The 124,915-nt window shown below is 39.3% G+C and overlaps 3 protein-coding genes across 5 annotated transcripts; 1 reads left to right on the top strand and 2 right to left on the bottom strand.

Moving 5' to 3' along the window:
* Positions 1–7,019: 7,019 nt before the first annotated feature.
* Positions 7,020–37,286, bottom strand: slc15a4 (solute carrier family 15 member 4). The gene is made up of 9 exons (XM_055050615.1): positions 37,135–37,286; positions 36,104–36,721; positions 30,599–30,891; positions 29,690–29,831; positions 29,400–29,483; positions 26,994–27,168; positions 23,603–23,761; positions 18,393–18,551; positions 7,020–8,494 (listed from the first exon to the last, which is right to left on the bottom strand). Exons 2-9 carry the CDS (start codon positions 36,668–36,670, stop codon positions 8,343–8,345), a joined length of 1,731 nt encoding a protein of 576 aa, XP_054906590.1. The 5' UTR covers positions 36,671–36,721; positions 37,135–37,286; the 3' UTR covers positions 7,020–8,342.
* Positions 37,287–37,460: 174 nt separating this feature from the next.
* Positions 37,461–59,142, top strand: glt1d1 (glycosyltransferase 1 domain containing 1). 3 transcript variants are annotated; one of them, XM_055050612.1, is made up of 12 exons: positions 37,461–37,901; positions 39,119–39,270; positions 39,400–39,505; positions 41,737–41,788; positions 44,002–44,038; positions 44,193–44,249; positions 48,596–48,694; positions 49,836–49,885; positions 52,393–52,436; positions 54,941–55,061; positions 56,010–56,108; positions 58,503–59,142. In XM_055050612.1, exons 1-12 carry the CDS (start codon positions 37,834–37,836, stop codon positions 58,665–58,667), a joined length of 1,050 nt encoding a protein of 349 aa, XP_054906587.1. In that variant the 5' UTR covers positions 37,461–37,833; the 3' UTR covers positions 58,668–59,142. The 3 variants fall into 3 exon arrangements, with proteins under 3 accessions (XP_054906587.1, XP_054906588.1, XP_054906589.1); XM_055050613.1 differs by lacking the exon at positions 44,193–44,249; XM_055050614.1 differs by lacking the exon at positions 48,596–48,694.
* A 769-nt stretch (positions 59,143–59,911) lies between these two features.
* On the bottom strand, positions 59,912–97,968 carry LOC129372971 (transmembrane protein 132D). The gene is made up of 9 exons (XM_055050611.1): positions 97,511–97,968; positions 89,779–90,655; positions 77,935–78,072; positions 69,774–69,966; positions 67,342–67,485; positions 63,862–64,067; positions 63,355–63,619; positions 63,000–63,191; positions 59,912–62,903 (listed from the first exon to the last, which is right to left on the bottom strand). The coding sequence occupies exons 1-9, from the start codon at positions 97,626–97,628 to the stop codon at positions 61,581–61,583; spliced, it is 3,456 nt and encodes a 1,151-aa protein (XP_054906586.1). The 5' UTR covers positions 97,629–97,968; the 3' UTR covers positions 59,912–61,580.
* Positions 97,969–124,915: the final 26,947 nt, after the last annotated feature.

Below are 124,915 nucleotides of genomic sequence, written 5' to 3'. Positions count from 1 at the left end.
CCGTCAGCTGATTTATTCCTTAGCCTTAATCTGTGAGGAAATTGTAATCTGTCAAATAATCTGGTAGGAATATTCATAACAGGAGAGAAAACAGTACGAAGAAAATATTCAATATTTTATGTAGATGTGAAGACGTTTGTTCTGCAGCCTGCAGGATCTCATTGATTGAACAGCTGTGGTTTGTGGCAAATTTGACAAAACTTGTTTCAATGGAAATAGTGACTTTAAACTGCTTCATGCCCCCCCTTGCTATTTAACATCCTATCATGATGTTATTGCCACTGTGTCACATATGCACAAGGTTGCTACTTAACTGTCTGTGGAATTTCTCTGTAAATACAGGAAGTTTCTGCACCTCTACTGCGGGTTTCAGCCACAGAGGAAATGAGGAAACGGCATCAGTATTTCATTCAGTTAATAGGCAGCAATCAGGGTTGCAATTGATCTTTAATAATTTAAAGCAAATGCCTCGCTCCTCTACGCCAGAAGGAATCAAACATGCGAGACATTTTTCAGCAACCTCTGATCTGATCGTGCTGAAGCTCTGGGTCATTTCGCATGAGGCACTAGCAGTGTTTTACATCCAGATTTTCAATTAATCAACTATAAATTTCTCTCCGTCTCATTGCCAGTGTTACTTTTTCACAATTCTCTCCATTTCACCTGCAGCCTGAACTATTCTCCAGAATCCTGCCTACATGCGCAATTTGGACGTGTGCGCGTTTCTCCTCGCTGGGCAGTGGTGTGACATACTGATGTACAAAGTTTCATCTGATATGAGAGTTCACAAATAAAGCATTAAAATATCTTGCCGTGGTTTCAGCCTCCCTTCCAACACCCAGGTGACCAAGCCATGCAGGTGAGTGTGGACAGCAACAGGAGTAAGCTGCTAATGCAGCAACCAGGCATCTGAGAAAATACTGACACACTCATCCCAGAGGTAGGCTACTGATCATGATCGAAACAGTTTGTTAACTGTTGTTTTTGTCACACATAATGAGTGTGATGCATTTATTAACTGACCCTTTGGGTTCCACTCCATCCGTTGTCTTTAACATCACAGTTCTGTATTAGTCCAGGGCCCAAGAAATGAAAAGAACTGCCAGTTCAAAAGACAAAAAATTGTTTAGAAAAATTTTCTAGACGTGAAGCACAAGTTCCTGTTTCTCCTTAGACCTGAATGTCTTTTTTTTTTTTTTTTTTTTTGCAGTCCATGTGCAGCATGTGCAGCCTGCTGGGAGTTTGTGGATATGGGAAGGATTTCAGCAGTCAGCACCAGGGGCATGATTTATGGGCCGTACGGCAGAGATGAGTTTGGGGGGTGTAGGGGTGCAGGTTGTTGCAATTTAAGCACCTCTGCAGGTCTTTCTGTGATCATATGACCATTTGTCAGGGACCTCCGACCCTTCAGTCAGGAACTGAGCGGTCCGAACCCGCCGCTCCCGTCCCGCCCGGGGCCCCGGTTTCAGACGCGCTCACACCCGCCCTGTGCGCACGGAAACTCGGGCGTCTCGTTTTTGTCGGTCTCGACTTCCTTCAGGACGAAAAGCAAAGACGAGCTCTCCCCGGGCTTTCATCTTAAATGGATTTTTAATTGAATTGATGATGTGAGACCAACAAACTCGCGCTAATGGTTGCCTCTGCTCCCCCGTGGTCCCGAAGTGCCGAGCCCGGATTTGCGATTCCCGAATAATTATTCGCCGCACGATTTATGTCGCCTCCTTGAATTCGTATTAAATGTGAACCCGCGCCTGTTTCGGAGCAACTGAGACCCTCGCCAGCTCGGTTTTATTTATTTTTTTGTTTTTTTGGAGCAAACGAGCAGAAGCTGACAAGGACGGCACGACACTCTGGGTCGACCGGTTTTACAGATTGTTCCACCAGGACCTGAGCACAACATTGTTCATAGAAACGACCCCCCTGTGCGAAGCCTGTGTGTCCTGGTGCACAGTCTCCCTCTGGGTCAGGACGCCAGACACACTTCATAAATATGTTCAGAGTACATTCTGCTCCAACTGCAGACATGCAGGGAGAGGAGAACATTGTGTAAAACTAAAGTGATTTTTCTGATTCAAATAAAACGTTAGATCACTTAAAAACATCACTTTTTTTCCCTGTTCATTTTAGAGGCAAAAAATGAAGTTGCTCAAAACCAATAAAAAAAATTAATACTGAAATGTTATATAATGTGTTGTAAAGTATGTTTAGGTGCATTGGTGTGTTCAGAGTACAATATATAGTCCAAAAAACAAATTAAAGGCACAAAATGTTTTCGACTTCACATTTATTTTTTATTTTTTTAAATAGAATAAATTGCAGTATGACTGAATGTGGCAGTGATTTGGCAAAAAATATATTTTCGAAAAGACTGAAAAGGGCTTCTTTATCTTGACAGAACTATCAAACGACCTGTGCTCAAAACCCACAAAGGTCAAGACGAGTTAAACAGCTCGAAACTCCAAAACCGTCCCGCCGAGCCCCCTGAACAACACGGACCGAACCCTGAATGTGACGTTAGTCGAGGCGTTCTGTTCAGAACAATTTGGGCTGATTGCACACAGTGGTTAAAAAAAAAAAAAACTAAATTATGAAAATCAGCAGCTGTCTGAGAGGGTTTTTTCTGTCATCCGGAGAACAATGGAAAGTCTAAGGGTTACCGAGCTACACCTGGGAGCAAAAGCATTCCTCACTGTAGCTGCAAAAGCTTTATCTTGATACCTGCACCGTTTTACTACAGTCATGCCACATTTTGAACAAATAAAAGCCTCCAAATCACCGCGAGGCCTTGTGTGTGGTATTCCCGAATTGTCACCATAACTCCGGACTGATGTACGCCGCTGAAGCGCTTTACGGCTGCTTATTTCACAGATGATCTGTCTGAGCGGACAATCTCAACCGGCTGCTGTGCTCGGTCCTGCAGAAAACAGCCAGTCAAGTGACAAGAACAAATTCTCCAGAGCAGGAGGCTCCACATATGTTATCGTCTCTGCAGCCGCAACCCTGTGCAAAGAGCGAAGCGTTGGAAACACGTCGGCTCTGAATGAATGCTGCATGTCTCCCGAATGCTCCAAATCTCTGTCGAAGACAGCCCTGAGATCCTGAAACAAAACCAAAAAAAGGCCCGTGGAAACGCAGGCGATTAGCCGATTTGCTTAATTGGCCATTTTCTTCAACGTGGCGTGTTCATTAGCTTTATCTGAATTCACATGTGATGACACTTTGTAATCCTCCATTCACTAGAGTAACATCTTGGAGGGCATCTGTGAGCTGCTCATTACACAGGTAAGACACTGTGATGCAATTACAATGAAGCAGCTTAACTTCCTGTAGATTTGGCTTCTGTGTGGTGCAGCTGGGCAAAGATACCAATTAATAGAGATAATACAGAAACGTACACAATCCCGGTTTTATAAAACCATAAATCAGTTGAGGGAATTGATGTAAAAGAAAAAGGTGTAGTGCAGTAAAACCACTCTTAGCAGTAAAAAATTACTCAAATGGATGTAACAGGTACTACCCACTTTTGAACATGGATAACATCAGTAGCCTGTGCTTGTTAAGCTTAAGGTGCTGTATTGGCAAGCCCGGATTTTAGCATGGGCTTACCAGGGCCGCAACCAAAGGCCCATGGGCTTCGGGGGCCCAAGGGCTTTGGGAGCCCCGAACAATGCTTTGTATTTTTGTGAGTGAATAAGGTCAGGATGTCTTCATTTTATCACTGGCTAACAGGATTTCGCCAGCGTTGCTGAAAAACTGTGGTTTGTTCATGGCAAGCGTCCATCATGAATGCTTGGTTATTATTTGTCTGAATTTGACTTGTCTTGCGCTTTGGGGCGGAGCTTCAGGGAGTGGTTTCTCACGATGGAGGACAACAGACAGTATGACACTGGAGGACCACATATGGACAGCCTGCCTCAGATCTTTGACGATCCCTTTCTGAGAGGGAGGAATGCTTGTTGCCACCGACCTCAGGTTTAATTCATGAACAGATCAACTTGGTGGTAAAAAGCGCAGTTTGGCTTGTTTCACAAGAGGCAGAAGGTTGTTATTCTAGAAAGCAGCACTTTCCTCCTCTCCCAGATGTAACATTCATTATTTAATCCGAGTCGACTTGATCTCATCCATGCAGGGAAGCACACTTTTTTTTTTTTTTTTTAGCCAAACTGCAGAACAGCAGCGACGCTCTTTTGGGAGTGCAGCGGTTTCTTTCACGAAACCACAACATGCTTCCCATTGTCCCCGTGTGCCGGTGTCATGAAGATTAAAGATTAAGACCTTTTGCTGGCCATTTGTTCTCATATTTCTTTGTTACTTCAATGACTTTCCTGCTTATCTTTCAGTTCTCTGTTGATTCATCAGTCTTGTAGACTGCAGGTGGCTGCAGGGGGGAGGCCCTGCGTCCTCGGCTTCCCCGCATTCAGATAGCCTACAAAGCCTGAAACAAAGTTTTTTAGTTTTTTCTTAGGTTGCATGTTTTAAATATGTAATGAGTCATTGTCATAAGGGAACAATGGATGTTTTCGGAGGTCCCATCCCGACACCCACAGGGCCTTGGATGGAGCACAAAGGTGATGCCGTTCCCCAAGAAAGGAAATCGAGGTACCAAAAAGAACGTAAAAGGAAAAGTAAGAAAGAAAAGGGAGACTTTTTTTTATTATTATGTTCTATAAAAAAGTTTCTCATCAGAAATACTACTAGTTGGTTATGTTTCTAAACTCCCAAGGTTTCTGACGGCAATGTCAGAACAGTAATCGAGAGCTTTGGAAGAACCAGGGATCACTCAAAGAGTGACTGTAAAAGACCTTAAAAAATTAAGTTTTTTCCCATGAAATACCTACCAATACTCTGTCGTCACATTCAATGATTCCACTATTGACAAGGAAGGTGATAGTGTCAAACACAGACAAAGAAGCCTTTATGTAGTTTCAGAGAAAGAAAGTAAAACTAGCAAAAATCATCTGATTTGTATATTTTTTAATAAGTGTCTGTGAAAAGAACTTAATATCAGACAGTTTTAAAGGACTTGCAGAACTTTCAACTCAACTACATTCTGGAATTTGTTCTTTTTCTTTGCATTGTGTGGCTTGCTTGGGTTGCTACTGACATCTGGTGTGAATCTTATGTCAGTGGCTCCCGTTACAAATATTTAAACTCAGGAAAACGCCAACGTGTTCAGTATCAGCTTTTCGCCACTCTACATTTATCCTTTCCGTTCTGCGGCAACATTGCAATAAGGCAATATTGGCAAGTCATCATGAGCTATGTTGACCTGGGATAAACCAAAACAGTCTAGCTAATCTTAACGAAAAACTTCAGATTTTTTTTTAAATATAGAAAAGGTGTTGTAACAAGGTTCAACTTAAGAAAAAAAAATCTACATAATCTTTTTCACAAAGCATTTGTTCCAACACATTTCCAACAATCGTTTGCCTTGTCCGTAGGGCAGAAAGAGGAAAACGTGTTTAGGAGTTTTCTACTGCTCATTTACATGCTCAACACATCTGATGCTCAGAGTTTGTTTAAAAAAAAAAAAAAAAAAAAGAAAGAAACTCCTTTGCTCATATCCTGACAGTGCTAATCACTGGACTTTGATAGCTGCAACACTTGATAAAAGTGTAGCTCTATCATCTGACTGAGCACATTGTTTTTGGCATTAAATGGTTGTAGCTGAGATGATGCACCTTTCAAGAGGTTTCTGCTGCTTGTTTGCATGCTCAACATGCAAATACTGCTAAACAGTTAAAATTACATATGCATCCAATATGGAATGATTTCCTCAAACAAACACCAAATACGGTGAGTTTTTCCCTCACAAGTTTACATGTTTTACACAAAAGTACTTGGACAAGGTGTCTTCTCCCAGGGAATTTCTGTTTTCTTTTTTCTTCTCCTTCTTTCTTCTTGCATGCTGGCTCATAAACTGCATATCCAATTCCCAGTGCTGTGCAATTCTGCCCGAGTAAGGATTCAGTGTGTCAGAAATCCTTCTCAACGCAGGATGGCGAGCCACCGCACGGGAATTATGACCTGGAGATGTGTTGAGTTTTCAAACGTCAAGCTGTCTGCCAGGCCGTGGCCGTGTGGCTCTCGGACCAAGTTAAACAGGAGACGGCTGTCTCCGAGCCCGGTGGCTGGGAGGCTTCAGCGTTAACAAAAAAAAAAAAAAAAAGATCCACAATGACGTTGATTTCGGCCCGTGTCTGATGAAACTAAGAAGAAATATGCTGACGTTGGCCAACAGGGAATACAAAAACCCAGCTTCGCACCTCTGTGTTAACAACCTTTTTCCTCACCGCCTGCTATATAGGCTGTGCTTTTTTGTAATATAAATAATTAAGGCACTCTACAGTACTGTGAGCTCGCCTTAAGACATACAAGCCACTGCCCTAATCATGAAAGCAGACTTTGAAGGCACATGCCATGATTAAAGAACAGCATCACCATCCTGTCTGCATTCAAAACGCCGGGCCTGAACGAGCTCTCACTCCATTATTGATTCCTGATGCTGGTAATGTTTGGTGCGAGCAACACTGTTTAATGTAGGAGTAAACATCTTTAATATATCAATTGAAAAGTAAAGTGGAGTATAAATTCTTCAGTGATACCCAGAGGCTATAAAGCTTGCATTAAGGCAGCGCAGAAACATTATATATATATATATATATATATATATATATATATATATATATATATATATATATATATATATATATATATATATATATATATATATATATATATAAATAAGTAGAGTGGTAAAAGAAAAATCCGTTTAGCAGCTCTGTCAGACTTTTATGTTCTAAAACCAATGTGAATTTAAGGAATAACGTAGATGCATTATTTATAGATGGGTGGATGACAACATGGAGGAAGGCATAAGGGGCAGATTAATCAATAGATGGATGCAACATTTAGACAATGGAATTGGAAATAATCTATAGGAATACATATTTTTCCATAGTTTTCCCAGACCTGAAAAATGCATTTTTAGTTGGTAAAGGACGGACAAAAACTACGCATCCATGGAATAGACTTTATTGAGCACAAATAGAAACAGAAAACACTTTTCCAATCTTAAAGCATTTTCAAAGGGTAATGTTAAAGTAAGTATAGTCAGTCTTAAAAAAACAAAACAAAAGGCACTATGGCAAAATGCAGTTAAAACAAGACAGAGATGATTGTTTCATATGGCAAATGAACACAAATGTAAATCCATCCAACAGCCATTTCATACGATCAGGTAGAGGGAGTGAACCTCTTGCTTTATATGTGCTTTTTATATTTACTGCATCTTTACTTACAGTGACAGTAAGCAGCTGTGAGCTCCCACAGGCAGTGGTGTATTTCCTGGAGTATTTCTTCAGTACTTCACATGATTTCTAAAGCCCTGAGTGTCCTCATAATAAAACTCGTAACAATAGCTCGTTCTCTACTTAATCTGACATTTCAAAACACACACACACACACACACGCACACGTCCTTATACAACAGTATCAAACTTAAAAGCATCACAGACTTACAAATACGGCAAAAACAGAAAACTCCTCGAAAACAAACACAATGGGATCTGCGATTTACTAAGTAATGAGATGATTTTTAAAGTCTGTGCTCTTGTGCGCTAGTTACTCTAATAGTTAATGCCTAATTAGAGGATAATTTTTGTAACATGATGAGCTATAATTAGACGTTAACTGTGTTAATGGAAGATTTACAGTGGACTTAATAGTATGGCTTTCTTGTCATCTTATGTGTGCGGTGTATCCACAGGCGGCGACAATTTTCTGCTCTTCATATTAGACTGCGTAGCAGGATTCGTGAAAGGAAAAATAATAATAAAAGATAGATCAAAAATATTGAGCAAAGAATCGTGATGGAATCAAAAGCTTAATTAGTAAAAGTATCAAGTCATTGTAGAGACCGAGATATAAGATATAAATGTATTTTTATAGGGATGAAGTAAAAATCAACACATGAAAATGAGTCGGCTTTCTCAATATATTAGAAAACATGAAAACATCACATTTTATGGCACCAAAACTCAAGTTAAGTAAAATGATCAAAAAAAAAAAAAGGCAACAGAAATCAGTCATAAGACTCCTGTTCTGTCAGCGGCACCTGAAAGAACCATTCAGTCAAAGTAAAACAACCACTGAACAAGAAATGTGACCGAAACACCAAATCTTCAGAGCTACAATAAGCATAAATAAGTTTGTAGTCGTGATATAATAATAATAATAATAACAACAACGACCCAGAGTGCTCTGGGATCATACGCAAATTCCGATTGGACAGGATTTTTTGGCATTGTGACAGGCGACGGCTGGCGTTATGGGTGCCGAGGTCAAGAGGAGGAGTATCTCTGGCGCTGACTTCCTGCTCTGCTCTTCTGCTTGTCATACTTGACAGAAACAATGAGGAAGACGAGCAAGGTGAGACCCTGGATGCCCGCCAGGAGAAAGAAGTAGTAGTGCAGGGAACAGTCGTTGATGTTGCCTGCAGGGAGACGACACAAGGGAAATTAGCTTGGAGGGAGAATCGAATTGGCATTCTGGAGACGCATCATGACAAATAGAAAAATCAGGCACACACAAACAAACAGACAAAAAACAAATTTGTACAACCAAAGTGTCAGGTGCAGTCGCACATTTAAAGTAATTCCAAAACAAAAAGGTGAAATGCCAACCGCTGACGCACGTGGCAAGCTGATATGCGTTAAGAGGCAACAAAAAGAGCAGGCTTGATGTGAGGGCGTCAGGGAAAACACGACTGTCAGGAATCGAGATCCAATGGGAGCTGAAGGACTAGCGAGGGGAGGAGATGAGAGGAGCTCATCTCGTCACTTCAACCTTCTGAAAACGAAGACGATTGAGCCCGCACTTCAGCGCTGATACAGGAAGGCTCTATTGATGATGTGAGACGGAAGAATCAAAAAAAATAAATAACACGAGCAACATGGATCCTTGACTGTGATCTGAGCCACACAGCCTTTCATCCGTTTTAAAGGGCTGTTTGTTTCCTCATGGGACAGGGATGAGAAGAACAAAAAAAATAAAAAATAAAACCGACAGTTCACCGAAAAACAACACTCGTACATAGGGAGGACAGCGACAAAAGACACTGCAGAAAAAGAAAAATCATTGATCTCACGGACAAGATATGTGCACATAACATGTAATAATAATATTAATGGCTCAGATTCCCCATTAACCTCTTCCTGTTGCCTTTGTAGCTTTCAGCCTGCAGCGGCTAAGTGTCCTAATGTTTCCTGAACCCGTCGCCCTGATTCAACCTGCAATGCTCAGGAGAAATATTCCAAACAAATACTGTCTTTGACTCTGGGGGTTTTAGGCTGACAGCGACACAATTGTCTTCACTGGAGACAATTGGATTGGTCCGAGAGCGGCTTTTCTCCCCTTGACCGTGCGAGGCAGACCGATTGACGTTGCGGCTGACGGGATGAGATGATGCTCTGTATTAAGGGCATCATCTTTATTGCAAATAGAGTCTCATGCAGAGGAAAGGAGATTAGAATTTTTCTTTTTTTTACTGCGCAGCCTAAAATCACGTCTTTGTTTCCAAATGGTCAACAGAAACAAGATAGCCGTCACTCAAAACAGACATGATCAGGAATGGAGCCTCTTCTTCTACTAACGTCACAAAGAGGGTTATCACAGTAAGTATAAAGCTGGAGACAGAAAAGTAGGTTTGACTTTGATGAGACATGAAGGCAATTCTCAACACTCATCCTGTGCGCTTGAGCCACCTGGAAGCCGATAGGTTACCAGCCTTACAGCTCAGGACTTGTAATGCTAACAGTCAAAGATTTTTCATCAGCAACAGGACAGATTGCACTGGAATTTGTTTTTTCTTGCTGTTTGTGTTTTTCTTACTAGTCCTGAAACCTTGGGAGATTTCAGTGTGTCATAATTAGTCACGTCTGGTAGCACAATTAGCATTTTACAACCATCTGTACGTTGTTCAAACAAAGAAAAATGATGCAGGATGTTAACAAGCCCAAGGACGATGACAGTGCTGCGAGGGCCTGGATTAATGGCAAACAGAAAGAACAGACACGGAGACGATTTAACATATATGATGCAAAATGAGGGCAATTAAATATAAGCACAGGAGGCAGATATTTAAAATGATATCTCTTTAGTTACGATGCAGTCTAATGTGAGGCTGCTGAATTCATCTGTCCTACTGTCTTCAGATGTCAAAATGAGTTTAACAAACTGAAGAACAAAGATTTCCTACAATATAAACAACTGTAACAACCAAACTATATACTATATTTAACCTGTTCATCTGTCTGCGCCAGGAGAGACGCATGTACATTCATGTGACAGAGCTGTCAGAGCTTCACGGGTTATGTACTTAATATCAGCAATAATCTATGTTTCATTTGACTGTGTTGGTTACAAATGTTTCATTTACTTTAATGTTACACTTGTTACTTAATATCTTGAAGATGCATAAAACAGAGATATTACTTTGAAAGAAATCCGATTTGACCTCAATTATCCAAGAACTATTTATGACATTTACAATTATTTTGGAATTGATTATTTATTATTTGGATTGAATTTAATAAATACACGTGGAAGTCTACGTTTCTAGGCTCGGGTGCATTGACATCAGCACTGTCTTTCCCACGTTAATCTAGTCTGTTGGTCTGGAAACACAATAGGAGGAGTGAATGAACTCTGATATGAACCAAAAAAAGCAAACTCTGGTCAACCTATAAAGGTCCCCCATTTGATTGAAGAGAACACCGGAGAGGTTCATATGTATACATGATTTTCGATTAGTTTGGATCATTTGATGTAGTGCAGTATGAAAGCGAACCACACCAGCTGAAAATACAGCAACTGTTTCAATTTTGGTTCCCAATTGAACCGGGTCTACCGGACTACCAGGTGTGAAAACACCCCTTGAAGATGCACTGACGTCACAGCACTGATTACATGTGTACATTTCAAACCAAACACTCCTAAACTATTGCAATAGACTCAGGCTTGCAAAGGCAGAATGTTCTTATAAATGACTCAACAGGGCACATTTGACTGATCAAAGAAGGTTTTAGTCAATTTAACCAAGCGTCTGACTGCTTTGCATGATCTGTTACGATTGGTGAAGCAGATCACACACCATAATGTCACCACGCTTATCAAGCTTACAGATGTTCCTCCCTCCCCTCTCCCTGTTGTCTGCATGTTCTTGGAGATAATTAGAAATGGAGTGATTGTCTGTCAATGCCTTGTGCACCAGGGCATCTCTATAGTGTGAAGGCTTTGATCAAGGAACTGAGAGCTGGCTGATGACTCTGAAATCCTGCCAGAGCATAAATGAAATCATTGGCAAGTCAGACCAAAAAAAAAAAAAAAAAGAAGAAAAAGCTGACATACACTCTGACCCCTGCTGCAGCTTTCACCTACTCTGCTGTCATCCTAATCCATCAAAGGTTTAAATCCACAGAAACAGATCAAAAACCAAAGCAGAGCTTGAATAATTCATGCAGGGTAAGACAATGCACATTTACTGAGAATGGTTGTTTTTCCTCTAGTCAATTTTTCTTTGACAAATAGGAAAACAAATGCCGCTGCAGTTAGTTTACTGAAGCGCTGCGCTTTAAGAAAAAGTAAGCAATAACGACAAAATCAAGTATGCAGACTGATGAACAAAGAGGAGTTGTTTATAATCTTTTTATAGCAAAGATGAACTCCTTTTGCTCTGCAGATAAATAAGGACGGTATGAATGGGTAGAAGACTACAAATAACATATTAAGTACCTTGAAAAAAAATTATGCTTCACTTTTTGATTACCATTTAGGAACATCTAATTAATTATCAATGACGTTCTGCAATTCTTAGAAAATGAATCTGACATAATACAAAAACAAAAGGCTTATTTTGTTACTACACACAAAAGGCAGAATGTTAAGGGTGGCTAAAACAAAATCTCCAAAAGCTCAGTGTTGGAGAATTTCAGTATCTTCTGCTCACAATGTCTCCAAAACAACCAGTTATTGCAATCTGCGAGCCAATCCCACCATCACAAACGTGAACATGTAGCGTTTTCCTGGACATTGTTGGGACAATTCGCTTTGGTCAGACGATATTAAGCTTTTCTACAACAAACACTCTAGCCGGGTTTGCTCATAGACAAAAGGCAAGAGATGTTATCTGTGGTGGAGGATCTGTGATGCTGCGGGCCTGTGTCTCTTCCAAAGGCCTTTGAAACCCTGTTAGAGTGCCTGGGATTATAAGCCTTTGAAACACGTACACAAACACAAACATACATTTTTTTTTTTTTTTTTTACAAAAGTTGTGTAAGAACTTTTGTGAAATATTAGCAAAATATTAGCACTGAATTCTCACTGGATGTTGCACATGTGTCATAGCCAATAGGTCTAATTGGAACAGAGAAAATCCTCCTTTTGGACTCTGATACCAAGCTAAAAATGCATCAACTTGGTATGAGTCAGCAAGATAAAATCCCAAGATATACAAGAATATTTTACCAAATGGAAAAAAAAAATGGTGCATGATTTTTCTAGATAATCATGCAAAGATTAATATTCAAAGATCCCTCTGTCTGTATGTTTCAATTTTGAAAGTTGTAAATATTATTCTGTTGTTCACAGTACTAAACACAAGGCAGTCCATAAGCGCAGTCCATAGTTTGAAAACAACTATTTAACATTGGACATTAACTCTGATTTTTTTAAAATGAAATTAAAAGTTGATTCTATTTAGCTGAGTTTGACATGAACTCACAGCCGAAATGCACCAAATGTTTTATTAGAACTTCTGAAACTTCTGTAAAATTTCAGTTTTCTAAGTTTCTTGCCGCAGTTTTCTTCCAGACTTAATCCGGTGTGTTTCTTCCTTACACTGTCCAACCCCCAGGGCCCACTTGACTGCCAAATGCACTCGAACATTATTGAAGACTAATTAAACCAGCAAAATACCAATCGAGGATGTACTGCAGAAAACTATAATGAAGGCCATAAATATTTGACAGCCATGTTAATACCAAGTCCCTGGCAGGAGGGAAAAAGAGAGACAAAGAAATACGATTTCCGCAGGTGCTCAGAGGTTCTGCTGACATTTGTGGAGTTAGAAAATCACAAGCTTGTGATTAAACCAAATGCATCGACAAAGAGTTTCAGCTACCAAATATCTGACTGTTCTAAACTTTTGGGTCAATTTACCTGAGAGTGACTTTGTGCAGACAATGTTAGCCAGATGAAGCTGGTCAATACCAATTTAATGTCTGACAATAGATCAATGGATCAGACCTTCAATACAACAACTCAATATCGTGATGCTTTTCTCTGTCCTAGAATGAGATCACGGGGGGATCAATGCATGTTTGTTTCAGCTATAAATATGGTTATTTTCCTCAGTCACCCACAAGCTCTGGATCATTATTATTGATGGTAAAGTTTCAAAACTAGCCACATGCTAAAAATATTTACGTGCGCTCTGCAACCTCCAGGACATCTTACAAGCAGACAAGAAAAACTCTGTCTTCATACAGTCCCTTTAGGAGGAGTAAGTCTTGATATTAAAATTGTCAGATCTGACATTAAAACCTCCATTAAAACCCTGACATTTTGTTGAGTGTGACCCAAAAGGACGTGCGAATGTCAGCCCACAGTGAATATCTGAACACGTCCCAGACATCTGATACAACATCAGTCAGGACTTGGAAACTGGCCAAGGAAAAGGGCACTTCCTGTCTTGTGACTGGAGACGTTCACAAAAACCCTCCACTTTGAGTGAATGATACTTCCAACAAAAGGGAAGCAAATTAGAATGCAAACCCATTTCCCACAGACACAAAGCCTCCTGTTGTATGAAGGATCATTTTGTATTGAGAGTAAAGGTTAATCTCTGACTGACTTATGAAAATAAAATGGTGGCACACTGTTTTGACAAGAATAGGCGCAGTGGAGAAACAGAACGGGATGGATGACTATTCAGCAAGAAGATACAGGTCGAGGGTTGAATATGGGTTTAAAGGTTAAAAGCAGATGTTGCAGCACAAAAATATACTTTATGCACCGCTATGAAGACTGTTCTATTCCCCCACCTTCTTCACAGGAATTTTCAACTCTTATAAAGGTTTATAGCAGCATTTTTACAGAGTTTATGAATGCCTTTCAAAATTTTACTTTGGAGGCTTTTTTCTCCCCGTCAATTCACATGCAGTCATTTTTAGTACAGTATCTGATCATTTGTAAAGCCTATAATGTTTGATAAAGCCATTCCATTCCAGTTGCAGCATAAAAGGGCCCCTAAACTCAAAAAATGAACCAATGCCGTGTCTAGACATAACAGCAACCCATTATCAATAAAACCTTAGATATTTTGTTACCAGCAGGCAGTCGCAGACACATAATTTTTCCATTTACTTGAACGCATGAAAAATATAAATAGCATTACGGCACCAACAAGGTCACATTTTAAAGAGCTACCAGCTAAAAAAGTGTTTGATGTTGAGTTGAATGATGATGCATCTCTTAGGTCTTGCATCAGGATGTTTGGCCATTTCCTAAAGACATGAATTCAGCTACCATGAAGACATACCTCAACATTTACTGTGTACTGTTTGGATACACCACAAACTATGCTTTCATGGGCACAGAAAAAAAACAATTTTTTTTTCAAAAACAGAAGAAAAAATAAATACAGCCAAAGTTCAGATTACATTTTGAAAAGCTTAAAGAACTACAGACTAGAGTCTTCTTTCTCCCTTCTACCTGAGGCAATCTTCACGCATGCAGGTACATTGATGTGAATAAAATCTTAACAGGTTGAAAAGGATCACTAGTATCACTATAACTCTTGGAGTTTTGATTTGTTTTATTATATCTGACATAGAAAAAAACATATATGCAAAAACAACAAAAATCTCTCTCCAAGTCAGAAAAATCCATTAATAAAATCCTAAATGTTTAGCTTCTTACTAACCAATCCTTTATTGCCTACAAATAATTCGATAACAGATTTCTCTCCCCAACACATTCAGGATTAAGATGCACACCTTCACCCACATCTCTCCTCTGCCACTTTGGTCTCCTTTTGTTCATTTCCCTTGCAGCACATACTGCTGTGTAATATGGAAAATAAGCCGTCCTTAGAAGCCACTGCATAGAATTTGTTAGCGAAATACAATAAAATACAGGGCTGCACGTATACGGGCCCGCAGAGATGGGGGATACAGAGTACAAGCTGAACCTACAATTTATGAGCACAGAGACAAACAAACACGAGGGCATAGCAGGCACCTGCGAAAGAAAACAGCAGAGCAGCTGTTTATGTTTGTCGGGGAGACACTCTCTGCTGAGCCACGGTGAAACAAGTGTACACAGAACATATGAGCTTTTCAACTGACAATAAGCGTTAGCACACGGCTAAATAAATGCAGGTAAGCCTCGTTTCCAATGAGGAGCCATTAAAAGTCAAACCTACCCTGAAACTGGAAGGATTTGGTAAGCTAAGCAATAAAATCTACTTTTCAAATTTCAGTGTATCTTACTGGGACTATTTGTGATAAAGTGAGAAAGTAATTAACATTGTGAAATAGAGAGTGATTTTCAGAGTCTTTTATCAAGTTAAAGTCTTAGAAATGTATCTGCAGGGTTTTGATCGGCAGGAAGCTGAGTCTTGAAACTTTTAGATTGCACTTGTTCTTACTGTTTCGGTTTCTAAATTTATGCTGTTACTGAAGAAAGATTTTGTTTCTGTGGTGCATTGTTGGTAATAATTTCAATGAGACAATTCTGAGCCGGAGATTTGAGGGAGTTTTGTTTTGTGTGTTTGTTTCTTTTTAGATTTCTCAGTTTTACTGTTTTATTTCTTCTGTTTAACATGAAAACCACAACCGAGTTTGTTAAAAACAGATCGATAAACCAGTGGTTTATCGCATAAATCCCAATGAAATGCATTGTTTTGAGGTTGTCTTTATGTAACAAGATGAGAAAAAATGAACAGCAGATTTTTACAATATGTTGTAGCTCTATTTTAATGCGACCAGACACATAAGAAATAACATTTTATTGATGAAAATTCATCCTACTATTCTTAACACTTTAGAATAGTCACTTTGGTTAAATAAAAGGAAAATAAAACCCTAGATGTGCTTTTATATATAAAAAAAAGTGATAATGTAATCAAGTCATGCTTTTTTTATGCGAAACTTTAAAGCTGAGTTTGTCTGACATTAAGCATCTCTAGCGAGAAGGGGGACGATGGAGCGAGAGCACAACAGGAGACCCGAGCATCCACCAGTGTGATGCCAAACAAGCCCTGCCATCTTCATGTATTGCTCCAGGGACAGCTTTACTTAAGAAGGGCTGGGCTATGTAATCAGACCCCCAGCCTGTGATTAATGTTGCTGTCTGTCTTCAGGAACCGTGCAACTTAGTACAACTTAGCACAGCTCCCCCGAGATGCTGTTTACGGCACACGGTTTCGCCCAGAGCCATGGAAATAAGTTGAATCCCTTCCACCTACAGAGCTGAGTGATGTGGAAGACTCTAATATGGTGAAAAAAAAATAAACTATATGATTTCTGACTGTACTTACCGCCTAAGCTTTGTGCCATGTGTTTCTTATCAGTGGCCGGAAGGATGTTTTATTCCATTTCTGTGGCTCACCTTCTAAACGACTTGTTTTGGAAAGCAAGGAGAGCCAAACAGGCAATCTGGCTCCAGTTAAACTTCCCCTGAAGTGACATGAGGCTGAGCAGAGAATGGATTTATGAAGTAGACCCAGCATCCTCAGCAGCAGCTCCCAAACCTGTCGGCACGCTTTATTAATGAGCTATTAGGTGTTTGTAGATAAACATTTTACAGCGCCGGCTTAGTCAACACATACTCAGGGAAAAAAAGAAAAGTGTGTCTGGACTGGGAGTCTCCACCTCCAAGGGAGCCCATCCATCTGCTGCCACCAAAGCGCTATTCGTTTTACCAGTTTGACAGATTTACACCTTTTGTAGTTAGTCTGACATGCTTATTGATACAATAAAACACCTAAAATAGAAAATTGAAAAATGGTGATGCTCTCCTTCTGCACTTCAGCTATAAATTAGCTGCAGAATGTCAACTGGATGAGTATGGATTAAAGAATATCCATATCTCGGCTTATTTTCAGGGTGGCATTGATGCCCAAAGACCATCGGCAGTGGTCATTGGGTAGGACACAGCATAGACAGGTCACAGGGCAACACACAGATACCCAGGACAAACTACCAGGCATACACACACACATTCTCATAACAGAAGGAAGCATAGAGAGGCCAGTTTATCTCACAGTTCTGTTTTTGGGGTTAGAGACCCCGGAGTACTAAGTTAAAGCTAACACAAGCACAGGGAGAACAATTCATACAGAGAAAGCCCAGACCAGGATTTGAACCATGTTCCCACAAGGCAACACTGCTAACCAGTACTCCAACATACAGCCTGAGAATTGAGACATGTCTAATAAAAACAAACAGTCTGTATTCCTCTTTTTTTTTGCCTTTTATTTTGACACACCCAGCAGGATTTGGTGATTCATCTCAGTTGTCTCACCTAAATATTTTATGAAAGAAATACACGCAACTAAAAATCCACTGGATTTGGTGCTGTATCAAAAATATCCACAGTGGAAGCCATAAAAACAGATGTGCATACCTACTGTTAAAACATGACGTTTCAGACAACCAGCTCATTTCACTTTACAAATTAGTCCTAGAACTGTTTTTATGACACCTAAAATCATTAAAGACCCAAGTCCTTTTCATAATATTTACATACATTCTACAAATGATGATTTTCCTTTCTTTAGGAACAGGGATCCTGAAGACTACTGACAACATAAAAGCTAAATTTGGCTTTCAATTTACTTTCAGTAATTAAGATGTCTTATTCACAAAATAATAACATCACTTTAAGTTCATTGTGTCTGTAGTTTTATTCCACTTGTAGTTTGATTTTAAGCTGATGTTCAAAAAGTTCATTTTTTGGATTTTGTTGGAGTTATGACAGCTTTTATTTTAGGTGTTTGAATAAATCACATTTTTAGGATAATTCAACTTTTTAAATCGTTCTTTTCATTACTTCTAAACTTAGTTTTAATCCTCATAAATATTCCAGAATTAGTATTTTCACACATCTTCAGCCTCCTCAGTGCTTCCAAACAACACTGTCTGCCTTTACTCACACATATTTTTGTTTCTTCACCACGTTAAGCCTTCTTTCAGTTACTTTTTTTTCTGTCACCCCTGTATGTTCTTCCATTAGCTACTTGATATAAATCACCTTATGTTACCCTCGTTGTGTAGGAAATGTGCTCTAAAAATAAAGTGGCTGATCTGTTGCTTGGTTCGGGGCCTTACCAAAGTCTTTGTGGGAAGACATCCAGCCAATCTCCTTGAGAGAAACGATGGCCAGCAAACCGGAGCCCACGAAAGAGCCGATTCCAGAGAAGAAAAAGAAGAGCCCCATAATTGCACTCTGCATGGACTTGGGTGCTGCAGAATAGGCAAATTCCAGACCTGCAACCAAATGGGATAGATAGGCAAATATATAAAATAGATATTTTTGATAAAGACTGGTGATGAAGGCTATGCACACAACTAACACTTACATTATATTGTTATGCTTCACAAATACTCCTTGAGGTGAAAATTGCCTTTCAAAGATAATGAATCAGGATAAAATATTTGTCTTTATTCATTCTTGTAACCACTTCTGTTGACAGCAACTAGTCCACCTTTTTGTAAACAGTCTCTTGAGAAGAAAAGGCTTCCTTGACAGCTCATTTTCCATGACAGAAAAGCCCAGGTTGGTTAGTAACTCTTATTACTTAGTGGCTATTTTGAACACAAAAAGAACTGGAAAAACATCTAGAGAAAGTACAAAAAGGACTGATGAGCTTGGGGACAAATATAAATTTGGAGTCTCTTCTCCCTGAAGGCATTTCTAGCCACAAGCTGACACTGATAATTTCAGTGCAACTCAAACATTTGATCTTTCAGATGAGGCCCTTAAGCTCCATCTGTCTTAAGAGATTAAAGAGTTGCAGGTAAATACAAGATGTTTGCCCATTCTCGCTACCTTAGGCATCACACCAGCTTGATTATAGATACACGAAGCATGTGTGCAAATGAGAAAGAAAATAAGAATGTAAATTTACGAATGAATAAATACAGAAACCGAAGGATGCTGGAGCAGAACACAAGAATCATGTTTAAATTAAACAGAGGAAAGCATGGATGTCTCCTGCACATGTAATCCCTTTCTTTACATCCTAAGCTAACATTTGAATAGCGACGCACAAAGCTACTGCAAAGCTTTGTAGGGGTTTTCAATTTCCAGCTCAGCACTGCAGAGAGGATTCTAACATCAGGCTAAATCTTGTGAATGTGTATTTGTGATGACAATCTAATACTAAAGCGATGTCTGTTGCTTTCAACCCACAAAATAAACAGCTTGACCTTCATTCATTGAAAGGATTTTCCCTAAAAAAAAAAAAAGAGAAGGAATATGTAGAAGTCCAGTCACTATATTCTCCCCCACCCTCTTTTCTGGAAGTGGATATTAAGGTTGTTTATTGTAAAAAAAACAAAAAAAACAATGCACCTTTGAGTTACTGACTCGGATGAGGCAAACTTCATGCATAAAGATTCGCTTCTGTCGGACCAGGCGCGGGACTTGTGAGATTTCACACAAATTTATTCAAACAGGAAACGACATAAGGGAAATATTCCTCTTCACCAGATAAATGTCACAATTCTGCCAATTTCCCTTGAAGTAAGCCCTGTGGGATGGGATGGTCTATGAGTGCATTTATTTTAAAGACCCACATAGCTTTGTTCAGTCGGATTTGACTTTCATAGAACCGTGTTTGATACGAGTGGATTCCAGTCTTTCTACAAGAGGCCTGAAACAGCGGGTATATATTACCCAACATGTTTATGCTAATCTCAGTATTCATGGAGTTTAAATTTAGACATCATATATTTTTATGACTGTATATGAAAACATAAAGATGACTAAAGCACCTTTTAAATAGATTTTTAAAAATGTTAAATATTAATGAAGCAGAATTCCCTATGGAATATGCAAATTAATATAGAAGATCTTAACAAACTTAATTCACAAACATAACTGCAACCTAAGACTATAAGCAGTGACTCCAAAAAGAATCTCAATACAATGCAATCCTGGTCTCTTATGGGAAATAAATGGCCCAAAACCAGCAGCAAAATTCTACACAATTTCACAGTGAAGTGCATTTCTGACAAACAAAATTTCTGGTCTTTGAATAATGGCAAAAAAAAAAGTTGTTTCTGTTGTATTCCAGTCTGCAATTCAGATGAGAGAGCACTTCTTTACTTCACCACATCATAGCTTCAGAGAAGCAATATGCTGCTTAATTCCTTCTCTGAATGAGAAGGTATTAACAATAAACTTTGGGCCAGGGTTCACAAGAGATAGGAGAAAACTCAATATCCATCTTCCAAATAATATCCAGAAAGAGTTTTAAAAGGCGTTTCAAACCAGAAGTCTACAATTTTGACCTGTTTGGACTCTTGGGTTATTAGTAGATTTAGTGGGACGGCAAACACTTTCGCAGCTTCAGGAGAGGCTGCAGGAAATCGGGTTTGGGTAAGTGCATGTATTGTGAAGCCTGAGCCAGAAACACACTTTTTTGCATGTTTCTTAACCTCCCAGTGAAAAGTGGGTCTGGATGCCATAATTCCCCCAAAAAATTTTGCTTACAATTGCAGTGTTTACTTCTAAGTAGTCCATCATCTGTGAGTAGATGAAAGATTAAATATATTGCCGTTGGATGAGCTTTGCTGTTAGGTCTCCTGGCTTTGTGACAAAATAAGGAACAAAGGGGAACCTCTATTCAAGCATTGTAATGTGACTGTCATTTTCGATAAATAAAAAAAAAGGAAAGCAAAGGAAATAACTTCCAACTATATTAATCCCACAAGAATTGAAAACCTGAGAAATAAGAGAAATGTCATTATTTTCCAAAATATATTTGCCCCTTTTCACCCTGATGCCGGCAAATGTGATGCAACGCAGTGATAAAATGCAACAATAGGTTGCATCAATCTTTCTTTTAACATCCATCTTTAAGCTTTGGGAACCGAGGAGATGAGTTTTCAAAGCAAAATGTTTCCCTCTTTTCTGCTGGATGCTGGAATTCAGCTGTATATTAGGTGCCTACATTGGTTTTATATTTCCAATAAATAAAAAACTCAATCTTCTTAGTTTGTTCCAGATTTGAAGTGCGGATAGGCTAATTTAGTACACAGACTTATTTTTATATATGTAGAATGTAACAGCAAATCAAAATCTAAGAAATGAGTAAAGACTTCAACAAAATAGTTGTTTGGAGGTAAACATGAATATGTAGGTTTAATAATGTAATAAAAAAGGTGGTGGAATAAATTAGGATACACAGCTCCATTTATTCCTTATATAAACCAAGAAAAATCACAGATATGTGAACCAGGCGTGCATGACTAGAACGTAGCTTACACAGCATTTTAAAGGTTTGTCGTGTTTAAACCTTAGGTATCCAGTTTAGTGTGTTCCTGACTGCTGACGTGAGAGTAAACACCATCCTGAGATCGAAAGAGTTTTCTGATTCCTTTTCAAAGTGCTTCGTTTTAATCTTGTTTGCAACGCATCCTTGAGAGTTTTGATAGATGCTTTAAATAAAACTTTGTTATTATTAAAAACACTTTCCAGACATTCAAAACACATTCCAACGTGACCAAGTATGTCATCCAAACAAGAGCAAGTTCACCTCAAGAGCAGACAGCAGTAAAAGAAAAGAAATCCTCAAAACCCCTAACATCTCATTATGGCGCCTGCTGCAGACTCTTGCTAGTGTTTATGCGGAAATGGATGCCTTTTTCTGGGAGGCGTACAAGGAGGAAACCTTTGCTTGCTAAGAAAATAACGAAGGCTTAAATTGGGATCCTGTCATCTTACTATCAGAAAATCCTCTCTGATTTCTAGTGTGACTCAGAAGGTGCTCAGGAAAAATGGGAGACCAGATATAAACAATGATGAATGATGAGTCATTCAAAGGCAATCAATTATCTTTTTTTTTCAGAAATAGATCAAATAATTTTAGACATCAGCATTTACACATTTCTTATCGAAAGAGCAAAATATTAAATGTTTTTTTTTTTTTTTCCACATGGCTGTATGTCAGGATGTGTCTTTTGAGTTGTAAAAGGCTTGACATCCAGTACTACAGATATTACCAAAGTCAAGAAAAAAAAAAAGAATGTGCGTTTAACTCGTGGTATTATCTGTGAATACAGCTTCTATGAATATATGTTCAATTATGTGTGCGTTGTTTGCGAGCATGCCCTGCGACAGACCGGCGACCTGTCCAGGGTGACCTTCGCCTCTCGCTGGTAATGTTAGCTAGAGATAGACACCAGCACCTCCCAAATGCACTAGGGAGAAGGGTGTAAGAAAATGGATGTTTGCAAGCAGAAAATACACAGAGACAGCCAGTTCAGTATGTCTCCGACATGCATGTGCTGTTTGCTTTATGTGTCAAGACTGAAGCTAATTGAAAACTGATGGGAAAGGATGGTTTAATTCATTAAACCGTGTACATTTTTATGTGTTTGCGTACAGTATCTGTGTGGACAATATACCCATTATGTGAAGTAAGTCACTTGCCTGGAGTGAACCTTCCCTCAGTTCAACTGTGAAATAGTTTCCTAATCCATACTTTATTTGGAAAATGCTTCATTGCTGCACAGTGTTATGCAGCAGGGCGAGAAATTCAGGATAATCACTCATCAATTGATGTCTTAGGATGTTTGCTCTCGATAACAACCCACAGCTACATTTAGCTGGTGGAGCCTGGCAATGAATCAAAGTGCTCAACACACTTTTACTGAAATCTGTTTCAGTAAAAGGCATAAACACATCAGTGCGAGGTAAAATCATGCAAACGCAAAAAAGTAAGTCGTTTCATTCAGTCATCCATCCTGTTTTTAACATTTATTTGCCTCGCCAGAGTTAAATTAGAGTTTATAACAACCACAGTGCCTTGGAAACTGTGGTACAGTATTCTGTTTCAGATTTTTGTGGCACTAAAACACAAACTTAGATGTAATTATTGTGGTTTTAGGTTATTGACAAAAACAGAAAATTCTTTAAATTGTGAAACAGAAGAAAAAAAATACACAGGTTTTGACTTTTCCCACAAATAAAACTCTGAAAGTGTCGATCGCAATTTCATTTATTTACCTGAGTAAGGAGAACATTAAAAATAAAGTTAAAAATGTGGAGTTACTAAAAGATGAAAACTTTGTGCTCTACCTAAAGAAGATTCTAACTTGGTAACTTAATGGAGACTGAAAACACATGCAAGTCACTGATTTTATTTGGAAAAGAACTTTGGAAACCATGTATTCTTTTCTGTATATATTACTATTGCATCTACTACAGAAAATCCCAAGATTTCCTGAAGTCCCTGAAGGAATTTGGGTATCAAAAAGAGGATTTTTAAAAGGCAAAGTAAATTCAAACGCAAGATATCAAACAACCATACCTGCAATGCTTGCAAAGATTTCGCTGATTCCTATCAGCACATATTGAGGCACTTGCCACCAAATGGGTAAATTTGCAGCATGGAAGACAACCTTGCCAAGCACCTGGTCTATGGTACCATTCGATTTAACGATTTCAAGACGTTTGGTCTCCAGAATACCTGAGTGGGTGAACACAAGAAAGAAGAAGACAACAGAAAAGAGTTATTTATATACAAATGTGGATGAATGTAGCACAGTTGTGTAAGTCAGAAATATGTAGCCAAATACAAAATACCGTAATTTAATAGCAGTTTGTTGGGGATTAAGTTTGTTTTGTTGACTTCCTTCCTACTACTTCATTAAAATCCCATCTGCGAGGGTAATAAATAATGTGACACTGCAGACAGTTCAATAATCACAAGTAAGCAGTTGTCACCATTTGGTGTCTGCTCCCTAAAGCGTCATTCGATTAATATTATCGTGTGACCAGCGGCTATTTTCAGATAACTCTCAGAGACAGCCTCCTATCATAGCTACACTTAATGCCATATTTGACGAGAGTTGTGGACTTGTAATCCGGATATCCAATAATACCAGCCGTCCATCTCAGGCAGCATGGCCGCTGGGCTGCCCAGAGCAAGTCTCACAAACACACATCCTATTTTTATGTTTACCTTAACTAAAAATCACATATCAGACGTCTCAGAGTGATCCTTTGCGATACAGCTTCAAAGTTGCTAAATAACATGGTTTTAGCTACCTGAAAGCTACTGATGCACAATTAGTCCATACACAAAAAATGCACTAAAATCTGTCATCAAAGCTGGCCTCAGTATGTGGCAGAAGTCTTGGTCAGAAAAAGTCACTTTGTGCTTGACAGCGTGTCAACCATCTCTACACTGCATATGTGGTCCAGCAATTCTCAAGCCCAGACATCTGTCAGCACATGTACGGTGAAACCTCGTGAAATGATGTTGACAAATTTGCACAGATTTCATACACAAGGTGACAGAAGTGATTCTAGCACTGAGTAGAGCAGGTGTGCTGGAGAGGTGGGCAGAAATTTAATGGGTTCAGCTGACTATTCAGTGAGCAAAAGATGTCACACTGGGATTTTCACTACTTTCTGTCCGCTGGCCTCTAAACAACATGATTTCAGCTAATAGAAAGAGGAAAGATAAGTACTCAGGACAGACGTTAAGCCAACTGAGGTGTAACAGTGTTGTAAGGCAGCTCACAGGGGACATTGTGTCTAACTTAATAAACCTGAAGCAAGGATATGTCCAATGAGCAATTATTCAGATGAACTGCAGATAAAAGATTACGCAGTTTCAATTGTATTTTAAAATGCACTGCAATGCATAGATTTGATCCTGTTGTCTGCTTTGACTCGTAAAATCCAGGTTAGAACTGTTTTGCACAGAAGTCGTGTGTTTATCTTCTTTCTGTGACCAATGCTCAGACTACACCACCGTTCTAAACCCTTTCTGTCCACCACCTGAATTCTGAATTGCTTTCTCCAAGATTTGTATTTTATTTTGCCGGAGCTCGAATGCAAAAGGACGTTTTTTTTTTTTTTTTTCAAAAAGCCAAATGGGAAAATATAAATAACTGAAAAGCTTTCAAACGTTGAAATGAACATGTTGCAGCAGCATTCCTTTCAGAAAAGGGCCAGTCCTCTGAAAAGTAAATGTTTTCCCATTCCATTTTTCTGAAGAGCTTTTATTATATCATCCTGATGGAAAAAGATCATTTTTATAGACAAGAGTAGAACATCTGAAATGAATTTTTTCATCTCTTCTCAAGAACTTTAAGCCACAAAAAGGGTCTTGTTTTTCACAACACTGATGTTACTTCCCAACATTTAATTAAATCTATTAACCTTAAATTTCGAAGAGAAAATTGTACAAATATTAAGTTCCAAAAGTTAAAAAAGAGGAACCTAAGCAGTTAAAATTTGCTTTTTACAGTGCAAACAGTCAGTTTCTACAAAAAGATGCATTTTGAAAAGTAATAATATAATTTTTCTGACAATTTTCAGCTTCAAGCTGAAAGCTGACTAGTGACACTGAAAAATCTATTTTTTTTCCAGTCGCTGAACACACCATATCTCTTTTAGACACCACCAACAACAAACTTCCCTGCGGGAAGCTAATTTCAGTAACAATCCTGTATTTAAATAAAGTCCAGAGAAAAAACAGAAGTGTCAGAAGTTATTCGTAAGGTATTTTCTACAACGCAATTAAACATGTTTGTGATTTCTCCAGGCTGTGACAGAGTGAGAGAGGGCAAGACTTTCAGAAGATAACAAAAAGTCTAAAAGTACTAGTGCAAAGTTTCACTGTCTTATACTTTTGAGGTTTCAACATCTACCGGTCATGGAATAAGCTGTAAATCTCAGTTATTGCGAAGGTTTGCATTCTCTTGAATATACGCATGGACACTACAGGTTTTGTGATGCTGGTTGAACTAATGGTGGCAGTGTGTGATTTCGTCTCAAAAAATATTTTGAAATTGTTTTAAAACAAAACTAAAAACCTCTTCAGGATAATTAATGTATAATTCATTATTGACCAGAAAGACAAGAAAAATATCTGTTCCTATTTCTTATATTGCAGAAGCCAGAAAAAAGGAACTATCTAAAATTTGGAATTGAAAAGTTAAAGCCTGACAAAAAATGGAGATTCAAAATTGCCCAAAAATATCTGATTAGTCATCTCTACACTTGCAATCTAGGAATGCTGATTATTAGAACTGATACACAACACATCACCACCATATGACAACCAGGCGATAATTTCCTTATCATACTATTTAGATCTTATTATTTATATTACAATCTTTGAGTTTTTGGTTCGCCTGATGTTAACTTACTTTAAATTTAATTGGAAGCACACTTTTCTAAATAACTTCTGTAAAAGTGTAATTAAGGACATGTTCAATAGTGTGCCTACAGAAAGCAAATATCTAAAAGTCACGAATGACAAAACTTGTTAAAATGACATGTACAGGCTGTTGGTTGGAGAGCATTTGATTAAAATTGACTCCACAGAGTGCAGTTGCCTTTCTCTACATTCGATCTTTGTCCTTCTCAAAATATTGAAGCCTTCATTTTTGTTGTTAAGTGGGAGATAATAATATGATTTAGGAACAGAAAATATCTCTAGATCCACTGAAAAAAAGCACACTAAATATAATTGCTAACTAAAGCATCATTAGCTTAATCAGATTTCCTCTCATAATTTCTATCTTATATTTTTAGTCAAAAACCTCCCAAAATAATATCATGAAAACAACACAAGACCGTGAAAGTCTAGATTAAATGAAAATGTTGTAAACTCTGCTCTTGCTTTATTCTTTGGCCTATTTAGGCGATAACATAATTGAGAACATATGTGTGGGGACACTCACCCGCTGCCACGGCTGACCACATGACAAAGAACATCCCCACAGCAATCCTCTTCAGAGGGGAGGGCAGCAGGCCACGGCGCTTCAGGATGGGGTCCACTACTTTGTCTTTAAGAGGGATGAGCATGAGGATGAGTACTGCGTCAAACATGGTGAGCCAGGCAGCCGGGAAGGTGAACTTAATCAGGGAGAATCCGGAGGAGAAGAGATGAGATAAAAATGTATAAGAAGCAACAGAGCATAAAAACAAAGGAGACTCTATGTGCATTCCAACAGTGTTTGTGTACACATATATGCATCCACAATAAGCATGCAGGTTTCAGTCTTGATACTGCTTTGGCACCCCCAGGTGGCCAAAACCAAATACTATTTAAAGGAAAAAATAAAAAAACAAACCAAAAAAAAAACAACTATTAATTGAATTTACAGGAATAAAAACCCCACAGTCAAATGGATCTAAGACGTGAGCACATTTTAGGATTATTATTCCCAGAGGCTGCAGCTGCAATACTGATAACACTGTCGTTTTAGCTGCAAATCCATTAAAACCCACTTCGAGCTGTATTGTTCATTCACAGTATGTTCCCTAAACCTGAGAACCAAAAAGTTTTAAATTGAATTTCTGAATTACTAGATGGAACAAAAATATTCACAGTAACTCTTAACACGCAAATGTTTGCTACTTCAAGCACAATGTTGCTTTGTCCAAAATAAAATTACTTGTTCGACCGCATAACATACAAATAAATCTATGTTGGCAATTTAAATTTCAGGTGGTATGGAAGCTTGATATGTGCCTCTTATTTAACAGATTTATATATTTTTTCTCTCAAACTGAGTTCCCCAGTTCTTGGATTAATTTATCAATTTACCAATCTCTTAATAGCACATGGCCACATATCAGCATTTACAACAGACCACAAACCCGAAATGTTTATTGAATGATGACAGCGTTCCAATAGTTCAAAATGTCTTCTTTCTTGCCAAGACATTTACACATGAAAAAAAAAAAAGAAACTGGGCAAATGACAGTTATAAATGAAAGTGTATGCACAGGAATTATGAGTATCTTTGCTGGTATCACCAGGCTCAGTAGCCTTTCACTACAGCTTTTCACAAGTTTAAGACTCACAAGTACACTTTTTCATTCTTTCTCTGTATAAAGTACATATTTTAGAAATTTATATCTGAGATCTAAATCTACAACAATCACCATCAAGAAGTAGTTTTTGTTGTCGTGTTTAGGTTTTTTTGGCTTTAGTAATTTGGGTTGTGAGAGAGGGGGAAGACATGCAGCAAAAGTCAACGTGCCGAGACTCTAACACACAACAGCCGTGTTGAGAACTGAGGCCTTTATTTTATCAAGTGCTTAATAAAAGCACTTCCAGAGATTCAAAAGAAACTACGCTGAAGCTCATAATCCTCATCTCTGGAGAAAGACATAGTTTGGACCTAAATTTATATTTCAATGATCCATCTCTTTAATGAAGGGAAATTGATCAATTAACTAATGTTACATTGGTGAAGACACCAGAATCTCAGCCAATTTTAAGATGAATCACTGGTATGTGTTCCTGTTCCTTTGAGGAAATAGCACCTTTTAAGTCTAGCCACTTCACTGTCAGGTGAGCAGAGGGAGAGAAGTCCCAGAGGCATCATATCTTACTTCCCTTTTAATGTTGACAACTGGCGAGGTTGAAAGGAGAGACAACTTACTTCCTCTTTCAATACCAACAATATTTTAGACATGAGAAGTGCAACCTGAGCTCCAAGACAAAGATTAAAAAAAACAGATAAAAGTGTAAGAGTTTTACAACAAATAAAAACTAGTTAGTTTTGTGAGAATATGAATGTACTGCTTTAAGAAGGACTATGAGCTATTTTTGGTTGTTTATTTTTAGGTGTTTTACTTCACATTGTTGAAGCGTACAGCCTGAACAATCAACTGTGATCACAGTCATTGCTGTGAAGCCTTTGTTTTTTGAAGAGTCATGTTTCACGTGGAGCTGCTGAGGGACCCATCAAAGTCCAGCAGAATGCAACATACAAGCCGTGTGAGCGAGTTACATCAGCTACAAATCAGCGGGAACCGTCAGACGGAGGCACTGCAGCAGAGAAGCACAAACACAGCCAGGTTGCTAATCTGCGAGGTATTAGTCTGTGAAGTTCTGACTTAATCCCCAAGGCATTACAAGCCTTTCCTGCTGCCTCCAGCTGTTGCTTGCCATTGCATGTCAGAGACCAATTTACTTATTTTTTTTTCTTCCCTCGAGAGCGAGATATCTGGTTTGAAAATATTAATCCAGAAACAGGTGGCGTTTTGTGTGTTTATTATTATTACTGCATTATGTTCTATCTACTAAACAATAAACATAATCTTGGACTAAGCCTGTTTTTATTGTTTGTTACCTGATGAGAGGTGTCCACCGAGATGTTTGAGGGTGTACCAGGAATCCTCAAATGGAAGCTCTGCAGGATATATGTTGTCTGCATCTGCAGCACAATAAGGAGATTAATGCCAGCATAAAGCAACCCTCCACTTTATGATCACCAAGCTCTCTGGTGCAAAGCTGGTTCTCTGCAATCTTGAAAGAGAAAATAATCTTCCCTTATTTTAACATGTCTGTTTACTGGAAGCCAGCACGGTCAAGATAAAGTCATTTAAATTGTTCCACCTGTGAAGCATGGATTATTCTTACCTGGAAATACACTGTCCAGTATGGAATAAGGGCAAAGAAAACTGGAAGGACTTTCACTAATGCTTTCACTTCTTCTACTTTTTCTTCTGGAAATTTCCCTCCATAAGTCACTTTTGCGGTGTCGAGCAGGGTGGGTTTATTGCTGAAACAGAATTAGAAATTAAATCATTTAAATACTAAATGACTGAAGTGTGAGTAGTAGCATAAATTAAAAAAAAAAAACATGTTATACATAGAATATGATGAAATTACTCTCAACTCTTAAAATGGTAGATTTAATCATCTTTTTCTGAGTAAACCTTACCCTTTAATAAAAGCTCTGCTAGATATTCAAAAGAAACCACGCTAAAGCCCATAATCCTCATCTCTGGAGAAAATTCCCTAATAAGGAATTTTTATAAGGCTGTGGGATTGTCCAACTTAAAATATTCAATGTCAAGTTTTTAAGACGTTTGTGGTACTTTGCTTCAAAGTCAAGTTTCAGCTCTTTAGGATAACTTTTCACCACAGGGAAGAAAGATGAATACATTGACCGGTGGTGGGGGGGAAAGGCGCACACACAAAAGAACTATAGGAGGGGATCAAAGAGAGATTTAAGATAAAGGTCTGCTTTAACATAAAAAAGCTGCCTTTCAGCAGCTCATGAAAAACTCTCCACAGAAAAACACTGAATTCACAACTGGAAATGTGGAAATCCAAGAGAAATAAATATTTGACACTGTTATGTTTTGCTAATGATTCCAATAATTTACAAATGATTCAAATGAGTTTTTGAGATCCTCTTTGGCCAACAGCCTAATACTTTGATGGAGTTTATGGTTTCAAAGGTCCAACAAATTTGTTTCCCATCAAATTTAGTTTTTCTTATCACTAAAAAATAAAAAAAAACACCAGTATGAGCACTCTTACCGAAGCAGGTTTGGTTCCTTCGGTTTCTGTGAACAGCAGGCAAAGGAAAGGATCTTGACCATATCTGAGAAGGCACTACCGTCGGCGGGCTTTGTGATGAAAACTGTCCGTCCCAGAACAAAGACCAGGAAGGAGATCCCGAGGCACACCGCCGGGATGATGTAACCAACCTCAAAACTATAATTCTGCTGGATGTATCCCACACCTCCCAGAGATAGGATAGCTCCTAAGTTGATGCACCAGTAGAACCAGTTGAAGAATCTGCGAGTGGCCTCTGGTCCTTTGTCTTTGACCTATGGTCACAGACAAAAAGAATAAAAGCAACTAGTTGATTGCAAATGCATTAGTTTTAGAATGTTTAACAGAGAACACATGTATAGACTTTTTAATGCGTCATAAAACTCCCTTCTATTGGATTCTCCCTGTTTTATGTAGCACTGGAAATTATGTCCCTGTGTGGTCTGACTGAGAACACTTTATTAACTGTCCTTTATGGGAGATGACAAATGAATTAATCTGAGGCTTCAGCTACACGAAGCTGTTATCATTCATCCAGCAACCAACATATCAACCAATTCCTCGATCCGATATCAGATAATCTGCTTCGTTTCTCCATCTGTCTCAAATTGCCCAAACTGAATACTGTCACTGTTATTTTGTCAGTGCTGTGCACAGCTCTACCTTGGATCTGTAAATCTTTAGACAAACACCGCCTAACTTCAGAAGCTTTCACACTATAGCTTCTTACACAAACACAGGCAGCTTTAAGGTGTTATGTGAAAGCGATGACAAGGCAAAGGGGGGTTGAGGTCAGGCCACTTTTGTTGCGGTAGACTCATTAAGCAAGGTAGTCACAGCCCAGCATCATCTGACTGGTTTAAGGGTAAGTCTAGTAGTGACGTATAGTTGGTGCAACCAGCCAGCCGCAGGACTTAAAAGTGGAAGCGAGACTAAGACAATCTTTCAGACAAGGAAAGAAGTCAAGATATATAATCTAAATTTGAAGCATTGGTTCAACCAACACCAGAATCACTACACTATGTTGCTACAACATTCTTACTTTGAAAAGAAAGTAAGACAAATGTTTTATGCATAGTGCTCCTCGTATCATCCTACCCTAGAGGCTTCCCTCCTGGAGACTCACAATTTTGCAGAATAGCGCTGCCTTCTCTTACAGTGCATGAATGGTCAGTCAAGCATTGACAAAAAAGTTCCAAAGACAACATCAGATAATCGGGAAGTTATAAGTGGTTTTATTCTAAAGCAAAGGTCAGAACACTCTGCCTCCACTTTTTTACCTACTCACCAAAATATATGTCACCTCTGGTTTATGCCCTCAAGAACGACCTCTAATGCAGAAAAAAGATATGCCTTGTCAAGACAGGGCAGTTGTGCACTTTCTATGTTTGTTAGGTTGTTGGTTTATACCCATTGTTTTTGTTGTCACAGTCAGCGTTTCGCAAAGCAGAGCAAACAAATGCCCTATAGGGTAGTATTGGTTGGTTGTTTATATTCTAATTTATTGTAAAGTTGGAGATCGCTAAACACTTCTCAGATGAAACGTAGTCAGACTGGTCAATTAGGATCGGACTTCCATTATGGATTCCTATTATGAAGCTAAGCAGATGTGAACTGCAATGATGGTTGCCCACCTTAGGAGAAAGTATAAAATTTAAAGGAATATTCTTCACTTCACAATTCTCCTAAGGTGTGAAACACGTGAACAAGTTACTCGAAGCTGAGAATCAGATGGCTGATTTTATACACTATTAAAACTGTCACATAAACGTTTGCACTACAGGGCAGTTTCTCCTGTCTGAGTCTGTAAGGACAGGACCCGTGAGATTAACTATTCTGAGTCTCAACAGTGGTTGGTCATCTGAAAAACAATCAATACACCTTGGGTGCTTTGCACACAACACTGATTTTCAATGAAAGGTTTTAAAGGACTACTGTAACACTGTCTGAAGATGAATCACAAACTTGGAACAAACCAGCACCGTATGTTGTGGTCGTTTCTTAAGAAGCTGGCGCTCTGTGAAGTCATAGTTGTAGCCAAATCTCATTAAAACAAGCAGCACATTTTCAACTGCTATGATGTGTTTTACTATTTAAAACTGGCCAAAAAGTTTCACCCAGAAGAAATAATACAACAAGGCTTGTACAGGGCCAGGACGGGTTCTGTTATGAAGGAACATGTGGCTGCACATCCCACTCATCTGAGCACCCAGACTCAGATTAGGGGGTTGGTTCAGTAGGGAAGAAGTGAGTTCCCCTAGTTCCAGTGCCCAGATCTTCTTGCCAGCATGTTAAAGTTCAACAATATGTCCCTGATACAAGATGAGTTAGCTCACATATGTCTCAACATTTGTGATTATTATATAGATTATTTTTTCTGGTTAAGATTGCTGTAAGTCCTATGCATACTGCACTTCACTAAAAAAAGGTGGGCAACCCTTATGAAAATGTTTGCATCATTCTTGCACTTAGTTTCTCTTGAACAGACACATTTGACCACAAATGCACTTATCTACTAAGGGTCATCTCAACGGCATCATAACATTTGACCTTTCAAGCTTTTACTCCTCCATTATGCAAAACAGGAGCAAAGGACGCAGCATCATCTACGCCCAGTTTATGTGCTTTCCATCTATATACTGGTGTGATCCTTTGTGTGGATTGCAAATCTCCTAAAGACATCATAGAAACCCAATTAACATGAAAGTGACATGTAAATGGCACCAAGGTAAAGTATCCAAAAAAATTATCCACATTTGACTCAAGAAAGTGATATTTTTAAATTTAAGATTTCAATGATCATCTATAGCTCAATTGGGAAGCCAAGAAAATAAATATGAAGAGTATATATAGAGTTGTTTTTTCACAAAGACTGAAGGTTGTGAAGCAACCAACACACATTGCCAATACCGAGCTTTCTAAAAGTACCCACAAAAACATCCTAAATCAATTTGGAAAACAGCTATGAAAACTATATGGGAGAAAGTATAATTGTTGTCATAGCAGCACCAATTCATTCACATTGAAGCGCAGGTTTTATCAATGTAATATGAATATCTAATAGAGAGAGATTCAGTACAAAAAAACCCTTGAATCTGGTTTTCTACAATTATTATGCAACATAGGTTAACAAAGAACTAAATTCAAACATTTCAAATGAGAAACACAGTTTACTGTTTATTTCTGAATAAATGCTGCTGCCAATTTTACTCAGGCAAGAAAAATGCTAACTTAAAATATAGCACTGGTTATAACGGTCTAGCAAGCAAATATTTATTTTTTATGGAAGTTATTTTGCTTATCAATCCTGTATGATAGTCTTTGAAAAGACAGCCCTGCAATGCAGTTATGCTCAACTCAGTTTTCTTCCTCTTTCATCTTTTCTTTGTTAACTACACAAAAGCTGTCAGAAGAGACGTCTCTCCTCTTGTCCTAAATATAACTGTAAGAGCCTAGTGCTGTTTCTGAAACATTTAAGAGGAAATAATCAGTTATTAATTCAGAAACAAATCAGCTTTTAACCGACAAATCTTAGGATTCAAATCAACTCAAAGTAGCATTGACAAGTTAATGGGCCTTTTATGAAGATTTGTCTGACTGGCACTAATATTAACCGAATCATTTCATTCACTTCACTGTCAAATGCCAATGTGCTCTGTGTGTTTAAACATGGTGAAAAGAAATTGTGACATAAATGTGAAAAATGTTGCAACAGGATGAAGAATTGTTTAAAATTAACACCACCAACTTCCTTTGGAAGTATTTATACACACTTTGGGATATTGTGTCAGGATACAATAATCCAGTTAAATAACTCTGCTTTCTTAGAGCAAGTTCTTTGAATAATGATGTGTAGATTGTTACAGCCGCAGAGCCTTGCAAAAGTACACATAGTGGAACTTGTTCGCATTTTCAGCTTGGTTAGTTCTTGACAATATCGATGTCAAGAACTAACCAGAGATCAGGGATCAACTAGTATTGGCGTGACCTCTTAAGTGTCAAATGCTTAGTTAGTTGATGAATCCATGAAGACAAAAGACATTTAAGAGGTTTTACATTAGAGATACATTTTTAAGCAATTTCCAAAAGTTTAACAGCCATAATCTGAAAATTGTAAAAAGCATTGCACAGCTACAAACCTACCTAGCTGACATTTATATTATACTATGCAAACTATGGTATGCTCAAATTAATAAACTAATGGATGAAAAAATATATTTAAAACATTCAACCATATTTTTTCATATATTACTATCATATTTAGATTTTATCTAAAAACCAACAACAAAAAAAATTTCTCAAGTTAGAGTAACTGAGCTTCTATATCTACCTCTCATTTAAATCAACATATTCCAAGAAGGGATTTTGGATTAGTAAAATTGAGGTATCGTTTAGCATTAATCAAATTTAAACTTTTAAGTTTGATAAGTATTCAAAAGTACTTCTCTTTCAGGACATAAAAAAATGTTGCAGATGCTTGTGAATCTAGAGGAGATTTTTTTAAGAGACCCATATAATGCTCAACCAACTATCAGTCTAGCATCACTCCTGAAAGCTGAACTTTAGTCTCAAAGAGCCACTAATTTTAGTATTTTATGCTAAGATAAAATACTAGCCTTTTAGAGAAAGTGTAAGACAGCACATAGAAAGTATTCAGAGCAATTTTTTTTTCACATTCTTTTGGCACGGATGTATTTTCCAGAAACACAGTGCCATTTTGTAGCAAAAAATTCAGTTCACTTAATATAGAACAGGACAGAAGGATTATCCAAGTCTCTTACAAGTAGAAGTGTTTGTAAAAACTGATTGTAAAATTTAAAAAAATTAAAATCTTTAACATTGATAACAAAGGTGCATCTGAGTTCACACATTCATTTATTCTATCACCTGGAATTGATCTGATATTCCAAGGGATGTAGCTAAAATATTGAGCCTTAATTTGTGAGCAGTATTTCAGAAGTGCTTTCATTTCCAGTTGTAACAAAGAATTTCCATTTTTAAAGGCATGTACTTCCCTTTTCACATGGCCTTACTTAGAAACAGCCATGATAATCAGAGCATGCATGTCTCAGTGAAATGTCACGGCACACCAAATACCCAATCACATGTTCGATCACACACCACATACCCAATCTTACACGTGTGAGGAATCTAAAAAATCTAAAACATAGACCATAAAACACCCCGTCATGGTGAAAAGAAAGCCTATTGGTGTACGTGTTTTGTATAGTTAACGTTTTCACTTAACGTTTAACACAATTTTGCATTTATCTATACATAGCCTTAAGAAACTGAAAAAAGTGCAAATACATGCAGCTGGTAAATGTGTTTATGGATTTCTATGATGTTTTAGTTTTGATTAATTTAAAGAAAACAAAATAAAAGAAAACAAACCTTTCAGTATTTGTTAATTAGGAATCGAAGCCAATGAGAGAAAAATGTCTAATTTGTGCAATTCTAATAAGAAAACTATAGTTTATACTTTACCTGATCGGCGCCAAAGGGAGTGATGTTGGACTTCACAGTACCAACACCAAGTGCAACTAAAACCAGTCCAACGTAGATTACTGAGCCACAATATGGTCTCCGCCATGGGCAAGTTACATTTGTTGGAGTGGTGCTGTTCATACATTCAGCAGGTTGCACCGGAAATGCTGTCTCTTCTCCACAAAGGTGTATTCTTGTTGAGTCTTTTGAAATAAAAGGGAAAAAAATCATGCCAATAAAATATAGGATTAAACTTGAAGCAATAGTCAAGAACTTCCCAAGGTATGCGTCTGCCAGCCAGCCTCCAAACGGTGATATCAGGTAAGTTATTCCCATGAATGTCAGAAGTGCCTGCGTGGCCTCAGTGCCTTCCCAGTAAAAAGGGCTGTTGTTGAGAAAAAGTACCAAGTTGGATGTGATGCCATAGAACGCAACCCTTTCCAAGGACTCAGCAAGTAGGACAGCAGCGCACGCAAGTCTCCGTCCCTGGAAGACTGATGGTGGTGAAGGTCTGATTCCTGAGTCCAAAAGCGGGCTGCTCTCATTGGCATCCCTGTTATCATCCATTTTCAGCTAAAATGATGGAAACAAAACTCTTCCTGAATAGTGAGTAAAGACCTAAAAAAGAATAACAAAAAGAATACAAATGAGATTGGAAGTCAAACTTTCTATGTTCTATGTCAATAATCGCATCAACATACAAACAATCAGAAGTGAAAATTACCACGAGAACTAACTCTAGAATGTTTTAGACATTGTCATAAAATTTTCAGCAAATGTTTGAAGAACGTTCCTGTGTTGTCCGAATTTCACGTAGTTCACTTCTAGGAGTCCTATATTCACCCAAGTTTGTTAAATTAGAAAACTATTTCCCTACCGTCGCAATATGGTCACGACTTAAGCATATAATTTTTATTTGCTCACAAACGCTCCAATATCACATTACCTGAATTATCCTACTAATGTTACCGTTCAGAAGAAAAACAAACATTAAGCTAGCTGTGACACAAAAAGCGTGTGGTTCATATTACCTTTATTTATTAAAGTTCTTTCCAGCAGTCTTCAGCAACCTCAGTCACTTTAGTCTAAGTTAGAAAATCGAGTGTTTAGTTTTCTGTCGTATTAAGTCAATACTTTCGCTAAAAAGAACTAGAAGTTCACAACAACAGTGTCATAGCACTGTCGCGTGATACCCTACTCAGTAAAAGCTGTCACAGTTGCGTTCCTGAACCGATCTATAGTTAAAACCGGAAGTGATGGTCTCGTGAATAGAGCAGTCAAGGAGTACATCCCTGTGATATAGAAGTCTACTATTTTAGCGCATGCGGTGTACCGCCGGTAAAAGGAAGTTCCATTGAGGTGATTTTATTTTATCGTTTCGTTATAGTAGTGTAGTGATATACGTGTTATCAGGATGTTCTCTTGACCGAGTCTTTAATATTGGTCACGACACAAAAACAGTGCCGACGGCATTTAGTGTTCTGCTGTTATTATTACAGCCGTTTGTTTCCAGGGGACGGATATTAGAGACGGACTTGTAAACATTCGGAGCGTGGTCCGTCACTCCGGTTGAAAAAACACGAGCGGCATGCTGGGCGCTGTTAGTTTTATTCTACGTGGACGTTTCGGTAACGAGTCCAGGAAATGTGATCTGAGCTGGGTGTAGCAAGGGAGCTGAAACTCAGAGACCTGCCTCGCCTGCACTGTCATTCACCGGTTACAGAGGGGATATGAAAGTACTCTTTCTGGCCTGCCTCAGCCCCAAAACAGGGAACCATACGACAGCAGAGAGAATAAGGTAAATCTACCTGCTGATTCAGGTAACTTGGTAATTAGCTGTCGAGGCTCGGTCCGACAGTACACTGGTTAACTATTAATAACCAGGGCTCTATGTGGGGAGCTGTTCTTCACTGCTAATTGGTTGGAATTAGCCATACTGTTGTTGATGCCGTACTTTATTCAACGTGGCTTTTGGCCGCAGCACCTTTGTTCAGTCATGTGGTATCCCTCGTCATCACCGGCGGAGGAAGTAACACATCCTTTATGTAAGTGAAATTGTTCTGTTTTGAGAATCAGCCCAGACTTAAAAATGCCATCTGACTAAAATCACCTCAACAAGGTATTTTAGGTTCTGTGTAAAGTCCAAATGGGTGACCTGGTTTGATTAGATTCTGTCAACTGCTTTTGTAAGTGTTGCAGATCAGCAGTTCTGGCTTTTAAATGCAAGTGTTTAAATGTTTTTAACTGATTAACCACTAGAATAAATAGTTACAATTAATACACGTAAGTAAGTACATTTAATAATATAATGTAATTATGTGATAAATAAAAAACTACTTTTTTAAAAACTGATATTCATTTTTAAATTCCTGTCATTTCAAAATTAGTATTTAATTGTTTAAATATTAGTATTTAATTGTTTGTGCCCACTGACTTTGATTTGTAAGGCTGAAAGAAGAAAAAAATAAAAATATTTAAACAGTTGTAGATGCTTTTTAATGTTTTAATAAATTTCACATTTAATTATTTAGTCTCTTTTTAAAATGATCAATAATTTAAATCAACATGACTACTTAATGTATGGCTTTTCACTTTTATCTGAATGCTTACAAGCATTGATCATTTTTTTCTGTGGTTTTCTACAAAAATGATCAAATAATTATTGCATTCAAAAATGCTGTTGTCCTGCACCGGAATAAAAACTTAATTTCACAACAAGCTTTAAATCAAAAAGACACGTTTAAGAAGTTCTAGTCAGGCTTTATAGAGTTTGATTCGTTTTAACTAGGACAAACATTGCCACTTCCTTATCTCATCATGTTCTTCTATGATAATTCTGGAAAACAGATTGGTTGGCATCAATTACTGTGCATGGTACTTCTGGAAAAGTGGTATTGAACTGTAGCTGTAACACAGCACTTAAAAAGGCTAAAATCATAGACAAACACCTTTTTTCTTCATTATTTTAAAGCACAAAACTACAACTGAATGTTCTCTCATGTGTTTTATGTTTAGGTCTCACATTGAATCAGCAGGACACAGCTGCGAGCTTAGAGATGTGGCAGATTTTCACTCTCCCGCTGACGTGGCACATCTAGTATCCCAAAATCCTCCATTTGAGGGTGCGCTGGCAATTCATCTTTTCAAAGCTGGCAGACTCCTCCTGGGTAAATGACTGAGGCATCATCTGTGTCGTTATGATCAGATCTTACTCTCTGTTGCTAATAGTTGTCAGATCAACAAACATGTAATTATGTCCTTTTTATACGAAGTTTCTTATTTTCTGTTTGCACTAGACCTTCGTTTACCCTTCGGGGTCATTTTTGGCGGTACGGACATAAATGAAGATGTGAAAGATGAGCAGAAGCGTGTGGTTATGAAGCAGGTGCTGCTGAAAGCCAGGTGACCCTACCACTAACCACAATTTCAAAATGCTTGATTCCAAAGACTTTCAGTTTTTGTTGTTGAGTCAGAAGACCCAGTTAATAATGAGCTCTAACACTCTGTTTTTGAGGTGTCAGTCGTAGCTTCGGTATAAATAATATAACTTACTTTTTTGTTTTTTTCAAACCCGTTGTTGTAGAGACTTGATGCAGCTGTCGGCATCTTGAAGTTCAAGGAAGAAGTAAATGTTGCCACCCTAATATTTTTATTCATATCACTCTAATTAAACTTAATCATTATCTAATAATGTTTAATTATGTGATTTTTCTGAGACGTACATTACTAGAGATGGAATGGTTCGCAAACTCCACGGTTCAGATCATCTTTCTTTTCCTTTTTTGTTGAATAATCAACAATAACAATACATAATCCACATCATCCATTTATTTAAATATAGATTATTCTTAGGTCATGTAAAAATTGGCAGTTCAGTGACTGTCAAGTGACTAGAGACAAATCTTGCAACTTTTTTATGTGTTATTGAAGTGGCCAAATTGGAATTGGCTTTTTAAAAATCTGTGATCTGCCAGAAAGCTGCAATCTGTGCACCTGAAGGGTTTCATTTCTTTGTTTGCCTGCTGAGATTTTCACTTTCACCTTTGGAAATATATTTTTAGTTAGAAAGGTGCTACACATAAAACATAAAAATAAAATATCAACAGTATGTCCCAAATTGTGACAAATGAGCAGAGTATCAAATTTTTTTATGAAATACTAACACATAAAGCTAAATCTGCACACAGCATTACTTCAATTGTTGCTGAAAAATGTAATCACTATGTTGAGAAAAGTTTGAGGGTGAGCATTTTTAATTTAACTCCAGCTGTGCAGGTTGCGAGTTGTTTCCTTCTTTAGTTTAACAGAGAGTACTTCTCAGTATCATGTGAAATGACCTGACATCAGTCTCTCTCTCTCTTTCTCTTTTCATGCTGATGAAAAGGGCGTGGCAGGGAGCTTATCTGGGACATTTTAAGCACACAAACCCCTATTGGGAGCAAATGGGGAGATCGAGCTGTTGCATCTTCAAACATCCATGCACCTCCCACTGTTGATGCCTCCTCACACACAGACCTTGATCTTAAAATTCGGTCACCACACAGAGCCCATTGGGCTGCTTAATAATACACTGCCACACATGCAAATTAATATCCTCCCTGTGATTTTTGCCCTACATTTTCCTCATTTTTCACATCGTTTTATTTGCCTGAAGCCAAAGGAAGTTTTCCTTTTGCTCTTGTTTGCGCCAACAACATCAGGGTGCAATGGAGCCTGAATACCTGTTGCCAAGTTGGTGGTTATCCTTTGGTGGTTACTTTATTGATCTTTTGTGGCAAAGAAGTCACAAGATTGCTGAGATATTTGCACCAAATACGGTGTAGTAGATATTAACAAAATAATTTAATCTACATTTATAAAATGTTAAACAGGAGTCTGGGAACAATGTTTCAAGACAGAGTTTAAAATAGTTGTGAATTCATTTGCTAAGCACACCGTGTGTTTATTTTTAAAACTACTGCAGAGAACTTCAGCAGTTCCACTATCGAGTTTACAGATGAGATGGGTGCAGCAGTTAACAAATATTTTATCTGGCAGTGCTAACTCAAACACTTGCAGACAAGAATGTTGAACAAAACCTGTCTGCATACAGACACAGGGACTATTTTAAAGTCTCATCTAAACTTGTATGTAAGTAACCAGTATGATAACCTGAGTCAAACAGACCGGCCACATGCAACTTGGAAGCTATACTTTTAAAAAAGAGTGCTACCTTGATGGGTGTTTCCATTAGTTATTAGGTAATGACTGGCTGTGAAAGATTTTGGCTTTCTTGTCAGTAAGACAATTAACTTTTCTATCTGTTGTAAGCTGCAACTTGTCATAAAAAATGTCTTTCCGTGGTTATGCTATATTTGATAACAATAATCAATGCATGAAACACACAGTATAGAACAAACCTGCCATGTTTAATTCATTTCTACAGTGAATGGAGACTGGCATGAGAAAATTATGCCAATCTCCGATTGCAAAAATCAGATTTTTTGTCAATTCTACTTTCACTAATCCTGCTTTTTCCACAAATGTCAAAATTATCATTGCCTGTAAAATGACTAAAATTCACTCATATTGATCAAAATCCTTGTTCTGATTGAGTCATTTTTTTGCATTTTCCCCCTCTTGTTTCTAATCAGGTTTGCTGTTGCTTTCACTGAAAAACTAAAAGAAGAGGCAGAATTTGTTTTGGTATGATCAAACCCCCTTTTCTCCCATTTCTCTATTAAATTCCTGTTATTCCTTGAGTATTTTCTCATTAATAATGCTTTGAACCTATTACTTGTTCCATTCTAAGTTTGCTGCAAAATTTAAGTTAAATTACCATAAAATAGCCATAAAAGCTATTTTATGGCGGTAACAAATGCAGTTATTCACTATTTGCTCTACATTCATTTATGATAAACAACAAGGTATTCTAGCACAAAATCACTACCAACTTTGACAAACACAAGACATAATTTGATGACTTTTTCTTCCTCATGGTATATCTGCAGCCCAATATTTTGCAGCAGATTAAACAATCACATTGAGATCATGTCTGCTGAGAGTCAAGCGTATAACAGCCTGTTGGGAGTCTAGTCTAACCCTAACCCATTATTGGCATTCTTCCTCAGTTGCTGAAAATACACTGTTTTTATGAGAGGCAGGTTTTACAACAAAGAATGAATAAAGTTTCTTGTTCAGTGTCATTTTATATTTAACTGCATTAAAAAACAAAAATACTTATTCTGAAAATCACTAGTATTTCAGGAATCCTATAGTGGTGTAGCATTGGGATTGCCTTTTGAAACCATGTTCAGAAAATCTTGTGTTTTTTAAGAGTGAATAAAAAGTGCTGATTGGAAGCTAACTAATCAGAGTTAGTCAAATTAAGGCTAATTGGTATCTTTTCCATTCTGTGTTCAAATGTGTCACAAATTAAAAGTTCTTTCTATTCTTTGACGACACATTAGCCTTTTTGTTAGCATTTCAAGCTTGTGACTTTGAATTGTATTTTCATGACTGTTTCACTGTTACAAAGAACTGAATGTTGCTGACAATTTCACTCACTTTTATGAATTGCTCTTCCTTCACAATATGCATTTTGTATTGCAGACCTATCTATGCAGAGGTTGTAGAGGGATTATGGGGGAAAACGGGTGGGACAATCTGCAAAGGTTTGCGGTCTGTTACATGGATACATGTAGACTTGCAATACATATACCATTCACACATGCCCTTGTCACTCGTGGGGTCGGGAGGGACCTGAACACATAAGAATAATTCAGAATGGCTAGTTAATCTAATGTGAATGTTGTTTGCCCCAGAAAGTTGCTGCACAAAAAGACAGAGTCCCAAATTAAAACCCATTTACCAAGTTAAATTGTGCTACCAAGTGCACCACCTTGCTGCCTTCAAAGTAGCTCTTTTGAGTCCTTTAATTTGACTGTTTCTTTTTATTGAGAGACAAAGACTTACAAGCTAATTCAGTATGGTAAAATAATTTCTTAAATTACTTTAATAAACCTGGCAGTTGGGTTTGAGTTCCTCCCCTTGAGAGCAACAGTGATATTTTTCTTTATTTTTGATTTCTTAATCATTTGATTACATCCAGTCTACATCTATATTTATGTAGTGGTCATTAAGGTTTGTTTCGCCATCAAGCTGTTAAATGTTGGTATGTGTCTCATAGTGCATAAAATGCAGTTTATCCCTATTTACTGATTAACCTTTATGAATCTGTTGATTTTATGTACACTCAATGTTGATTGTTTCCTCGTTTAGTTTCTATTCCTTTCAAAATTACTTTGTTTTATTCGTAAAACAAAAAGCTTTCATATTTGCATTATAAAGCGAAAAGACATCCGGAGTCTGACAACATCAGTAAATGTAACAGAAGGGCTTTCATTATACAAACACAATATTGGGCCCTGTCTCACAATCGTCTGGTATTAAAAAAAACATTACAGTGTTTTATTTTCAGACGAGATTGCAGCCACAGGCAGCAGATTGAAGCCACTGGCATCCTTTATCTCCACCATTTAAGTGGTGAGAGCAGGAAGACAAGGCTGGCACGAGAGGCATTGCTCTGCTTTTTTATTCTGACACAAAACATGCGTTGTTGATGGATCTGGTGTGATAACATCCAGGCAATTAAATTTTCATCTCCTTGATTTATTTTGCAATATAACTATTATCTGATCAACTGGATTCCTGACTCTCCTTTTAAAGTTTGTGTTTTGTTTGAATGTGCTCTGAGCATGGAGAACATTAAGCGTCCAAAACCAGAGCAGCACCGACAGCAACAATCACATCTTTGTTTGAATAAACGTTGCCAATCACTGCTGATTTATCTGCTTGTGAACTCTTTGTTTTTCACTTTTTTTAAAAAACTACTTTTATCTTTTCTTCTCTTGCTCAAGGTGTCACCCGACAGTAAAATCTATGTCCAGCCTCAGGGTAAGTTGTCGTGCAGCGAGAATGGTACTTACTTTGTGAAATGGTGGAATATTTCTACATAATTTAATATTTGGATCACAAATAATTTGTTAGGTTTGATGGGTTGAATATGCCTCTTCTCATCCTAACAGCATTGCTGTTGTTTAATTTAAAGGCATCCAGACAGAAGAGGCTGAACAATTTTGTTGGACTGAATTCTTGAGGAGCTCAGGTACATGAGTTTAGTGTTATTCCCGTTGCTTAATGTAAATCATGTTCCATCTCACTAAATAAATAGAAAACTCATTTTGGTTGTGTAATTTTTGTTTTATAACATGCTTTTTTTATTTTTAGGATTGCAGTTAAAATCCTGCAATCCTTCTACATCCTGCAATCCTTATATTAATGTAATATCTTATATTTCAATAATACATTAAAATGTTTGAAATATCCAAATTTAATTTTGAATAAATTTATTCAGTTGGGATTGCATTTTTGTTTTTCTTTTTTCCCTGGTGTTGCATATTTTCCCATCTTACAGAAAATATATCCGAAGTGTTTTGTTGAGTGCTTCAGGATTTTAAATGGAAAAGACATGATAATATAACATTCAGGTAAAAGAGATGTGACACAATTGTCATTAGTCCAGAAAAAAACACAATGACATTTGATGTTTAGTTTTTTTTAAGTAGCCCTTTATCTAAAGCTGGACCAGCAAAGTTTAAAACCACAGATACTCACACAAACAATCCAAGTAATCACGAAGCCCAAATAATTGTATTTATTCAATAAAAGCTTTTAATATAAGCAGATTACAGACTTGAATAAATGTGGTTTATTATTGCTGCTCTACATTATTCATGCTAGTATTACTACAGTAGTTTTTGACCAATGAGATCAAGTTTGAGACATTTTTATCCACACATTATGAATGCTAGTTATTCTTTATTACCAAAGTTGTCAGTAATTGTCATTAAATCATCGGGTTTTGGTGTTAATTCTATGTGTAACATTGAGAATGCCTTAGAGTCGCTACTAAGCACTAAGACGAGCGTCAAGCTGCTGCTTTGAATAACACTGTACCTGCAAACATTCGCTCTACAAACATCTGAGAATTTAAATTGGACAGTGCAAGATGATGCCTATCCCAAGTGCATTAGTGTTCCCTTAGAGCCCCAGTGAGTACAGAGAGGAACAGCTGATTAATAGCTCTCTAACCTCAGGTTATTTATCACCAGGTTTCCCAGCAGCTGCAAGTAATACAAATTTTTCCCTACTCACTTCTCCATTTGTTGTTCTTGAAACAGATGACACTATTAGTGTGTGTATATATCATTGTGCTGAAACTTTGGAATCTGAGTCAGATATTTATATATTTTTGTTACAACCGTCTGAGCATTGCTCTTGTTTTTGACCAGCAAAAGGCCACATGATGCTGTTTTGTTGGTGTTTACTCTTGATGATAGGATTTATTTATTTTTTATCAGTGAGAACTAATGCATCACGCTGCAGTGCCCTGACAACACAAGGTCTCCTTGCTTTTATTTTTGCAGAATGCAACCCCCACAGCAGAAAGCTTTATGCTGAGAAACATAACACTACATTCTACAACCTATGCTTTATTCTTGTAAATATGGCTTTCCAAAGAATCGTACTTGAAAGTGAAAGTGAAAAGAAAACCCTATTTCTTTTGAAATTTGAGTAATTATTTGTGCCGTATCTTGATGTTTTTTTTCCTTGCAGCGGTTGACCTGCTTTGCCATCTCCGGTAATCAGTGTCAAGAACTTTTCTCATATTTTTAGTTCTTTTCAGGTAGAAAAGCCACTTCGGGAACAATCCCACATGCTTTCCATGCTGTCGGCTTTCATCCCTCCTTTGTCGTTCTGCGCACTCGTGGCACAGCAGGGGGCACCATCCCATGTGTGCATTTTCTCCATCCGCTGCACATTTTTTCTTTTTTTTTTTTTTTCTACTTGGATTGTTCCATCTGGCATGGCATAAATTGATCATTTCTAAATTGCCAAATGTAGAGTGCGTTCTGTTTTGAAGAGCCCTGAGAAGCTAAATGGAGATTTGGAATGGGAACATGTTTTTTTATGTGGGCCTCGTTGCTGCAGTGGAACACTTTAGAGAGGCTTCAGCTTGTAAAGATGAAGGAGACAGCAATGCTTCTACCTGAATAAAACCGTGCTAAACTGCATGTGCCCATGAGTTGTTCCACGAATTCAGTTTTCTTTCCAGAGACTTCTACATCGAAACCCAGGAGCTTTGAGCCCATTTAAGCGACTGTGTGTACCAGACTGTCTGTGTTTGCTTTAGCTGGTCTGTTTGCCTTGTGAGGTGGAATTAAAAGTGTAGATCAGGTGCTCCACACAGGTGAGCAGTGATACCAAGAGCTTCTGAAGAAATTGCACTTTCCTCACAAATAACGTGTTAATAATTACTCAGGCCCTTTTAATGAATAAAATAGCAGCCATGTTCTTGGTGTAATAAGTGAAACAACATGTGCAAAGAGGAGCCATAATGTTTTATTTATAATGAGAAAGTTAAGTTCCTTAAATTTGAGACTATCTTTATAAATTTTCTGTTTGTTGTTGATTAGTGTACATTCAAAGATTCAGCTGTTTTAGTTCTAAGAGTGCACACTATATCACAATTCATAGTAAATGCAATATCCATTTGTTATTACAGAATATGATATATTTTTATATATTGCAAATGACTGTTTATGGTGCAATAGCACCAGAAGAAATTAGCTGTGATATAAGCTTTATAGTTAAAAAAAAAAAGAAAACCTGTTCCTCTGCCGTCATGCATATTTTCTTTGGCCACGGCTGTTTAGAGGCTTTTCACATCATTACATGCAGACAGGCAGATAGTGTGTAGCAAAAGTATTCACACCCTTTGAATCTTTTTTCATGCTACAACCACAATGTCTTTTCTTTGAATATTCATGCGAGAGACCCATGAGAAGTGCATAATAGTAATGTAGAAGGAAAACACCTGGTTTGCAGATTTTTTACCAGTTATAAAATCTATAAATTGTGATGTGCTTTAGAAGTGCCCTGGTTATTTAACATAAAGTTTTACTCTTGTGTGATTTGTTCTTACTATAAGTGCAGCTGTTCTATGAAGACCTCATTAAGCGTTATTAAGACCAAGGAATTCAACTAAATAGATGCTATAAATTTCAGATTTTGATTTCTTTAAACAACAAAAAAAAAAAACTGAATTATTTTCCTTGCATTTCATCATCTTTGTATTCTGCTTTCTGTTGATGTACCAAAAACAATCCCATTATAACACTGAGGTTTGTCATGAGTAAAGAGGTGTTGAGGTTTTTGCAAGGCATGTTTTAGAGACATAACTGGATTGTTCATTATGTCAGGGTCAAAATCTAGCAGTGAGAAATTGTTTAGAGCAATTTCGGACTTCTTGTCCAAAGTTGCCATGTTTGGATATATTTTTTGCATGTTTAGAAATGTTGCTCCTTTCAGCAGATCAGTTCTTTTCCCTCCCTCTGAAGTCATTTCACTGCTCTTGGGTTCAAGGTACAGACGTGGGTGTCTTACTGAAGAGCGCTCTCCCAATATGAGAAAATTTAATGCATCCCACAAATATTAGTGCTTTTCGGACAATCGGATTCTAGGATCGGGGTCAGGCCCTAGACCTGACGCTGTCATTTTAAGTTGCTCTTAATAGCATTAAAAGAACTGCTTCAGCCTCCTGATCTGGACTTATCTGGCAGCAGGGGATTTCACTTGAGTATCGCCGTGCTAGCTCTCAGCTCATGAGGATTTATGTGTGAGGCTTTGTTTTAAAAGTTTTCCAGTTTGGGATTTTTTTTTTCTCTCCCTACACAAATTGCTAGCACTGCAATTCCTACTTTGGCTTGGTGTTTAATATATAAAATAAGGGACCAGTATCTAATTTTTTATAAGAAATATTTATCAAACACCCTCCACTGGCACCTCTTTTGGGTTCCACATTTCTTGATCTGTTTTTTGGTGAGTTGCATAGCACTCCAAGGCTTGTGTGTTTTGCAACATAGGCGGCGTTATTCGGATTATAATAATATTTTGGTGCCGTTAAAGGGTCAGGTCCATTACAGTAGTGGTTGGCATTGGCCACAGTTGTTCGCCTGCCAGTTTCTGACTAATCTCAAGATTGAACACGAGAGCTGGATGATGCGGGGAGCGGGCCAACTCCATGGCAATTCGGTTTCAGCTAGCGCAAAGTTTCCAAAACATTCCATGTTGTTAGCCTGACTTGAATGAGGGGGCTACCTCATTATTTTTCAATCGTTTCAGTGAGCAAATCCTCATCGCAGCAGTCAAACAGTGAGGCCGTGACGCTGCAGTTTGCACTGATTAGGCTGCAACCTTTCAATAATTTCAACAGACTCCGTTCCCTGTTGCATTGTGAAGCCACATTAGTCACTGCTGTCTTCTCGTCCTCGTGACCTTGGCTGATGTATTGCTTTCATTATCTGCTGATGTACTCGGGATGTTCATTATGCAGTGTTTTTCATATTATGTCGCTGTCTCTTTCTGTTTGTGTGTCTGGCTTTTCTCCAGGTGTGAGGACGGAGTGCTTAGATGAACTGCGTGTCTTCCTGTTGGTCTGTGGTCTCAGAAGAGTCAAGGACCCTCTCTATTTGGCAGACGTTTTTTCAGGTTGTTGCTTTTGCAATTTTAGTACCGTATGCACTGCAAATGTGCACAGAGCAAAGCAAAGGGTTTGTTTTAGCTTCTAACACAGTCTAAGACATGAATATGCTTTGATATGAACAGTTTCATTCAAACGCTGACGGTTTGGTTAGGATTGTTGTGCTGCAAGAACATGAAGTTTCTTCCAAATTTTATGGCTTTTTGCACCCTTTAACAAATGTTCTTACGATATCATCCTGTGGTTAGCTTTATCCACTTTTTCATCAACTCTAATCAGCAAACAAAGCATCCCCATGTCATCACCATTATGCCATAATGTTTTCTTTTTCAGACAGATGTCCATTGACATTTGCATGTAGTTTAGCTGCAGACTTTTCATCGCCACTTTTCCGCCGCTTTAATACCAATAATAAAACATACACACGTGAAAATTATACTTTTTTTCCACATTTTTTCCCTAACTTCATTAGTACTACTTTGTGTTGGTTGAGCACATAAAATGCAGTGATTACATGACAACAAATGAGAAGTTCAAGGGGTTTAAATACTAATGCAAAGCTATAAAATTTATCAAAATGCCAAGTGTTAGCCTTGACAGCTTTCCTTTCCAGCTCATTCACTCAAAAGGTATCCTGTGGTGAAAATGATGTTAAATCTTTACAAGTGACTTTGAAATAATTGAACCTTTTTGTAAAAGTAAATTATAATTATTGTTATTGCTATTATTGTTAATACTTGTATACAGACAGGCTTTTATATGTTTTTTTTTTTTTTCTCCCTGTAGAGGCGGCCTTTCCACTTTAACGTGAATTCAGTGAAAACTGTTACAGATTCTCAGAACCTCTAATGCTTTAATCCATCATTCTGTTTTTTTTCCCACAACATGCAGCTATGGTAATAAGACAGCACTAGAGGGCGTCAAATTGTACATTAATGTTGAGATGAGCTGCGTGAGGATTTTATGTGCATTTGAATTAAAATCTAGTGCACTCATGCCTGAAAGCTAAAGCAATGTGGTGCTGTGAGACAGTACAACTGTAAGAAGTCTATTAAAATATATGCAGTAATTCATAATCATTGCTGTTCACCCCCCTCACACTCCAAACTGCCTCTGTTTACATTTCTCCCTTTGCTTTGCATGTTTCAGAGTGGCATTCAGAGAACCTTCACAACATCCTGATCATAATCGGGCCAAAGGTAAGTCATGATCTCAACACTTTATGTTTAGATTGTTGCAATGTTATTTTAAAGTATGAATATTTCTTTCCTTTGTTTTGTCTGTCATAAAAAGCACTGTGCTTCTGAATGTCCAGAGAAACCTGCTGTTTGAAGTCAGGGAGCCTCTAATTGGATGTAGCAGAGATACAGACTTTAGCTGTTTAGCTGGAATTAAAGAGCAGCTCTGGAGGGAAATGTCTCCACTGTCAGCAACAGTAATGGTGTTTTTTTTTTTTTCCTCCTCCCCCCCCGCCCCTCATGTCATGTGTGCCTCGAGCTGTTTCGCTATTTGCTAAATTGATCCACAGCTGACCCCAGATTAGCACTTGCCTTTGACTAATGAACTGTGCAGAGCTCTCCCATTTTCACACAAATAAACAGAGATTTATCTAGAAATGTGAAGGTTTAGATTACATGCAGAGTTTGTGGCCCGGTCACACGGCATCATACCTCTGAACTGTTTATCTCCCGTGGAGGGATTGACTGCACCTTTGCTGGGAGTGGGGAGGGAAAAATAAGCTGAAAACTCTCATCATCATCTGATTTATAAAAATAAATCAATCAAGACTTTGATGCATTTATTGTGCATGAAAGGATTCACATTTGGTGATTACAAACCACTGGAAAAGGTTTTTTCTTTTTTTTTTTTTGCTTTTGGAAGGGTGTCGAGAGGAGGGATTTAATTTCACAGACAAACATAAAGTGTCACATAATTTTGAAGTGGGAAAAAAATGACATGGGTTTAAACTATTTTCACAATTAAATGAATCAAGAGTTCATTTGTATGCATCTTCTTCACTCTAAAGTCCAGAGTTTTCAGAAGTCCCACAAGGAGTAAATGCATTGTAAGCTGAAGTCTATAAGATGTTCTTTGAAAGTCTTAGATTTCTGCTAGAACATTAGTGAATGCTGTTATAAAGAGCAAGTAGCAGACAGGTCAGGGAGGAAGGGAAACGAAAACTACTCTGAAAACTTCTGTCTTGCATTGCTTGAAAAAGTCCGTAGACTGGAATAGGCAAAATGATTGGAAACCATTCATAATTGTCCTTTTTGCTGCTCTTCATCGTGATGTACCACAAGGTATTGGTCTCACATGAAATTACAATAAAATTAATTCAAGTTTAAGATTTAAAAGTGAGAAAGAAGTAGACTTCAAGGGTTTTGATACTTGAATACACTGTAAAATGTCTCGGTCCTCTGTTCACTTTGCTGTTTCGTTTCCAATCTCTCTCATTGATTCCTGTGTTTGCTGTCTTCATCTTCTCTTCCCCTTGACTTGGTTTGATCTCACATCAGTGAGTCGTACTTAAGCATCTGTTCATTCTCTCAAACAGTGGTGCCAGGCAAAAGGTATGTTGTGCCTATAGTTTCTCTCAGAAAACAGCTCTGTAAGACATAGCCAGAGGCATATGCTCTAACTTACTGCCGCTTCGTGCTTTCCGCTTCGCTATGTTGATGCTTGATGAAACGCTTCAGTGGAAGGAGAGAGACGTGTGATTCATCTCATTCATCTCGCCCTGAAGCACATTCATGTTTGTTTTTCTGTGAAATAAGTAGATCTTAGCAGCTTCAGTGTTTCCACGTCTTTAGTTAAAGATGTTTTAATATTTGCACTTTTTATTTCATTAATAAAAACAGAAAATCTGCAGAGGATGTACACGCAGAAAACTCAGTGAACAGGAGGCAGAATAAGCCATGCCTTGCTCTGTCTATAATGACGCACTATAAATTCCCCCTCATAATAAGCACTCTGGCTGTGCAACATCTGTCAACAAGAGAAAAATTCAGGTCAGCTGTGTTTGTCAGCAACATCTTACTCCTTTCTTACTAGGCTTTAGAAATGCAATTGAAAATGCAGCTTGTATAAAGGGAGAAATTGCATGATTGGATAAAAATACTTTTTTTTTATCAACTTTACCTGCCACTTTGTGAACTTTAGAGAAACTGAAATGAAAAGAAGCAATTTTTTTTGATGCCACAAGAAAAATTGTTTTGTCCCACATGCAGCAGAATAATAAAAAATTAACAATATTCCTAAAACAAACCCAGATTGCACCAGAGCATTAAAATGCTGGCCATTCTAAGGGTTTGATTTGATTGTACACTATCTTAAAAATAAATTAGATGTAGTCATTTCAGGATCGCAAGATGAGAGAGAGCGTAAAAACTGCCCGTTTGCTTGGTGGCATCTCTGACCCAAATTGTTACGCTTCGACTTCTCTGAGGGCAGGCTAATGCAAGCAAATCCCACATTGCAATTAATCAGATTGGCCTCCCACCCCATCCTGACCCCAATCTCTGAAAATACAGGATTTCCCAAGAGAGTGATTTTCTCATGAAATAAATTCTTGTGACATTGTTTATCTTATCTGTCTGATTAAGTTTTCTGTTGGAAACCTTGCTGAAAATAAAGCTGCTATGGATCTGAAACGCCAGTGTTTGCTTGCCCTCTTAATCCTAAACCTACAGATGTATTTATTTTCCAGGTTGACCCTGCACTCACCGCTGAAGTGGAAGCAGTTGTTCAACGGTAAGGACTATGACACAAACACAAATACTCGCCCCTACAACGCCACTTTTTTCCTTCTGTTTTTCAAGCTGCAAACATTGAGTGACGTCAAAATGTGAATATGAGGCATTCCATCTTATTTTTCAGGTACTTACTAGTGATAAATGATATATGGGTCAATTTTTAGATGTCTGTATCGGCCCCATAAGTAAAACTGGCATCTCGCCGTTTGTGTTTCAGGAGGGGAAGGGGTTGGTCATGTGACAGTTAAGCAGCACAGGATTGCTGGGTATTTAAGCAGAGAAGCAATGTCTGTGGTGTGATTTTATTTTATTTTCCACAGTTTTGAAAGGCTAGGGCAATGCATATATCAGTAAATATTGATTACCGGTGCAACAGCGATGATATTGGATAGCGCTACTGGCCAGCAGGGTAGGGCGATATGGACTTTGAATTTTATCACAATATTTTGTGTTACTATTTTTCTTTCAATAAAAATGTTTTTAAATGTTCATTACTTCTTTTAAGTAACAGTACGAGTGTGAATGTAAACCATTTCTATTTCTGAAAAACGTTCACATTTAAAATAGGCTTCCTCAGGACGCCGCTTACTTAAAGAAGTGTGATTTATTAAACTGCACACAGTAATTATATTTAATCATATTTCCGAATGCACTGATATTCAATGAGGCTCTCATGAACCAACCTGGAGAAAAGAGAAAAAACATTTTTGATAATCCTGTCAGACTCTTTGTTCTTTTTAATTATAATTTATCGACACAATGATAAATCAAATGATATAAAAGTTTTCATGAGGAACAACACAATCAATATCCACCCCAAAAGGCCCAAAATGTTCATATCGGTGCATCAATAGTATTCACAGCTGCATCTCAGAGTTCAGAGGCTTTATTTGCAATGGAAACTGGAATATTTAGGTTAACAAAAGTTACTCTAAGACATTCAGCTGTAGACGAAATTGGGTTTGGCTGTGCATTCATGGTTAGCAGTATAACCGACATGAAAGCCAGAGAACTGTCTAAAAATGAGCTCCCATGAAGCTGAGGTTCAGTGAAAATAGGTTTACGTCATTGTTCAAACATTGGTTATAGCAAGAACAACCATTTGATTTCTCTCCGTAGGCACAGAAACTACTAAGGTTGTAAGTTCTTGCCTTGAAAAGGCTAGAACAAGAAAAACATCAGCAAGTTGAAACTTTAAGATATCAATATTTCTGACAAAGTGCCTTCTTTGAGTACTCTCAAAGAAGAAAACCACTCAGTAGACAGAAGGAGAGGAAGGCAAGAGGTTTGACAAAAATTTTCTGGTATGAGCCTCAAAAATCCTGGATCAAAGTTTTGTGGGCTGAGCTGCATTCGGACTGTCCTAAATCAAAATTGGAGACAATTGTGATCTTTTAGAAATAAAGCCGGCAGTACAGAATGACGGGAGGAGATGACTTTAGCATTACAATTAAGATCTGCCGGGAATCTCCTCACACAGATCTTTTCAGAACAATAACTGATTACTAATATCACTGTTGTTGGCTGAACATCTATTGGTCATATAACTTACCTTCTTACTGTTTTTGTCAGAAATTATTTCTTAGTTTCATTTAGGTTTTTAAATCCCATGGGTCACACAAACCATATGTCATTACATCACTCCCTGGATCTTCCAAAGCCAGCTTGCTCCCGGTACAAGTCAGCATATGCGTAGCTTTCACTTCCTCGCCAGCTGAGTCTGGGATATAATGAAACCACACTGGTTTCAACCCCTCTCAGCACTTTGTTCCAAATATGCAAGCTCCTTTGTGAAAAGCAGATGAGGGACTATCTGGACTTTCTGCAGAGCTCAGAAGTCTACATGGAGAAAAATCTGTTAAAGAAATATAAAACCCAACTTGCAGTTCGACCTTTCATCACATAGCAAGGTGATGATCATAACAGCAAAGACGTTGATCCGGATCAAGAGGTGCAAGGTTTTGTCTTGGACAGGCTTAAACCCCACGCAGTATTAATTTCATCTGCAGAAAAAAAAGACACTGGAAGGACTAACCATTTAGAACAAATTGCAAGTTAGAAATATGCTCTAAGATATTAGTCATCATTATGTTTATTCATCTGTTTTAAGTCAATTTGGTAACACTTTTTCTCATTCAAATATGTGGTATTGAACTTGAGTTCGCCCTTTACAGTTAAGGAAGCCACATGTTTGCAGTCAAATCCAAAAATAACCTAATTGTCTTGACCGTTCTGGTACTTTTAGAGGGGATTGCACATAAAATAGCAATCCGAGCAACCATCTCTTGACTGCGTTTGCAGTTTGCCTGCCAAACGCTTTCACCGCAGCAAAACCCTCTGCAGCAGGAAGCTATCCTGCCTTGTTAAGACTTTACCTGAACTCACTGTGCGTGTCACACTCAGTGCCGCCATGTGTCCTAGCCTGAACTTGTCGTTGCTGTTCAACATCATTCACGCCTAGATTGTCCTCAAGTCACACAGAACTCGGCTTTACCTCTGCAGGGCCGCTGGGGTCTTCCTGGCGCAGGAGAGGAGCCAGCAGGAGCTTCATGCCGCCATGAAAAGGTGCTTTGCCGTCGTCAACAGCTCTGTGTCAGAGGGCATGTCGGCAGCCATCTTGGAGGTAAACATTTTGAATAAGGGGGGGCGGGACTTTCAAGGTATTTTCAGAGAAATAATGTTCTTACAATCATTCAGTTGTGAATGCTTTTAGAGATATTTCTCTACTTATTTCTCTACTGCTTTACAACAATATCATCAAGCTAATTGAAGGGCTGTTACAAAAATGAATTGCCTGACTCCAGTATGTCTATTCCTGAGTGAAATCAAGCCTCAAATTCCACTTAATCTTCTTTAAACACAGTCTATTAAGACAATCCACAGTGGGCTTAAAGTCTTCTTACTATGTTTGGGTGTTTCACCCCACAGTCTGCTGACGCCAATATAAATCGCTAATTCTGTAAGTGAGAGTGGAGCAGGCTCTCCGGCTCTGTGTGTGCTTTTCCTGCTCCGCTAAAAACGAGCAGGAACGTTTTGTCCCAGAGATCGATCGTACGGGTACATCAAACAGAGTTAACAAAGCGAATAATGCAGTTCAATTCAGAGAGAAGACGCACAGACTGATATATTCATCACTCTGTTTCGCATTGTGTTTTTTTATGATAAGTTGTACAGCTAATGTAAAAAACCTATTTTGTCAGAAAGTGAGATTTTCCTAATATAAAGACAATAAAAAAGGATCTTCGTGATAGAAACGGTGACCTTCTTAAATATATGTTTGTGCTCTGGACAGCATATGCTGAGGCTTACCCTTCGTGTGAACTCTGTCAGTAACATGTCTTCCAATGATAGTGTGACATTTAAATTAGACTTATGTAACTTTCTATTTTTTTTCAACTTGAATTTCAGATTTTTTAAGGCATGATCACAAAAATTAACTGGAAAAAAAGCCACATGAAATATATCACTGTGTAATGAATCGCTTTCATATGCTGCAAATACCGAGCCACATAAAATTAGTCATGCTCTCCTAATTTATGGAGATGAACGTTGATTCGCCTCTGCTTCTCAGGCAATGGACCTCAGAGTTCCTGTTCTGGTGAGGAACATACCAGGAAATGCAGCTGTGGTGAAGCATGGAGTCACTGGGCTGCTATTCTCTTCTCCTCAGGTATAGTTGATCAAAGGAATGCAATCATTAAAGCACACCCTTTTTGTAAATATTTCATTATATCTTTCCATAGGACAATGCTGATAATCTGGCACTTTGATACAAAGCAAAGTAACTTGAATAATTATAAATTTTCTGTCCCATCAATAAAAAAGTGCAAATGCTGCTTTTAATGTCTTAATCACTGACAACAAAAATGCAACTTTCCAAATTTGTACCCTATTAGCCATTTTCCATTCCTGGTGTCATGTGAGTCATTAGAGTTGAAAACATAAACAGGACAAGACGTTGTTATTTTTGACGGTTGACTTTCTTTGTGTCCTTTTTGTTTAATGTTAAATTCAAGGCCAGTCTCAGGTGGGACTGGCGAGCAGGTGTGTTAAATTTAGTGTTATCAGTCTGGCAGTGGTCACTGGAAGTTCAACATGGCGCCTTATGGCAAAGGACTCTGAGGAAATAAAATAAAAAGAAAAATTTGTAGCTCTACAAAAAGATGGCCGAGACGATAAGAAGACTGGCAAAAGTCTCTCCGGCCACTGCCTTGCTAAAGAAACTGGACTGAACGTGCGTGTTTCCAGACCTGGTCCCTATTGAGCGTCTGTGGGACATCCATAAGTGGAAAGTGGAGGAGCGCAAAATCCCCAACATCCATTAGCTCCGTGATGTTGTCATGGAGGAGTGGAAGAGGATTCCAGTCTGTGAAGCTCTCAGTGCCCAGTAGAGTTAAGGCAGTGCTTAAAAACTAAGGGTGGTGACACAAAATATTGGATTTCTGGGCATAATTTGGACAATTTTCCTTTGCAGTGGTTTGAGTATTATTACTTATGTGGAGTTATTTTAATGAGACTTCAGATTAACAGTTATACAAGCTGCACACTGAAACAAAGTATCATATCTTCAGTGTTCTTCCATGAAGAGACGTAAAATAATTATAAAAACGTCCTATCACCTCATGCTAATTAATCACAAAAATATAGCAGCAAACTGGAAAGCTCTAAATAATGCTCTTGTCATAAAACCACACAGTTTCTTGCTTTAGCTATGTTTGTTGCGTAGGGAGGATAACAAATGCTAAAGCCAGTTGTCAGGGAAATAAAACATAGTAATGCTGTGACTTTATGTTGTGATGGCTGAGTTAAGTCCTCTCTGCACATGTGCTTAGCTGAACTGCTGCCAAAAAGGTCACACAGATGGTTGCAGCAACTTTGACCAGATAAACTATGACCTCAGCTGGTACTGATAGCCTGCAAGTGCCTGTTCGTCTGCCATCTTTTCACTCTTTTCTTGTTTTAGCAGCTTCTCTTGATTTGCTTAATTGTGTTTTCAGTTTGTAAAACCTTCAATGAGTCTCACCATTATGGACGTGTGCATACACTCATCGTGTGCATTAATTTGACGTTTTAAGTGATCAATTTGGGCTGTTCCTACACATCTGGCATAATTATACAACTGCAATAAATCCAGACAATTTTTTAAAAGCGAACTAGTTACTTTGCTTTAAAGCCCCTTGAGGAGTCTAGTTAACTGGTTTACCTTGGCCAAACACTTTTTGTTGCCATCAACAAGCTTCCAGACTAACTCTGGTTAGCAATCAGCTTTTACAAAGCTCTGACCTCAGCTATTTTGAAATTATGTGTGAACTATTGTTAAAAGAAATGTTTATGTTGTATATGACATTTCCTGTCTGAATATAAACATTTTACACATTAGCTGAACTCAGTACTGCTGCTGAGATCTCAAAGCTCTCATATGGCCAAAGAGAAGAGCCTCTTCAGACATGATCGCCTCGCTCGACGTGAAAGCTGAAATAGTATGCAGCCTGTCAGAGGCTTAAACTTGGTGCGCCCGTTGGCTCGCCACAGCACTAAATGTTGGCTGCTGTCTCGCAACAACACACAAGGCACTTTGACTTCATTTCCTAACACTCTTCTCTCGGCCTGCTGGGCCGACAGATGAGCAACTAGAAATTTGCATGATTGTGTGGACGAAAAACATCTCAACCAGAGATCAGTCAATTTTTTAATTTGCTTTTTTTTCCCTCTTCTTAGACAAATAATTGGACAATATTGCTCAGCTGCAACATACGCATTGTTTGTTGCCCTCTTTCGTTTCTAAGTAAACAAGCAACGGCAGCCAAAAATCATACAAAAAAAAAAGTTGTTGGACATCCATATTTGGATCTGAAGCCATAAATATCTTCTGCTTTTGGCAATGTACAAAATCTTTTGAAGTATTTAATAGTCAGTGTACAGGCTTCTATCTTGGGTTCTGTTCCTTTGCCTGGGATTTTTTTTTCTAATGCTTTAAAGTAATATATCTCCAAGCAACTGCACTGGTAAGCTTTAAGTAGCTCTTGGCAGTAAATGGGTGTGATTTTGGCTTTATCCTTTACAGGAATTTGTGCACCAGTCGCAGAGGCTGCTGTCAGATCAGGAGCTGAGAGAGAGAGTGGTAAGGAGTGGAAAACTCTACGTGGAAGAACATCACAGTGTGAAAGAGGAGAGGGAAACATATCAGAGGCTGATGGACAAGCTGCACAAGGTCCAGTTTTTAACCTAACTGTATACTTTCTCAGGAACTTTAGATGCAGACAAGAGGATGTACTGTATGTATATTTGTTTACTTATTTAATAAAGTTATTCTTATCTTTATTTAAATAAAATTAAAGTTTTATCAACCCTCCCTCACTTTAAGCTATATAACACTGAACCAAAAGAATGGATGTGTTGGAGTGTCACATAATATATACGACGTCTATGAAGCTGCTGTCATGTATGGAAATATAATGTAAGTTCAGTGGCTGTGAATCAATTTTGCATAAAGGGAACTAATAAAAAATTGCAAATAAAACAAAGTGTTCACTGGGTGATTATGTGGAATTAATTGATTCTTGAATTCTGTCCCATTCTGGTTATGCTGGCTAACTTGTTTATTTTGAATGAAGTGCAGGAAATGGATTTTCAAGACCCCAGCAAAATCTGAATCGGTTTAAAAGGCAAAGGGGGAAATTAGGTCCTTCCAACTTGCTGTATAAATTTTGGTTTTGGCAACGCACTGAAGCTGGGATGGATAGAAAAACTGTAACATGAAACAGACATTAAAGAGGTATTTTAGTGATATACCTGCGTTCTATACCAGATATGATAGACGGTTGCTCGCTAAACCTGTTGAAACTTTCTGTTTCCCTGGTGTAAAAAATGGAAAGTTTTTAAAATTCTGTTTAAAAACAAATGGCGTTGAGGGGGCGGGGGGAAATCGAAAATAAGAAGCTGCCTTAACCTGTTTGGAAAAATTCAATCGTCTTTATTGTAGACCTGCTGGTGAATTTCACCAACCTAAAATAGAGTTCAGCTTCCCAAATAATATTTTTCTGACATGTTCATTTGCAGATTGTGAGAAATGTGCAAAAGACTAAAATCTGCAACTTTGTAAATGCCATATGACACAGCAAAGGTCGTTATCAATAAAATTGGTCAGGGGGGATGGGAAGAGGCCAACTATAATTCAGATTAAAGCTATAATACTGTAGCTTTAATCTGAAAGCTACAGAACTTTCAGATTAATAGTAGCTTTCTAGAAGACAAAAATCTGCTGAATTCTCCATTTGTCTGAGCTAAAGAATATGGTCGTTCTTCCAAACTACTGAAATCTGGCTGAAGTCTCCCATGACTTTATTAGACTTTGTTCTAGTCTAATAAAACCCAATTTGAACTTTGGGTCAATAATTCCTAAAGAATAGCTTATCACAGTGATTTATGTTTCTGAGAGCATCAGTCTTTGGGGTGATGTAAAACTGCAGCATGTAACATACATAAACAACTGCTTTTTATTTATTTCATCATATGTAACAGTTTCAGAGCAAAAAACTTTAGGCTAGATCAAAAATATTTGCATTATTCTTATATCCAGAGCGGGGTCAGTGTGCGTGGGACGTGTCTCCTTTCTGCTCTGATTGAAGGCTGTGTTTGCTGCATGACAAGGCTGCTGTCAGACTAACAACGTCTAAGTCCTGTGGGAAGGTCGTCTCTCTGCTTGCTGAAATTGTAGTAAGATTGGTGCTTTCACATGTTGTCATAAAAGTCTATGTTAACACAGTAAAAAAGTTGCTCCATGTGATGTTAGCCGCTTTAAAAGAAAAAGGGGCTGATAAGTCGCTAAATATAAAAGCAAAGCCGCTAAGGGGAGGGTGTGAGGAATGCGTACACAGACTTGATTGACCACGACTAACACCCTCCTCCTGGCTCTGATTGGTTGTTTCATGTCTAGAAAGACAGATGGCAGTAGAATCACAGATCAAAAGAAGAGAAGCTCAGTTTTTGTGTCTCATACTGTCACAACATAGGCTGTTTTAAAACAATACATGAAACCCACATAACAAAGTGACATACTGCAGTTTGAATTTCAGATGGAACAGAGGATTTGGTCAAGGTGACTGAATGGTTACGAACATTTGAGTCCATTCCAAACATGAGATAGTTCTGACTCAAAGCCTTCAACATTTTATTATTTTCAGGGTCTTTGCGAGTCCAAGTATACATCTGAGTCAACAAAAGGATGAGTCTATCAGAGGAAAAAATATATTTTTAAATGGCTTAGCAATAGTTCAAAACAAATCTGACAGTATGTCTGCAGGAATCACCTGAAGAGGGCTGATCTGACAGATTTGCAAAGCCTTTTTGCAAGGTAAAGAGAGTAAATTGCCAAAGCAACATGGATTGCTGACAGACTCCTAACAAAGAAGGTTAGTAAAAATCTATTCAAAAAATGCCTCAGTGAGGTATTAATACATACTATTGTAATCATGTTGCCTCTTTTCAATTTTTACCGTCTAACCATGCTGTCCACTTTTCAGTTGAATTATGGGAGAGAGGTGCTACATGTGGGAAAGATTTTGAACTTTTCAATCATGGTCACATTTCAACAACCTGGCATTTTTTACTGTAAATTATAATAATTGTTCAACCTCACTGTGTTTTTTTTATTTATTTTTTTAAGTAAGATGCAATGTCAAAGAATGTTTCATATTTTTAATAATAGAAAAAAACTGAACATAATATACATTTTATTCTTTTAAATTAGTCATTTTTATATCGAAATTTTTTTTTGGCTGAACTCAGTATTGCAGGTGTTATTTTACATGTTTGAGTTTTAATTTTTAATATTTCACTTTTCTTTTTCCTCAGTATTTTTCAGAGTGTGGTGCATCAAGGGTGACTCATGCAGCATGAACATGTTGGGGCTTTAAATCGTGTCTATACAATAATGTCTCTGCTCAGCCATTTGTAGCATTATCACATACATCCATTCTCATATATTAAGTATATACAATATACAAGACATGTACATGTAAAAGGCCTAAATGGGCAATGAAATGTTGAGGAGGCCTGATACAAAATCCCATTTTCTTGACAAAGGCATTGAGGTGATCGAAGCCACATCTGCTGTACATGTGAGGTTTGATCAGGTTCTGTGTTATAACTGGTCCCCAGGCTTTATGATGGGCACTTGAGGTTCCTCCCCACTACACTCTTCCTTTCCAACCCAGTGGATGCCATGACCATTTTCCTTGGGTGAGAGGTGTGGCGAATGCTGGCGCTCCAGTGTGGAGAACGTGGTGAACTGAACTCGCTTTCTCTTGCTGGTGGGCGAGTGAAGGGACTCGCTTTGCATGGGTTTGGTCCGGTGGGAGCTGGAACAGCTGAGAGGAGAGTCCGTGACGGAGGCCAGGCAACTGGGCCTCCTGGAGAGAGAGGCGGTCTTGTCGGGCCCAATGTCAATCACAGTGGTCGCTGTATGTGAGTCTTGCTGGACCGGACTGCATGGCACAGTCATCACCAGCTCAGCGTCTGTGCCGAGCCAGACCCAGTCGTGCCTATGCCCTGTGGGCTCCTGGCCATGAGAGGGAGGCTTCTTATGCCTGAATTTTACAACATATGAGATGCAGTTCACTAGGAACACCAAGATGGCCAGGCAAAAAACACCCAGCAAGGCGTACATGCCGATCTCCAAGTCTGTGAGAGGCCTGTTGACCAAAGCTTCTTCACCGCTTTCTACCTCTGGCATCTTTGGTCTAGGAATCTCCACCTTGGTGGGGAAGTCATTGTAGTTTACCAGATTCCCAGGAGCTTTCACAGTACTCGTAAAACTAATACTGCTCATGTCTTCCACTATCATATTATCTGAGCTATGTACTTTGCTGCCTTCTCTGGGGCTGCTCACGAGGCTGACATTCACTATGCTGGTTGGACTGCCGGTGTTTTCTGGTCCTTTTGTCTTGCTCACCCCTCCGAGACCGCCGCTAGTCATAGTTCTCACAGTAGATCTGATTGTGGTTGGGATCTTCTGAATAGCACTCTCCTCTTTGTTTGAATTTGGGACACTCGAAGGAAGAAACTGTGATGGCCTCTGCTGCTTTCTCTCAACGTCCATCTCTTCCCCATCATTGCCATAGTCGTTGTTGCTGTCTTTGTTGCCAACGGAGCTCCGGTCTATGCTGCGGGTTGCTCCACCTGGCCGCCGAGTGTTGGCCTGAAACTTGACTTTAAGGCTGCCGTTGCCCACAGCCACCGTACTTTTGCGTTTAGACTTTTGGCAGGATTCGCAGATGGACATTTCTACTCTAACTAAGACTCCTTCACCCTCACCCTCCGCCACTACAAGAGGAGGTCTGCCCTGCACTGACACTACTCCCTGATCAAGAGATGTCACTGTCAATCGGTAGTTGGCTGGATCATAAATGTCAAGAGGCGTCTGGTTGCCATCACTAAACTGGACCCACGAACTGACCAAAGCTTCCTAAAAAAGGAAAAAGACAGAAAATAGCAAGAATTATGATTTCTTCCAAGCTTTCTGTTCCCTCAGAAACATTAAAAATAAATTATAGAAGAGTACCTGTTTCGGGCTTTGTAGAACCTCTTGTGTGGTTGTTGTAGCCAAGATGGCTCTGCTACTTCCTGAGCTGCGTTGTAGCGTCATAGAGAGTCCAGAAACCACTTGAACACCCAACTCTGTGATGCTCACTTTGTCATCCACAACTTTGACTGTTGTCTTTGCCAAGATAACATCTGACAGTGGTGAAAACACCTGTCACACAGAAACGTCGGACGAGTGTAAATAAATAAAAGGTGAGTTAGATGGCATTTATATACAAAAATCCAACTTCAATCAGGTGTTAATAAATGCTAATTGTGCAGTTTGTCCCTCGCTAATGTCTAAAAGCATAATAATTAGTGGTTCAGCCTGTTACCTGGATGTTTGTGGTGCCAAAGTCTCGTCCTGAAAGCACCCTTCCTTCCTGAAGTCTTGCAACTCTAGGATCCTCGACCTTCATGAAGTATCGAACCAACCTTGTAATGTCCGCCTGCCAATCAGAGCCCAGGAAATAGGCAGTAGGGTCCCGTGGGTCTTCCTGCTCAGCCACAAAATGGGTCAGGACCCGCACCAGTGCATGTTGAAGTTGGAGCATGCAGCCTTTCCCTTTCCGTTCAGCCTCTTCGCTGTTCCAGCCAGGTCTGGGATTGAAGCACGTAAACACACGGGAAGTTCACACCTGTTACATCGGAAATGTCAACCTTCCAACATCCAACCCTGACTCTTTGCTTCATTGGATTATTCCAAATTACACAATAATGTCCTTTAAATTCCTGGAATGATGTTGAAATTGATATTACCTAAATCAAATGTTTAACAAACAACACGTAGAAACTAAATTAGGGGATTTTGTTCAATGTAAAACTGTATATGTGTCTCTCACCTTTTTGAGGTCAGGATTGGAACTCTCCAGCTTTTGATCTGACTCAGTTCTGTGTCTGACAACTCAATCTGCAGAGGAAGCTGAGGCATCCACACGTTCAGCTCGAGCTGAGCACTCAGGTAGCTGTAGGTGAAGTTTACTGCCATCTTCACCTTGCCTTTCGTCTCCTTGCCATTCACAAAGACATAGTCACATCTGTCTGACACCTGGGTGGAGGATGAGAGAATAGCGGAGGAAGCAATCCATCAGATCTCACATATCAATTTGATCACCCGTCTAACACCATGAATTTGTATTCGTACTAGTACATAGACAATCTATCCAATGCGGAGCGAATTTGTTGTCCATGAAGGAGATGTTTGTCATCTAACCAATGACAAAAAATAATTAAATATTGCCATAAAAGTCACTGTTTTAACAAATAGGTCGTTCCTACAACAACAAATGGGCTTGCAGCAGTTTTCCCCTGCATGCTACCATCGTAACGTCAGCTGGCTGTAATAAAGCGCCGTGATGATCACCAATCCACAGCGTTAGGAAGAGGCAGCATTGCAGTTTTATGTTAATTCAAATATCTTGCAGTGTGGTGCTGACATCAGTGCTTGAACCGCCATGTGCATTCGTTGCATCTCAATTTCAAAGGTGACCTTTGCGAGTTTTTTAGGTGTTCACGGAGCTCATAGGCGTTTTGTGACATTTGTCGGGAGTTTCTCCTTGATCTTGTAAACAGTTTTTCTTCTGCTTTCAACTAATTAGATACATGGTTCCCAGACTGTGGTACTGATGTCACATGTGCTACATAAACTGCCAGTATTAGTACTTTGAAGAATTTTTATGTTGGGTATAATTTGCCAGGCATATATGAATTAAATTAACCTTTGTGCACTCATGAAACAAACTACCCTTTAAATTAATTCACAACGAAAATGAAAATCCCAGATCAAAAAACGTATTTAAACTTTTAATTTTTGTTTCTCTCTTGACTTGATGAAAATATCCAAAGGTTTAATGACTTTCATAATTTCCACTATGTCAATTTCAGCTTAATTTTCTGCTTTGATATTTTTGTTCATAAAAAAGTTAAATTTTTTTTTTTTTTTTTGAAAGAAATTTCTCATTTCCATGTCAATGTAGCCATGACAGCTTCTTGCATGCTTTTACTGCACTGCAAAAAGCAAAAACAAAACAAAAAAAAAACATCTCAAATTTATGGTTCAATACCAGCAGCTGTGGTTACCAGAATTTTTCCATACAGTAAAATTACAGTAAAATTCTGGCAACTACAGACTTTTACATATATATATTTTTTATTTATTTATTATTTTTTTACAGGGTTGATTAGTTTTGTCCTTTTCCTTGGTGGAAGGATTTGAATATCGGTAACTATGGATCGGTGAACCAGAGTTGGTCCCACCATCCATGCATATCAAATACAAAGATTCGCGTGAGGAAGATGGAGCAATATTTTTCTCAAGTGTCTGCTGAATGTGAGTCATTTCAGGACTGAGTTGTGCTTTAATCATAAGCCAATGACAACATGACCACTGTCCATTCTCCTTTTTGCCCACTGAGATGTGATGACATATTTTCTTACATGATACATACATCAATTTTCAAGAAACATTGCTCAAGCTTGTAAATAGTTTTACTGACTAGAATTAGAATCTAACTTTCAGGACCTTGTTTGTTCAAATATGTTTTAATACATTAGTATATAAGAAATGCTGTGTTGTTTAGTGGCCATCCAGTTATTTTTGACGCAATTTGATCGGTTCAAAAATATCTTCCTGTTTTTAGATATTTATCTGAAATAGGATTTTTACTTTCATCGCCAAGCAGAGCAATAAATGGAAATGTCTGCTTTGCTTCACAAAATTACAAACAGCCATGTTTGTAATTTTCTTTCCGATTTAATACATATGCTATGAAAAGTATGACTACATACTGCAAAAGGTGAGTTACTGATTATTTGAGCGGCAGTTTGATCAACATGTAGCAATCTCCGAACCGTATAAAACAAAATAAAAAAACCTAGAAAGTCCTCATTCCACTCACTAGATATTTAATGATGATACGTCCAACTGGAAAATATCTTTACATATATTCAGCCTTTGCGTCTCTCCTGCACGTTGGAAAATCCCAGCCAACACTGCAGATTACACTTTCTTTCACTTTCATCTTATGATGTGAGCTGTCCATTATAGATAAATCCGTCTCCATCTACCACTAGCACATTTGATACCCCTTAGGCACAGCAGAGGAGGAAGGATATCTGTGTCAAGCTGTTAGACTAAGAAGATTAAAGTGAATGTTTGTGACCGGAGCAGCCATTAGGTCAGCAGACACGCAAGGAGCTTAGTATAAAGGAAAAGACGGGTATATTACAGGGTTGAAAGGGACTTCTTCATTCGCTTTCACATTTTTCATATTCATTCATAATTCCACTTTCTTGACACCTTTATCCACTCAATGCATGTTTATCCCATTTTGTCGACCTCAGCAGGAGTTTGAACCAAATGAAATTCACTGATAAAGCAAGGCCGTTTCATGTAGGCTGAAACCCCTCATACTCCACCAAATTAAAATGTACCAGGACTAAGGGTCTAATGCATTTGTTTAGCCAGGTAGATGCCATTGCCAGGTAGATGCCATCGCTCTCATAACGATTGATGAGACGAAGAGTACGTTATAGTTTTTGTCGAAGATTGCGTGTAGTAAGATGCATGTGCTTGTTAACTATTTGAGAAAGTCCGGACGGCAATTTCATGTATGGAGAAATGCTACATGGTTAAAAGGGACCAAAGTTAAATAAATTGAAACATCATTAAATCAGTGATCAGATGTACCATAAATATTTAATTAAATGTCTTTTCTTCTTTCTTTTTAATTATATATAAAATATATCATTAAGCTATTCCAATGCAAACTTATAATAGCCAATGAAGGTAATTAATGAATTGTGTGTTTAACTATCTCATGGTTCCTGTTCCTGCAGCATCACTACGTAATAATGTAGTCAAAGTCCCGACGGGTCATTGGAGAGATTTACAATTAGCAGACAACATAGAAGCAGTTAAAGTCGAAGATTTGATTGTGTGGCAACTTTGTATCCTTCTGAAATGTGTCCTGGACTGGCATGGGCTGAAAGGCTGCTCAGCAAGGAGGAAGCCATTACTCCAGAACAAACTCAAAAGAGGCAGATTGCAGTTTGCAAATGCACACAATGACAAAGATATTCATATGTGGAGCTGTTTTGCCATAATGGCCATTGTTACATCATGAGCAGAAAACAGGTACTTGTACATTACCAAGTAAATCCCTGGCACAACCTTTCTCTGACTGATGTAGAATTTAGCAGATAGAAATAATTCTTGTCATTTTAGTTGACGCAAAACAGCAGAAGTTTGATCTGCTTGTTGTGTGTGTACGCTTTCGGTTTCAACTGTATAAAGATTGAATTGAATAATAGATGGATTGTACCTTGAGAACATCTTCGTCAGTGGAACTGCAGTCTGTGTAGTCGGAGACATCTGTGACCAATCCATCTTCTTCCACAGCCACCGTCCTCACAGGCATCACTACTTTCTTTCCAGTCAGTACGGCGGTGTTCAGGATCTCTGTGTCCTGCAGGGAATGTAAAGATCAAGCAGTGTCATCAGAACAGCAAATACAACATTTCAACGTTTCCATGTTTAAAAATATGTCTGATTCAGACACTGAATGTTTTTTTTTTTTTGGGGGGGGGGGGTTACAACTTCTGTCCAGGAGAAAGGCTAAAGGCAACGGTGGTGATGGCGAGCTCACTGACATCGAAGCGCTGAAGTCATAAAAAGGCCATTGTCCCTTTGGGAAGTCAAGGATGGAGCAGAACTGAGAGGAGGAGAGGTAATGACCAGGTCAACACACAGTTGACAGGGCGAGGAGAGATGAAGCCTGATTTCTCTGCTCAACCATGTCCTTCCAAAGGAAGCCGTAACATTTCAAGCATGGTCAAACACTGGTAGAAATGGACTGAAAATGAGCTGTGGTGTTTAATCTGAAGTGTTGCTGCCCTTCACCAGAGAACGGAACATAACCAGTCATGAAATGAATGATCTGTATTTTCTCTTAAAAAAAATACTTCATCTTTGAAGCAGGCGAAATCTTTTTAACTCCTTTTTGATTTACTGATAACTTTAACATTTGTGCAGAATGTTCATTCTTAGCCTGACACCTATCTGTGAGCCTCGTCTGTGCTAGTTTTATTGTTCTTTAGCTTAAAAATTAAGGACAGATTTATTTATTTTATTGGAATATTGTAATATGGTAGTAAACACATTACCTCTTACAGTTGTTAATTTCACCCGGAGAATCCCACGACCACCTGAATCCCATTAAACATTTATGCAACTTGTGTGAGAACCAAAAAAGCTATAAAGATGATAAGCCATTCAAGAAACAGGTTTTTCAACAAAAAATATGGCATGGTAACTATGCTGCTTTAGTTCATTTATCTGTTTTGAATATTTTAGTTTGAGGATTTTAAGTGCATTATGACTTCCAGAGCCACACATTTATGTCTCTTAGACTACAAAACAAGGACCATCATTACATTCATCAAATCAATCCAGTGCATGATGTGATTGTTCCTAAAACTTTAATTATAGCTGTTCATAACTGAACCTGACAGATGAGAAAGGTGTTTGAGTAAGTTAATGTACTAAAATCTACTTCTAAAAACACATTGAGTGGATAAAGAGGAGACATGTGGTCAAATCTGTTCCTGAAATCAGCAGCAAATAAAATGGCCTCCCATTTAAAATAAAGCAATCTAGTTCTGCAAGCCTGTCCTGTTCTTTACAGACCCATTTACTATGTTTAACTTGGCCTTCAGCAAAACCCTCATCTATGCCTTGATTAGAATATAAATAATAGAATAACATTTGTAGGAAGTGCTACGAGAGGGGCTCGCCTCTTTAAATTATCTATTAAATCAAAATTAAGGATACAGTTTTAAGTAATTTTTAAGTATGAAAATGAGACAGACAAATATGCATTCCTGGACTCCAGAACTTGTTTAAATGAGACTGAAATATGCAATGTGAGCTTTCTCTCCCCCCATCTCTGTGCTGAAGGGTCTGTCAGAAAAAGTTTTACCATCGCTTTTTTTATTTTATTTTGAAGACTGAAACCGAAGCTGATGTTTCTTTGAGCCAAGTAGAAAATCTCATGTTTGGCCCTCAGCCTATGGTCAGACTTTGCTCAACCAATAAGATGAACCATGTAATTCGCAAATCAGGATACTGTGGCATCTGAACCAAAGCACCCGAGCACCAACGTGTTGGAACTGCAGGATGATGCAAAGAAAATAAATGCGCTCCGTATTTTTATGAATTACTCTGAAACTCATGTTACTGCCCTCAAACTGTTTGTTTGGTAGAATTTTCATGACCCAAGTAACAAATAACCAAGATTCAATATTGTTATTCAAACATCTGTAATATTTAGTGACAGGGGATTATATCATGGATTAATTATAGAGGTAGTGTAGCATGATAAGGAGGCCTGAGGCACCGAAATAGCAGCATATGAAGCAGCTGTTAAGGATCAGAGAATGACCACATATTGCACGGCAGAACAGAGCGGAACAACAAAGAAGAGAGGCATCAGCTAGCTGACAGTCAGCGGCGCGGGGTCACAGTCTGCTGAAAATAGAAGCCATTTCCTAAACAAAACCCCAAGCATTTCCAGACTTCTGCATATGCATGCCAGACAGGAATGGATCACAGCAAAGTGCATTTCATGATATTTTTATGCGCTGATGCTCAAACGCAGCCGAAGCGTTGCCAGTTAGTGGAGAGGCTGCTGCCTGTAATGTTGACGCCGGTTCTCATAATGATCAGGGGTGACACGAAAGCTGTCATCTCACTCACCATCACAAGAGGAGCGAGGCCAACAAAGTCTCTCTGAGTTGTATAAATCCTCATGGCTCCTTCAGTCTTGGCGACAGTTTTGGGCGCAGATGGTAGCTCCAGCTTCCATATGATCACCTGGCTGTCAACGGGACTGCTCAGTTCTTCAACCTCAAAGTCCATCTGAAGCACCTCCAGCAGACTGCTTTCAAGTCTGGATGAGAAAAAACAACAGTTGGGAAGAGCCTATAAATGCAATGTTTAGACGGACGTACGGACACATATTAAAAATAAAAAGTACAGACACATTCTTTAGAAATTCAGGATTTAATTATTGATATGACATGACATAAAACTTCATATGAACTTCTTCCTGGATCCCAATATTTGGTAGTTTCATATTAGGAAAAAGGCCTGAAGAACCAACTTTGGATTAATCAAGTTGAAGTAAGGACTAAAAATGACTTTAAGTTTACTTTGTCATTCAGGAGTTTCATAACCAAATAAGATAAATTAGGCTTTTATGTAGAACTCGTCGAGGTTATTCCACAAATGGAATCCAGGGTCATATGTAAGCAGATCTCTGGACACATTGATAGCTTCTTAAAAGTAAGAGCAATATATTTGTCTACAGACAAAGTGATCGTTGCCAGACAGAGAAATACACATCAGAAAATCAAACTATGCATTCTGGTAAGTCTTGTTTGTCAGATGAAAAGATTAAAAAAATAACAACTTGCATAGTGCATTCATCAAGTGTATACAGACCTTCACTTTTTCCACGTTTTACATTACAGCCTCATTGCAAATTCTATTCAATTAATCAAATGTTTTTTTATTAGTCAGACGTAACATTCTAGACTATTAAATACACTGTTTCATTAGCTATAATTATATTAATTAACTGAACGAACGGTTTAAAATCGTCGCTCTGTGTGTAATTAATGTACACTTGTTGCACTTTGTAAATTGAGTCAGTGAACTCAACAAACTTTTCAATAATACTCCAATTTATTAAGATGCACCAAAGACATCTAGACAGACAGGACAATAAATCTCTCACCAGAGAGAGCGTCTCAAATCTCTCAACCGAGATTTCGACTCACTTATCAATCAAGAGCAACAAATCAAGAATTGGTCAAGAGCGACAACTCTTGACCAAAGACGTGACAGAGTGACAGATTTCTTGACTGACAAAGCAGCAGGTACCTTGTAGACAGAGTGAAAGATGTCTTTACAGAAAGATCAATCGTTCAACCTTGAAAGATCTTTTGACAGACAAGGTGTCAGATCTCTCAGCAAGCAAGATTTATCAACAGAATAAAAGATCTCTGGACTGACACACTGATGGGATGATGCACGGATCGCTCAAGAGTGAGATTGATCTTTTGACTCAAGACAATCAGTCTTTTAATAGATGAAATGATGAATCTCTTGACTGACCAAGCAGTAGGTCTCTCACCAGATAGTCACTGGAACTCTTGACCAACAGAGTGACCAATTTCTTGACAGACAGAGCAATAGATTACTTTATAGAGCACAAATCTCTCAAACTAAACTGCAACAAATATTTCAACCAGCACGTGTCTCAAGTGACAAAGTGACTGACCAATGAAGCTGTGGATCTCTTTGACCAACAGATTATTCTGTCTGACAGAGTAACAAAGTGAGAAAGAGATCTCTTAACCAACAAAGCAATAGATCCCTCTCCTGACAGAGTGATGGAGCTCTTGGCTGACAGGGACTGATAACTAAACCATCAGAGTGCTCACCCCAAATCTTTTGACAGACAGTAACTGATATCTCACCAGACAGAAGAATAGATCCCTTGACAGGCAGAGCTACAGATTTCTTTTTCAAGCACGTAATAGATCTCTGGACAGACGAAATGATAGATCTCACGGCTGACAGAGGATCAGATCTCTCGACTGGCAGATTTCATGATGAACTGAAAGAGCAGTAGATGCCTCTGCTGACACACCAATAGATCTTTGGACAGATTGATTGATCTCTCAAGCAACACAGGAATAGCTCTTTCAACAGAAAAACAGATTGGTTTTTCAACAGACAGAGGGGGAGGACACTTGACCCTCAATGACATAAATCTCCAAACAACTGTTGTGACAGACTGTATCACAGGCAAATAGATCAACAGATCTCTTAACCAACAGAAAGTGAGATCTCTCCACTGCCAGGTCTAAAGCCTCTTCACAAACAGACATTTGTAAAGATCCCTCATTAATGGAGTGATTGACCTCTTCACAGACAGGAGAGAAGATCTTTTGCACCACAAGCGAGTAATCGCTACACAAAGAGCGAGAGACTATTTAACTGCTAAACTGACAGCATGCGTGATATCAAACATTTTGTAAAAAGCGAGAAGTTGGATTTCAAATATAAAAAGGTTTCTTAAGCTGAAAATATATTTGAATCCATCCATATTTAGTGTATTACATGTCAGTTCATCTTTGGTAGATAAGCATAATGCAATCTTCCTGCAATGTTATAAACTGGAACAGCTAAAAAAAAATAAATAAAAAATGCTTTTTTGTTTTTTCATAAAGGGGTTTAAAGAAGCTCAGACTGTTTTTAGCATAAATCTGTTGATTGTAGAAAATCCTGTTTCTTTATCACTGCTTAAAGTATTTCAAATCTTAAAATAGAGATGTCTCAAAATTCAATCAAAGGGGGAGGAAAATTGTTTTAGCTTAGTGCCAAATAGGAGTTTGGGAATCAGATGCAAATTTTTTTAAACTCCATCGGTGCCCACTCCACATGGAAGTAAAAAGTCAGCAATGAAAAACTTCAGGATGGAGCTCTCCCAACATAAAAGGCACTTTGAGTGTTAAACCAGGATGCTCATATCAAGATCAGCCATTGTACGATACTGGAGGTCAGGACTTTTACTGGACTGTTTCAACTATCAGGCTGTGAGATGGCACGCCTCGTAAATGTCACTGCACTTTTATTTTTTAATCATTCTGAAATACTTTAGCATTTTTTATTGAGATTATTGTGCTATTGATGTATCAAATTTAACCAGGCTTGGGAAAAAAAGTTATTATCAACCCAGTTTTATTGTCTGTTAGGAAAAAAATGTTCATCTTGGTTTTTAAAAGTCCATCCCTGAATCTGACATACTTTGTTTTCAATTAATTGTGTTCTCTTCGAAAGACCAGTTTCTGCCAAGCAAACAGACTTTAAGCAATACCCGGCAAAAAAATTCATTGTGACATGTTACGAATTTCGCCCCATGAAATAACACATTTCTGTGTGTGATCTGAGGAACTGAGACAACTGAAAGGATTCTGCAACTTGAGGCTTTTTTAAAGAAACATTAAAAAAAAGATATTCTTGTTGTTTTTTTTTTGCAGATATCATTTCACTGGGAATGTCTGCAAGTGTTACGTATGAATGGGATATGAGGTTTTCTAGGGACAGTGGCTTTCTGCATGGTTAGCAAAAGGCTATTGGCCTCTGTAAGTTATGGTGGCCTTTTCCTGATGCCAGCTGGAGCAGGGTGCGCTGCTACTTCGCATAGAATTTTTTCTGCCATGTCCCCGGTTTGTATTTTAGCTTTTATTCCTTGGCGTGTCATTGAACAACAGAGAAGATTTATTGGTGGGGCAAAACAAAATAAGCATGCACATAACATCATGGACTTTATCAGACTCTCCGCAGTGTGCACAAGTTATAAATCAGTGTCAGAGTTGTGCGGACTCACTAAGCCCTTTTCTGCTGCACAACTTGGGGCTGCAACTGTGCGACTGGCTCGACAGCGATGTGAAATTACAAATCATATGCGTGAATCCCTTATTAAATTCCAACCTAAAAAACAAAGCATGCTAAAGGATTTTCCTTATTAAGGGCAAAAGAAAGATTTAGCGTAATTTAATCATTGTCACATATTGCTCAGGGACCTGAGATTAAAAGACAGTAATCGCATTCTGGTCAAGTATTACAAGAAGATATGCTGGGCTCACATCAGCAGGCAGAGCACATCCCCTTAAGTCTGCATTAACACAGATATCCATATGATAGGCAATGTTGCCATGCTACACGCCCCTGTCATAGTTTGTAAGCTCGCAGAGGAATGATCAACTACCTCATCGGCTATGTTTTTATTGCTTGCAATCTGCCTGCAAGTTTATTAAGATCCAAGCCAAGCTCCTTCAATGGAGCGTGGAGGGGAAAAAAACAAAAAACAAAAAAACAGCCCCAGTGTACTGATACAGCAAATACTGTTTGAGCTGACAAAGGCTAGCAAGGCATAAAGTCACAGAAATCCCAAAAGAGTAGCGACAGCAGACACCCACAGCAGGAGTCCTGTGTACTTTGTCGCATTTTCAGAGAGGATTAGCCATAATGGTGAAAGAAATATGTTCACCAACGTAGATGTTGTTGTAAACAGTGTCATAATCCACAACAAATGGGGAAAACAACATAACGAGGTCAAACCAACGTCCAGAGGCTTAATGCCCTGCCTCTGTTTAAAGCAAACAAGTTGTCAGTTATATTTTTTAAAAAAAGAGTTCAGTTAAGCAAACAATAATAATTTAGACAAATATTCAAGTATATAAATTTGCTTTACTACCAATGAATTACCTCCTGCCTCCTGTTTTTATTGCTTGGCCCTTCATTGAGCTCCTTGCAAAACTTGGCTGTACACACTTAGGCTCTTCCTACCCTGGAAAGCATTCAAGAGAGCCTTAGTTATAAAAATCTTTTCTTGCAGCCGCTCTAAAGGCAGACATGATCTTACTGTTGGAATTTAATCTCAAAGCACCCACTTTGGGGTTCACTTGCAGGCTTGGAAAGCAACACAGATTTATGCTGGGCAGCTGGATGGACAGCAGGGTTGTTATATAGATGATGCCGCGATAAGTAGTCTTATATTAGTTAGTATAAGTATCTCGAAAGAGGCTTCATGAAGACGTCTGAAATGTGTGCACGTCATTGTGATCCCTGGTTTATGAATGATATTTACTGTCAAATCCTTCTGTAGCTCAGCATGTTTGAGGTTCTTTGCTGCAGCCACATTTGAGTCATAGAATTTTTTTTTTTCTTTTTTAGATTGGATCAAAACCCTTGCAGTCCAGTCTGAGGTGGCCCTTGTGCTGTGTTTCTTTTTGTTGTCCAACATTTGCAAAACGATCAGCTTTCAATGACCTACTTCATGTTTTGCACGGTTACACACCACGTTTAAGCAGCCAGCTGGCTTGAATTGTTATCTGCTGTGACCAGCTGCACATGATTTAATGGCTCATAACAGGAAGTGATAACTGTACGTCGCATAAGGTCAAAGGGGAATCTGACACCTGACATTCCCCCTTGCTGAATCCTTAGGTTGTTTAGTTAAAAATGTTTGTCTGAATTCACTAATCCTCTCTGCTGCCGAAGGTTGTGTGGCTCATAAGCAGTGACTTCAACAACACTTATTGTAATGTACAATAAAAAATAATTCTATTTCATCTTATAATAGTAAGAGAGGTATTTTATAAAGTAAAAAGCTGATCAGATTCTGTCAGGCAATCTGCCTGGCGTCCACTTTTCATAACATGTGAAACATTTAATCTCCAACTTACATGTGAAGCTTGGTTTCCACTGCAGAAACAAATCAGGTTTCCCCCTCAGAACCTGGAAGATCTTGATCCCAACTATGTTTTTGCCACTTGAGTGTGGCGATATTGTATATGAGACTTCCACCCAGCAGTCTACAGTCTTTGATTCCAGTATATCACTGTGCTTTGAAATTTATCACTGCTTGTAGTCACCACTGTGAACTGTATTCTGGAGCTGGCAAGCCTTCCCTGAAAACAGGGTGATATACACACTGAATGACTCTGGTGTACAAGGCTCTTTCTGGCCCGCTTCATATTTATTTATTCAGTCACTTTTCTTCGGAGAACAAGCATCATTTGTGCCTTATGCTCACAGTTCATTCTATATTATTTTTTGTGAGAACAGAAACGGGGAAGAAAGCTTTTAGCGTCTCTGCGCCCTCTGTTTGCAAGCTGAGCTAAAACTGTCCGAACTCGTTTCATCGAACGCTTTCGGCAAAATAAAAAAAAAACGACAACGGAAGTCCTGTCAACAGTGCATGTGCTTCAAATCTTAAATTCCCACTTCCTTTACATTTTAAATTATTACTGTCATAGCTACTGTACTTTATTGTCAGACTGTTCATGCTTGATATATTTTTTATGACTTTTACTGCTGTCTACTTGCCTTCGCCAAAACGACCGGTGCTGATGACTTTCTTGGCCAGGACGCCCTGGTGAAAAAAAGTCTTGATCTCAATGGGTTTTTATCTAGTTAAATAAAGGTGTAATTTAAAAAAAAAAGTACTTAAATGTGTTTTGTTGCAATATGCCAATAAAGGTGATGTAGGACTTTGAAGAAGATTTAAAATTCCAATATTCAAGCTCTCACCTATACACACATCTTTCTGTGTAACATAACCCAAAGTTATTTGCGGGAAGTTTGACTATTTGGATATTTCTACAAAGACCACATCTAAAATATTCAAAAGAAAATGCAGCTTTGGAAGTTGAAACACCCAATGGTACTCGAGTTACTACTGGCTGGTGTTTCTAAAACAGCCAATCCAGGAGCAACATTTATTCTCCTTTGTGCTGATTGGCTGTCCCCACTAGAACAAAGACAAGGACTGAAAATATTTTGTGGAAGTTTTAATTATTTTCAGATAGGGTCTGAAATATTTGCAAGTTTTAGCTGCTTGCAGACGGCGGTGGTGCCATGGAGCCCCATGAGGACCATCTTTTGATGCAATTCCTGCTGCATGTCTTTCCTCTTATGTCTCTACTTACATCTTCACATCAAAAGAAACCCCATTACAACGAAGTAAGGGGTAAAAACAAGAACTAAGTCCAATTGGAGTGCATTAGATATATGCTTGGACTTTGACTGGGCCTATCTGGTACGTTAAATGCTGAGTATACTTTTATTGGAAACCATTGAGTTCTAGTTCGGGTTGCATTTAGTGACTAAAGCATGTTTAACACCTCCACCTCAGGCCTCTGCAGTATTGAGGAGCTTTTTGTTTCTCTTCCAGGGCTGATCTGTATTTACCTCCACTCATTTTTCTGACAAGCTTCCCTCGTTCCTGCTGAAGGAAAGTAGCCTCACACCAGGATGATTAAATCACTGCTTTTTTACTGTAAGGATGGTGAGTTAAAAGTGATGTGCAGTGTCACTATCTAAGATTTTCAGAGATACTGTGATGCTGTTTGTTCTCTCACAAGCCTCTGATACGCACATAGAGCGGCTGCATTTACATTGAGATTAAATTGCACTTGCGTTTTCTCATTAGGTAACATCTGAAGTAGGTTGATAAGTCAGAATAATCAGTTGTCAAAAAGAAATTAACTCTTTTCAGATTTCTAGTTGTAAAAATAGCTCCCAAAAACTATACTTCTTCTGCCACTCCATAGTTAAGTGCAACAGCACAAAACAAATCCCAGTAAAATGCATCATTTGTGAATACAATGGGACAAAATGTTACAGGGTGTCGGTATTTTTAAGGCACCGTACTGTTAAAAAGCCATCTAGTTAACCTATAATTTACCTCAGTTAAATTTAGGTAAACTGTACAAAGCTGCTGATTTAGAAAGGACATCCCAGATAAAGAGAGGGTGTAGCCCTGTTTAATGAGATTAGGTACTCAGGAACCCTGAGAGCCGATTTTGATCCAACTGACCTGCAGATGTTGTTGTAAATAGTTTTAATGTCAATGCAGCTCACCACACGTCTCAGATTCTTGAAAGTCTTGGGCGAAAACAAAAAAAAAAACAAATTTGCTGCATTTTGGGAGTTCGTGACCACACGCAGATGGCAAATGTTTCGAAATCAAAACAAGAACAGAGTTGAAGCGAGTAATGAAGATAAGCACGGTGCAGACAGCGGACACTAAACTAATGTCGGACTTGTTCAGCCGGGACGGTTTATATTTACTCCCAAAAAATAAAGCCGCTTCACTATGCAGGACACAAAATATGACACAGGATATATTTTCTTTGCAAAAGAAATGACGACTCCTTAACAACTAAAATATGGGGTGAGTAGTCATGACGAGATATTAAAATTTGCAGGTACAAAAACTAGGCACACATGAAATGTTCTGACCAAGTCATAGAGTCGTATTGGCTTTTCATTGACTCACCTCTTCCCAGGTATGGGGGCCTTCCTCTGACAAATCACAGCAATGGCTCCATCTGCTCCCATATCCAGCGTGATGTCCCACAGTAAAGAGTTGCTGGGTGTTGCTGTTCGAAAGGTCACACCTTTCTTTACTGATGCTCTGCAGAAAGCCACAAACGAAAAGGTCAAGAATGTGGCCAATGGGAAATATCTATATATGTATGTGATATTTCACGTCTTGTTTTCCGGCCTCTCACTGTGCAACATACAAAATAGTTTTTGCAGAGTATCAACAATGGAGTTTTATTTTCAACAAAAGGAGAATGTTTTTTTTTTGTCCTTTCTTTTCTTTTTTCCTTGTATCTGAAACGCATGAAACAGCTACCATGTAGCAACTCGTATCCAACGCTCCGGTGCCAGTTTCTCCACCTTCGAGTCTGTTTGTTCTCTGTGTTTTCATGATTTAAAATACACAGATGGGTTGGAAGTTTTCTTGGCTGACTAATTTATAAATTGTGTACATTATGAGGGAGAAAACGCCATCCCTGCGGGCTTTCCCCCGGCATAAGCAGCTTTCAGTAGGTCAAACGTTAATGAGATGCTGTTCTGTAAGAATTGCAGGGGCCAAGACAGACACACGAATTTTAAAAACAGAAAACAACAATAGAACCGTGTACATGTGTTGCCTCTTCATTTGTGTGTGGGTTTGTTTTTTTAGTGTGTGTGTGTTTTTTTTTTTATCAAATCTCTTGTGGGACCTGCTCACAAACAGCATAAACAGGTTCTGGTAGACAGTTTGGGGGGAAAAAAATAAAGTCTAATTCTTTGATTTTCATTCGCATGTAAAGCTGTGTGGTTTATCTCGCAATCTTCAAGATAAACACAAGTGTAGAGCGCATTACGAGTCTCTAAGGAAGCATAATCTGCGATAAGAGCAGCAGCACTCTGAGCACCGCTCCTGCTGCTGACTTTGGTTTTAGTTTCAGCCAAAAAGAAAATGAAATGCAGGTCCCTGTTGGGCCCTGGGAACGAATGCAACCCTGCACGTATTATTGTCCCCAGGACATGAAATAATACTGACCTACTGCATTGAATATTTTGAACACATTTGTGTTCCTGCGGCGCCGGAGCTCGACTGCACATTTGCCAAAGTGGGAGCTAATTCCAACATCCAACCCGCCGTCCTAACAGCTGGAAATCGAGATTGGAAGGCGTTCCCTTTTTCTCAGTGAATGAATGTGGCTGTTTTAAATTCAAACAGAAGAAGATCTCAAAAGGTGAAAGGTTACAATTAGAAAGGAGTAAGTGATCTGTGAGCACGGCTTCTGTGTAAGCTCATGCCCGTTTCCATCCCACCTGCTTGCTGCAGAAGCTCATTACCCTGATTGATAAGAGTTCACAAAAAGAGGACAAGGCTAACAGGGGAAATCCTCCAGTGTAAAAAATAAATAAATAAATAAATAAATAAAAAACTGGCTCGCAAATAAAGCAAATGTTTGGTGTCTATTACGCACAGCTAAACGCTGCTGGTCAAAAGTCGAAAGGCGTTTTTATTGGCATAGCAAAAGCATGTTGAACAGCCAGTGAAGAAGCTCTGGCTAACTAATCTGGAAAAAAAAAGGTTTTAATAGTGTTGTCATGATCCTGTTATGAGATAATATCCAGAAATCTGATTACATTACAAATTATTATCTACATATCAGTTGTAATGCTGCAGCAAACAACTGTTTTAGTTTAGGTCCAAAATTAATAATCTGTCCAATGAACCTTAAAAGACATCAGTCAAAATTATTCCTTACATGCTGTCAAGTAATTAAGAACAAAAATAATTAAAGATTGTTTGAACGTCTAAATTTTGGAATTAATTTTGGGTTAATCCTTATCTGAGGGAATCATCCTAATCACAATGGTTCCAACCCTAATTCTGTAATTTACTGCTTTCGGGAGAAGCGGAGTGTCTATGGGTAAGAGGTTGAATGTTCAAAATGTTTCCTCGGCTGCTGGAAGCCTAACCTTTATTAAAAACCTGCATCTTGTTCAGCAGTTTAAAAGTGTCACCGACTTGAATGTCGGTTTTAGGGGAAAAGTTTGGGGGAGGAAAAAGGAAAGAATCGAGAAACTCAAGTTTTCCAAACTACCTGAACACGTCAGATTCTCAGACCATATCTGAACGGGTTGGTTCTGGATTAATCCAGCACTAAATTAGAGAAAATTACAGTCACTGAGTAACTGTGAGGAAACCAAAGCTGAATTTCTACAACATGAACCTTTACAAGACCCCAGGTTGGAAGATATTCTATTAATAGCAAAAAAGCACTAAAGAGCTTAGCACATGGATTTATGTGCATATTAATTAATTATTATAAATTATCTATTCTTATGGCGAATAAAAACAAAGCGATATGTGTTCCTAAGCCTGTCGTAATAAGCAATAAACCAATTAATTAATTAATATGATTCATTAAAACAAACTCAATCATTTCCATTTTTATGATTTATTGTTTTTTTTTTTTCTTGTTTTCGATCCCTTTACCAACAGTGCTTGATAATGAACTCCAAACAACAATATTATCGTTTATCACAATAACTTGTGGGACAATTTATTGTCCAGCAAAATGTGTTACTGTGACAGGCCTATTTATTTCAACGCCTCTTGAAATCTGATCCGATGTATCCCTAAATACAACATTCAATATTTCTGACATAATTGTTGCTAGAGTCCGTGGCTCTGGGTCAGCTCACCCATTCACATTGCTGTGCCACTATTTTGTACTCAACCTTTGATATTTTGTACCTCATTACTCCCATTTTGCGAAACGTATGTACAAAACATTATATTTCTATTTATTTTGGTTCTGAAATTTGCGAGGCTTGTTACTGGATTCCAATAAAAACTCTGGTCAAACTAAAACAACATAAAGCAACTTCCTCCTGGTTTATGTTAGTTATTGGATCCATATGACCGCCTTTCCTCACACTAGACTTTAAAAAGATTACAGAGAACATCCTGTGACAAATTTTCTAAGTAATTTGTGTCATGTTTTTCTTAACACAGAGTCCAGGTTTAAGCTGTGCCTCTCTGAATTTTACCACACATAAATTCACAAATAATAGAAAGAAGAAAAAAAAAAAAGAAAAACTCTTGACTTCTTAAATCACATTTAACTTGGAACAGAAAGTAAAGCCCCAGAAGGAAGGCACAGCTGCAGCCAAGGTGCTTCAGAGTCTCTCTGGTTAGTAGCTGAAACCAGTTTCCGTGTGCAATAGAGTGACTGACAGAGGAAAACAGAAGGGGGTAATTGTTAACAGTCTGAGCGCTCCCAGGAGGCTGTGGAGGCAACAACAGGGGAGCAAAACACACAGTGTGGTTTAAATGAGCAAAGGAGAACAGATGAGGTTTCAGTACAAGGACCTGCTTGTTCCTGATCTGGTTTCGCTTTAGCAGATAGCAAGATGGAAGGTGGCCGGACCCGTGTTGTTCACAGTAATGGTGTCAACACAGTGTCCCCTTATTGCTGCTGTTGGGATCAACTGTGAAATGCTGATAGCTTTCTGGGAGGAGATTCAATTAAATAACTATGCAGTCGCATCGGCTCATGCACAGAGCGCTTCACAAAATGATTTGAGGTTTTTCACAATTTCTTGTCTTATGTCACATGATTGATCGTGTATTCTCTTCGTCTCCGTTCAGACTTGTTTTCTACTTTGTGTCAGTCCGCCACAAACCACCTCAATAAAATATTAATGCAATGTGGATGTAATGTGACAAAATACGGGAAAAGGGGGGGTATGGATCCATTTGCGAGGCACTGCACAAATCTGCTCCGAATCTGTATGCAAGGCTGAGATAATCAGCAGCTTGGTGTCACTTTATACTAGAGATAAAAATAAAAAAAACACCTCCCACAATGAATCGATATGTTTATTGAAAATCTGCAATTTGACTTTTTTTTTTCTTTACTTTTAAGCTGCTTTTCTCTGTGTTAGTTGAACCAGCGATTTGTAAGCTCTTTTTAGATACAACTGCAGTTCTGCTGACTGGAGAGAATAATAATTGCAGTGTGAATGTGCAGTTTGCTTCCAATCGGGGAAACCTTAAAACCTTTAATGCACTGCAATCAGCGAGGGAAGAAGGATGGAATATTCACAGTAATAATGAGAAAACGTAACAGGGTGGTTAATCTAGTAATTGCCTCTGAATACGGTGGCCTGCCATGATGGAACACCTCCATGAATTAGGGCCGAGTGGAGCAGGGTGTGCTTAATGAAAAGTGGCAGTAACAAGGAGTCTTATCTAAAGTCCCTTTTTTCAAAGAAGTAAAAAAAAAAAGAAAGGTATTCCCTTGCATCTGGAAAAGTTTTTTTTTTTTTTTTTTTTGAGTGGTTGGGAACAGAAACCCGTCTCCAGGGTTTTCGTGGGCCCAGAGGAAGACAGTGGGCGGGGAGAGGCACCGGGGCAGAGAAGATGGATGGCTGCGGAGACTCATGCTGACAGCATGTGTGAAAGGCAGCTTTCAGGTGCTGCAACAGCCATCCATCTCACTTTCTGACCAGGTAAGATATGAGTGGCAGGAGTGGCTCAGCTGTTACACAATATTCTTTTTTTTTTTTGCTATTATTATTTTCTACATTTGCTCATGGAATAAACCCTGTTTTGCAAAAATACTTTACGTCTCTTGTACTTTTGCACGGATATATAGTCAGGTCAAGTCAAGTCTAGTTTTAATCGCACATTTCAGCGACAGGGCAGCTCAAAGTGCTTTAAAAGGTACGTAAAACAGTAACCAATTATGAAACAAGAAAACCATCATTAAACTCATCAAGCACTTATACATCAAATATATTAATCACTGCTCTGATTGTCACCAATCAAAGATAACACTAAACAGGTGGGGGTTTTAGCCTTGATTTAATGGAACTCAGTGTTTCAGCACTTTTGCAGTTTTCCAGAAGTTTTTGGAGCACAGAAACTGAATGTTGCTTCTCCATGTTTGGTTCTGGGAAAGCAGTGTAGACTAGAACCAGGGGACCTCAGTGTCATAGTTCATCAAGCTTACTGGTATTCATTCGAATTGTGGGAAATGAATTGTGGGAATGCACAAACTTACCAGGAGAAGTTTGTGCAGTATGTGTGCTCGACTATGAAATCTCAACCGTCTGCAGACAGCGTGTGTGGAGTCCGCGTAACTCACAGACTGCGCACAAGCATGTGGGAGCAATGTCTTAATTCAAGTAATTAGACTTCATCTAGATGTGATTAATTCTCCGTATAATGTTAAATAAAATTTTCTCTTTTCCACCAGCTAAATAGGCAATACAGCAGACATATAGCATCTAGTTTCCTTCAGCGAGAACGGACAAGCTTCCCATAGCTGGTGGGTAGATGGGTGGAGATAAAAATAGGGCAGTTCTTGAAGAAAATATGTTGAGAGCTAAAAGATTTAAGATTACACCACCCTAAGCTTCCAGCCAGATTGACGGTGTAATGGTTTAGATCCTTGATTGTCAAACTAACTTCTGTCAGAAATACCAGGTGGAAGCTGTCCGTGTTTGTTTGTTTCTCTTAATTTTGTGTCTTCAAATACAAACTGGCAAAGTCATTTCAAAAGGAAGCTGTGCAGTGTTTGTGGGCAAGATTAAATGATGTGTCAGGTATTAAAAGTGCAAATGTGCAGTGTTTTTTTTTCCAGGCATACACAACCATTAATTGTCAATGTAAGTTATTCTCCAACGTATCTTGATCGGCCCAATAATCAAAACTGGATTGAAGTTAAAAACCAATGTGTATTTTCATCTTTATGTGTTTCGGCAGGTGGAGGGGGGGAGTCAGGTGGTATTTACAGAGCTGGTTATAAGCGCAGCAGGATTATTTTATTGAGGTAGTTTGTAGCGGAATAGAGAAACAATGTTGGAGGTATGGTTGTTTTGTTAAAAGAAAACTATAAATTTCTTTCTTTTTTTTTACTGTGACGATCGTCTTGTGTTTTACACAAAGAAGCCATATTGGATTTTGAGGTCAGTGTTTGTAAGAAACCGTTTCTGTAAATTTTTCTAACTGTAAACATTAGACTCTCAAATTTTGGAAAAACAAAATGCCTTTTTAAACCTATGAACAACTGATCACAAGATAACAATGCTTGCTTTTCTTGTCATTGTCACTTAAAGCAGCTCAAAAAGTCCAAATCCTGTTGCATCGCTGTTTTGAAATGTCTATCAAGATGGCTGCCTGTTAATTACTGGGGATGCATTCGCTGTAAAAAGTCTGAGATTTAAACTGGAGGATATCTATGTGTTTGATGCTCGAGTCAAAATCCAAATGAGAACAGAGTAAAACTGCTGCTCAGACACTCTGACCAGTCTGACGGACCCTCAGCTGTTCTGCAAAGAACAATGGCAAAAAGTCTTCAAAGCGCTTGAAGCTGCAGCTGAATGTGAATGTTTTTGATGGACGCTGTGCCAGTGTGCTACAGAACTAGAACACAAATGTATACGACCTATTACTTACAAATCCACCCATGTCATGACATTTTGGATTACAGCTCAGCTTTGCAGACAGACTTAACTCTGAAATGAAGCGTTTTCCAGACGAGATTATTTAAAAATTCCATTAAGCAGAAGCTTGACTATTTCCTTGGTGTAACCTGGATGCCCAACTCCCTATGTATTTCATTATTAATGGCAATATGGAGATGCTCCATAAGGTTTGTAATTGCTTCTTCTACGCTATAATTTTTTTTTCCCAATCTAACTGTGTGGATACGTTGCTAGGGGGGCCAAAGCACCACCAGCAAAACCCCGATGAAATCGGAAACAGATGCAGTCATTAATTATGCAGGCGAATGTCCAACGTTTAGCCAGTCTGATGGCGAGCCATTGACAACGTGCTTATCGTTCTCATGGAGCGGGGGAGTTCGGGGGACCTCGATGCCAGCAGCGCTCCCGCCAGATGGCAGGGACGGCGGCCCTCAAAATGGATGTAAAGCCCCCATTTGTCACACAGATGAAGGATTAGATTTCCAGGTTGAAAGGCTCAGCGGAAACCGTGTCATATAGAGGAAGACGGCTAAATTTAATTTCATGTCTGAATGTTTCCTTAAGATGATTCAACAGGCGAAGAAGAGGTCTTACCAAACCACTTTGGTTTACAGTCAAAGCCTTTTAACTCCACAAGTAAAAGAAATACTCCAATTGACGAACGCGGTAGAGTTGCGTGAAAAAACTGATTTATCTGATGAAAACGAGAAACAGACGTTTCCCCCCTCACTCCCGGTCAACCTTAAATTTAAATATCCCTCGACTCTGGGCATAGAGATCAATAACACGTTAATCATGCTGATGAGAGAGCATTAAGGAGAGCTTAATGGGATATGCAGACAGTGATGTAGCACACAGACATCTGTTGAAGTCTGGATGCGTAGAGCTTGTTAATATGCAGATAAGATGAACTAGCGTGGCGACGTGTTGCTGCGGAAATGGAAAGAGCACACACAGTGCACAGCGCTTATGGGACGATGCAGAACGGAAATTTCTGAGTCTAGTCACCAAAACCTACAGCGCAGACATGACGGCTTACTAAAAGGATTCCAAGTAATATTGTCAGTCTTCCAACCGAATGCAGAAAGCAGGAGGCTTAGAGGGAACTGAAGAAAATGAGGGGGGAGAAAAGGAAGTGAGGTAGCATCACGGTTATCTGATTTTAATTTGGGTTTCTGTTGGGTGACTAAGTAAATGAGATAAGGCGGCAATGATTAAAAGTGACAGGTTGAAGAGGGCGGGAAATTAACTTTTCATTTTTGGCTTCATTGCTTCAGCTAAAATAAAGAGAAGGGAAGAAAAGAAAACTCGATAATTAAGACAAATAGATGACCTAACCTTTCAAGCTATGTGGATTTATGTGCTCTTATTGAATTGGATGATTCTCCCCAAAAATATTCTTCAAAACTTGAAGAAGCGTAGGACGAAACATTTTGACGTTTATGCTTTTTGTTATCTGTTGTTGCATGTGCTCAGCTGTTCAAGTCCATGTTTGTCTTTTTTTCAAAAGTCCCACTGGGAAGAGGATCACTACATGAAGACAAAGTCAAACTCCTCAACAAAACATTGTCAGGGTTTCATGACCAGCGATGTGTCGAATGTGAAATATGGGGCAAAATTCAGATCTCTGCAAAAGTGTTTATGCCATTAAGAACTTTTCCGTATTTTGTCAGCTAGAGATTTGGGGTATTTCAATGGGATTTCGGGTTACAGACCAAATCAAAGTAGTGGAGGGGATAAAAACAATACGAGAGTTTTCTTGCCGTTGTCTTTATTCAGACTTGCATCTGCAAGTCATTTGAATTGCAGTTACAATTTGGTTTCTGCATTTGGTTCAAATCAATAACAGTTTTTGCCATCCACAGACAAAAATTTTTCACAAATTCTTCTTTGCAAAATAACCCACACTCAGGTAGACTGGACGGAAAGTGTCTGTAAACATCAGTTTTAAAATTCCCAATTGGATTTACGGACTTGGACTGGACATTTTGACCTCACATGCAGCCTGCGAGCTTTTGGGTTGTTGTCCTGCTCAGATCAACCTCTGCCACGGCCTCAAGTCCTTCGCTCCCTCTAACATGAAATTTCCTCCAGAATTGTTTTATATTTAAATTCATCCGTCTTGACGTTGGCCTGCTGAAGAAAGTCTTTTCTGACACCAAGACGCTGCTGCTGCCATGTTTCCCTCTGGGAATAATGTTCATAGTAGAAGTTTTCTACAATTTGCCAGAAGAAAAACAAAGAAAAAACAAATTGTTGCTGTCATCTGACCAGAGCAAGTTGTTCCACATATATTCAGTTTCCCCGACAAATACATAGAAATAAACTGTAACTAAGGCATTTTTATGTGTCTTTCAATTACGGCTTTCCTGTTTTGTAAAAGCTAAATGTATGAAGTTCGTGACTAATAGTTGTCCTGTTGACAGATTCTTTAGGTGGGAATCTCTGCAGCTCCTCCAGAGTTACAGAGTTAGCTAAATCTTCGATATAACCAAAGATTTAGATATTTGGCTATATCTAAATCTATTAATGTTCTCCTTGCTGGGCCTGTCAGTGTGGGTGATGCTCATGTCATAGTAGGTTTGTAGTTGAGATTATACTCTTTCACTAAAGCAAAACGCTGAAGCCTTCATAGAAAAACTGTATTATTTAGAGAGTTAAGTTACTCAAAAGTGGATTCTTTTTTGCAAAATTGTTGATTTACTAACGCTATTGGTTGGTCTGGATTTGTAAAGACGTCGGAGCGGGAAGAGTACAAATAGTTTTTTTCTGACTTTTAGATGTGAACAAAGGCTGACGTTTGTGCTTCGTTATCCTAGTTTTTTTTCTCTTTACAATTATGCAAAACGTTATAGTGGTCTTACAACAGGTTCTGTAACATTTCGGCAAAAAGCTTTGACGTTTGTGGTTTTATTGTCAAAGGTCAAAGGGTATTTGGAAGGTACTGTATCTCACCACAGGACCTAATGAAAGGATAAACAGCCTTTATGGGTTCTTGTTGGGTTCTCAGTGAAGACGCCTTGTTCAAAAAACACACAAAGATATGTTACCTCTTCAAACCAACCAAATCTATAACTGTCCTGTTTGAGAAAAAGCTTTCCATTCCCCCTGACAGATCATTATTCACCTGCTCAGAGTAAAGAAGCCCCTGTCTTGAATAATAACACAATAAATCTGTCTGTAATCAGGTTAGCGCAAATCTCCGCTCCGTCTGTTCTGACAGCTGAAATCAGCATATCGAGCAGCGTTACTGCAGAGAGGTTGTGTTTGATCTCCGACTGGATAAAGACAACAAAAGGCTGCAGATGACCGTGGAAACATCAATGAAACCGTGAGAGCAGGTCAGACGCATTTAATTCACTCCAGCTCCAGTGTTGAGCCACATCTCTGCCGTATTGCGTCACTTTCTGAGACAATAGAAAAACAAACTGACAAAGTCAAGAGAGTCGAGTCAGTCGCGTTGTTGTTCCTGGCCTTCATATGCAGAATTTAACAATTTTTCACCACGTCCTGGGCTGCGTCACCAAAAGGCACAAAGAACGCCGAACATCACGCCATACACGCATGGAAAAGTTTAAAACAGAGTTAGATAAAACAACACGTCAAACGTTAAATATCCTGTGATGACCTCAGTAGTTCTCCTAAAACATGAACCGGCTGCCTGGGCAAGGAGAGGATTCAGCACTAAACTCCAAAAATTTCATTGAGTTTTTACCCAAATGGTATAAGTGACACAGCAAACACGTAAAAGAAAGTCCTCTGGACATGAAAGCTGAACTTTTTCCATGTGCAGCCCAGGCAGAATACTAACCCGCCCCTCCACGGCTTCACAATTGTTTTTATGAGCAATTTTGCAATCAAAATTGCTAAAAGTAGCATTTTACAGAAATTTTTGCAATATTTGCCTTTATTTTGCAGAATAGGACTTTTTGTCTTTGATTGACCTTGTTAAAGTCAATCAAAAACTTTGACTTGGCAGCAGTGTAGTAGAAGTAAGAAATACTGACACCTGCAGATGGGAGTTGCCAGTTGTCTTGAACCCAATGTTTCTGACCATTTCTTTTCTGCAGGAAATTGTCAGTAAACTCACAATTACGTTGCTCTTGATCTGTTGACTTTTTCTTGACTTCTGAGGCATGGCAGAATTGTAAAAAAAAACTGGAGGGATTGACTAATACATGAGTTTCAATCTGTGGTGGTCACAAAATCAATGATGCAGGAATGACGTTCTTAGGAAAGATATTTCATTAGCAGAGTTAAACACTTGGTAATCCTGAAGAGAAAAACTATATTTTATGGTAACTATTTTACTATATTCATATAGTAAAATTCTGGCAACCACAGTTGCAGGTATTTCACCGTTAAGTTTTTTGGGGGGTTTTGTTTGTTTGTTTTTAAGTGTGGCTCTTAGCACATAAATCTGAGACTTTAAAGAGCTTATCTCACCAACCAATCCAAGCCTGAGATATTTTGTTAAATATAAATGAGAAACAACTTCCAGTCCAGAAATCGTAAAACTCAATGGAGGTAAATCGACAAGAACACCTGCAGCGGCAAATTGTGTGAGATATGTGGGACTTATTTAGTGATGCACAAACAAAGAAACAAAACCTGAATCGTTTTCCTTTCGGTTAATTATACAATTCTGCCGTTTGCTTGAAATTGCAATAACATTGGTTTAGGGGTTGCGATGAGATGTGGAAAAAAGCTGAAATGGTGAAATAAGTGTTGGAAGGCCCCGTTTTCCCTCTCAAGAAGAATATACATCAAGAAGTGAAACATTTATTTTTTGGAGATAAGAAAAGTAATTTTATCACAGCTGCCAGAAACACAGGATTTTTGCAGCTATGGATGAGGCAGGCGTCTTCAAAGGAATAAATTTGCCTGTGCCGTCAAAAGAGGAAACAAGCTGCACCGCAAACGCCTGAAATTTCACTGAGCCACGCAATTAATCGCCACAATCTTCACTGCGTCAATGCTGCGCAAACGCTGGGCATATAGCATATATTCCTTCAGGAATTATGAGTCACATGTGACTTTATTTGATGCACATTAACCATGATGACTACCACTCTTGAAGCAGCTCTTAATGTCATCAGGCAGCACTAGAGCAAGTAATCTCGCTCCCTTCACCGAAAAACCACTGTGATATTTTCAGAGAAATGCCGTAATCCACGTTATATCTCTGTGCTCCTGACATGGCCTTATTTTTGATGCCAGTGGATTAGTGCAAGAATTAGAGAAGATGACTAATACTGTGAGTGAAAAAAGTCTCCGGTTTCTATCTTTTTCTTGTTTTTCATGCAGTGGCACTTGAAGGATGCAGCCGTACCTGAGAGTGAAGTTGGTCAGCTGAGCAGAGCTGGTCATCAGTATGTAGAAAGTGGCGATGTCGGTCTTTTTCAGAGGTTTGGACGACGTCCGGATGACGATGGCGTTCCCGAGCTTGAGGCGAGACAGCGTGGCCATTCCCTTGGGAATCTGCAGGAGCTGCACGCTTCCGATCCTCTGCATGGGAGTCACGGGAACGTATTCGGCCGGCGGCGCCGAGCTGCTCCACCGGCTTCCGTTCACAGAAAAGCACTTCCCGTTCACCCGGGGCTGAGCCTGGTAGTACAGCTCCACCGAGTTCCCAGCAGATGGATCCTGCCTTTCCCTGCTGGTGCCCTCTGACCCCGCAGCAAACCACCCCGGCTCAGGCAGAAGCTCAGCCATGCAAGTTCCCCTCTCGCCTCCTATGGCGCAAGAACCCCTCACCTCCTGCGTTTGCCAGAAAGCATAAACCGTCACACATGGTAGCTCATCCAAGGCGCCCTCGCTTCTGGCCCAATCCCTCCCTGCGACGTAGAAGAGCACTCGAACTTTGGGCTTGGAGGAGAAAACGCGAGGCGTCAGCACGAAGGCCTGGATTTTCCAGTTGAATGTGAAGACATCTGGGGCGTTGAAGAGCTGCACCGACTGCACCAGATCCAGAGGCACGAGTCTCTCTGTGGACATGGGACCGTAGCTGGCATTGACGGCTGGCTGGCGGCTGGCTCTTAAAAGAACAAATGGCTGCGTGTGACTCTGCATGCTGGAGTTCCTCATGAAGTCCTGCCCAGCCTCCTTAAGGAAGAGGTAGTCGGCGTCCCGTACCTCATAGTTGACCGGCAGGAAGACAGGGAAAGGCACTGGACTCTTAGCATCAGTGAGTTCCTTGCTGTTCAGATCTGGAAGATGAAGAACAGAAGCTTGCAGTTTACCAAAATAAAATAAATCAAAAATACACTGTACTGTTTGGGGAAATGTATAGGCAAAGAAACCCTCCCCGCCTGCATGTACATTTGGTAATAAACTGCTGTTCCCTACTTTAACTCAGGGGCCAAAGAAGGACAGCCTATCAGCTGAGTAGGGCATCAAAGAATTAAAAAGGATTCTGAGATTAACCTTAAACCTTAAGCTTTCCCCTTTTCTCTTACCAAGAATGGCAAACAATATTACTAGAAGAAGTTTATGCGGTCCATTCAAAAACATCAATATCATAATGAAATTTTTAATAGTCACTGAGCGACTTCGGTATTGAACCACGAAACAGAGACGGAGCCGTTTGTGCATGATTTATGGAAAAGTGTAACTAGATGATTATCTTCTCCTGTGTCTCTTAAGCAGATAGGTGTGGCACAGAAAAAGGCATGGCAATAAAAAACAGGGGAGTGCGTAGAATATTACAAATGGAAATTTATTTTCTTTTGTTTGTTTGTTTCAACAGTTTTCTTCCAAGTTATTTTTCCCTAAGAAGTTCACTTCATATTTTAAAGGTGAGATGAGTTACCCACCGGACGCTTTGTTCTACTACAATCGTGAGATAATTGTAACTTTTGGAGATGTGGGCTGATTCACAGACACCAGATTTGGCACTGCGAGGCGGTGAAGATCACATCAATGAACAGGAAGCACATTGCAAGAAAGCTACACCTTTCCATCAGTTCTAGGTCAATTTCAGCATTCAGAATTATTTTTAGTTTTTTTTTTTTGGGGGGGGGGTTTAGCACAATTTAAATGCTGGGTTTGTGCTGGCGGGATAGGAGCTCAAGTCAGATTCAACCAAACGAAGAGTCGAAAACTGCAGCTGAGTTGTTAAAGTCAAGTTAGAGAGGAGACGAGTTTTGAACCATCAAACTTGATCAGGCGTCACCAAACCTCTTCCAAAGAAGGTGGGAAATATGTGCATTAATGTATTTGTAAATGTTATGAATTTATTAAACGGACACCTCAGTCTTTCTTTTTTTTTTTGTTATTTTAGTATATTGTAGTGACAAAGTAATGAGCTATTCATTTCTAATTGGTGTCACCTACAATCTAAACAAGCTTATAGTTTCTTTCTGATTGTTTTCCCATCATAGCTTGAATATTTTTGGTAAAGATACAGGATGGGAACAACGCCATTCATTTTATTTTTGATTATTTTTAAGCAGCATCGATCAGGATGATCAGGATCTTGATTGCAGTTTTTTCTTTCAAACTTCGGAAAGCATTATTTATTTATTTTTTAACAAAGCTTTGAAACAAACTTTTTCTTGCAAAACACAAAAGTTTAGTTGCAGTCATTTCCAAACAGTACAAATATGTCAGTTTTTTATACCATACCATTTACTTTTCAGGATCACAATTTTCCTATAGCTGACAAAAGAAACACTGTGTCGGTAAGTTATTATGTAATTACAACTATTATTGTGTAACTACACCATTGTTAAGTCCTACTTTTAGCAAAGGAAAGTTGGATATTAGATTAAAGGTTAGAATGTATTTTTTTCTCATTTCTATGAGCTAACAACATTCAGAAGAAAACGCCAGTAATGGTAACACCAATGACTTTGAAGACAAAAAGAAGTTATTTCTGCACTTTTTTATGTCAGCATGAGAACAGCAGAATAAATATGATCTGATCTTTAGCCAAAGTTTTTTTTTTTTTTGTCTTTTGATTCAAAGCCATTTTATTTTAATCTCTTTTTAACGTCTTTTTAAATAGAACTGTAAAAAAAAAAAAAAGTACCACAGCAGGCCCAAAACTAAATTGTGTTTCTCTAGTTGATAATATTAATAATAATAATAATAATAATATAATAATAATAATAATAATAATAATAATAATAATATAATAATAATAAAAAGTCTGATTAAGTCAATAAAAACCAACAGCATCTCACAGCACATAAAATCGCATCCAACAAGGAATCAAACGCGTTCCTGCGAACTGACGTGCGACCGCAAACGTCCGCAGCGTCGTCAAACAGATCAAATCTGCAACAAAATTTTTGCCAAGCGCATTTGTGAAATGTGAAGAGATGCCACATAACGTGTGTTTATTCCTGAATTATTGATCGCTGTGCCTCCGGTTCGGAAGGTTTAAAGCAGAATCATTCGTCATGTCCCCTCATGGCTGCTGCCATTTGATGAGTCTCTCTGTCATCCATCTATCTCATCCGCTTTTCATCTTTGTTCATCCACTCCAGCTAAAAGGCCTGTCAAGCTGGCCTGGACCGTTCACACTGCGCTGACTTCACTCTGGGTGTCACAGCCATTTCAAGCTAGCAGTCCTCAGAAGAAGCCAGCAGCGCGGCTTTTCTCTTCTTTTCTGTTTTTTTTTTCTTCTTCTTCCCTCCTTCCTTGCCCACATAGACATGAGTGTCATTCATGTTCACTGAGTGGGCGCTGCGCGAGGAGGAGACTGGAGCCTGAATCTGGGCTGCTGCGGCTCATCCTACCAGGGGCCACAGTGACAGAAGTGCCGTTTGAACCCAGAGCTGGCAGAGGCTCCATTTTGAGTAAATATAAAGTAGCTTACTCTGTCTAAAAAGCAGGAAAACCTCTGTAGCTCTGATTAGGTCACAAAACACAACGCGTTTGATCATCTCTTCGGCTCAGCTTTGTTGCCCTCATGTAATCTTAGTCTTTATATATGTATATATATATATATATATATATATATATATATATACACACACATGTACCACAAAATCTAAAAGAGGGATCTTTTGTGTACCTTAGTCTGCTTGTTCCAGTGTTTTTTGTTTTGTTCTGAGAACTATTTATTTACATTGTTGAAGGGTGCTGATCAAGAAATAAAACCAATTTCAAATGTGAAACTTTAACTCTGAGTACAGTGTTGCTGTCGCCAACCAGATGGGGCAAATGCCTCGTCATGCATGACAAGAAAAAAAAGCCATTTCGCCGCAAACGCATTAAATATGTCTGGATAAAACCAACATGAGGCATTAAAATCTAAAAGCACTGTGCCATTTGTCAACTATGTCGCAGTCCACTGATGTTAGAGTTGCTGTCAGTGTTTATGTTTGTTTTCTCACTGCTTCTGGGTTCTTCATTGCTGTCATTTAAGTTTTTTCTCATCGGCTCATTCTGCTGTATTCTTCATTTGTCCTTAGCTTCATACTTGTTCCTTTCATGCATGTAATTCACTCTCCATTGTTTGGCTTGTTCTTCCTTGTGTTTCTTCCATGTTTGTTAGTCTCCTTCCCTCAGCTGCCCTCCTCAGCAGCTGTTCAACAGTCCAGTAATTGAGCTCACCTCTCTCTCACCTCGGTATATAAGCTCCCCAGTTTTCTCCAGTTGCTCCATGAACGAAAGCTTTTCAGTTATTGCTTCTGCTGCCATGCTGAGCCCTGTGCTTTGCTTGCACATTAGCTCTTCCGCTCGCTCCTCGCAACAAGATTTTGAAGGAGGAGGATTGTGTTCAGCTGTTCGCCTCCACGTCGAGTCGACAGCTAAGCGGTTCTTGAAAACTGTTCAGTGTTTGAGCTGCACAACGATCCCAGGAGCATCAAAGCTGGTTCTGGGGATGGATAACGCAGACCCACGTTTCACGTCTTTAGCAACGTCGGCCTCGGCGTAAAAAACGCGCAGAGTCAAATCTTCGCTTCCTCCCGCGCCAGGAAACCAATCGACTTCCATAAAGTCCATGTGTGATTTTAACTGTTTTGATGTTTGCATTAAAAAAAAGTGCTGTAAGTAAAAACTCTCGCGTTCAGTTCTTGCTTTGCAAATCAGTCAATTTGTTTCTCGTAGACATTCCTCCATGGAAAAACAGTTGTTCGCATAAAATATACAAAACCCAAAAATATTGTAACATTCCAGAGCCTAATGTTTTTAAATTATTCACTGAAACTCCACATGAAACAAAGCTGTAATGTGGATTATATCTCATCTCTGAGCATAAATAATTACTCTAATTCATAAAGAGGAATATTTTTATGTGATTAAAATGCAAAAGACAGTTTGATTGGTGTTTCTTTTTTTGTAAAATAATATCTAATGAACAATCTTTTCCCTGTAGATTTTTGGTTTCTGAATCTGCTCGGTGTGTTTGTCTTAAAGCATTTCTCCCAGAGTTTTAATCAATCTTTGTGTCTTTCCATTAAATGCTTAAAGCCTGAAAATCCTCAGTGAATCCTAATGTGCACTGATGGCTTTTACCATATGTGCAGAACAACTTTGCGATCCCAACAGCTTTGCAGAAGGCAATGGGTGTCTGCATTCTAATTAGTAAATAGTGAGATGAAAAGATGTTTTTTGGTTGTTGTTTTTTTTTCTTTTATGCTGCTGCTACAGGTGCTTTTGCAGATGAAATGTTGGTTACATATGAGGTGATTCGCTGGATATCATTTTTTTTTAAATTAACAACGCCCTGGCGAAGGCCTAAGTTACACACCTTTAACACTGGGCAGCTTTTATCAAGCTTTAGCAGTGAGTTTTTAGTCTGTTGACTGGCTCGCCTTTGCAGAGCATCTATCTGTAACAGAGTCTTTTTTTTATTAGCTTCTGACAGGTTGCCAAAGAGGAGGCACTTGAGTGCCAAACATATGTACTGATGTTAGCACAACATTTAAGCATTCACTTGGGACACACACTTAACTCTTGTTAATTTGGCAAAGGTCCTGCAATGAGTTAATTGAAAGTTACATTTTGAGCTGAAAGAGATTTGTTCAAGCTTATGTATGGTGGAGGCATATAGATTTCAATTTAACCAGGGACATGACACAATGTTATGCAGATTAGTGCGTCGTTCTGTTCACAAGCCTAGGGCCCCGTTGGCAGCATTGTGATGTGGGACTTTAGCAAGATGTGAAATCAGTTCCCAGTTCAAATGGCAAGTTTCCATTAATGCCTGTTGCATAATAAATTAAAACAAGCTCAATAATTTCCGTATCCGTGATTTTTGTTCTTTTCTCTCTCTTCCTGCCAAAAGTTGGGTGACAAAAGTCTTCAGTCTGGTGCTTTGGTCTCTTTTTTTCTTGTTCTTCTTCTCCTTTTGAAGAACAATTTTGTTTACAGAAACATCATAATTCATGCTATTTGTTGGTTTTGGGGGTTTTTGTTTGTTTGTTTGTTTGTTTATTTGTTTTTGATACTTAAAAAGTCTTCCAGTTCCAGTGTAAATTGTTTGTTAGAAATTGAAGCGTACTGACCTTTGAGAGGCCATCATGTTACTTGAACATGGTCTCAAAACAACAATACTATCATTTATCAATTTGACTACAAATTTGTTATTATGACATGCTTGTTCCAACACCAGATAGTGGATGAATGCACAGTGATCCACTCATATGTACAGTTAAGTCTGTTTTTCACAACATATTCAGTTGTCTGTTTGCAGTACATCACTTAAAAAAAGAAGTTAGATTGAACACTTAAACATCTCCTGCAGCCAACCCACTTTTCTGAGTGAGGTTCCAATTGTTTCTGTGTCTGAACTCTGAAGAAGTATCTGAGTGAGAGCAAATTGGAAAGAAGGTGTAGAAGCTGAGTTCGCAAAAACATAATATTCATAAATGCATTCGGCCCTGAAATGAATGAACATTTCTAAGTGGCCAACATGAGTCCTGACAGGAGGGAGGAGATGATGGCAAGAAGGGCTTCCAGCCTCAGAGACTTGAAGCTCATCATCAAGTATCCAAAAAACAAACAAACAAAAAAAACCACAACTTGAAACAGGCAAAAAAAAAAAAATTATATATTTGTCATGGTGACATTTTAACCACTATCATATCATGCGCCACCGGGTTGGGCCAAGTCTGACTGATGACCCTTGGAAGTGCACCGCAGCAACTTCACAGCTGTATCTTCTCATTCAACGTGTGACACGAGCATGACGTGATGTTCAAACGCACCGAGATCTTGTGGCTTGTGAGGAGTCATGGAAGGATAAGAGAGGCAGAGAGAAAAGGCAGATAGATTGAGGGAGGCTTAAGCTTGTGTAGTGATTGGTTGGGATTGTTATTTCCAATGAAACTCTTAAAGCTGCTTTGAAAAATCTGATTTATCCCAATTTCTCAGCTTTTGTCATCCTATTAAAAGTCAGTCTGCCTGCACTCCCTGGAAATGGCCATCTGAGAAGCACTTCCTAGCTTCACATATATTGACCTTGCTTTTTTTTCTCCTTTTTTTTCTTGATTAAGTTGACAGCATAAATGCATTTCTCTGTGCTTGCCTCACTGAGTGTGTTAAATAATAATAATAATAATAATAATAATAATAATAATAATAATAATAATAATAATAATAATAATAATAATAATAATAAATTGGGTTCCTGGCTCACATCAAAGCAGACAATGTACCAAGCGTGTGAAGGCACGGTTCAAATCGTTTTTTTATACAACCCCATCAAGTCTTTTATACTCCTCGCTGATTTCGCCCTAAATATTTAATCCACTTCTCACTACTGTGACAATTCTGTGCCGCAAGTAAGACAAGTAATTATGCTCAGTTTAGGATTGCTGCGGCGCCGTGTTACTGAGGAGCGAGATGAAAGTTTGTGGTGTAAATGGGGAACGTTTATCTATTATTCAGACCTTTATAGGAAGCTGCTGTAGTAGTGGTTTAGCTGAGAGGGATCGAGCCCTCTGACAAGGAGCATGCGATGAACGGCGCGTTTCTTCTTCCTTTCTTACCATTAAGAAAAGAGTACCAAGATGCTCCAAAAGACTTTTCTCTGCACTTGGACGTATTGCTCGCTCAATATTAAAAATGGCTAAAATGCAGCATATGGTGACCCTCCGCTCGCTTACCTTGTGGGAGTACCGCTGAAATAGTTGCAAACACCAACAATAGGATCATCCAGCTTTGCCGGTTAAAGCTCATTTTGGCACGCGGCGCGGCGCGCGGTTGCGGGCGAGTGCTGTCCATCGTCCGCGCTGGCTGGACTTTTTCCCTCAGCAGAGCGCGGAGCGGACCGGCTCGCTCATCCCTTCCGTTCGCCGGCTCGACATCATCACACCTGTGGGAGTGGGAAGTTGATAGCGCGGTCCGCGCGCGTCGCCGAAAAAAAAAAAAATCCGCGGAGCGCGAGTCAAGCTCCGCTCACGGGCTGTGCGTAAAAGCCGTGCGCAACGAGCCCGGAGAGACTTTGGCAGGGCAGGATAGGAGGGGGGCGTGTTGGATGCTGGATTCAAGCGAAGATCCGTGTTGATCCGTTTTTGACTCCTGGTGTCCCGCCGCTCACGGGACTCTGCGGAGCCCGACGCACATCTTGTGCGCAATCCTGTCGGTGCACGCAAGTCATCGTGTGTCACTGCTCATCCTCTCAGGAGGCAACGTGCAGATTAACACTGCACGGGATTTTAATCTGATGATGGGAGACTTGATCAAACGTTGCTTCTCGATTTTTAATGTCTGACTGATTGTGAGGTGTGGAGTGTAATAGGAGTCGATGGGTGGTGGTGGTGGTGTGTGTGTGTGTGTGGGTGTGTGTGGTGTGTGTGTGTGGTGTGTGTGTGTGTGTGTGTGTGTGTGTGTGTGTGTGTGTGATATTAATATCAATTTACGCGCTTCTTATTAATATTAGTTTAAGAGAGAATTGACATTCGTTTATTAATAACCATTAATTAGTCGTCAGGTTGTGACGAGTTTGGTTTGTCTTCTCTCACAGGAAACCATTTTTGGATGCTCTCGCCTCCTAACCATCCCAGCTCATCTACAAACACATATAGTTCCACCAGACCCAGCAAAGCCAAGGCCAAAAACCTAAAAAAAAAAAAGAAAAACCTCCAAATTTTACCCATTTCATATTCACGCATTTGTTTTTTTAACTTTCGTGAACCTTGGACATAAATGGCCATAAAAAATGCTGAAATGTTGTGTACAATTATATGATGAACTTGTTTTTATCCATTCATTCTGCTTCTGATTCCAGACCAGAGACCAGACGCTTATGATCCCCATAGTGTTTCTGCTGCTTGTGTCAGTTGTCATGCACAAATTTCAAGATGAATAAAAGGCGGCTAATTCATTTGCTAATTTATTCTACCTGACTCCATCCTGACCAATATTTCCATCATAACTCTACCACAACAGCTGGACACCAAAGTCAGTGTGAAATGGACCGTGCTCCGTAAACAACATGCAAAGGAGCATACAGTATTTAATAGATATTAGTGCTGGTGTGGTGACTGGTGGGCGATGAGCTTCAATGAAAGTGAAACTCCAAATCACATTCTGCTTCAGTTCCCATTAAACCTTCAACTGACTCTGCAAGAAGGAATAACAGCAACATTTTCCAAAGTTCCTTGGTAAGAATAAATTTTTTGTAATCATAATAAATCAGTTGATTTTTGGTGAATTGGTACTCGTAGAGTTAATCAGCAGTATTTTGTAGAGAGCCCTCTGGAGCATAGATCCAGTTTTGTTCCATTTTAAAGGATTAAAACTTACTTTGAAAAAATAAAATAAGCCATTTTTAAAAACGGTCATTCATCTCTTTGCGGAGTTGGCCCACTTAGTCTAACTTTGTTAAATATTTCCTAATAATCACAAAGCTGATTCACATCACCAAAAATAACCAAACTAATGTGCTATTCAAAGAGGTGCAGTTTTTGCTTGTCCTCGGGAAAATATAACTCATATTTCTGCACTGTTCATTTGGGCATCAGTCATTATTATTGCCACTTCTCTAAAAACAAACAAACAAACAAAAAAATAAAAATAAAACAATTTAATAAAAAGTGTCTTGTCTTAAAACCTTTCACAGCATTTTCTTCTGAAGGCTAGGAAATGTGTGAAAGCTTCATGTGGATTTTTAGCGCCCTCTAATGGGGGAGAGGAATTTACATGAGACGTGTGAACAACTTTTAGTTACAGCTGCAGATCAGTAGTAAGATTCCTCATTTATATGGGCTCGTTTAGTTTGAGCACTTGAGCAGAATTTAAACTTATCAAGACATTTTCTATATGCACCTGTTTGGGTTTAATGAACACATTTCAGGATGGGAAAGAAAAAAACACCTTTACCTCAGCGGTTGAACATGGTGCATGCTCTGACCTGTCTTGTCTTGAGACTAGTTAGTCACTTGCACTCTTGTGTGAGGCTTGCAGACTTGTTGCTGCAAACGTATCGGGTCTTTTTTAACAAAATAAAGAGGATTAGGCAACATATCAATGAACAGAGCTCGTAACTACCAGCTCGGAGTTATCTGGAGACGGATGCAGGCTGCCAGGAGCTGCAGCTGAGAGCGCTTTTGAGCTTCTCCATCACTGCAGCGTAGTGATAAGCAGAAGCATCTGTGTGCTGGGGCTGCTCCATGCGCTGCGGCGCTGCCGTGGGACGAGTTAGATCCTCTGCTATTTACCTGCACCTCACACACAGGGAAACACAACTGCAGCATGGTTAGAACCAAAAAAATAAATAAATAAATAAAAAGACAGTGACGCAGGAGGAAACTGAGCACCTTTTAAAAATGTTAATTCCTTTTGCAGCCACACAATTTCAGGGAATTGTGTAAAAATACTCAAGAGGTGTATACACTCTGGTGCTGCAGTTAAACTTTCAAATCTAGATGCTGAACCACAGCTAAGTCACCGTGGCAGCCGGATGGTTGATTTATTGATTCATTGATTGATCTTTCTTAAAAAAGTCACAGGAATGCTCTTTTTACATTAGCTGACGCTGCACGCGAAAATAAATTCCTCTCAAAACTCACCAACCGTCCTCTCCACATCATTTTACAGGATAGAAGAGAGAGAGAGAAAAAAAGAAAAGACACTGCTGACCTTCCCCTTGTCACTCTCAGCTTCCAAATGAAGAGAAAGCATATGGTTAAATCTATCAGGGATGCGTTCCCAACATCTTAAGGACGGCGAGACAAGACGGGCCTCCGGATGTGCGAGTCAGGATGCTGAAGTAGATGGATGTCACGGCAGAGATGTGCCTGCGTGGTGGTGGTGGTGGGGGGGGAGAGTGGTCATAAACTGGGAGATAAATGCGAGTGCCGGGAGGGAGGGAATGTGTTTTCGGTGTACATCATCCTTCTGTGTGACAGATCGAGGTAACTTCTACCGAGGAGCATTTAGCCACACGCGCTTCCACAAACGCTTCCATGTTTCCAGTCTCGTTTTCGTTCCGAACCCAGAGAAAAGATTATCGAACATTTGCATGGCGTCAGAATGACATTGAGAGGCACGAAATGCTGACTGGTTTGTGTGCATCTCTGTCTCCTCCTTGAGCACGTCTTCACCGCTGCTCTGAGGTCTTCCAAACCTGCTACGATTTCTGTCCCACGGGGACACAAATCAGCTCATTTGTAATAAAAGAAATGACTATTTACATTCTAATCAGTTTTTTTTTCTTCTTCTTTTCTCACTCGAGTCTTATGTCTCTTCTTCTCATGAGTTAGCAACCTCGAATTTACATGATGCTATCATCAAAACAGAAGACAAAGTGAAACCGCTAACTCTAGTTTGCGAAATATCGGCCGAAGGGGTTGTTGTAAATCTTCTTTAGCGGCCTTCAAATCAAAGCCTGCCCTTGGAGGTGCAGGGCTGGATTTTGTTACCTTTTAGACAAAGTGGGCCTATTTGCTTCTTGGCTTTAGTCCCTGAGTCTTTATGTAGCCGTGATTTGATGTTCTTGCTTTGTTTTCACACAACACAAACGCCCAAAAACTTTCAAGTAAATGCAGACTGGAGTAAGCTCTTTTATTAAACGAAGCCTGAAATACACAAAGAAGGACTGACCCATCAAACTCTCTTGATTTTTAGGGATAGCATTATCATGAGAGGGCCGAGACAGCAGCAGGGGAAGATGAGGCTCGTAAGAACTTTGCAAGGGAGAGACGTTTACTCCTTGAAAATTACAATTTCCTCCTCAGGAAATGTCACCTGAAATATAAATGATCAAACAAGAATAAATAACACATTTATTCCGACGTTCTTGTGTGGGTGGTGGAGTCATATTACAATATAACGCTGCAAAAGATAGCTCCTACACAACTTCTGCTGTTTTGACCGTGGTAAACTCAGAGCTATTTTGAGCTAACAAATACTAACATTTCACATATTTGTCACCAGATACATTAACACCTTTTCAAATCAGATTAGCTGTAGTTTTTTTAATTAGACCGACTGACATCATGTTGAGTTTCAACACTTTTTTAAGGACTTTATTATCAAGAAATTGCCACTTGTTAATTTGGAACAAACTTTGATCAAGTCTCTTCCACATTTTCTTTTTCTCTCGCTGACATAGCTCATTGGTCGGATCGAGGTTTTGTTGGAAGGACCCAGAAAGGACCAGATTTTGAAGCCTTTGACAGAAATATACTGCATGTTCCAAAACCTCTGCCCAATGTAGTAGCAAGTTAAAGGGGTCTGCAAGCTTTCACATTTTGACCTGTAAACTGACGAAAATGATCTGGACGTTTTATCTTTCAAAACGTGTTTCAGATTCTGCACCAAATATCCAGCTGTAATAAAGAGATGTATATTTTTCTCTGGATATGTTAGAGAAAAAAAATAAATAAAATTTTTCTGGCATGTAGTTGACTTTATTTTATGAGATAAATAATGATAATTTCTGAGTGTGTGCAATTTGGAAGGAAAATTGAAGATGTTTTTTTTTTTTTACCCCCTCCATTAAATTCTGGCACAGAGTCTGAGCTGCAAGCAGCTTTTCGCCAAAGAGTAATACCAAGTATGGAAAATTTAAAAGGCTCAGAGCAAAGGCCTGAACAAACAAGGGCACAGATGGTTCAAACACACATAAAAGCTTGATTTATTGTTATTTCCCGAGGTCCTAGAAGCATGTAAACTGAGCCCTGGACCAATTTTACCAAGAACTGTACCACAGCATGTGTTGAGCTTGTCAACACAAGTGATTATGATCTCTGGATGTTTGCGGTAGGTATTTATTTGTAGAGTTAGTATGCATCGTTTTCCTAAAAAAATTAAAAAAAAAAAAAAAAATCCAAACTGACAGCAATATGGGGTGGAAATTGTGATACCTTTTTTATTTAGCATACTTGTTTTTCACTAATTTGAAGCAGGGCAGAGCTGCCTGCAGTTTCCTAATCTGGTCCAAACTGGGACATGAGAGACTGCTCTCTGTGTACGGGCTGAATGGTGCTAAGCAGAGGAAGACGAGTTTGTTCAGCCTAATCTCCACTGCGAGATGTTTGACTTCTTCCTCTGCGGTTGAGCTCATGTAATCTGTTGTTTGTGGCGCTTTAAGTTTGTGAAGTGGCGAAAGGAGGTTGGCGAGTGGGGGGGAGAGTGCATGATGGGAACTGTCATTTCTGTCCCATTGACGGGCGCTGCCAGTACCCTGCTAATCCCCGGCGTAATCCCAGCGCAACCACAACAGAGAAGTCGGGAAGACCAGTGAGCGCAGGACGAGGTTTTTGCAGTGGCTGCAAAAGCCAGACTCTGATGTTGGTATACAAACATTCATACAGGGTTACTCAAAAGAAGGCTTTACTTGAAATTTGACACGTTTTCTCGACTGCCTTGAGGTTTGAATGTCTTGACAAGTTACAGAACTTCTTACAAATTGTTGAGGAAAAGGAAAGCGTCCTCAGCACAAATCTTTTTCCACACTCTGTCATGTTTCAACCTTAATCTTTTCACATATCACACATTGCAAGAACAAATGTAGATATATTTTATTATGCTGAGAAGTGATATACCAACATGAAGCGGTGCACAATTGTGGCGTCAAAGGAACAAGATGTTTGGTTTACAATTTTTCTTAAATGGTCAAACTTTCACATTTCCCCACAATGCAACGCGTGACATACTGCTTTGCACAAAATTAAGTCTAGCTGTGAGCTTAGCATAGCTTTATTACTAGAAAGCAAAGGTATTTCCCTTCAGTATCAACCTGTAATTATTCTCCCGTTAAGTGGAAAGCTTCCTTGGTAAAGAAAGTCCACGTTGCTGCCAGGGTGGACATGGTGTGGCTCAAGCTGTTACTTTTCCTCCACACTTAGTGGTACGACCTGTTAAGCACTTTATGATGTTTAAACCTTGAACAGATTAAAAAAATTAAAAAGCCTTCACAGAGACACAGAATTAGTGAACACTGCGCACGATTCAAAATTTTTTGTGGGGGTATCAAAGTAATGGAGACCAAATAGAGAAATCCCACATTTCAGATTTTCATTTCAATATTTTATCTTCGCAAGGGACTATATGTTGCCTTCAATTCAAGCTGGCAAATCTTCATCATCCCCAAGGGGGCAATTAGTTCCAGAGCCAGTAGGAAAAATATGCATGACAAGTTCCGAAAAAATTACAACAAATCATTTAAAATCCCTTCAGGGATAAATAAGTTTCTCCATTTTCAGTCTTGCATCTCACCAGCAGATATCTGCGTCAGGGCGACGGCAACACGTCGGCATGCAATGTGGAGTCGTCTGACTGTTCGGGTGAAGAAATGACACTGACTGCGTTGAGAAACATACATTTTGCATAAGTGCCCAATTGTCTGCAAGTCATCAAACTTTTTCAGCCCATTTTCTTCTTTCTGTTCATCCTTCAAACAGTGGTTAAGTGAAAGCGAAGCAGCAAAAGGCTCGTTCAGCAGAGGAAAAAAAATGTATGCCACTTCCTCTGTGGGGAGCTGCTGCTTAAGACTAGCTGAAAAACCTAAGACAGATGTTTAGTTGTTCTGTCAAAGGCGCTTTTCTCTCAAGGATCCAAATGTTTCCTTATTTGTCTGATGAAAAGGCACAGACATTTCAAAGAGACAAATCATTAACGATTCTTCTAGAAGAGGGTGAACAATCATCCGTGGAAAGAACGAAATGTGACATCTAAAATAATATAAAGGGTTATTTCTTTTTATAGCCAGAGGACAAGTTTCTCAAGTGATTGTCATATACATATATCTTTTGTACGAGAATCATTTTGTGCAATGCAAAAAACCTTCTGTTTTATTAAACAGATCAATCATTTCCTTTAAGAAAATGTAAAAAAAAAAAGAGAGAGAGAGAGAGTAAGAATCAGAGAGATTGCAGTGTTAAGTTTTATGATATAATCAGGAAACAGTCATCCAAAGTTTGACCAAAGCAGCAGTGTCACGCTGTTTTAACTTTGGTTTACATTTACAAATATATAAATAAAAAAATTACACCATGAATTATTCATCAATACTAAAATATTTCCCTTTTATCAGTCTCAGTGGATTCATTTGAATTTTTCATTCCTTTATGGATGAAAAAAAATAAAAAAATAGAAACAAACACATTCTCATTAGCCTTAGCTGTTCTCTGTGTGATAATTAGGGTTAATTAGCCAGTGTGAGCATCTGAACAGGCAGAATTACGCTGAGGGATGAGATAAATATGTGTTTTAACGTTGATTGGAACTACACTGTCGCACACTTTGTGAGGCGAGGCCAGTTTATGTGTCCAGCACCGTTCATGCACATGGTAATTCCTAAAGGTTTTTTTTTTTTTTTCTAGAAAAAGAAAAAAAACATGAAAGCACATAAAAAGTGCTACGTGAAATATCCAGCATGATGAAAATGAGCTGATTAAATGTGCTAGAAGATCAAGTTTCAGCCATGATTTAAAGGAGCCAATTCTATTTCCATTCATTCAGGTTTTCAGGGAGTTTGCTTCAGAAACTAAATGCTACTTCCTCTTTTTTGTTTTTGTTTCTGGGAACACTGAAAGTTCTCTGACTCTCTGGGTTAACATGGTGACTACTAAGAAGCTCTGAGATGCATTCAGGACCATTCCACATCTCACATTGATATAAAAATCTTTTTTTTTTTCAAACATGGAGTCTGTGCTGTACTTTCAGTGTGATGTAATCCATTTTCCTAGTGGTGGTCTGGATGGAAACCATTTGGAAGACGAGAAGCTGTCTGTCTTTTTTTCCCTTTAGTGTAGAGAGCTGTATGGACATTATTAACAGTACTGAAAATAGAACAAACTCATTTTTGTTCTCTTTTGACAGAAAACTAGGGCTGCAAGTTGTCAGGGAAACATGTAACGATTACAGTACTAATACTGAGTATTGTGATGGAGAAAACCTACATTTTCTGGGTCTTTCCTCCGTTTTCCATCATATTCATATTAATATTTCCAATATAAACAGTATTCTCTGTGAGCTTTAGATCAACACCACTAAAGAGATAAGTTAGATCCCCTCCAGTTCACCATACATGTTACTGCTGTGCAGAGTTTGAATGCGTGGTACAATATAGGTTATTTTATATACAGTGGCAACATCACAAACATTGACATTAGGATGACATTTGTGACTTAATATATTCTGCAGCTTCTCAGGAAATCAGCTTCTCAGGAAATCAGTTCCGACAATGAGAAAGGCGCATTTAAAAATAGACTTTTAAATGTAACTAAGAGCTCTCATAAAACTGTAATTTCCAGCATGCTCTACAGAGTTTTTCCTTACACAGTGCAGATAAGGCTTGACCTCATTACTTCTGCCTGACCCTTTCTTCAGTTCCTACGTGTATAGTGGCAGATGTTGTAGCACTTGATAATCTAAGCTGCAGGGGCGCATGCAGTTAATGAATGAAAGTAACATGAGAATGGAGCCTTGAGGAACACCACGTGTGATTTTGGCGCAAATGAGTAGCTGTCCAGAGACACAGACGAGTCCCAGTTTGTTAAGAAGCAACTAAATTAGCACAGCACCAGACAATCTGAGCCACTTTTCAGCCCAACAGTCAGAAAAGTCGATGCTTTCATTAATTGTATTTACATTTTTTTACAAGCGCAAACTTTCGTGGGTTTGAAAAATAATCACAAAATTTGTGCATTCGTTAGTAAGCGTCCTTCCCAGTTTCCCACGCCTCAAATCCAATGATAAAAATGACCCCGTTGCTTATCGAGCCCTCCAGATTAGGTGACTATACAGAGATTTGTGACTCCATTTTTTTATGGTTTGGAGAAGATGAAAACACAGACGCCCCCACGTAAGCGGGACCTCTAATCAGAAAACAGATTCCCCGTCTCCTTCTCTAAAAGTCCGTAAAAGTTAAAACAGATAATAGAGGACTTAGCTTGTTTTATGTGGCAGCATCACTGGCTCCATGACAGCGTTAGTGGATTAAATCTCCTCTAAAACGCAGCTTGACGGACAGCTGCAGAGGTCCGATGGGCAGCGGCTGGCAAGATGAAAAGCCTCGACCCAAATGTAACACATTCGCAGATTTAACAAACGTTTTAGACAAGTTTAAGTTTTCAACCAGTTCAACTCTCAACTCAAATCCATCGGTCCACACATTCAATTTCAAATGGCCGTGTCTTTAGCTAGTAAGGGTGCTGTAGAGCTAAGAGGGGGTGGATAGGACGCCATCTAGCCTTGTGTGTGATCTAATGAATTTGAGAAACGTAATAACGACACGGGTTATTCGTGGGCAAGGACAGTTGGATGCAAAGCAGGAGGGAAGCAAATATATTAATCCAGTCTGATGGTGGCCCATAAATGCGATCCAAAGGCTCCATGAGGCTGATGACGATGATTCAGGGGTCAGCGCGAGTGAAATGCAACGGCCTATTGGTCGCACATTAAGGTCAGAAGGTGGGCCTTCATAGAATCAGATTGTCAAGGATGAGAGGCGCCGGGGGCAGCGTTCAATAAAACATGAGAGCAATCTTCTCACCGGGAGTGAGAGCGCTCGGCGGTTCAACTCCGACAGCCCACGCCTGCCGTTCGACGACAATCTGAGCTGCCATCAAATCGAAAGCCGCTGCCAGAAATGGTTCTAGAAATTGGTCAAACTATCACACACTATCTGACCTCTGACAAAGCTTATCTTCTGAAAAAGCATGGAGCTGAAATGATAGTGTCTGTCTGCTCTGGCTCCTCTTTCTGCCTCATTAGTTTCTGATATTGGATAGGCTATCGCAGCCGCCTCACCTTATCCTGAAAACGCTGTAGCCAGAAAGGTTACTCTCTTTTTTTTTTTTTTTTAAGAGTGAGAGACTCTCACCTGAAGCTCCCTCTTAATATGATGATTAGATGTGTGCTTGCTGCTTCTTCCTATACGCTTCCCGTGGAGCAATTAAGGTGTGTCGGTGATGGCCGCAGCGGTGTTTGAAGACTGTCTGCTGCAGGACATGGAATGAGGAGACGGATGATAAGCTCACCGCCCCCCTCTCACCGCAGAGATGCAGTCAGTCGTGATGGAATGAATCATGACGGCCTCTCGGAGTCAAAAAGTGTTTTTTTTCACTGCATGCACAAATACAACACGGGCAGCCCACAACATATGTTCAGGATTGTTTACAGTACTGTAAGGAATTATTGGCCTCTTTGCAGTTTTCTTCTGTTTTTGCCCCTTTGTACCTACATTAAATCAAATCAACAAATAAATTTCAGTGGACATAGAGATAAGGTGATAATACAGGAAATTATGATTTAATGTCTGAAGTGGGGAAAAAAAGCTACCCAAATGTCCGATGTGGCCGTTTTTATTACTTTCTCTTTGAATTAACTGTAATTAGTCACTTTTTAAAAGCTTGTTTCAATTTTGCTGGCCACCACCAGGCTAACAAAATGAAGGAATCACTTAAACAGAAACTATCTGACAACATAAAGAAAGACTACAACATTTCATGAAGCAGCAGATCATGCCCCGATCTAAAGAAATTCAGCAGTTTGTTTTTTGTCTGGAAAAGGTTCCAAAGTCATTTTTAAGGCCTTAGGGCTCCAGAAAACTCTATGAGAGAGTCGTTAAACCTTCAGAGGAAACGTGTGTTACATTTTATTCTTTTTGCAAGGATAAGGGACTTTGCCAAAAAGTGACCTGCCTACCAAAATGACTCCAAGAGAGCAAGAAATGTCAATTCAGGAGGTTACAGAAAGATCCAGAACAATTAAAGCATTGCAGGGCTCACTTTGCTTTGCTACGTATTTAGTCAAAGTCAGTGTTAATTAATCAGCATAATAAAAAAGAGTAAGGAAAATGGAACTGGACCAATTGCAAAATCTGATGTAAGCATAAAATCTGCTCTCTACTCAAAAACTTTTGCATCACTATTACTGTGTGCAATGTCACATACATCACTATATCAATAAACCGTTACGATTGAAGCTGGCAACAAAAATATATTTGTCAATATTACAGATATTATTCCTGTCATGGTTGTTGAAGTAATATATTGATCATTTTTGCAACATGCCAATATTGATTGATGTCACACAGCAAACATACAATGTATCCAACAAACTGCTTAATTTTGGTGACCAAAGATGATTATGTAAAATGTTTTAATTAAAACTAAAAATGTTCTTTTTGAACGTTTCAATCCAGAGTTTTATTGACGCCTTAACAAAGTTGACTGTCACTGAAGTACAAAAAGCCTGTTTGTTATGGTAGTTTTGCCCGGCATGAGTAGGTTATTGAGTCCAGATTGTCCAAGAAATCTGAACAATAGAGAAAGTAGGCCATTCTGAACATTTGCAAAGCAACGGATTGACATTTTACAGGCAGTGAAGACTATAATTTGCTGTACAAGTCTTTCTTGTGCCATTCCAATCTCCAAATTGCGGTTGCTGCGTTAAGTTGTTCAAATATGCCTGGTTGACCGAGCTTCTGAGATGCTATAATCTATTTTCTTTATTTCTTAATGTTGCTTAGTTTTTAATATCCAATTTATCACATACAATGTTGGTGTTAATTTCCTTCTTAAAGAGTATTACTAATTACAGGAATGATTCTTCACCAGTTCCCACAAATGCTCGATTGTGATTTTCACCTGCAATAACGGCACAACCAGTATTCACCTTACTTTTTTTATATAGCATTAATAAGTGGCTTTGCATTTGTATTTACTCTTTTGTAGTGATATAAAAAATTCTTCAATTGTGTCAGTATGGCAGAATATTAATATAAATTTGTACGACGAACATAGAAATTGTGTTTTTACAGCTCTGTTGATCAAGAGACACTTTGTTTTATCATGAAGATAATCTGTTTGTTTTAGTTCGAACTCAGAAGCAAAAGAGGCAAAGACACTAAAATTCAAACTTTCAAGTCTTCCCCTGCTGGCAGTCTTTGAGTCACTCTGAAGACCAGAGGAACTACGTATCTTAAGCCCAATTTCCTTTCAAAGATAGGGTGCCAAGTTCCAAGAATTACCTGGCAAACTGTGATCGGGTCTGAAGGATTAACGGAATTATTCTGTTCCAAAAGTCAGACTCATTTTCCATTTCCACAGGCTTTTTTTTTTTTTTTTTTTTTTTTTAGGAAAAGGCCAATGAAGGGATGTCAGTGCACTCAGCTTTAATTTATGCACACTTCTTTTCATGCAAACTCACAACACCAAGACATGCAGGCTGAGCAGCTAGTCAGCCATGTTATTAGATTTTTTTTTTCTTTCTGTTTCTTACCAGGGATGACGACGTGCACATCAGGAGTTTTTTTTTTTTTTTTTTGACGGCCAACATGTCACTCCAGCAGTAGGTGAACATGTGAATTTCACTCAGTGTGCAATCAAGTTATGTCACATAAATGATCAGGTGAGATGTGTAAATGTTTAAATATGCAATCAGTCAGAGGTGCAGCAGCAAAGCTCTGCTGCCATCTAGTGTTACAATAAAAGACGTTTAATAGGACAAAAAGCATGTTAAATTTCTCTCCTAATCTCTCTCTTTTTCTGTCTGTCTGTGTGCGTGGGAGTGCGTGTGCATGTGCGTGTGTGTGTGTGCATGTGCGTGTGTGTGTGGGTAAGAAATATGCCTGAATGCATGCTTTTATTAAGAGCATCTCACAGTGCCAAAGAGTAAACATGTCTCTAGTGAGGGTAATCCCAGAGGGAATCAAAGCTGCAGTTCTGGCAGAGTTTCTACGCTCTATCCATTTAACTTCCCAAAGTGCATCTGGGTTAGTCTTTTAGATGTTTGCCACCTCCGCCATATATTAGAAATAACATTTTATAAAACTTAACGTTGGAACAATTTTTTTTTATAGAAAAAGAAAGAAAGTTTTCATGGTGCTTTGGGACAATCTGCTGTTTACAGGGCTCAGTCAGGGGGGCATCTGTGAAATCTTAAAATGGATCATTTTAGGAACAACACAATTTATTCGACTTTTAGTATTCCCATTTGTTGCTCTATAAAAAAAATGGGAAATGGGAAATCATGCAACTTTCACTCAAAAGCATACCTGGGTGGACTTGAATGTGTATTAAATTAAATTACTGTTCTGCAGTAACTATAGTATACTTTTTTGAAGAAAGAATAATTCAAATGGACAAGAAAATAAAATTTGCCACCAAAAAATATATGTGTAAGTTGTATGCTTTCCTAGGATTTTAGAGCTGCTGTAGGATTGTTTGGTGGAGAACCAGGTATCAACAGAGGAATCCTCCTCTCCATGCAGTAACGATGCATACGCAACAAACTGGGACACACTTTGTTTTGACACTTTTCACAGAAAACCAGCGTTTACTTCTCCAGCAATGTGAACTGCAGTAGTTTGTGCTTTGGTTCATTCCCACCAGCCAGCCATTAATTCCCATGTGCATTATTGAGTGTTTTGACCCCACTGGCACTGCTTCACCATTACCACTTCTGATATACCAACAAGGACTCCACAATATAATTAAAACTCCCAACTGCAATATTGGGAAATATTGCAATAACCATGTGCCTAAATTTATCTCACCATTTTTTCCCATCACTATGATCATAATTGGTGAATTTCGGCATGTCAGTCCCTAAAAATACAAAATCCATCTGGTTGACTAAATAGCTTCCTGGCATGTGTGTGGTCAGTGTATATAACTCAAAATATCTTAGCCAATGAATTGTTCCATTCTAGTAGAGGACTGTCAATCAATCAGTCTATCTCGCTAGCTAGCTGTCTAGTTTGATGTCACAAAGCAATTTCTCATTAAGCTCTTAAAGACATTTGAATGCAGCACTCTGTTTGAGCCATTAGACATTCCTCTGAAGTCAATGAACAGATGCTAAACATGCTCAAAGGTCAACACTCATTGTCCTCTGATTCTTTTTTTTCCACCCCTTAAGCCTCCAGTTTAAACACTATGTGAGAGTTATTACCAATCCAGCAGAGGCAGAAGTCCTTTTTCTAACCCACAGAGGGAGAAATTCTGTAGTCACCTCAGGTGATACAGATGTCGCCTTGACTTCTGTTATTGCTCCACTGTCCTCCACACGCCGCTATTGTATTGTGGCTCCGCTGTGTGATTGACTGTACTTGCAGCAGGCACCAGGACAGGGCCACTTATCACTCCGGGGGCAATGGATGACCCAGGAGACGAGACGCAGCCTGGACGGCACGCTGCTTCATCAGTCACCCGGCCACATAGGTGAGGCAGAGGAGGAGAGGAGATGAGTACGAGTGTGATTTAAAGCCAGCCCTCCTAACATTATCTCCCCTCGCTCCATCGCTCATGTTGTGAAACTGTAGCTACTGCTCGAGCCACTAAAAAAAGGCTCAAACAACCGAGGGAGTAAAGGGGACAAAAAATCCCGCCGGGGACGTCCTGCTTTGATTGCGTTCTAATTACATTTAGCCTCAAACTCTCAGGGTTCACCAGGTTTAGTGAGTGTCGAATATTTTGTCTCATCAGCACAGATGCAAGGACATATTGACGCCTCCGCTCTCGTCGTGGCTTGACAGATGTCACAGCATGTAGTTTAAAAGGAAAGCAAGCAAAAGTTTGATGATAAATTTCACCTCTGTCCTCAACCACCTGTTTTCTGTAATTACAGTTTTAATGGCCCTCCGTGGGGATTCAATGTTTCATCCCTCATTTTTATCACGTTACTGTAAACTGAAGAATGAAAAAGGACTCGGTCTTCATCTACCTGCACATGCAAGCCTGTTAGTTGTTCAGTCCCTTTTGTTTGTGTGAGCCAGATGGCCACTTACAGACCCACGACGTTTCATCCAAAGAGAGCAGAAGGAGGGATGTGGCACGTTCACTGGAGTTGACAGGTACCCATCTCTAATTCAGCATGATTCATTCCTACAGCAAACTTGGACATGGACGGTGCATGAACAGCTCAATTTGGTTCGGGCAGAATAGGGACTTTCAGGTTGACAGAAAGGGGGCCGGTGGTGTTCTTTACGCTTCACTCCCTCTTCATTAGGGCGCCCGCTTGGGCCGATTAATCCTGTGCGTCCAGGACTGCTGCAGGTGTGTGCGATGCTTCGTATCTGACCTGAGACTGCCTCCTCCTGGAGGAGAGGGGACGTGTGGGCGGCCTGGTCGTTTTTAAAGAACCCAAGGAAATGAATGGCTTGCAAAACTGTCCATACGCCATTACCTCTTTCACATTTTTGTCACATAACCAAAGTGATCAACGAAGTCCCATCAATGAGAGCTGGTCATTGTGAAGTTGAAAAGAAAAAGTGCAAGGTTAGCAAAATGTGTTGTGAATAAAAATCTGAAAAATGTCAAATGAATTTGCATCCAGCCTCTTTTAGCCAATATCTTGTAGAATACTCCATACCCCAGCACATTGAGACTTATTTATTTCATTTTCACAAACAAACAATAAAGGTAGATCAAAAAGCAGCTTTGCAGAAAATGTAAAAAGGGGTAGAATTATGTAAAATCATCCATCAGGTTATAATTTTATTCATTCATTATATACATACCTGGAGTGTTGTCTTGATATTTTTCATGGATGTCTGAGAAATCCTTTAATCTCCTGCAGCAACAATTCAGCTGCGCAAAACTACTCGAAGCTGCAGAATTAATCTTCCGCCTCACAGAGCACCCCATCCACCACTCAGCTCCTTCAGACTAGCCAGCAGCAATTAGCAAACACCTGGTGGAACTCCGCATCAGCTGAGCTCATTATGTGAGCAACTTCTAAGTGAAGCACTTAGAAATGTTGTTAAAGGCTTAGCAGCAGTAACCGTTTAACAACAGGAAGTCAGGGATGTGTTGACTTCCTGAAGGTAGAGCAGGAGGTTTAAAAAAAAAAAGGGGCAGAGACCCAATTTCAAGCCATTAAATCATGAAGTCAAATTTCTTTTAAGACATATTTGATATATGTAGCATTTTTCTAACTGAAGGTGGCGTAATATTATTTGATTGTACTCTATATTGGCATGATGTGCCTGGAAAATACATTATGCTGCATCTTTAAATCATTATTTTCAAAACAGAAACCATGCATGTCAAAGACAAGGACCTCTCAATAAGCAGAACATCTCTGAGATTAAAAAAGTAATTGTTGAATATAAGGTGCAAGAGCGGAATGAAAACTCAACATGGGCATGGAAACACGATTAGCACTGGAAACAGTGTAGTACACATTGCAGGCCTGAGGAAGGCAGTAAAGCTTTGTGAACCTTCTGACCCAGCTGTGTGTTTGCAACTCTTTGCTTGTATAGAGATGCTCCAAACAAAAACCTGTGCATCATAACGGACTCAGATAACTTTGTCATCAAACTGAACATAACATTGCAATGCGTACAGTTAATGGCCAGTGTGTTTATTTTAGAATATTCCACCTTGTAACTTTGCTGTTCATGAAATTTGTCATGTATTTCACCTGGTTGAGCCAGACTCTGAGTCAGTGCAGGTTTAAAACTTGTTCCTGCCCAAACACTTATTATGCAACTGAAGCCAGCTTTCCTTCGCTTCGTCCTTAAATTCCTGCAGCGCCTTCAGCAGCAGCAGCCAGTAGCTTTGCTCTTACTGTTCAGGTGCATCAAGCCAACAGCTGTGTTTCAGGGGAAGCTGAAATTTGAATATAGTATCTTGCAAAATATCATATTTTATATGATATAGTAACTAATTGTGAAGCGGAAGTAAAATTTGACATGCTGGATTTTTTTTTTCTGTTTTTCTTAAATTAGAATCTGAAACAGGTGGTGTGGATTTGCACTCAGTCTCCCTGAGAAGAAACCTTGTTGAAGCACCTTTTGCAAAACTAAAGTTGCAAGTGTTGTAGGTAATGCTGTTGCCAGATTTGCACTTTAATGATTGACATTTTTGCCTATATTCTTAAGCGACTTAACAGGATCTCTGCCCCTCCTAACTTCAAGACTCGGAGTGGCGTCCCACCAACCCGGCCCACCTCTGAGTATCTGCTCAAGGCTTTTTTTGTTTGTTTGTTTTTCTTTTTCATGCAAACGCCACCCCTTAAAGGCTCTCGGTCCCTTCGTCCAGGCATGAGATCAGAATTCCAGATCAGAATTAGGGTCACTATCAAGATCGGTTGTACCAGAGAGCGATTGAAGCATATCTCTCCATCTCTTTCTCTCCTCTTTCACTTTGCTGGCCTAACCAAAAAGATGTTTCATCTCGTGTTCTCCTTCTCCCCTCTGCTGGAGATGACTGACACATCAGAGATGGCCTTCAACTAATCCTATCCTTTATGGTCTGCGAGAGTAAGTTGCGAGCCTGTGGCCCTTTCGCTCGTTATTTGTTGTCGTTTGAAATCAAACCTAATGTCATGCTCGGCGTCGGATGGAGGGATCTCTGTGCTCTCCTAATTTAAATCCCCTCTTCCTCCTCACACACACACACACACACACGCACACACACACGCACGCACACACGCACACACACACACACACACACACACACAGACAACTAATGAAGAACTACTCAGGAACAGTAAAAAAAAAAAAACTTCTACACCTCAAAGGAAGATGAAAATGTTTCCTTGTCAAACTGTTTGTTGTTGTCGAACCTGATTGTGGAGGAAGCTAATGAAGGGAGCAGGCAGAAACAACACATGGACTCATACACAGGCTCATTTCAGAGACTGTGGTACTTTACAGTATCGTGCTGTAGGTTTTGGGATAATCTGTGCTTGAACCCTACGGTAAACATGCAGATCTCTCCAGCAGATGGTGCTGCTGAACTGTTCTTTTTCCTTTTCTTTTCTTTTATTTTCTTTTCTCCATCCACACAGCTGTATTGGGAGATTGTGGTTGCATCCCCAGAGCCTTAGCTGGCCTGCCATTCCCCCTGTGCTGCACACACCTTGTAAGGCGGCTGAGCCTTATCTCTCTGTGACTGAACTCAACCATTGAGCGCACACTTGACCTCGTCATTATCTTGTACCTGGCTTTGTCTCCACTCTGCTCTCTCCCTTTTTTGTGTGCCTCCTGACTTTCCCTTTCCACACTATTTGAACAAAGATAAGTAGAGAGCCTATTTGCCCCACCCCACCCCGCCCTCCAAACACACGCACACACTCACAGTGAAATGTGCCCTCTTTTCTGTTTCTCTTCTTTTTGTTTGCGAAAGAAGCCCTGTGCTTTTCTTCTTCTTCTTCTTCTTTTTCATTTCCACAAAGACAGGCTGGGACTACGACCTTCCATGGTGGTTTGAGGCGTGCCATTCAGCTCCGCCACATCTTCTTTCTCTCGCTTGCAACAGAGAGGAAGGACACGGGATCAAACTGTTCATTTGAAGTGCAAGGCGCATTTAACGTGCGCCTTGCACGTTAAGGATCCTCTTCCTGACAAACGCTTCGTACAGTCCCTTGGACAATGAAATAGATTTAATGAAAAAGAAAAGGCGGAAGAGGAAGAGGAAGGAAAGTTAGGCCTTTAATTCCACCCATTATGAATGGCAAAAAGCCCAAATAAAGGGAGGAAAATCATTTGAAGTGCTCACTAAAGCAGACACAGATTCTGCATTTGGAGTAGAAGATTGTTTGATTATGGTCGTCGTTAACACTGAAAAGTCTAATACCTGCATGAAAGGGAAAAGTTTGACATTTTGTGAAATGTGCTTATTTGCTTTCATGCTGGGAGTTTGACGTAAAGGTCGATGCTGCTGTCATGTGCGGATCAAACAGATGCTGCTAACTAGCGACGGCTGATGTAGACTCAAAAAAAATTTGAAGTGCTTGATAAAAGTTATGATGAGAAGTAGCATGAAATCCATCACTGTCTTTTTGAGTGAATTACTCGCTGTGTAATACAGCATAGAGCCTAAACAAACACAAATATCTGCAGGGTTGTCAACTTCTGAGTGGAACTTGGAGTCGGATGGGGGACACGGGTGGTATTAGTGTTTCCAAAAAACAGTGGTGGGATGAATAGATTTAAGCACGAATACTTCTGTGTGTTACATAAAAGAGAAAACAACAAACTGCATCAGATTCGTCACATTTCAGGCACAAAGTTAACAGGCACAGATAAAGAAGCTGCTCATAAGATGACACAGAGTTTATGAGCAGCTGGGATTACAGTGGTATCTAATATAAGATAGCTTCTACTTTGCTATTTTTTGATTTTTGCTTGATTGTCACTCTTAAATATTTCAAATTATTAAACCAGCGACAATATCAGACAGAGGCAACAACAGTAAATGCAACCAAGAACAGCTCCTCCTCGGAACTGCTTTTTCCAAGCTGCTGAGCTTCTGCCTCACAGAGCAATCCTGACTCTGCCACTCAGCTCCTTCAGACTAGCCACCAGTAATTAGCAAACACCTGATGGAACTGAGCATCTGCGGAGGTTGTTGTACACTGGTAAAAACATTGTTTAAGGGTTAATGCGGCATGATGTTGCCATGACTTCCTGGGAGCAGAAAGAGCAGGAGTTTTTAAAGAGACAGTGGCCTGATTTCAAGGTGTTATTAGCTTATGAAGTAAACACATTTTTTAAGCCATGTTTGATATATACAGCAGTTTTACAAGAACTGATGATAACATGGTTATTAGATTGTGCTATGAAATGACACTATGTGCCTGGAAAATACATAACACTCCCCCTTTAAGTTAAGGAAATGAAGGGAAACTCAGAAAATGTTCCTCCCCGTTGCACATTTTCTGACTTTCCCTGTGTTGGACTGACAACCTGTTCATATTGCACACCACCTCTTGACCAGCAGAATATTGAATACATCAAATAGCAGACATTGCTTCAATTTGGACGTGGCACATCTCACCATTTTTTTTATGTATGCTGAATTAATTCAGAGAGTGATGTCACGGTGTAGAAGATTGTTCCAACTGTAAGCGAGGGATGTAGCCGAGTTTTAAAGTCGCATTCAGAATCCTAATACATATGCTGCTCAAACAACCAGCCTAAAACATATCTGTCCATCAAAAAGCTCACTGACAGCATGAGGAGCGCTGCTGCTTGCCTTTGATTCTAATGCTAAGAGCATAATTTATGTAAGATGTTTGAATGGTTTTTTGAGTGAGAATAGATTAAAGGAAGTTTTATGTTTGAGGGGGCGGGGGGAAAAAAAACTGCATGCAAAGCACTGTTTTTAAAGCTCCAGGGGCTGTGAGGAGGGTTGATGAGCGGGGCAGGTGCAATAGCGTTTAGCTCAAGCCACTTATTGCACCAACAAAACAGTTTGCCAATCACAGCCTTCCCTTGAGTTTTCCTTTTTTTTCTGCAAATATGAAAGGCCTTGTCCCAACACTGACTTCAAACGTGGCAGCAGCAGGCCCCATACCGGGCCGTGGCGTCTCCCTGAGCACTTCCCCTCCACACATCAAGCCCCAGCTGACAAAAGCAGCTGTAGGTGGCATAATGAGATGCACTGCTCCTTTCAACTATATGTGAAGTGTGACATTTTCTGTCTTCCAGCCTTGTGTGTTGACACCACGGCCTGTGTGTAAGGAGTTGACCGGGCCGTCCGCAAAGCCGCCCTCCCATTGGACGCTGGCCACTGAAAGCAGCATCAAAGCCCTGACAATTCCTCAGGTCAACAGTCAGGGTTGTGTACACACAACACCGACACAAAGGGAGGTTTCAGCCATTCCCTCCCCGGCTGCAGCTTCCTCAAGACATAATTGTTTCAGGCGGTTCCAGAAAAGGTTTGCATCACACTTTATCCAAGCGGGTAACGCTGGAGTATTAACCTAATCTGTCTATGTTTCAGGCGTCGTGTCTTTGACTTTAGACACATGAAGGAACGCTTGTGACTTGTGACTGAGTCTCTGGTATTTTTTGGAGATGATGAAAGCTATCATCAGTGGATTCACAGAAACTAAGATGGTGATCTGGACTCCAACTGTTGCAATATGTTGCCCAAATTTGCACTCACCCTTATTTAATGTATAACCAGAGGTGTTTTCTTGCAGTTTTTTTTTTTCCTAGCTTGCAGTTGGAAAACCTCATGAAGCTATAAGGTTTCAGATCTATAAGGAATAGCACAGGATTTCTGTAAACTGTTGTCATAACTTTGCAGAAGGATGCCCAGTTTAAGAGGCAACTATGACAAATTTCAATAAAAATATATATATACTGTTCTAAATTTGAGAAAAGTTTTAAAGTGTTTTCTAAAAATGAATAATATCTCTCTCATTTTTCCAGCATTTAGCAAATATAAATAAATTAGGTGATTCTAAGCTTTTGTTTTTATAACAGTAATCTTTGACTTTTATGTATCATTTCAAGTATCTGGTCTCAACTCTACTTATTACTAACAATCAGACATGGAAAAATCAAGCTATGAAATATAATAGCCTGCAAGATATTGCATCACGACAGTCATGTGACATGGGGATATTGCTCATGTTGATACTGTGCTGGCAATGGCAATTCAATACATTGTTCTGATCTAATGCTGCAAGAAGCAGGTGCTCTGAAATTCACAGCCAACTTCAAGAAACGGGAAACGGACAAAGTCTTTCTGCTGAAACTTGCATTAAAAATGCCACAAACTCATCCAAAACAGCACTTTCTGCTCCTTGGACGACATTCCCATTCAGAGATCATTCATCTCAGCTCTCAGAGTAATACAGTCGGACAGGTGGATTGATAATCTAATATGTCTTTTTTTTTTTTTTGCTTCATCCCATTCCTCCGAGTTTTTTCCCAAAAAAAAAATGGTTTGCTCTGAGCCAGAGGGTGTGAGCCATCCTGTTTTCTATGGCTGCCGAATTACCTCAGAGCGCGCACAGTGCCGAGCTCGCTGCCAGAGAGGGAGGCGAGTATTGTTTTCATGACAGAGATCAATGGGTGGGTGAATGTGCTTTAATTCTGCAGGAGCTCTTCTCCCAGGCTAATAAATGCAAGCCTCCCCGCTGACTGGGCTGTCGTGCTGAGCCCAGCGGGGGTCGGCCTTTTTGTGTTCCTGTGCCCAAATTATGGAACCATCAATACACTCCCTGGAATCAGTCAATGGAAACCCGCTTTGTGGCTGAGGGGAGACCAACTTCAAGGGAGGAAAAAAGAAGAAAAAAAAACGAGAGAAAAGAAAATCCCTAAGCTCTGACACATTTAGCAGGAGAGAAAAAAAGATGGCGATAACTGCTTTGTATGTTATATGTTTAAAATGCTGTACTGCTTATATCCAGTGCTACTGGTGAATTGTTAAATAAAAAAATACAACCTTTTATTCTTTTGGAGGGATCAAAATGGCATCCTCTCATTAAACTTCAAAGTTGTGCGTTTCCATTTAATCTTATTTCAGATGTGACATAACCCATCGCGGTAGATTGTTTATGTGCAGTTAGTACACCGGCAATGCAGGCGCTCTTTGTGCAGGCGTACCAAACAAAATTATTATCCAGTGACACAACCTAAACAATGCAGCATATGGGCCTAATCTGAGACAAGAAGAAAACATAAAAATAGACTTCAACTCCAACAAAGATTGTGCTAAATGAAACCAAGTTGAAAAGGTACTAGTCTATGGAGAAACAGGAGCTAATTCTCTCAGGAAACCTGGTTTAGATCACAAAAACATCACCCAAGTCTTTCTTTCATTTCCATAATTCTTGAAAAAAAAAACTCAACTTCATGCTCATCTATCTTACAATAATTTATATAAGCCAGTTCCAGCAGCTCCGCAGAGCTGAAACAGCACTCCACCAATGGCCTCCACCTTGCTGCTGATTCTGGTTCATTATCCGTACTGCTTCTCATTGATCTGACTGCGACCTTTGGCACCATTTCACACAACATTCTTCTGGACGAATACACCTCTCCACTGGCTCCACTCACACCTTTCTGTCTGTTTTTATGCTAAATGACATCAGGTGACCTTGAGAGCCAAGAAAGGTCCCTACAAATAAAATGTTGTTGTATGTGAACAATTCCTGAACTTGTAAAGACAAAAAAATATTCATGTTTAGAAGAAGATGGTATGTTTATGGAGGTAATGATGGATGCTAACTGCAATGGACGGATTTTCAAGTTGTTGCGCAAAACAAGGTGAAGGATGCTAAGAAAAAAAAAACTGAAAACGCAACAAACAGCAGTGGCGTTCTGTGAAGCACTGAAGGCAGCTTCTGGAGGAGATTCTGTTTGGGTTTGTGGTCAGATGAAGTAAAAGCCAAACAAATGCGACAGGATCGCTCTGACTGCAGCCATCTTGAAAATGACACCAAGTGGCACAGGTGAAAAGATTGGAACTGGACATTTCACACTTCCAAGAAAAAGTTGATTATCGGTCGCACACGGGCAAATACAAATTGAATGCAAGTAGCATGTTTTCTGCCCTATGAAATTAGACTTATTGGTTAAAACACAAACATAATTTAGGTACTTCACCAAAGATCAATTAGCAGTTAGCTGGACTTGACATGCACCAGCTTCTTCCCAGCCTGTAAATATGATCTGGATGAAAGCCTAAATTTAACATTTCCTGGAGAATCAGTGCTCCTACACTTTACTGTCAAAAATTAAGGTTGGGGTTATCTCGGAAATCAGTATCAGTATCGGAAATCAGTATCAGTAGATCATAACACGTAGGAGTCCCTCCTGTCCCTGAAATGTGAAGCTGGGACTAAACGGGGGACTTTAGTTCTTTTGATTTCGGGCTTTTAATGACGTTTCCTTTTTGAAGGCCTACTTGCTTTCGGAGGATCCCTGAAATGAAGCCTCTCATCGAAGCGCCACAGTTCTGTCCTGAAACCGGAGGTTGTGACAAACTTTTTTTTTCTTTCGGCGCCGCGCAGACACTGAGTGCGATGCCTCGCTGCTGCTCATAGCATCAAGTGAATTATTAAGCATGCCGGCTTCAAAAAGCTTGTAAAACTCTGTCCTCCTGAAAAAAAAAATCTAAAACTTTTCTCCTCTCTCTCTCTCTCTCTCTCTCTCTCTCTCTCTCTCTGTCTCTCTCGCCCTCTTTTATTTTGTCGACTCCTCAAACATCAAGTTGTCTCCGGATGTTTCAAAAAAAAGGCTCGGGAAAAAATGAGAGTTTCCCAAGCTCGGCGAGCGCGCTCAAAGGCTGCGCTCCTCAGATGTGCCACCTTGCAGCGCGGCGGCTGCGCAGGAGCCGGATCATTCAGATATGCTAATGGAGCAGCGGGGTGGCTCCGAGCGCGGCGCGGCGCGCCCCGTTTTAAAAGACAGCTGCCTTCTCCCTCTCTTTCCATGCCCCGCTCTGAGCGCTGCCTCTCTCTCTCTCCCCGCTCTGCATTGATACCAGGTTGAAATTTAATAACCATTACGTTCCCACTAATTAGACAGATAGGGCAATTAGCCCAGCGCATGAAGATCCGCGTCGCGAAATATGTCGGACAAAGAGGAGTTCAGGGGATGAGTTTTGTTTTTTTTGGAGGGGTGGGGGGCAATGATATCACGCTCAATGAGGAGGGCCGCGCATAATGGAGCCAGTTGCCCGGCGGCCCTCCCCCCCTGGTGAAGTGGCCCTCTGTGTCAGTGCCTGTGTCTCCGCCGTTGGCTCCGCCGCTGTCCCACACTCTCCGGGGCCAGCTATTCTCCGCGGCCAGAGTCATGCTGCGCAGGAATCCTGGGTGATTGGGTTTCTTTCAGGGGCCTTGTAGTCAGTCATAAATCGGAGGGGAACCTGCCCGGCCCCTCGCTCTCGCCCCTAACCCTGGCTCCAGCTGGCAGGGGACGATTGTTGGGGAGCCGAGGTCATTGCGGGGTCGCTTTCTGTGGTGTTTCTTAACTCCCTTTGCCTATTTTTTCTACCCCTCCTCTCCGGTGCCCCCCACACCCACCCGCTCCTCTTTTCTCTGTCTCCCAACTGAGGTTGCTAGGGCTTGGTATTTGCTTTTTAGGACCATGTTGTAATTACAGAAGAGCTCTACTACCCCGGGCGCCTTTGGCTGTCTTCTGACTCTCTTTTCTTCTTCTTCTATTCCTTCTTTTTACCACTTCTGATTGGTGCTAAGAAGTTATATTGGGGGCTATCTAAAAGCTCCACAACTGGCTTTTATGCTGGTCTAACAGACGACTGACTCATTCACACCTACGAACCTTTACAGAAGTAGAAAAAGCTCGCCACCTCCTTGTCCTGAACAGCAGTCGAAGGACAGCTTTCTCATGCAGAGTGAGGATGAAAAACAATCATCAAGTATTATGACTGTGGGATTAAAGTGAACGGGCGTTGGTGTGTATCACTTTTTATGACCATGCTGTGGTATGAACGGCGCAGCCATTTTAAAAATGTACATTTCCCGAAAAAAGGACCAGAACCGTCTGCTGCTTTTGCAGCGTGAACGTCGGCTTCTTCAGCAGCGGCTGGCATGGATTTTGGCTCTTTGAACTCAGAAAACGTCCCAGGTGTAAGGAGTTAAACCTTTTATACTCAGCAAGACTATGACATTTTACAAGCCGTCTAAACAGGAGGCCAAGGCTGAAGCGAATGGTGACCAATGCATGTTATATCAAAAAGGTTCATGCTTTCCACTCCACAGATAGCTATATATCTAACACCCTATAAAATGCATAAACTCAATGGGAAACTTAATTTTGTTATGTGTGAATCATTAAATTTGGGTTTAAAAATTGGAATAACTGCGAAATAATTTAAGACTTTTATTTAGTTTTCTTCACTTTAGCGCTGCATTTTTGAAACCGGACCAAACCAGAAATTCTCTCACGCTGTGACACGATAACAATCACTTTACACTTACGATTGAAACCAGATATTCACACAGCAATGAGAGAAATATGACCTTTCGCTTTGGCAGGGTTACCACGATTACTTTTATTTGCTACATATGTCAACATTTTTGTATGTCAAAAGAAAAAGCGAGAGAGGATTATTTCAGAGTCCATCTTCTGCTGTTTCTTCAAAATCAAAAGTTCATTCGCCTCTCCTGAGGACTTCAATGACCTCTTCAGATCTGACCTATCTGTTTTTAAACCACTTTGCAGCTAATGTGGGTCATTGATAAATTGGCAGACCCAAACTTTATCTTACTCGCTGCTGTCTTGATATGTTTGCTCTTAGCATGTCAGAATGACCCACAGCAGCTGGATTAAGCAGGAGGCTTGAGGCAGAGATAAGTTACAAACCCACCAACATCAAAACAGTGACACAAACGGGCAGAGAGCCCTGCTCTCAGGTCATGTAAGGTCTCAGGATTTTAACAGGCAGCCTTATATGGCCTCCAATTAACAGACCTGCCATGAAACAGGGTAAACAATATGCATACAGGATGAGAATTGACACAATGGCTTCTTCCTTCCTGGTTGGCCTTTCAGCTCCTGTCGCTAAATGACTCATTTCACTTTGCTGGATGAAAGTATTTCACCAGTTTTACCCAGCGTCTTCATATGTTGTTTTGCTTTTTGTTCTGTGGAGTAAGATGCAAGTTTTTTCCGTCAAAAGTGGAAACGTCTCATCAGAAGTGTGCACATGCTTTTATGCATTTTTATAGTGTATTTAAATATCTGGTTCCAGGCGTAAACACTCAAATCATGCAAATAAAGGACGTCATTTCCTCCCTGCAGCAGAGTTCACTTACTAACTCTTCTGCAGATGAGTTCTGGTCCTTTTCAGGCGGGCCAGAACTCATTTGTTTGTTCCAACCGCGCTTTGCATCTCAACGAAGCAGAAACAAGCGTCCCATTTACAACATGCCAGACAGCTGTGGCAGTAAAGACCCTTAAATATTAATAATTATTAACAACATAACCTGTATCGTATTTCATGAGCTGGTGTTGCTGTGCTTGCTGTTTTCATTGGGCCCTTCAAAAGACATGCTGGGCAGTTGTGATGGATGATGGATGCAGCAGTTTTGCAGATTTGAGCAGGAAATTGTAAGATTGGAAAACCAGTAAACGACACCAAAGAACAAACGACGTACAGAGTCGTACTTTGAGCCTAATATTTTTCTGTTTTTAAAAATGGTGACTATTGTTGCATTAATGTTGTTTAATTTGAATCAAAGCCTGGCTATTGTATTTAGCATTTTGCTGATGAAAACTTGCTGATTTGGTGAGCAAGGCACACACAATGCCATTGCATTTGTTTCTGGTAAAAAAAAAACAACAAAAAAAAAACAAAGAACTTTGGCTCCAGGTTTGGTTTCATGCTAGCGGATCAGTG

This window comes from Poeciliopsis prolifica, unplaced genomic scaffold (genome assembly GCF_027474105.1).
Source record: "Poeciliopsis prolifica strain line A6 unplaced genomic scaffold, Auburn_PproV2 SCAFFOLD031, whole genome shotgun sequence".
In the NCBI taxonomy this organism is placed as follows: domain Eukaryota; kingdom Metazoa; phylum Chordata; class Actinopteri; order Cyprinodontiformes; family Poeciliidae; genus Poeciliopsis; species Poeciliopsis prolifica.
This window is presented reverse-complemented; position numbering and strand designations above follow the sequence as displayed.

Bases quoted from the DNA above. Each gene is read 5' to 3' on its own strand.
- glt1d1 (XM_055050612.1), top strand. From the start codon at position 37,834: ATGAAAGTACTCTTTCTGGCCTGCCTCAGCCCCAAAACAGGGAACCAT. The intron at 49,886-52,392 runs GTAAGTCATGAT...TTTATTTTCCAG, and splicing joins TGATCATAATCGGGCCAAAG to GTTGACCCTGCACTCACCGC. The intron at 56,109-58,502 runs GTATAGTTGATC...TATCCTTTACAG, and splicing joins TGCTATTCTCTTCTCCTCAG to GAATTTGTGCACCAGTCGCA.
- LOC129372971 (XM_055050611.1), bottom strand. From the start codon at position 97,628: ATGGACAGCACTCGCCCGCAACCGCGCGCCGCGCCGCGTGCCAAAATG. The intron at 69,967-77,934 runs GTGAGTCAATGA...TTTCTCATCCAG, and splicing joins GCCCCCATACCTGGGAAGAG to ACTTGAAAGCAGTCTGCTGG. The intron at 67,486-69,773 runs GTGAGTGAGATG...CATTCCCTGCAG, and splicing joins GCCTCGCTCCTCTTGTGATG to GACACAGAGATCCTGAACAC.
- slc15a4 (XM_055050615.1), bottom strand. From the start codon at position 36,670: ATGGATGATAACAGGGATGCCAATGAGAGCAGCCCGCTTTTGGACTCA. The intron at 29,484-29,689 runs GTAAGAATAATC...ATTGTGCTGCAG, and splicing joins ACTGGACAGTGTATTTCCAG to ATGCAGACAACATATATCCT. The intron at 27,169-29,399 runs GTAACAAACAAT...TCCCTGATTAAG, and splicing joins CGGTGGACACCTCTCATCAG to TTCACCTTCCCGGCTGCCTG.